At 40.3% G+C, this 120,433-nt stretch overlaps 4 protein-coding genes across 11 annotated transcripts; all 4 read right to left on the reverse strand.

The window, feature by feature from the left end:
- Positions 1-6,528: 6,528 nt before the first annotated feature.
- On the reverse strand, positions 6,529-40,133 carry LOC117472245 (tetraspanin-18-like). Of its 3 annotated transcripts, none has more exons than XM_034117419.1 (9): positions 39,986-40,133; positions 29,999-30,075; positions 16,061-16,150; positions 14,783-14,977; positions 13,874-13,948; positions 9,910-10,008; positions 9,656-9,823; positions 9,301-9,384; positions 6,529-8,598 (listed from the first exon to the last, which is right to left on the reverse strand). In XM_034117419.1, the coding sequence occupies exons 3-9, from the start codon at positions 16,121-16,123 to the stop codon at positions 8,551-8,553; spliced, it is 732 nt and encodes a 243-aa protein (XP_033973310.1). In that variant the 5' UTR covers positions 16,124-16,150; positions 29,999-30,075; positions 39,986-40,133; the 3' UTR covers positions 6,529-8,550. The 3 variants fall into 3 exon arrangements, with proteins under 3 accessions (XP_033973310.1, XP_033973309.1, XP_033973308.1); XM_034117418.1 differs by having other exon boundaries at positions 29,990-30,075; XM_034117417.1 differs by lacking the exon at positions 39,986-40,133 and adding an exon at positions 36,454-36,572.
- A 14,524-nt stretch (positions 40,134-54,657) lies between these two features.
- Positions 54,658-83,854, reverse strand: LOC117472257 (CD82 antigen-like). The gene is made up of 9 exons (XM_034117433.1): positions 83,665-83,854; positions 71,477-71,549; positions 69,225-69,297; positions 63,088-63,209; positions 61,777-61,851; positions 57,375-57,473; positions 56,487-56,660; positions 56,294-56,377; positions 54,658-55,823 (listed from the first exon to the last, which is right to left on the reverse strand). The coding sequence occupies exons 2-9, from the start codon at positions 71,537-71,539 to the stop codon at positions 55,746-55,748; spliced, it is 768 nt and encodes a 255-aa protein (XP_033973324.1). The 5' UTR covers positions 71,540-71,549; positions 83,665-83,854; the 3' UTR covers positions 54,658-55,745.
- A 2,327-nt stretch (positions 83,855-86,181) lies between these two features.
- On the reverse strand, positions 86,182-88,649 carry LOC117472243 (G2/mitotic-specific cyclin-B2-like). 4 transcript variants are annotated; one of them, XM_034117415.1, is made up of 8 exons: positions 88,472-88,649; positions 88,172-88,285; positions 87,653-87,937; positions 87,420-87,578; positions 87,111-87,347; positions 86,665-86,805; positions 86,476-86,586; positions 86,182-86,402 (listed from the first exon to the last, which is right to left on the reverse strand). In XM_034117415.1, exons 1-8 carry the CDS (start codon positions 88,496-88,498, stop codon positions 86,292-86,294), a joined length of 1,185 nt encoding a protein of 394 aa, XP_033973306.1. In that variant the 5' UTR covers positions 88,499-88,649; the 3' UTR covers positions 86,182-86,291. The 4 variants fall into 4 exon arrangements, with proteins under 4 accessions (XP_033973306.1, XP_033973304.1, XP_033973307.1 ...); XM_034117413.1 differs by having other exon boundaries at positions 87,653-87,940; XM_034117416.1 differs by having other exon boundaries at positions 88,172-88,282; positions 88,472-88,623.
- Positions 88,650-105,856: 17,207 nt separating this feature from the next.
- On the reverse strand, positions 105,857-115,638 carry kmt5b (lysine methyltransferase 5B). Of its 3 annotated transcripts, none has more exons than XM_034117426.1 (10): positions 115,534-115,638; positions 112,690-112,935; positions 112,458-112,605; positions 112,137-112,302; positions 111,941-112,050; positions 111,577-111,743; positions 111,403-111,422; positions 111,170-111,306; positions 110,343-110,542; positions 105,857-109,945 (listed from the first exon to the last, which is right to left on the reverse strand). In XM_034117426.1, exons 2-10 carry the CDS (start codon positions 112,844-112,846, stop codon positions 108,456-108,458), a joined length of 2,595 nt encoding a protein of 864 aa, XP_033973317.1. In that variant the 5' UTR covers positions 112,847-112,935; positions 115,534-115,638; the 3' UTR covers positions 105,857-108,455. The 3 variants fall into 3 exon arrangements, with proteins under 3 accessions (XP_033973317.1, XP_033973316.1, XP_033973318.1); XM_034117425.1 differs by lacking the exon at positions 115,534-115,638 and adding an exon at positions 115,146-115,526; XM_034117427.1 differs by lacking the exon at positions 115,534-115,638 and adding an exon at positions 114,820-115,120.
- Positions 115,639-120,433: the final 4,795 nt, after the last annotated feature.

Genomic DNA, 120,433 nt, shown 5'->3' on the forward strand with positions numbered 1-120,433 from the left:
CAAGGCTTACGGCACTAGCATGCAACAAAACTCTATATCCTCCTAAAGAGAACAGATTATGGTCATGACATGTCTCCATGCTTTAATGTTGAAAAAGCTCTTTTTGTTTCTCATACTGCCTGTGCTGCAGCACCTCTTTTCACCCTCTGTTCCATACCGAGGACTTTAAGGCAGACAATAACTCAGAATAAAAAAGAATATCAAAGGAAATCTGCCCTCCAACTTTAAGAAACAGCTTTATATATGTTACCTAAATTAATCATTACTTTGAAATATTGTAAAATGTACTTTAAATACCTGCCCAATTTCACAAATGTGTTGCAATGATGAAAAAGTCAACTCAAAATCTTTTAAATGTTTAAAATGTTGATCAGTAATGCACAATATTCACTTCATATCCATGACTCATTGACCATGTACAGTAACTGAGTAACCCATAATGTTGATCATTAATCTATATGTTTGACAGTGATGTTGATGAAAATGGCTGTGTGTAGGGTGAAATAAGGTCCTGAGCAGTGATGAAATCACAGAGAATTACACAGTTGTTGTTTAGCAATCTGTCAGTTTGTGTTGATGTTTGACAGCCACCTAGTGGAGAAAACACAATAAATGCTGTTTAAAAGATAAGTCTGGTGAATTTTTCTTTGTATAAGTATTTAAAAAATCCCATATAAATAACCAAACCAACAGTGATAGTATGTATTAACAATAATTGTGTGTACCAAAACCTCATATATCTTCTTTAACAATGACATGTTCCTTTATTACTATGAAGGCACACTGTAGTTGATTTTAACAACATCCCATATACACCATCTTGTTGCAATAAATACTCACTTTGGCAACAAATGTGGATAAGTCTGACTCTGAAAAATAGTCCACAAAATATAAAGAAATATGCCATATATTTATAAAAATCAATACATGTTAGTTTGTACCTTTACATGGTATTTGATATGCGAGCGGAGGAATCGAGGAGGGGAACCGAGGAGAGAGGAGGGGAAGCAGCAGGCGGTTAGAGAAATGAGAAATCCTCTCCTCTGAGCGGTCATTTTAAAGAGACATCCATTAATGATGACAGGAGGCACAGCAGCCCTCTGTCTGATGGACAGAACTGCGTTCATGATGACTTATATACTTTTGCTGCAATGGGGAAATGAAATTACGGGCCAACAGTTTTAATTACAAGTATTAAAAGTAAGCATAGGACACCAAACCAACTGAGACGTGTCTGTCCGCCGCATCTACACACACACACACACACACACACACACACACACACACACACACACACACACACACACACACACACACACACACACACACACACACACACACACACACACACACACACACGCACCTACACACTGTACCACACACACCTACACACACTGTGCCAGACACACACCTACAGCTCCTAAAGCATATAATATATATCAGGATACAGCCGTTGTGTATTTTATTATGTGAAGCACTAAATGGTTTTAGAAAAATATCGACTCTTTGTTTGTCCTCCAGAGAGCCTCCTCGATGCTCGATCCTCGGTCCTCGGTCCTCGAAGTGCATTTAGAGAAATGAGATGTCCTTCAACATGGCGCGCTGAAATCCATTTCCGGGTCACTACCGGAGGCCCGAGGATTCGAGGAGTCGAGGAGGGGAAATTAGAGAAATAAGAAAGGCCGCTTGTATCTTTTGTGACTGAATAACACAGCCGATATACTGCACACTCCTCACTGTTGAACCCATTACAATCAGTGTTGTTGTTGTTTTTGATATGTTTTAACACTGGGTGGCTTACTGGTATAAAAGGTTGGATGGGTAACAGGTGGCAGTGATTGAGGCTCTTGCGTGAGCACACAGTTGTTGACCGTTAAGCAATGCACTGTGGTCTGGTTGTAAATAAATGGTATTACAAGTAATTAGCGTTGTTGTTGATCCCACGCGTCCTCACTAGTTTTACCCAGTTTAGCAATCCCTTGATGACATTGAAGGTTTCTCATTTCTCTAATTTCCCCTCCTCGACTCCTCGAATCCTCGGTCCTCCGGTAGTGACCCGGAAATGGATTTCAGCGCGCCATGTTGAAGGACATCACATTTCTCTAAACGCCTGCTGCTTCCCCTCCTCTCTCCTCGGTTCCCCTCCTCGACTCCTCTGCTCGCATCTCCTGTGGGCTAAGACACGAGGATAGGAGTCGAGGAGGGTAATTAGAGAAATGAGAAACCTTCATTGAGTAGCAGTGTTTACCACACTCACCTTAAATGTGTTTCCCCTCCATCTGCCTTCCTGTTCATAAGAGTTGACTATTGGCTCCACCAAGTGGAATATTTCAGTATTACAGCCCGCCCCACAAATACTTTATAGATGAATGTGCTGACCATCAGGCGCATGATTGTCACCTGATTGTCAGCTCCTGTCAGCAGTTCCAGAGTGACCAACACAACCACGTTGGCTGACTTGGGACAAAGGCTGATTGAAGAATGGGAAGCCATCCCACAGCACTGTGTGACCAAGCTGGTGACAGCATGAGGAGAAGAGGCTGCTGTGGCTTCTATGATTCTTCCATATCGCTATTGAGGCTGCTGTTTGTTAAATAAATAAATTGTTGAATTGCCAATATGTCTTGTTTCATCAGACTTCAATCATCCAATCCAGTCAACAGCTAAAAACAGCTGTTTGGCATTGGCAAAGAAGAATTGGCAAATGTGTAATGGGTGCACCCCACATACTCAGCTCTGCTGCTCATCCCACAAATGCTTGTTCCTCACAAATGTGGCACCATTTAAACGGAAAATAAACAGGCTTTCCAACGGTATAAGATTTATTGCCAAGAAACAATCTTTTACATTGTCAAATGTTTCTGTTTATCTTATGGAGCTTCTTTTTTTAACATTTTTTCTTATTAAGTTTGTAGTAGGTAATATAGAACCACAGGCATCAATGTTCATGTTTTTCTCTCTACTATCTTTATGAACACATGAACAAACTTTGTGTGAGAAATGTGAATATTTTGTAAAACTCTGAAGCTACACATATTTTATTATTTGCTGGTTTACAGATAATGATAGACACCCACAGGCTCTGACATTAATCACTCAACATATTTTCACAGTGTCCAAACCTATGCTCAGTTCAGGTCACCTGAACATACTGTAGCCGAGTGACACGAGTAGATATTCAAGTTCATTGAAACGTTATACTGTATATGTTCCTAGTGTTCATCTCTTACATGCAAACAGACAATAAAGTGTGGAAAATGATGAGTGTCCAGGTGGAACCTGAAATGACAAAGGGACAGATTAATTTAGTGCGGTCTTTCCTATACAAAAATATTCAAATTTAAATAAGAAGACAAATGCCTATAAACAACCTGGCAACATTAACTGGAAATCAAAACTTTATGAAAGATAGTCAGATAGTTCTTATTGTCAACCAATCTCATGATACGACTAAAACCAACAGGAAATGTAGGCCTATCTACTAAAAGGTATTGTCTGCGTATCATATCGTGATACAGTATTTCTTCTTCCTATGTGTCAAAAAAGGCGATATTTCCTAGTGACCAGCAGTTTAGGAGAAGTATCCTACTAAACATTTTCTTCCTCCTAGCGAGCCATGTTGCTCTCTGGATGTCGATCATATCGTCCATCACTTTGGTTCATACTTTATTTTCAGTTGAAAGCTTAAATGTGTCCAAAAGTTTGGACAAGACCGACTCCCTACAAAAGTAATGACATTCACATGGGCCTGTGTTATGCTGATTAGCTTATTAAATGTTAGCATGATGGTGAACATGATTATACCAGGTTAACATCAGAATGCTAGAATTGTAAAAACCCTTTCAGCATAAGGTTTAAAACCCTGCAATGCTTAAACCTGCATAGAGTGGTGCAGTGATGATGTATTTTTGTAGGCAGACACTCTTTTAGCTAAGTCTTGGAGCTCTACCAAGTCTGGAGGGAGTATCTCTTCAGTTGCTAAGTGCACCCCCTATCTTCCCCAGCTATTTTCTAACTGTCTGAGTGCTATTTGATATGCCTCTTTAGTAGAAAACTGCACAGCTTTAAGCTAAGAGCCACAGACAGAAAGACACAGTGATGATTTTGTTTTTTTTTGATTTGTTGACAAGAAGAAAGCATTAGATTTATAGTAAAAGTACGTTTGGTCTGTATGACTGTGAAGTGTGCTTCATGTAAACATACCTGACTGATCCCCTCCACTCTTTGGAGCTGAGGTGACATACTCTAAAGAAACAAAGACATCCTGTTAACCCACAGTATCACAGCATGTATTCTTTTTTGATGGACTGTTAGTCCCGCCTCCACCTGTCAGACTCACCTGACATCCTGGCCAGCTCCATGCTGTAGTCAGAGAACTCGTGGGGTTTGCTCACTGAACAAACGTGAGCACCAAAATCCTCCATGTGGACGTGTTGGATGGTGAGTGTGATGCTGCCGGGGCTGTAGCTGATGGTGTACCCCCTGGTGCAGTTCTGGTAAGCTTTGTGTTTGATGTAGTGACACAGCAGCTGGTTGTTTGGGCCCCTCCACTGCACAGACAGCTGAGGGATGTGCGTGTTATCCTCATAGTTGTACGAACACGGAAGGGTGACTTGCTGACCAGGCTGACTCAGCACTTTTACAGCACTGCCTGGGGACAGAAGAGCATTGAAGAGGTCCTCCACACTGACACACCCAAACACAGGCATCTCTTCCTTTGCAGCTGCCACAGGGCTTCAAGCCTGTTTAAATCACATCTCAATATCACACGGTGGTGAAAGAAATATTCAGATCCTTTACATGTAACTGTGAAAATACTTTACTTCAATTAAAATCTGATCAATTAATCTGATCATAATTTTCTCAATTAACTGTTTGGTAAAGTACATTTCCAAAACATCTTGTCAATGTTAAAAGCAATGGCTTTATATGTCTTGTTTTGTCAGTCCTAAACCCAAAGATTTTCGGTTTAGATATGATGGAAACGGTAAAAAGCAGGAAAATCTACATATTCAAGAGGCTAAAAATAAGCGTAAAAGCCTATTTGATTCTCACTTTTGAGTCAACTAATTATTGCAGCTCTACATTTTTCAGTAACATCTTCCCTCTCAGTGTTGTTATTTGTTGTATTCATGTTTATGTTGCATTTTTTCTGCTGTATATGTTTGTGATTCTACTAATTTATATCCTGTATTGGCTATTTTAATCTACTACAATGCAACATATTCTATAAAATGTGTTTGCAGATACATTTTTCTGACAACTTTTCACAGGCTCAGAGATACAGCCCTGTTGTTTTGTTGATGCATTTCCATTTTTTTTGCACTTAAGAATTATGAATACTTTACATACCTATAAAAGGAACACTTCATTTATGAGATTGTCACAAACATCAGAGATACATGGTGTTCACTGGACAGGAAAGTGATGACAAACTTTAACTGGAAAAGTAATCACTGTTATTCTTTGCTAGAACTATGAAGCCAGACGTTCAACAGTATCAGTCATGGGTGTTATTTAAACACAAATAAATCCAGGGGATACAATTGTCAATAAAATAAACGTCCTACATGTTAAATTGAATCTGATTATCTGTGTCATTGAACCTACCTTCTCCAACAATTTGCGACATCATTATTCCGAGGAACAGCGCAGCCGTCGCAGTCCTTTCTAGAGGTGTCCTCCACATTTGGTGATGGATTCAAATACTTGAATTCATGAATATAATTCAGGAATATCAAAAACCTCCAGCAGAGAGTTCAGAGATGATGCCTGCCTTGTTTCACTTTTGCTTTCAATGTTATATTTAGCTGCATGAGATAGCACTCTGTGGTTACCAGGCATCATAAGACTGCTTGTAATACGATCATATGTTTTGGTTTTAGTTTGAAGTGTATTTGTGTTTTTTAGGGGGTTTAAACATTGAGTCAACAAAAACAGCCTGTACACAAGATGGCTACATCCTTTCTAATGATCAAATCAAAAGATGACACAGAGAAAGTCAGACTCTGAACGGTCGAAACTTAACAAAAATAATAATATAGATTTTTTCTTTTTTATGTCATATATTATGTTAATGTTTTAATTACGCCAGTACCATTTAAACCAAACTTGTGTCTCCTGCCAACAGGTGAAGCTTCTCTTGCCCAATGTGAGCAGTCTACACATGATATGTTTACACACTGGTGGCTTCAATGTGCTTTCAGCCATCATGTAAACATTTTTATCGGAAACACGTGAACACGTTGCTAGCGACTTTTCCTAATAATTATGTTTATTGAATTTCGTACCATGCCATGTCTTCAGAGACTAGTTCAACTGTCCCCCAACTCTTATCAGTTCATCTTTAAGTCCAAGTGAATCTTTTGCCAAATTGAAATGAATTTGCACCGGACCACACTAAGACAATCAGTTATGATGAAAGGTCAGAGGTACAATTAGTTTTATTTATGCATTTAGGATATTTATATTAATAAATGATCTTGCGAGTTGTGTTTGTGTATAAAGGATAAACGCAACATCACATCACTCAAATCACAGAAATCTGTTTAATATCAATCAGTGCCATTTATACAAATAGACTTTTTGTTTTCAAACACACTCACAGTAAAATACTGTCTTAGCTAAACTTCCATTGTATAGAGAACTACTGACCACAATAACATTATCACACTGTGCACAAAAAGGAGAACACACTGTACACTGCCACAGGCCCACTGAGGTATATGTACAAATACACACACACATACATGCACTCACACACATTCAGTCTCGTTGTGAAATTTATTTACAGGTGCTCCACCATCTTAAATACGACTCATCTTAATACTTATGTACAAACTCTTGTAAACAAACATTTGGACAATTATTGACGGTGAACGGAAACTGATCAATGATTTATGATTTATGAAAATTGTTGACTTCAGGCCTCGTGCAAGAACCTCGTGTGCGAAGACAGCATTTTAACATATACAAAATGACTGAGTATGAATAAAAAACAGGAGAAACACCTGTTTGACTTAAAAATCTAAATGCCAATAATACATTTATGTTGTATTCATATGGTATTTTATTTACATACCGTAACCCCTCTCCCGGTCTGATTTACCTTACTTATTTTGTAGATATGGCTAATTTGACCAGTTTGGTTTGTTTTGTTCAGCTTGCTTTGTTAGTTATTTCTGTCTTTCTTTGCATTATGTTGTTCATGTTTTCAAGACATCATAAAACTAAATGAATAAAATAATCGTAATTTCTCAATCTGATATGTACAGCTTGAATGTTACTATAATAGAAAATAAATTAGTAAAACAAAACTTAGCATTGTGCCAATTGACCGAGATTCTTTTTCCACTTCTTGATTATTTTGTAAAAACAAATCAAAGAGCTGCATTGGTGGGAGTGTGTTTCTTCAGGTATCAGTGAGACATTTGAGTTACACATTGAAAAGACTGAAGGCTTACCAGACTCCACAACACTCTACTGTGATAAAAACATACTATAATACAGAACGTAATACCTGTGCAAAGCAGAGACTTGTATCTTTCTTTAAGGTTGTGAGTTTTTTAAAGAGATATCGTGGTAAAGGTGTGAATCAGAGGGGAGGACATTGCCTGAAAGTTCGTTGAGGCAGATTCTAACCTGTGTACTGGACAAAGGACTCCACCTACTGGCCACTCAGCTAAATGGCAGCCTGTAACAAAACAATCTTTAACCAAATGTTTTTTAGCATTTTCAATTCAGAGCGTTTCCCCTTTATTTCTGTCAAAGTATGGTTCTACTCTAATGTGAAATTGTCTTTAGCTGTATTAATATATTCAAATACTGAGAGATACTAATGTTACTTTTTTGGCCTGCTGATTTCTTTAAAAAAAACAGACTTAGAGCTCCACTGTGTTTCAGTCTATGATGTGTTTGTGAGTTAACAGGTGGCCCCGATAAACACAAGAGGTTGCATTCATCAAGTTTGAACAACAAATGTGTGCACTTAAGCAAACCTCACAGCAAAAATAAAAAGAGGTTCATAATGAGAATACAATCATAATCTTGCATGAGGCCTGACGTGTTCTGATTTTAATTGTTGATTCACATTTTTGTTCTTGTGCTGACAGCTTTGAGTGTTCTAAGGGAAGTTAAGATGTGCTGAGTGTACCTGAACTGTGCTGTGCAGACTCTCCCTGATCCGCATTATCCATCATCACGGCCGACTGGAGGTTAAAGTTGGGCTACTAAACATGTTTCCAGCTTTAGGGCCAGTTTCCTGCACACAGATTGGACTGAAGTGACCATCTATAGTTCAGTTAGCCCACAGTGGTAAACCTTTACTTCAGAAAAAGACAGTGCTTAGGTGTTGTTACTTCTTATGTGTGTCTTTTGTGCCCAAGGAAGTACCTTACCACCCTGCTGCTGCTGCTGCTACTGTGAAGTACAAAATGATGTCACAAAACCAATGAGACACATAAACCATCACTGTACAAATACATGTCATATTTTACAGTTTTAGTTTTCCTTCTGCTTGTGCCATTCCACTGGCTGGTGATGATGCAGCGCTTACTGGATGCCTCGGAACAAACACATCGCGAACACCATGGCGAAGAGCTGCAGAGAGTAAAGACAAAACTGTCATTCCCCTGTATGACATGGTTGCAGATGCAACAATAGTTGTTTTTTCTTTGCTTTTTTTTTTATAGTGTCAGTGTTATATTTTATACTGTGCTGTACTTTGCAGTGAACTGGGTCAATTCTCTGCAAAGAGTCAGTATATTTGAAATTACTAAATGATCTTACAGCAGATTTTGCAATAATAGTGTCAACTGCAATAATAAGTTATTCTTCATTTGCATGTGTTTTGGCACATTTGTGCTTTTATATTTGCATAGTTCATGAAAGTGCAGCGCGTTTCTCCTAATGGAAATGTTTTGGGCCGTTGTAGCACATTTGCACATGTCGACAACTGTACTACTCTTGTTTAATATGCATACACACATACAAACCCTTTTTAATTTAAATTTGAATGAAAGCTTGCTTTAAATAGCATCAACACAAATAATTCATAAAATGATGCATGAAATCAGCACCCTAAAAGATAACCTGTAAGGAAAGTATGTTTATTAAAAGGAATTGATCTGATTTCTTTGGTGTAGAAAGTGGCAGTTTTAGATGTATTGTTTCTGTTGAAAACCTAAGCGTAATTATTGTTAACCTACATCACTGTCCTAAATCCCTGGCATGAAAAGAAATAACAGGCGATAAACATTATTCAGTGTTAAGGAAATAAGGAAATGAGGAAACAGAACATACTTCAATAGTCAGCACCACGATGGCTAGAGCTCCTGCGGTGTAAATGTACATCTCAAAGTAGTCCACCACGGCAGAGTAACAGCCCTGCATGAATGAAACATACAGCGATATGAAGAAAACTGCCTGGGTATGACATTTTTTTTATATTTATCTAAGACAGCCATATGGTGATGTGTCCGTTTAACTGGAATAACGGGTTAGAATTGAAATACTTGTGGAATTATCAAACAATATAGTGTTTTTAAAATGGCTATAGTGCCGCAAGACTCTTTTTTTTTAAAATATCAATACTACAACTCATCAAATATTGAATTCAGGAATATTTATTAACTGAATAAATAAATCTGCATATGACCTTGTTGTGTCTGAACACCATGCTGCCGCTGACACACTGCTCCATACTGACGTCTCCGGGGAAACTGTTCCCCTGGCAACAGGCCTCTGGGACCATTTTAGTGGGGCTGAGGAGCCTGAAGAGGCTCTCGTCAAAGTCCTCTGGGCCACTCACACCACAGCAGTCGAACTGTACACAGACACATGAAGGGAGGGGTCGATTAAAGGTGGAGAGGAGGGTGAAAAGAGGAGGTGAGTGTAGAATCAATGCTTCACCGTGGTCATGATGGCGTTCCAGGTGGATGTGAGGACGTCGGTGTTGTTGTGACCTTGGTAGTGACGTTTCAGCTCCCTGCTGAAATACTCTCTGGTCAACTGGAAGTAGACACCAACACAGAATAGTTTAGAAACCTGGAAAGTAACTAAGAACATTTACTCAAACTCTGTCTGAAACCAGAGCCCAGTCTGCTCTGATTGGTTAGTTGGCCGGCTCTGTTGTGATTGGTCAACCTCTTAGAGATGAGTTGGAAATCTCCCGGCCCTTAGCCTATCACGTACAATGTGTTGGTGCGCTAGCATATAGAAGCGAAAGTGTTACATAGTGATGTCACTATGTTACTGAAGAAAACAAAGGAGTCCAATGGAGGTGTTTCAGGCAGGGGGGGAGCGGGAGAGAAATGGAGGGAACTTGGGGATATTAGCCTCTGCAGATCATTTACATGCTCAAAAACTATACAACACACTACCGGAAAAGGAAATTGGGCCTCTTTAAGTTACATAACTGGGCCTCTTAAGCTCATTTTAGGTAGCCTAAATGTACTGGACTGTAAATAGAGAATGGGAGGGATGAAACCCTCTTTAATGGTCACACATGCAGAGCACACAGCACACACATTGAAATGTAGTCTCTGCTTTTTACCCATCTTAGTACTAGGAGCAGTGGGCAGCTATTGTACAGCCCCGGGGAGCAATGGGGAGTGGGGGGGGGCGACATGTGCCTTGCTCAAGGGAACCACGACAGGGGACTTGAACCGGCAACCCTACGGCTCCAAGCCCCTACTGACTGAGCCACTGCCGGACTTGAGTATTTCCATTTTCCAGTACCTTTTTTTCTTTGACTTCTTTTTACGACATTTCAGAGAAAAATATTGTGCTTCTTACTCCCCTACATTTGTCTGATAACTTAAGTTCATTGTCCAATTCAGATTATTGATACAAAATATAAATAAGTGCATCAAGGCAAGGCAAGGCAAGGCAAGGCAAGTTTATTTATATAGCACTTTTCTGTACGCGACAATTCAAAGTGCTTTACAAAACAAATTAAAATACTTTTTATGAATAAATACAGTAAAAACACATTATATAATGGCATTGTACAACAGGCACTACAAAGCAAAGATAATAAAATAATTAAAATAAACACCACAGGTATACAATACATGTTTAAAACGCATACTGTAGTTCGAATATGAGCAGCTCAATTAAAAGCAGCGGTAAAGAGATATGTTTTTAGTCTCGATTTAAAAATAGTAAGCGTTTCTGCGGACATGCATGATTGGGGTAGTTTGTTCCAGAGTGTCGAGGCATAATAGCTAAATGCTGCCTCTCCATGTTTTGTTGTTACTCTCGGAACCGATAGCAGACCCGTCCCAGAAGACCTGAGGCACCTTGATGGCTCGTAATTATGTAGGAGTTCATCAATATACTTTGGTCCTAAACCATGTAATGATTTAAAAACTAGCAATAGAACTTTAAAATCAATTATTTGGCCGACTGGAAGCCAATGTAAAGATTTCAGAACCGGACTGATGTGATCCACTCTTTTAGTGTTAGTGAGGACACGTGCAGCAGCGTTCTGTATCAGCTGCAGCTTTCTGATGGATTTTTTTGTCAGCCCTGTGAAGACACTATTGCAGTAGTCGAGACCACTGAAAATAAAAGCATGGACAAGCTTTTCTAAGTCCTGTTGTGACATTAGTTTTTTAATCCTCGATATATTCTTCAGGTGATAGTATGCAGACCTAATGACTGTTGTAATGTGGCTCAGGTCTGAGTCCATCACTACACCTAGATTTCTGGCTTTATTAGTGGTTTTGTAGTCTGCCGACTGAAGCTCTGCGATTACTTTTAATCGGTCCTTCTTTGCTCCAAAAACAATGATCTCAGTTTTTTGTTTGTTCAGTTGGAGAAAGTTCTGAGTCATCCAGTCAGTGATGTGCTCAATGCACTTGCTCAGTGTTCTAATCGGAGAATAGTCTCCTCCTGGTGTGATTTTAAAATAAATCTGGGTGTCGTCTGCATAGATGTGATAGCTTAGATCGCTCTAAGCGATCACATTATTCAATGGAATAAGCAACCCAAAAGCAACCCAGAAGAATAAAAACTTTGATAAAATCAGCTCCACCTTTAGAAGGAGCAACATTAAATGAATGCACATATTAATGCATCAATAATTATAACCAATGATATAATGTCTATGAATGGGAAATTATTCTACATTTTAGTACTTAAAGCATATTTTAATGCTTATGCTTGTAAACTTGTACTTTACTTGAATGCAGGGCTTTTCCTTATGGCAGAGTATTTTAACAATATAGTAATGCTATTTTTACTTAAGTGAAAGATCTAAGTACTTCTTCCGCCTCTGATCAACTCTTACGGTACGATTGTCGCTCTGTTCAAAACACAACGTTACAACATAGCCAAACATTAGAGAAACGACATATGTACTGCTTCAAACAAAGGATCAAATCTGCAATAGATATTCATGTGCCTCCCATGTCTCTGTTCACACATGCAGACTAAGCACTGGAGCTGCCACTCTTTGTAATTTAAACCTTGGAATAACATCCTGGCACCACCCAGGGAGACTCAAAGGTCAAAGGTCAACACGGAGAAAGTTCAACTTTGCTTTGCCTCCCAGGGGAAACAGAAAAACGCCACTGATAGTTACGCCAACTCAACTAGGATATAAAACAAAAGATAATCTGATCCTCATGGTTCTTAGAGCTTCACAATTCTCTATGAACTTTAATTAGCTTCTGGGCTACACTTAACATGTCCACAACTTGACGCTTCTTAGAGGAAAAAGAAGTGTGAACAGGGTTGAAGCTCAAACTACATTTTCTGCATCCATGTAGCTGCAGCTGTCTGCATGACATCAATTTATTTATCTGTCTTTGAGGGTGCAGGTCAAACTTCTACGACCACACCGACTTCACATGTTGACTGCACCTGATCGAACACATCTGCTACACTGACAGACAACAGACTGTGTGTGGCGACATCCATACATCTTTTTACCATCAGCTGTTAAAGTGGACCTATCATGCTATATTTGAATAATATAGTGTAGGACCATACCTATATAAGGCATATTTATACTTTTTTTTTTTTCAAAATACCAAACAGATCATGCATTTTAGCCATGCCTCATTTTGCTCTATTTGACATTTTTTAGATCTGTTTTAGCAAGGGCTGATTCTGTGAGAACAGCACCATCTAGAGGCCTGGCATATGTACTACAACGTCTCCAGCGCTTTCGAACGGCAATGCCGTGGTTGTCTCCTCCTGATTGGTGGAGTTGGCCCAATAGCCGTAGCGCCACTGTCCTGACGTCAGTAACGTGTTCAAATCTGGATCAGTTTTTATCAGATCCGTTGCAGCCCCTTTTTTAGAGATTTGGGTATGGAGGAAAATAGAGAGGGTTGTGTTTTCTGACACTTGGTGAGTTCCCTGGAACACCGGGGACACATATTCATGTAGAAAAGACGTACAAAAGTGCATTTTGCATGATAGGTCCCCTTTAAGTAAGGAGACCTCTGACTTCACCAGCTTCCATACCCATAGTGCAACTTGACGGATAATTTTACAGTATTTGTTTTTAAAGATGTTTTAAAATTCATAGATATAACAAGAGAGCTCGTAAAAAAATGGCAGACCCCTCCAATGTCTTGTATGCAGAATACAAACTGTAACCATCAGGTAGATGCTAAAGGGTTCAGATTAAATACAGGAAAAGAAGAAGTAAAAGTAAAACTCCTAAACCCTGGACATAAGGACGATGTGAATGAGGAGCGTAGATGAATGCACTTTATGTTGGCAATTAACAGCGTGATGCACTCCACATCTGTTTAATGATATGTTTTATTTTATTTAGCAGACTTTATGTCCAAGACCAATTTCCCTAGGGACAATTAAAGTGATTTTGAACTTTTAGCTCCGTTGAGACAGTACTCACATGCTCCCTGAAGAGGAACGCCAGGATGGCAGCCGCCAGCTCGGCCAGGAAGATGAAGAGGATGAGCATGAAGAACTGAAAACAGTGAAGAAGAAATAATTAGTGTAGTCTAGGCAACGTATTTTTATGCAAAGATATTCTAATAATTATAGTTATACTCTGTAAAGAATGTCAAATGCCTAGTTCTGACTCAAGACATGCATATTTTGGACAAAAAACATAATTAAATTGTCCGTTTACTCAACATAAAGTGTACTGAGTGTGAATAATAGTTTGTCCATAATGAAACTGTCTGGTGAAGTAATGGCTGAATAAAAAAAAGGATCGTATAAAGTATCTTGTACTTTTTGTAGACATGCATTCCTCTAGATGGCGCACTTGTATTGTTTCACTCGGCTATTACATAACTTTGTGCTCCGGACAGAGACTTGTTTTGTAGCATTTCTACCACTTTTTTAAGGCAAATATGAAATTACAGCACTACATTTTAATTAGATAGAACAAAACTGCTGTAAGAAATAAACAGACAAGGCTTCTAAGAGTTATTAGTATATTATTCTGGGACTAGAGATACCAGATTTCTTTATTTAAATTGTAAAAAAAATATATCATCTGTATTTGTATTTGAGTGTAAATACATTATGTGCTTATTGGATACTAGCCTTAAGGTAAAATAGATCAAAATAATTAAAATAATAACCTCTGCTTTACTACGTGATTAGAGTTCTCCAAGGTAATGCGTCAATCAATAGTAAAAGTACAGCATTATTCTATATTTAAAATGTACTGTAATGTTTTACTTTTACTGAAATAATCCCACAGGATTCTTTTTTTTCTTGCTGTAACACTAAAACAAATATGTCCCTGTGTTCAGAAGACGTGAGACAGGTGACGCTGCAGCACACTCACAAACATCAGCAGACACTTGTTCTCCCTGATGGCTCCGCAGCAGCCCAGGAAGCCCAGCAGGAACAGCATGCTGCCCATGGCCAGGATGACGTAGACCCCGGTGAACAGCACCGGGTTGGCCGCCACGATCTCCCTGAAGCCCATCGGGTCCACCAGCACCCAGACACCCACACCCAGCAGGAAGGAGCCCCCCAGCTGGCAGAGAGAGGGCTCAATGTTCACTTATTAAGACAACTTTCCCCTGTCACAATAACTTATTTTGTTGGAAAATATATGGTGCCAGAAAAAAATTCAATAAAGTTATATAATTAATGACCATTTGATGACACTAATGTAATGAAAATATAATAGGAAAATAATGCAAAAACATGATTTAAAAGAACAATAAACTTTGAATTCTTTAGAATATTCAAAAATTGGAGTTAGAATATGAGAAATATAAAAATATTCTAAATAAATAAAATATAACACAACTAAAACAATAAATCAAATGGCAATTCTGGCACAATGGAGGGATGTTGACCACTGTAAAAATATATATGGCCAGTGGAAGGACGAAGTTGTGTCCTGTAAACTGTGATTTTGGGGAAAAAAAATATTATATTTGTTTTTACTTTAAAGTTAGCTTGATTAGACTGCTGGTAAAGTCTGATCTTCTAAAGCTTGTGTTTATTGACCCATTGGCCAGAGCTACCCACTCTGGGCCAACCTCTCCAGGCTTGGCTCCTGAGAGGGACAGGCTGAGAAGGGGTGGACTGTCTGACAAGGTTATTCAGACTATCCAGGCAGCAAGAGCGGGATCCCTGATCGGCCCGCTACGTTTATACAACTTCAGTGTGTGAACGCTCGCGTATCATTGATGAGAGTAGTACCCATAGAGTCCAGTAGAGGGCTCTGTCTGTGCTTATAGAACTAGGGTTACAATACGTAACCCCCCATTTTCCTTTACAGATATACTCTATTCATATATAATGAATCAAAGTCATTTATACATGACATCTTGTCAGTAAAAAGCATAAGAGATTTAAAATGATCTCAGCATTCACTCACTGCTGAAATGTTCACAACATGAATATCTTCTGCTGTCAGTTAATTAAATAAGGGAATATTCAGACTTGACTTGAAAGCTTATAGTTAACATTTTAAACAACAAAAATGCATCTTACAACAACAAGGAAAGATATTGGAAAACATATCAAAGACATCATTTTAATTTTACAGGATTGTTTTCTGATGTTAAACCACAGAAGGAGAGAGCACGAAGAGTGTTGAACTCACAAAGATGAAGAAGTTGAAGATGAACATGAGGTACTTCATACAGCTGAGGCAGTCCCCCTCCATGGCTGAGCCTCGGGCTGAGACCTCCCCCTGCGCACGCACACACACACACACACACACACACACACACACACACACGAATGTGAAAATAAGCAACCATTTGCTAAAACATTATATTGTAAAAAAAATAATAAAACGTGACAATATGTAACTGTGTTTATTTCTTGTTTCACCAACCCCCAAGTGACCAAAACAATTATTAAGGCAGGTTTAAATGATGTACGAGTGATTAAGAAAATACTGCTATCAGTGATGCAACAATTAATCCCCTGATACCTGGATTATGAGTCAGCTTCCTAAAGTTGTGTATTTTTTATGTCTATATCTCTGTAAATGTAATATCTTTTTGGTGTTGGACCGTTGTGAAACAAAAATAAGCAATGTTACATTAAGATCTGGGATATTTTATTGAGTTTATTTCACAATTTTCTGGACCAAGCATTTAACCGATAAATCCAGAAATATAAGCACAGTAATTGATTATGTAAAATAATAAGTTGTTCCAGCCCAAAATCCCAAATCTTAAAGCATCATTCACATGATACGCAACTCTCTCTTTGGATCAGTGCGAGGTTGGCCGCAGGGCCTTGCGGTTGACAAAGATAGTTCAGTTTGAATTCTATCGTTACAGTACCCTACCTGCTACCTTACCTGCTACCTTGCAGCTGTGATCTGATTGGTAGGCGTCGAAAGATAAGCAGTAAACAAGGTCAAAGTTGAAACTATTTGAATTTGAGCGCAGCGCTAGGCAACAATTTAGAGCGGTGTGCAACACCGACGGTAGCACTTACGACTACTCGAGCAACACGTCAACGCAGACCCGTTTTACCGCGTATTATGTGAATGATTAACTTAGTCAAAAGAACAATCTAAACATGCTATATTGGATATTTTATTGAGCTTTTTTCAGAGATTTATGGCAGTTTGTGGACAACATTTAATCAATGAATACAGAAATATAAAAAATATATGAATATTGTAAATTAATAAGTTGTTGCAGCCCTAGTAATGTAAGAATCTTAAAGGCTAAACGTTAATTCAGCAGGAATCAAGAATATATTTTTCTGTTATTTTGAAGGCGTAAAGATGAGGGAAATTTCTTACATGACAACATGAATACCGATTTGTCTATGCAGCATGCATACATGTAACTCTATGCAGCATGTTGCATAAAGCTCCTGAACACTCTGTGTCTTATCTGCAGTCGATATGAGCAAACATGAGAAGCAGGACGGAGGAAGGTGTGATGACACTTTGTCAGTAACAGTTTTCGTCAGAGGACGTAACACTGCCAGCCTGTCCCTGTGGCTTGGTTTGACACATGGAGGGACGTTGGCTGCTACTGAGGAGGACATGTTGCTGTAAGTGGGTCCATCAGTGGGGGTGTGAAGAGGACCAACTGTGCACTTATGGTCCCTGATGGTGTTTACCAGATAAAACATGCAGCCACCTGTCATATCAAAGAGGACAGAGAGTTTTCTTTAATATCAAATCAAGAGCAAGACTACTGTGAAAGGTCCTTTTAAGGGCCTTATTTCAGATTTAATCACATCAAACGTTGTGTCTACTATGGTTAGTATTTAGAGGCAGGTGATCACTTTTTATTCCGTCCATGTTGGCTATAGCTGTTTATGTTAACCGACTATTTCCAACTCTATTAATTCAAGGGAAAAGGATTCTTTGGAAAGAACACACAGTAAGATGTAACACACTCTTAGCGATCAGTCTTGTAAATGAAGAAGCTTATAGGTTAGGACCTTGAAGACTTTGTCAGTCCGCTCCATCCTCATTTGTTCCTACTGAAGATGTAAATCTACAAAAACAACTCAAAGTTTGTAGTATTTTCCTAAAACCGCTCTAATGTTTCACTGCAGTATGTTGACATGTTAATGGTAATGAAGGAACAAGTCACTTGGTGCAACAGTGTGGCTCACTGATGTGTTTTGAGCCTCGCTAAAAGTCACAGCCTGTGATCGTTCTATCCACTTCACACTGAATATTTTAAGTATTGAAGTACTCGCGCGAACGTCCACGTTTGCCTGACTTTTTGTAGCGCAACCATGAGGTTTACATTTGTTTCTTAAGAAGGAAATTGGATGCAGATGTTCGTGTTTCACTCAGGATAAATCGTTATTAATTTGGCCCGAAAGACATCAGTTTACATTCTATTGACATTGCCTATAGCCAACTTTCTCTATACCTGACAAAGTCATTTTATTTTTACCGCAGTCATTTCTAGCAGGTCATGGACGGCACATAATTATCTGAAACCTTTCAATGTGTTGTTATAGAAAGAAGTTACAAAGAACAGATTTGGTTGTTCAATTTGGAGGTACAGTAAGCCGTTTTGGCGAAAATGTTCTATGCACTGGTCAACTCTGACATTTTGGGTTATTCTTTTTTTTTTATATCAATTCTGCATTTAGACTATCCATCTATCCATTGTCCACTGCTTATCTGGAGTCGGGTCGCGTTGGAAGCAGTGCCTGCAGAGGGTCCCAAACTTCCCTTTCCCTGGCCACATCAAACAGCTCTGACTGGGGGATGCCAAGGTGCTCCCATGGAGATATTATCCCTCCAGCTGGTCCTGGGTCAGCCCCTCAGTCTCCTCCCAGCTGGACGTACCTGGAACACCTTTCTAAGAAGGTGGCCAGGAGGCATCATGACTAGGTGTCCGAACCAGCTCAACTGTCTCCTTTCTACACAAATGAGCAGGGGCTCTACTCCAAATCTCTCCCAGTTGACTGAACTTCTCACCTTATCTCGAAGGGAGATACCAGCCACTCTCCAGAGGAAACCTATGTAAGGCGCTTGTAACCGCTATCTCGTTCTTTCGGTCATGACCCATCCTTCACCACCATAGGGGAGAGTAGGAACGAAGATGACCGATACATTGAGAGCATTGCCTTCTCAGCTCTCTCTTAATCCCAACGATGCAGAAAGCGTTTGTGATAACGCTCTTGCTGCTCTGATTCTACGGCCCATCTCACACTAAATTGTCTTTTTTAGACTAAATAAACATTTTGGTGTTTCTTTCACTAACTGTGTCCCTTTGCGTTTGTAGATTTCTTCTAAATTAGAAACAAAGTGAGCATTAGCTAATGCCTAATTTGCATGTCTAAACATAACATTTTAGAAAACATGTAATACAAAAAAAGTTATGTAATAAACTGGGGAAGTTTCAAGGTAATATCTATTTGTCAAATGGTCTACCCTGTTTTGCTCTTTTACTATTGTCTACACATTATAGTGTTTGTGCAATACATTCTGTATTTACTTCCATTGTAACTGGAAATTAAGCATGCTTGTCTTCTTCAAAATTCACAATTGAAACGAACAAAGCTTGCAGGGAAAAAGAGAGGTTTGAAAGTGAGATCGGTAAGATGGCCTTATTTTTTGGTGGATTTCAGGTGTCCTGTGTAACAACTCCAGTAATTGCTCTTTGTCTGACTGCGGTGAGCTCTCTGCAGTGTAAATGTGTATTTACTGCTAATTTGACCGCTGTGTTGAGCTTTTACTTTAATGGAGCGAAATGGCGGTAGCTTGGCTTTTACTGCAATTAAAATGCAGGTTTTGTGTCAGCCAGTGCACTCTGAGCAATTGCTGCCTCTTTGGCTTAAATAAGGAATTTGCCTGCACATGCACTCAGCTTTATTAACACTTCTATGTAAATCACTCATGTCGGCACAATTACGCAAGGATTACAATTACGCTGATTGATCTGTGATTGTGAAATGAACAAAGGATGACTGCGGTTGTAAGAAGAAACAACAAGAAGAAACAAAGAGCTGTCAAAATATAACAAGTGTTATGGCAGTGTGTCAAAGAAAACATGATTACAGTCACATTTACTGCAATCATAAAACTGCTGCCATAATCACAAACAGACGTCTTGATTAAAGCACCAGGGGTCCTAAATGCTAAAAACAGCTGTCACGGTTACAAGTAATCATGATTTAATTTATCATAATACATTACTACAATTATATTCACCGTTATAATTGAAACAGCTCTTTTAATTAAATACTATTAGTAATGTGTTCTTTCTTTATCTCAATGTAGAATGCAAAACTAGATGCACTAGAAAAAAGGCTAAAAACTATTCAGGCTTCTGTTTCTGTTGAAACGTTGGAATTGGGACAGTCCTTATATGAAGAAAACAACAGTTTGGCACCCAGATTGTTGACATCCATCTTGATCTATCTTCATCTTCAACTTTAAATAGACACTTGATTTTTCAAGCATTTGGACTATATTGTAAATGTATTATCTGTTTTAATTCAAACACAACTTCCCTCCTCTGTTGCTCTCTCCGAGGTTTCTTCCATTTCCCCCCGTTAACTGTAGGGTTTCGTTGGGTGTTTTTGCTTGTCGGTTGTAAGGAAAGAGGGTGTCATATGTATTCTGTACAATCTGTAAAGTCCCCCTCAGAGAAATGTAAAATGCGTGATATCGGGCTATTTAAATCAACTTTGATTGATTGAACAGTTCTTCCAGTATTGCTTATGTGTAATAACAACAATGCATTACTTTGAACTTGTTGTCTGCAATTATGAATTATATATTTATAATCCAAGCAAAGAGCAAAGCAGTATTTTACCTTCAGAAATTTGTATCATATTTTTGTTGACCAATACTCCATTTATTTGTTACTTGCAACTCTATCAGATGAAGTGTGTTTGAATGTTTTGCAGCAGGAAGATCAATCTGTGTTTCTATACTGGTGGGTAAGTGCTTTTCACCCTGAGCCACCAGACTAACTGTCTTTAGGCTGAACAATCAAACATGTTTGCAGCTTACTGGAGAATCCTGTTACAGAAAATGCAGGTCCTACTCTTTCCTCTACCTTCAGTTTAAGTGTGTACCTCACACAAAGACACACCTACGTTCACAGCAGCTCAGAGTGGTGTTCAGGTCCCATTTAGCAGCTGCGGCTCCTTTCAAAAATAGGTCTTGGGGCAGCTGGGTAATTTCACGCAGCCAGACAGAGAACGGCCACAAATAATTCCCTCTCCTCTCTGCAGTCATGGAGAATTGCCGCGGTTTGGCTCAATAATCCTGCAGCGGTTTCCTGTGGGCTAACACTGGAGATCCTTCAGGTGTTCAGTTTGATCAGCTCACACTGGGACGGCTTGATACGTAGATGTATACATATGTTATTATCTGCCTTGACAAGATATTTATTTGCTCTTTGCTCATCGTGAGGCAAGACGCAGAGCCTTGCGGAGAGACAGCCAGTTAAGTTTTCTTTTTATAGTTACATCCCCTGCTTGACTGTGGCGCTTCATACAGCTGTTATCTTATTGGTTGCACTTATTTTTTTTAAGTCAGCGGTAATTGAGGTTAAAGTTAAAATAATTTAACAATTTCCAGCGGTACGTGACGCTAGGTAATCAACCAAGAAAGTGAGCTGGAAATTGAAGCAAATACTGGAAGTGGTCAAACAGTGGTACTACAATTTATGTGTCAGATCGTGATGTCAATAGGCGCGTTCACACTGGAGTACTTTTACCCGTACTTTTCCCGTTTAGTTCCGATAGTGCCTGAAATGTTGCGTTCACACCAAAAAGATTACTTAGTTCAGAGAACTTTTACTCCCATGTTTAGTGCTTGCTAGAGAGGTGGTACTATCCTGGGGAGAAAAAAGTACCAATTTCGATTGGCTGGGCGAATTGCAAACCACGCCCCGTAAAACTCTGAAAAGTTTTGTGAAGCCGCCATTGTATTTGCTGGCATTAGCATTATTAGTAAAAGCAGAAGAAGAAGAAGTGACGTCAGCGGCTTCATTTGCGTAATCTTCCCTCAGGGAACTTATTCCGGTGTGAACGCGATCTGTACTTAGTTCCATGGGGGTACTAAGTGCTGGGCACTAAGTACGGCAAAGTACTTGGTGTGAAAGCGGCTATTGGGTCCAAAAACACTTCTGCCCACTGACTTACATTGGAAAAGAGAAGTCCTTAGCGTAAATCAGCATATCATTTATTTTGAGCTTAATAAACTACCCAGTTTGAACACTTCATTAGGCCCTAAAAGTTATAAAACTAAGAGACGAATTGCTTGAGTTGTTCAACTCATTTGACTAAGTGGAGAGCAGTCATAACAGCGGATTGGGGGCGGGGCTTATGAAAATGCAAGTTTGCATGCTCTGAGCTTATATACATGGATGATCCGGGTATTTTTATAATCAGAAGTCACAGCATTTTGTTTTCTTGCGTCATTGAGCAACTTTCATAGGAATTATCAACTATCTCCATAGGAAAACAACCGCACAATCAGCGCAGAGCCATTCTACCTGCCATGTGAAGGCAGCTTGAGCATCTGGTGTGTGTTTGTGTCTGTTTGCCTGCCTGAGTGTGCACTCCTAATATAAAGATCTGTCTCTTTAGCTGCTAAATGCTCCACTATGTTCACCAGCAGGTTGCTAAACGTGTCTGTCTTGCTGAAAAAATACTGATATGCGAGCTTTTAAGGATCTAAATGACATGTCCGGGGTATTATTTTAGCAACATTGACATATTGCCATGTTTTCACTCTCCCTTTTTGTGTTGTAAAGGAGATTCTCTGTGAAGGCTATCTTATGGCCCAAATGTCTGTACATACAAAGGTTACTGAAAAATAGTGGCTGCCCTTCAGTTTTCCCTCAGGAAAACAGTTAGCTTCGTCAGCACTGTTGCTGTTGTTTGTACTGTCCGTGCTGTTAGCAGCATGAATTCCCTATAAAATCCTTGGTAGTATAAGCCTCTAAGGATTAGTCTAAATTTGACAAGGTTTCACAAGGAGACATTGCTTCTTCCAAATTTGAGTATAAAGCCAAATAATTCCTCAAGAAGGAGAGATTATGTCAAAAAAAAAAGTATTATTATTTTACTTAAAATAAAAATGTTTTACTTCCAGTTACATTCATAGCTTGTGACAGCTTAATAAGCATTTATAACAAAACCACTAGTCAGAGTGTTGAGCACTGCAGAGTCAGCATAAAGCGGCAGTGAAACTGGATCCCAGTGTGAATCCTGAAGCTTCCCACAGCCAAACTGTGGACCTGTTTCTGCACAGATTACCCACAAGTGACAGGACGCTCCGGTCCAATAAATCACAGAGCAGGAGAGGCTTGCAGGAAGTGCAGCGTGTACAGAAGTGCGTTTCCTCTCGATTGCCTTCATCCATCAGAGCATTGCAGAAGTGAACGTGGACAGGGATAAACCCAGAGGAATTACTCTTTCTGCATCCCTACATCCGTAATGAGACTGGAGGAGTGTATTGATGTTGATAAATCTCAGGTGTATCGGTGTGGTTGATACTCAAAGATGTGGGAGTCTCATCTATGTGTTCAATTTCTTTGCCTTTGTAAATAACTGCTAAATATCTCGATGGATTATGGTGATTTTGATGAGTTCCAAGGGTTACTTTATAATCTAATTGTCTTTTTATGGGATTTGTTGACAATGAAACAAGTATAGTAAGCATACTTGACTCCCTTATGTTAAATTATTAACTAATGCAGATTTAAAACAGCTTAGAAAAGTTATTGTACATTTAAAATTATCATAGTGACTGACAGGTGCAAATGCGCTACAACGGCCCAAAAGACTTCTATTAGGAGAAACACGGTGCACTATCCTACTTTTTCATTATATTGAAAAGTATACTGTCACCGTTGGCACAGTTAGTCTGTTTCATAATTGTAATTGTTTTGCCAGTGTATTTCAAATGACTAGGTTAGCTACGTTAGCTAGCTAGCTTACAGCAGATCTGCAAGAACATCGGAAGGAATCATGTGATCACATTGTTACCCCAATCAAACATTATAAAGCCAATAAAACTTACATTTTATAATCCCTGAACAAGCGCTCATGTCCCAGCTGTGTGCATCACTTTTTTGTGTCTCCTGGAAACACGTTGTGTTATGATCTTCTTGCAGCATTTTTTTTCAATTTGCAGCGTTTTTTTTATTTGCAGCACCTTGTTTATGCAACGCCTTTATTTAATGCAGCGCATGTTTCAAATATGTTTTTTCCTTTGCATGTGTTTTGGCCTTTTGTGTTTTTTTATTTGCATCCTTTTTGAGACTGCAGCGCGTTTCTCCTAATGGAAATATTTTGGGACGTTGTAACAGGTTTGTACCTGTCGGCTTAAAGGTGGGGTAGGTAATTTTGGAGAAACCAGCTCGAGTGTGCTAGAATTTGAAAATACACAACCGGAGAAAATCTGCCACTTCCTTATAGAGCCCCTCCTCCAACACACACGAACGCGCACATGACCAATGAGGGCACGAGATAAGTTTGTGCACAGATGGAAGGCTGACAGGCAGCTAGGCCATCCAGTTATTTTAGCCGGGCCGGCTAAAATGATTGGTCGTGCTTTTTACAGTACTACGGCTTCCACAGATGACATTTTTTTATGGATTTTTTGTCAAAGCACTTAAGATATTCATTGCTATCGGGATGTTAAGAGCATTCCATGGAATATAACAAAAAGTGTATCTCGAGCCGGTTTCTCAAACTTACCTACCCCACCTTTAAGACTCAAATAGCATAATAAAGTTGTAATACAAAACTTTTTTTAATTGTGCTGGTAGAACTCAAGAATCTTATTGGCTGAAATCCTCGAAACTCTTAGTTTAGTTCAAATTCTGCAAATTGAATGAAGGATTTTGATATTTTTTTCGGTTTTGAAGTAACGGAATGAAGGTAGATGAAAAATACTTAAAGGTGGGGTAGGTAAGTTTGAGAAACCGGCTCGAGATACACTTTTTGTTATATTCCATGGAATGCTCTTAACATCCTGATAGCAATGAATATCTTAAGTGCTTTGACAAAAAATCCATAACAAAATGTCATCTGTGGAAGCCGTAGTACTGTAAAAAGTACGACCAATCATTTTAGCCGGCCCGGCTAAAATAACTGGATGGCCTACCTGCCTGTCAGCTTTCCATCTGTACACAAACTTATCTCGTGCCCTCATTGGTCATGTGCGCATTCGTGTGTGTTGGAGGAGGGGCTCTGTAAGGAAGTGGCAGATTTTCTCCGGTTGTGTATTTTCAAATTCTAGCGATCTCGAGCCGGTTTCTCAGAAATTACCTACCCCACCTTTAAGATTACTCTAATACTAAAGAAAAGAAAAGTTGGACAAAGTAAGCCTAATGGGAGTGTTTCTAAAGAGGCAATGACTACACTCGTATAACCTCGCTGAAAGCTACCTGTTGTGAAAAGCTGTCACGTGAACAGCCTTTTCTCATTGAGGGACTGCCATTGTGCCTTATAGCCATAAATACAGCCAGGCAGGTGAAACATCAAATGATCTTCTTTCACCCACTTTGATTTTGTAAAGATACTGAGATGCATAACAAAGAAAAGCAATGGATGAAGAAAACATAAAAGGTGGAGGTTGGATGGGTCTGCTCCTGCTCTGAATGCTTAACAGATGTTGAAGTATAGAAGTGGAGAAGCGAGAAGAAATTAAGCTCTCAAGGGGTCGCCAGCAATTTCATTTTAATTAGTGAAAAAGTAATAAACTGCTTCAATGAGGCTCTCCAGACAGATTAGGTCAATAAAGTCCCACTTCTTCCCCTATTAGCTGCAGCGCAGAAGTTAATGCCATGGAAGCAATTTAACTTGGAAACCTGAAGAGCACCCACTACTCTCACACTGCTGCTTACAAAAACATATTTAAAATAAGGAAAAATATGTTTTGCCTTTCTCTGCAGAGTAGAACTAAACAGACTCCTAGTTTACATTATAACCAATAGAGGGCTGAAGCCCCACTTTTGGGCTACATTTTTATGTATAAAAAAAGTCATGACTTCAGGTTCAGGCTAGCCTCTCTCATTTGTTTCTTTAATTAATGCAATAACTCATTTAGGATTTCTTTTATTAGTCTTTCCGAGAAGAGAATGTTACGTGGGTTGTTTCGAGACTGATTAAAAAGTATCTAATCAGTCCAGTTTGCAGGTATCATTTTTCCAACCCAATTGAGATTTAACCGCGCCCACTTCTGCATCGGTGTAGCTCCACGTGACTGTGACGTGACAGAAATCAGCCAATCACAAGAGGAGTTTAAAAAGGAATCTAACCTGTAATAAAAAGTACAGCAAAGCTAACATCTCTGTCAAGTTTTGAGGAAAGTGGTGGGTAAAGCTAAATACTAACATCAACAAGTTAGCATGCTAATGTTTAGCGGGTATGATGCTATCATGCTAACATTAGCAATTTAGAAATACATCTAATCTACGTTTTGGCTGATGTATGTATATGTCAAGTTTTGTAAGTACTTTTCAAAAACCATATAACCGGACAAATTGAAATTACAAGCTGATGATGGCGATAGATAAAACGTCAAAGGATGTACATTGTTTAGTACAAGGACAACTCTTTTCAGGTGCGCTCATCCTTGAAGCAGAAAGTATCTCAGGACGAGTCTGAATGTTAGAGTCTTCTTTTTATCAGGGTAAACTTGGGCCAATGCAGCATTGATCTGGTTAAGTTCTGTTCCATTTCAGCACCAGTCTATTTTATGACCTTTTTAAATCATTCAAGACCCAGTATTGGTCTGCGGCCTCTCTCAAAAGAAGGTTATTGATTATAAATGGAAAGTAGCATTTTCGATAAGAATAACATGAACCTCACACATGTAGTGTGTACAGCAGAGCTTTGTAAAATACCAATAAGGCTGTGATGTTACCCAAAATATTGAGTACACCTCACAAATATACCATAAAGAGTTTAAAATCTTCTTTTACTCAGAAGCATTTGAATTTGTTTTGCTAAGTGAACGTGATGTTCTTCTCAAAGTTGAATTGAGGTGAAAATGATGTAATGATGTGTGCTGACTGTGCACATTGTATCCTAAAAAAAGAGTTTGAAATGTGTTTAATTATTTAACACATACCTAAAATACTACTTGACTCACTATTGGCAAACATGTCATGTTTTAGTAAGAACGCTGTGTTCTGCTTTTCCAGTCTGTTAGTTCTGAGCTGTTATTAAGGTTGACGTGAGGACCAGAAAGATGCCGTCATCCTCTTCTCTCTGATGGTCTAATGCCACTTTAATAATACTTTTTCAGGTCAAAATGGCAGCAGTGAGAAGTGCTGGTACATTTACTCAAATACTGCATCCCAAGTAAGATTTGTAGGTACTTTTACTGTACTTGATTATTTCAAATCTTATCCTACTTAGTATCTACTCCATTACAAGGGAAATGGGAACATTTTATTTTTACCTTTTACCATTGTATTTTTTATTTGACAGCTGCTTTTCTTAAAGGTCCCATGTCTTGGCCATTTCTAATCATAATTCCATTGTTGAGGTCTACTAGAATAGATTTACATTGTTCAATGTTCCAAAATCACATTGGTTTCTCATACAGCATCTCTGTATAGCATGTGTATTCACTCTCTGTCCTAAACGCCTTGTTGGAGCTCCTGCCCCCCCCCCCCCCTCCCTACGTTGCGGGGCTCGCTGCTCCGCCCTTTGAGGCTCGAGGAGCGGACAGTGTGAGGTGGATTACTGGTGTCGTTTCCGGAGCACCGCGGAGCTCAGGCTGAGTGAGTGTGTGTGTGTGTGGATTGGTCCATTTGGACTTAGTGACGTCCAGAAGAAAACAATGGAAAAAGAGAAATCTCCAACGAGGCGTTCTGGGGCAGCAGACAGGTCTTTCTGTGTTAAGAGTTTTACTCGCTACAGGGTGTACTTTGAGGGTTTGTGACTCTGCAGACCGTTTACATGCAGAAAAAGCTACATAACACACAAGGGGACGGGTAATAACCGGAAAAGCATATGATGGGACCTTTAACTAAACGTACAATACATTAACATGATATACTGTATATAATAGTTATGGATGCACAATATTGCATTTTTGCCCATTTCTAAAATAGTAAGAAACCCTTCTTATTATAGCCAATTATGTACCAATATACAAACATATTTCTTTCCACATAATTGCAGAAAACATCAACTCTCACCTGCAGTTGAATTGTATTATGCCTTCTGTGTAAGTGATGGCTCACTAGCAGATGCATAAATAAAATACATTGCTTTTCAAAATGAACCCATTCCACTGGCAAAATAATAACAGCTTAGGTTCATGTAAAAAATACTTATTACATGAACTTAAGTGAAAACCTTAAGTTTACTTGGAACAGAGTATATACAGTAACGGAGTGATATTACAATTTTTTTATTAAGTCGAATATTTGAGTACTTTTTCAAGTGTTCAACAGTTCCTGCAGATTTCTTTCACCTTTAAAATGTTTTGTGATTCTATTGTATTAAAAAACATAAACTGGTATATTACCTTTGCAAAGCTTAGTTTATCTGTCTGTTTATCTGTCTGTTCCTCTCCAGAAAAGGACAGGAAACTTGGTGGACGTGTGGACATTGTTGCTGCATTCATGTGAGAATCAAAACGAGTTCCCGGCTGGGATAAATTCACGTGAACGCCCTATCAAGTTGTAACAACAACTCTGAAACATATATCAACGTGTTTTTTAAACTCAATGAACAGTCAAATACAACACATCTTCATTGTAGTGTCCATGCTGTTTCCATGAGCAGCATGTGAAGGCACCATTGGGCTTTGCAAAGGTCTGCACTCGCTCAGTGGAGACAGACAGACAAAAGAAAATATATGTTCAATATTTGGTTTAAACATCTGACGAGCTTTACTGATGAAGGGAAATAAACACAGCGAAAACGATCTTTTAACTGTAAAGAGGAATGAACAGTGAAGCTCACCATCTGCCACAGACACACACTCTTTCATGTGTGTTTGCATAATTATGTAGGCATGAGTGCATGTGTGCTGCATTTTACACCAGGTGGTTTAGTCAGACACACTGTGAGGAGATACATTAACCTCAAATAAAATCACGTTCCAGACTGAAATAGTAAATAATACTGCACTTTAAGTGAAACTGCATAAATAAACAGTAGTATGTTTCTATTGAAGTCGACGGAGCGCCTGAACATCACAGACAGTGTAAATACGTTACTTTAATTGGACTTCATTTGATCAGTCTGACCTCTGGGATTCACAATCATTACTCTGTCTGTAGAGAGCAGTTTGAACTTAACCAGAACAAAGTAATGTTTGTATACTGGACCCAATTAATAATAAAATAAGCACTTTAGCATTAGAAACAGTAAAATAATTGCAATGTATACCTCCAAAAAGGCTGCACAAATTAATATTTAATAATAGAATATGTTTAACTTTTTCTTTGGAAAACTTAAATCCTGTGTGTAGGATATTCTGCAGTTTTTTTTTTGTTATTTCCAAAATACTTAAAGTGGACCTATCATGCTATATTTGAATAATATAGTATAGGACCATACCTATATAAGTCATATTTATACTTTTTTTTTTTTCAAAATACCAAACAGATCATGCATTTTAGCCATGCCTCATTTCGCTCAAATTGCACTTTTTTAGCCCTGTTTTTGCAAGGTCTGATTCTGTGAGAACAGCACCACCTACAGGCCTGGCATATGTACTACAGCGTCTCCAGCGCTTTCGAACGGCAATGGCCGTGGCTGTCTCCTCCTGATTGGTGGAGAGTTGGCCCAATAGCCGTAGCGCCACCGTCCTGACGTCAGGACAGTGTTCAAATCTGGATCAGTTTTTATCAGATCCGTTGCAGCCCCTTTTTTAGAGATTTGGGTATGGAGGAAAATAGAGAGGGTTGTGTTTTCTGACACTTGGTGAGTTCCCTGGAACACCGGGGACACATATTCATGTATAAAAGACGTACAAAAGTGCATTTTGCATGATAGGTCCCCTTTAAGTTTTCCCCTCTAACAAACGACCCAGAAATGTGTGACAAAGGAGTGAGAGGTCAGTGTGACTGAGTAGCAACAGAAAGCATCCTACCATATGTACCTGTTTATGGCTCTCGGTTGAAATGTAGGTGGGAGAACGGCAGGTTGGACCCTTGACCTCCAACTGCTTTACATCAGCTGCAGAGAGAAAACAGAGGAGTTACTGTTGGGTTCATAAGGAAGCACAGGTTAAACATATTAAAGCTCTAAATAATCACAAAGTGGGACAGTAAACCAGTTTGGATTGCGATATATTAAATGCCTGATGTAAAATACTGTGCGTCTGGATCTCATATGTTATTGCATAATAACAATATAATTGGTATAAATTGCTTAACAGTTATTTTTCCATGACAGTAGATGGTTTGTTTGCCATAATATTTGAAAATCAGATGTCATATTCTCCAGAGGATAAATCTGAATAACTTTGGTGATCTTCGAACACCATAAGGTTCTTTAAAGGGGCCCTATTATGCTCATTTTCAGGTTCATATTTGTATTTTGTCACATGATTACATGCTTTAATGTTCAAAAAGGTATTTTTCTGTGTTCTCTGTCTGAAACTGGAGCAGAGTCTGCTCTGATTGGTTAGCTTGTCGGCTCTGTTGTGATTGGTCAACCACTTAGAGTTGTCCTGCCCCTTAGTGTATCACGTACAATGTATCTGTGCGCTAGCCAACAGAAGCGTGAGTGTTACGTAGTGATGTCACTTTGTCGCAGAAGTAAGTGAGAGTCTAATTGAGGCGTTTTAGGCGGGGGGGGGGGGACTTTAATTCTGTCCAATAGTTAGTGCGAATTAGCAAATGCTTACGCATAAATAAGATAGTGAACATGGTGAATAATTCAACTAATGAACATCAACATGTTGTTTTTGTCATTTTGAGCATGATATTAACATGTAGCTCAAAGAATAGCATGACTGTAAACTCCTTTTGAGTTAAAGACAAATATCCTTTTCAAATGGAACTGCATTCTGTACGAGTTGTTTACCATTATGATTCTATATTACACAGCTGAAGAGAATCCATGCTATAAGACTTTTAACACACAGGTTCCAATATATTTCATAGGCCATGATGCAAAAGTTTTCCAAAGAGACAAAACAAAGATGATTTCACACTGTGATCTTTGTAGTCCACATCATGTCTAGCTGTTTCTATAGCAACCCCCACATGCGAGCAGCAAATTGATGATGGATGTTGTTGCTGCGATGGTATTGCACGCTACATACAATACAGTACATCAGGCCGTGGTAAACGCCAAAAAGGGGAAAAACTCACTTTAGTAATCGAGTGATTCATCATGCTCCAATAATGCACAGTGCTGCGTGATTCATGTTTTTTTAAACGTGATTCAAAACTGCAGAAGTGTTTGATCATGAATAGAGATGACTAACTGTGAAGCGGGAAAGGTGCAGATTGAGGCAGCGCACGCACGCACACACACACACACACACACACACACACACACACACACACACACACACACACACACACACACACACACACACACACACACACACACACACAACACACACACACACACACACACACACACACACACACACACACACACACACACACACACACACACACACACACACACACACACACACACACACACACCACACACACACACACACACACACACACACACACACACACACACACACACACACACACACACACACACACACACACACACACACACACACACACACACCACACACACACACACACACACACACACACACACACACACACACACACACACACACACACACACACACACACACACACACACACACACACACACACACACACACACACACACACACACACACACACACACACAATACTGCAGCGGAATTAAAAGTGCACAAACTAATCCTTCTGTACTTAGCTGCTCTTTTGTTTCGGATTGCACCGCCGACAAAGCTTTTGTTTAATATTGGACATGACCGCGATCCCCTGTGAGCCAACATGTATTGATCTGTGGGAGCTGGTGAGCAGGCCATTGTTTCCAGCTCATTCTGGATCAAAGAAACTAAAACTTTAAAAAAGCAGCTTTAGGATAAGTAAGATTGTCTCTGACTTTGACTTAGCTTTGATAATATAATAGGGTTTGGATCAGAGATATAAAAAAATGCAATATTTCAAAATCTTTTTTTACTCTGTATCATAGATATTTATTATAAACTGTGCAACAATCAGGATAAACAAAAGTTTTGAATGTCGTTTATTCAGAATTTAACATAAAAAAAATTCAGAATTCTGGACAGATTTACCAGAAAACCAATTTATTTTACTTGTTACCTACTTGTGTACATGTGTTTTTTTTACACCTTATTAAAAATCTTTATTGTTCATATTTTTTTTTTTATCTGCATTTTTTTCCTACTTTGACTGCATCTGCTGCAACAACATTTATTTTTGAGTTTTATCATGTTTTATTCAGATATTAAGATTTTGTCCAGATTTTTTTTTTGACTGTAACTTCAAACTAAATATACAAAACACAAAAAAGTCAGCGAAAACCCTTTTCGTCTGAACATTTTTACGAAAGACACACAAAAAATAATATTGGCGTTCTGTATAGGTTTACATCATATATATCAAATAACAATATTGTTCTCAAACTCTTGCCTGTATTCAACATTCAATGTACTTGTACTGTTTGTGCTGGTCACTATGCAGTAGGGGAAGGTACTTCAAAGTGATGCTGTGTATGTACATACAGTACTGTATATTCTTGGACAAAGTTGACCTCAGTGAACTTAATCTGTTTTTTAATTTACCAAGCAATTTTTACGCCCTCCAGAGTTTTATTTTAAAGAGGAAAAACTCCACAAAAACAGGGTGAAACTTCAAAGAAAAAACCCCCAGAAGGAATCACTCCATGGATGAACTGTAATAACCGCTCTTAAATAAGTATTATGACTATAGTTGAGGTTAAATAATAATGCATTTTAAAGGAGCAGGTGATGGTCTCTTAATCCTGCACACAGATACAGGTTTCTGCTGGCAGCTGTGCAGAAGCTGCAGGCCTTTCAAACAGAAGGCACATGACTCACGCATGTGTAGGACCAGATCTGTTGACGGCAGTTGCTGCCCACACAAAAATAAGCCCTTCTCCCCGTTTCTTACTTGCTCCATTTCTTTACAAAACAAAATCACATTCATGTGCAGATGAAGTGAGAAGGTGACTAATGCTGCACCATCTGAACATTTTTTGAGGATATATGAGTAACCGTTTTTCATCTCTGAAGTGCTTAATGATATGTTTGAGATGAAATTCTAACATGAACTCTGATGAAACAAGATCAAAAGCTGCTTCTGCCTTTTTGATGTGTCAACACATTCACACAGTTGACAAAATGACTGCTCCAGTGCATGTCAGTCAGAGCAAGCAGGTTTGAAATCTCAACCAATGCCTGAAATATGCAAGAGTGTGCATAAACTGACACAATAGACCCAGAGAATCTTGACCAGACACATTTTTTTTTATCGGATTGCTATAAAAGTCAAAGAATGGCTTCAGAAGATGTGATGAAAAGAGAATAATTCCCAATTTCCGCCAACACTTCAGCACCTCAGTGCCATTTCAGAGTGCTGAGCTGTCGTACCTTAAAAAGATGAAAGTAAATCCTCCAGAGACCCAATTACACAAGAACCTGAGAGTTGGACGCAGAGGCGGAGAAGAGATGCGTCCCACCTGCACATCGCCACTTCTATTAGCTGTTCATTAAGTGAAATCAATGCACAGGGTTTGACGAAAAGCAATTTTGTATGCAGATGATCTAACTCTGTCGTGAACCCCTGGTCTGAGCGGGACCACACATGCAGCAGCCTCCTCTCGCTGTAATTGCCTCACTGTGTAAAAGAAACCATCTGGTTCAGGTTTGGGAGAATAAACGGAGAAATACTGTCTGCTGGTTTCCCTCAGCGGACATATTCAGGCTCTGAGTTATTGGCTCCCACGTGTTAACAGTGTCTAGGGGTGGCTCGGCGCCAAATGCTCTGGTGATTTAGCCACTGTGTTACAGCTGCACCATTTCTTTTGTGTTTTATAAGACCACAGCAACTGGTGCCCAAGAATTTTGCTGTGGCAGAATGCACTTAAAGCTACCACACTGCATGCAATGTACTGTTGGATATAATTATCGTTATATTGTAAATTCTTAAATTTAATGAGTCATGAGCCAGCTTTTAAACCCAGGAGTGACTTTCTAAACATTAGTTAACATGTCAGGTCTGCTATTTCCGATAACAAAATATTCAGAAAACTTGTCTTTCCTTTGCCGTGTGCTTGAGTCAAGAAGCTTCTAGATCTATGTAATGTCCGTTCTGCTGCATGATTCCCTACTACCAAATTCAAACGATCAACAGCCCTCAAATACAAACTGAAATAAAATAGCCAGGTTTATTGCAATACAACCACTTGGTCCAGACTAAACTGTACAGGCATTCATGTTCCCCAGAGGATGAATCGTACCGACTTTGTTGATCTTCTGACTTTTCCTTTTGCACCAACAGCTGGTTTTCAGTTGTGATTTTGAGAGACATTTCTCTCTTTGATTCATTAACTTCATTATCATTTGATACAGTCGATTTTGTCCAATATATGAATCTGTTGGTTGTGACTCATGAGAAACTTTTAAGTCTTTAGGATTCAAACTATTACCTGTATGAAACAATCTCAGAAGTATAAAGGTTCACTGGATTGTTTTTTAACAATGCAACATATTTTATAAAGGTATATATATATTTTCGAAACGTTAGTTTAACTGACAGCCAAAAAATTATATTTTTACCCAAACTGAATCTAGCTAGCTGTTTCACCTGCTTCCACTCTTTATGCTAGGCTAAGCTATCTGTCTCCTGGCTGTACAATACAGACGTATGACCAAATACTAATGAAAGTTCCATCTGCCCCAGCTGTTATTTGTGTTTAGTGCTAAATAGCTAATGTTAACATTCTTTCTCGTTCAGTTAGTATGTTTAACATTTTTTAATATGAGCTAAATATTTGCTACACATACCACAGTTCCACAAATCAAACCAGGTATTACATTTAACTGAAACTACAAATGTCAGCATGTAGGATCAGACCTCAAAGTGATCCCATTATATGAAACTGAAATGTTTTTGTACCACTTTTTGACCAAAAGTTAATATTTGGTCACCAAAAGTCCATTTAACAACACTTCTTCAGAGAAACAAAGTCATTTGGTAGAATATAGATTAAACAAACAATTTCTGTGTTGTCTCATAAACAATCTTTAAGATGTTGAATATTTAAACCTAATTTTACCAGCTACATTTAGTGATGCTTGTTTTGTTTTATGTGTCTTTTATACTCTCACTTATATTTTCCATTTCTAATTTATGGTGAAGATCTTACACAGCTTAAGAGTTAAATAAGTTGTGTAGTTGACTAACACAGGAACTCAACATGTGTTAGGAGAAAGACAGCCAGGAGAGAGAAGAGCTGGTAGAGACCCTCGTGCTGCAGCAGAGCAGAGTTCGGGGTCGGGGTCGCTCTCTGGAGGGAGACCATCTGCCTTTTAATTCACTTTGACTGAATTTAATCTCGTTAAAACCAGAACCCTTTGAAAGAGCCGTATGTGTCTGCAGTATGTTTGAGAAGAATAGGTCGTGTTAAAGGCTCCTAATTCAATCAACAAATCAAGGAAACGACCCTCTTCCTTTTTTCAACAGATTACCACGAATGTCTCATTAGCAGAAAGACATGTGCAGGTTTAACACATGATAAAATAAAAACATCCATTACAGAGAATTCTTAATATTTTCTTGAGTTTTTCTGGATAAGTTTACGTCTTTTTGCCTACAAAATCCTTCTAAACATAGAAACCCGGAAAATAAATAAAACTAGCAGAAAAACGTTTCTTCCATCCAAAAAGATTATATTGAACTTTCCAACACAGCTGCTTCTGGACCAAAACAACTACTACTTTCTTCAAATTTCCCACGGTAACATCTTTCAACAGCTCTTTTTGTCCGATTAACCGTTCAAAACCTCATTTACAAAATAATACAATCTTAAAAGCAGAAAATCGCGATTCTGAAGATTTTGAGTTTTGGCTAAAAAATAAATCGCATATTCTTTTTTGTTTGGATGTACCAACCGTGATCTCTTTTTTTTGGACAAATGAATTCACTGTCTCAGGAATAGAAATTATAAAAAGGTTATACACATTTTTTTGGGGGATTTTAGATTGTTAGTCAAAGTAAACAAAAATTAATTGAAAGAGTTCACTTTCTACTTAGGGATCTAATGTTTTTCACTATTTTATATATTGAAGAATATATTAATTGGTAAATGAACTTTTAAGGAAAAAATTGAAATATTCAAACCTATTTTTTCTTTAAAAAGAACAAGCAAAGTGCTTAATAACTTCGGCAAAATGTGCCAAGTAAAGAACAAAATAAATTGAACACTGACAGCCTTAAGGCGTCTCAGGTCTACAGTAATGAAGGGCTCTATTTGTCAGACCTCTGTCCCACCAGCAGCGTTCCTCCCAAAGCTCCCCCATGAGACGCTCTGCAGGCGGGATGGGAAGTAAAGTAACAGCCAGTCCTTGCGTATCGCTCCCCCTGAGCTCTGCTGTTCCTTTTGTCCGGCTGCAGTGGCCATGCTGTGTACCACAAATAGACTAAGTGCCTCAGTGCTGCTCATGAAAAGAAGGGACAGATGGACCTGAGGTTCCCCCTCGCCACAATGCCTGTCCTCTAGAGAGACACACGACCTGAACTCTCAGGAAGTGGATGTGGTGAGACCGAGAGCAACACGGACTCCTCAAGAAAAAACAGAATCAAATCATGGCTTGTGGCTGGACTGGATTTGAGAGGGTTTTATCCTCATATGTCTGTTTTTTTAAAGATTATTTATCGATTGTTTAGCCGAGTGACAGCTAACATTGGTAGACTTATGGCGCAGTTCCACTGCAGCGCGGAGCTCGCTTTAAGCGTGCCGTGTCTTGCCGTCCCCTTTTTTGGTTGTGCTTCCACTAGGCCTAGTTCCGGCGCGGCACGGCGCGGGGCCACTTTTTCACCTCTTTTCTGGCCCTAGAAAATTGTGGTTCTATCGGGGCCAACAAACAGGGCTGAGTCGGGCTGAGTATGCTAAACTAGAGAGAGGAGCGCTGGCAAGAGGGCTAGAACTACAACAAGATGGACATATTTGACCGTGATTTAATTGTAATACACGTTTCAAAATGATGCCAAAGTAACAACATACTGATACCGGTTAGTAAAAACCATGAATTAATGCTTTGTCAAGTCTGCAGACAGACGGCAGGCGAAAAAACCTTTTAAAATGCGTGTTTTTCTAGATGGAGATTGGCTAAGCTAACGCAGTATATGCTCCGACCGTCCACACTCACAACAACGGCCTATACAGACATAAATAAAGCAGCGACTGTATTCACCATGACACAGGCAGTCTGTGGTGTGTACTTGTTTAACTTTTGTCGAGTTTCTGAACATATATAAGGAGCTGTGAGCTCTGAGTGCTAACAGCTAACGGCTGTGTTGTGTTTCTGGAGTTCTCATTGAAGATGACGTCACGGCTCCGCCTACACTGCGTTACTATAGTAACTACCCCAGTTCCTAAACTGTAATGGAAGCGCAGCATGAAGTGAGTCGGCCCTGTTAAGGCCCAACGCGGCCAAGCCGTACCGAGCCGTACCGAGTGTGGCCGAGGCCGACCGTGTAGTGGAAATGCGCCATAATGGGCTGCGACATGCAACAATAGTCCTGGAATCAAACTGCAGATTTGTAACGTTCTGTGGCATGAGCTTGACAACTGGGAGACAAACTGACAAAAAATGTCAACTTTTTAAATCCTTTCACACTCAGGAAATATACAAAGAATATAGGTTTGGAAACCAACAGTCGGTTTGTCAATTCATAAGGAACAGTTTAGAAGATTAGTTAATCTTTTATCAATGAACAAGACCGAGAGTCCACAACAATGCTAACCACAACAACACTACCACTGTCAACCTCTTGCTGGCCCTAGAGGTGATGTCAAACAAAATGTCAACTTCATGGTGGCACTTAAGATCCTCAGGAGAAGCATCTATATTTGTACATTTTGTGGGAAATGTATTTAGTAGTTTTTGAGATATTTCAGTGCGGACCAAAGTGTTGGACAAACAGATCGACAGATTGTCTTCTCTAAAGCCAGGCTACTAGTATGGCTAATGCTAATGCCTGTTGTTGCTTTTTCTCCCCTGATTTACATTAATTTAAATCTTATATTCTTCAGTTTTGGACTGTTGGTTCTTCACATTGGGCTTTCACATTACAATGCATGTATCGTATTATTTTCTGACACTTTTTAGACTAAAGGCTTTATTGATTATTTAAAAAGAATAATAAGTCAGCTTGGTCAAAATGGCCATCGGGTGAATTTAGGGTGGATTTTCCCTTTAACTTGTAACACAACCCCTTTTGGCATTGCTGTCCTGAATATTATTTTTCATGCAGATGGTGAGCATTGATGTGCCAAACTAATTTATGCATGCAGAGAAAACTTCACACAGAAAATAAGATGAGTCTCTCAATAACAGGCTAAGGCTCTCAGAAGAAAAACAAAAACCATGCAAAGGGTCAGAGTATGTGTTGCACAGATGTAAAAAGCTGTGAAAGTAGCAACTTCCCGCAGCCAAATGGACTCACTGGATGCTCGTTTAGCCACTCCACTCGCCGCCATGGCAGATACTCAACTCTTATTTAGAGATTTTTTTTTTTTTTCCAAACATAAAGCTGGCTAGTGAATTGTCAACAGAGAATTTGGTTTTTAGCATTAAGGTATTCTGATTCTGATATCCTAACTGCCTTTGTTGGTTGTACTTTCTTTATATTTGTTTATGTTTACTGATACTCCTGCATTATCTATATTTATATATCAGAACAAATAGATATTCCATCCAATAAGATATTTGAGGCTGGTGCTGAAGGATGTTTGAGAGCACAATCACTGGTCCCAATATAAACATGTAACATGAAAAAACAACAACATAGTCTAAGACTCTCTCAATATCTGATTCACCATTCAAGTCAGTTTTTAAGCTCACGCAAATAATGTATTTTTTTTAGCTTCTCTGATGTGAAGATTTTCCTCTATCCTTCTTTGTCTGATCTGACAGTTTTATGAAATCATTTCTTGACAAAATAATCAGCAGAAAGAAATAGGTTGCAGCCCCACATAAACAAACACTGTAACATCCTATCCTATAAAAAATAAAAAAATAAAAATTCTTCATTTTTGTTGTTATTATTAAAGAATTGTGAAAAAGTATGTTCTGAGCAGAAATGTTTTACAGTGTGCAAAGAGCTAGTCAGTGCTCTTATGTAATAGACCTAAAAAATACAGTAGGCTATATTGTGCATTTCTACACTTTGATTTATTGTGACTCATCGGCTGACATGTTCATTTGATTAATAAATAATAATAATAATAATAATAATAATAATAATAATAATAATAATAATAATAATAATAATAATAATAATAATAATAATAATAAATACAAAATCTTGTTTCTGCCTATACAGATAACAGTGAATTCAACCCTGTCCCAAATGATTTAGTGGACATCAAACTGTGATTACATTTATTTATTTATTTACAACTCTATCTAGGCGTTAGACACGTATAGCAAGTATTATCTTTTTTCAAAAATAAATATGCTGCCGTTATCAAAAGTTAGCCTATTTAAACTCTTGCACCCAAATTAGCCTTGTTCTCATTCATTTGTAATAATGTAAAGTGGTACTTAACAGTATATATAGTTATCACTATATTACTTTATCACAAGTTTTTACGGTCACCAATGAACACTAAACTGTGGTTACACATATGAAAGTTGGTGAATATAGCTGCCAAAATCATTAATTTAACGTATTTTCTGGAGTAAATAATTAAGCTAGCAGTTAAATACAAACTTAAACACTGCTGTATGAAGGTACTGTTTGTAAACTGTAGGCTGCTGTACGTTAAATAAACCGCTGTAACTTACCGCTGAAAGATGAGAGATTCTTTCTCAGAAACGTGTCTTTTATCGGTTGTAGGAGTGAAGTAAACTGTCTCCCGAAAAACTATTAATTCCAACAAACCCCTGTAAAACAGTCACGCCTCCAGCAGTTGAAGGGGAGTCTGCAGACTCGTGTTCATTCCTCGATGTGAGCTGTTGGTAGCGTTTACATTCACATTTAAAGCACTACGCACTCGCTTCCGGTACCGCATTTCAGAATAAAACTACTTCTGGAACAGATGTTACTGAAATCAGGTACGACCAGATCAGTGTTGGGAGCTTTACATAAACAGTGTATGGGTGCGAAAAGTAGGCCGACCAACAATAGAGTCTAACAAATACTCGTGTCACAAACAAATTACAAAAATAGTTACCAGCAACATTTATTCTGAATATTCTATTAAAGTAAATCGTAGACTAATTGATGGGTTAATTATGTTATCATATACTGTTATATCAGATTATTAGAATGTTGTTACTGATGTTGAAACACATTTGACAGTTGGTGGAGGTGGTGCAATATCTAACTACATTATACTGTTAAATAGTTCCATCTGAAGAACATTATCTTATTTTATAAATGTATGATGATGCATGATCACTTTCATATATGAAAGTGATCATGCATTTTGCTTGGAAAAAAGTCTAGATCCGGCAAAGGCTAAAAAGTAAAGTAAACTACTGCTACTACTATTACTACTACTACTAAGTGGTGAGCCGCCAGGGCCCTATAGGCCCTCTCTGAGGGCCTAAGATATTAAAAAAAAAAATATTTGAAAACATAAAAAAAAAAACATATTTTTAAAAAATATTTGTTTAGTTATATTTTTCATTAGTTTTACAAACAATAATTTGATTTAATTGTATTTAAAATAACATTTCCAAAGAAATAAATCCTTCGAATCTGCCTGTTCAGTTTCTGTTGGAATGTGAAGGGTTAAATGAAAGAAGCTCGTCTGGCCCTCTCTGCGAGTTACTGTCCTGCTGTAAATTCACAGAGGGCCAGCTATAGTAACTCAATGAGAGAGTAATGTCAAATGACAGTACAATTGACCAATCATATCTTCCCTCTAAATGGGTGAGCTTTATTTTCGCGGACTTTATCACAAGTTCCGCCCGCTGTGAAGTTTATGCATGTGTGTTATAGTGGTGCAGTGACGCGTCCTAAAACCCGGAAGTAAGCTGCGCAAGGGTTCCCTCGACAAAAAAGCAATGGGATTTCTCCATAGGGTTTTGGAAAATAGCTCGAAATAAGGTCTGTGGAAAACGAACCTGTTAGATAAATGCACGTTTTGTTCAGCCGGATAATATCCACTTGTCTACCCTACTTTTATAATTTTCGAATCATAAATCTAATCGATAGATTTATGATCGATAGATTAGCATAAGTTCGTTCATGATGGCTCATGTCAGTGATAGTGATGACATCGTTGCGAAATTATTAACCGAGTCATTTTCAAGATTGAGTTACAATGATAAATTGGAGTGGCAAAGGATCAGCTGCATGACCCCGCCATCAAGTGCTTCATCCAAAAGGACAGAGGTCAGAGGGCCTAGGTATAAAAGTCACGGCTCGCCACTGCTACTACTACTACTACTACTACTACTACTACTCAAAATGTGTGCATCTGCAATAAATCATCAGTTGTGAATTTTTGATGAATCACTCAGCATTTTCTTTTCCCATTGTAATTCATAAACCAATCCATGTAAAAGTACCACGTCAGAAATATTACACTACAAAGTAACCTCTAAAGAAAAACATGCACAGTTTGCCCTTCTCATCTCTTGATCTTGAATTTGCTCTCAGCTCAGATAACTGCTAATCTGCAGCAGCTAAATGTAGGAAGCCATCACTCACACGCTGCACGAAAACAACTGAAGAATATAGAATGAGGGCAGAGATAAAAAGGATGACACATCTAGTCCTCCTTTCTCTCCACTTGTGTAAGCTCTGTGTTTCCACCAACGCTGGGTTCACTTTAATTGACTGCTGCAGATTTGGTTGATGGGCCAGTGCAGCCATGATGCCTGTAGGCAAGGTGACCTACTGCTGTTTGATCATTAGATGCTGCACACAGTTTATTGTGTTCCCTTTAACAGTGTAGTCGACAATGATTTTGAGAAAATAATAAAACATCCAACAAATAATTTGTTCATAAAACTAAAACAACCATAATAAACAAGGCAAACATGTGAAACGCTATTCTTGAGTAACCTTCAAAAAGGGGGATCAGAGGGTGTGTGCTAATTATAGAGGCATCACAATCAGCCTTCCCGGGAAAGTTTACTCTAATGGCGCATTTCCACTACAGCGCGGAGCTCGCTTTAAGCGTGCCGTGTCGTGCCGTGCCCGTTTTTGGTTGCGCTTCCACTAGGCCTAGTTACGGCCCGGCCCGGCCCGGGGCCACTTTTTCACCTCTTTTCTGGCCCGACAAAATTGTGGTTCTATCGGGGCCAACAAACAGGGCTGAGTCGGGCCGAGTATGCTAAACTAGAGAGAGGAGCGCTGGCAAGGGGGCTACAACTACAACAAGATGGACATATTTGACCGTGATTTAATTGTAATACACGTTTCAAAATGATGCCGAAGTAACAACATACTGATACCGGTTAGTAAAAACCATGAATTAATGCTTTGTCAAGTCTGCAGACAGACGGCAGGCGAAAAACCTTTTAAAATGCGTGTTTTTCTAGATGGAGATTGGCTAAGCTAACGCAGTATATGCTCCGACCATCCACACTCACAACAACGGCCTATACAGACATAAATAAAGCAGCGACTGTATTCACCATGACACAGGCAGTCTGTGGTGTGTACTTGTTTAACTTTTGTCGAGTTTCTGAACATATATAAGGAGCTGTGAGCTCTGAGTGCTAACAGCTAACGGCTGTGTTGTGTTTCTGGAGTTCTCATTGAAGATGACGTCAGGGCTCCGCCTACACTGCGTTACTATAGTAACTACCCCAGTTCCTAAACTGTAATGGAAGCGCAGCATGAAGTGAGTCGGCCCTGTTAAGGCCCAACGCGGCCAAGCCGTACCGAGCCGTACCGAGCGTGGCCGAGGCCGACCGTGTAGTGGAAATGCGCCATAAGGTACTCGAAAGGAGGGTCAGGCCGATTGTCGAACCTCAGATTGAGGAGGAACAATGCGGATTCCGTCCTGGTCGTGGAACGACGGATCAGCTTTTTACTCTCGCAAGGATCCTGGAGGGGGCCTGGGAGTACGCTTCTCCGGTCTACATGTGTTTTGTAGATCTGGAGAAGGCGTATGACCGGGTTCCCAGGGAGTTACTGTGGGAAGTGCTGCAGGAGTATGGGGTGAGGGGGTCTCTACTCAGGGCCATCCAATCTCTGTACTCCCAAAGCGAGAGCTGTGTCCGGGTCCTCGGCAGTAAGTCGGACCCATTTCCGGTGAGGGTTGGCCTCCGCCAGGGCTGCGCTTTGTCACCAATCCTGTTTGTAATATTCATGGATAGGATTTCGAGGCGTAGTCGTGGGGGAGGGGGTGTGCAGTTCGGTGGACTAAGGATTGCACCACTGCTTTTTGCAGATGATGTGGTTCTAATGGCTTCATCGGCCTGCGACCTTCAGCACTCACTGGATCGGTTCGCAACCGAGTGTGAAGCAGCTGGGATGAGGATCAGCACCTCCAAATCTGAGGTCATGGTTCTCAGCAGAAGGTCAGTCATCCGGGAGGGACTCGGAGTTGAACCGCTCCTCCTTTGCGTCGAAAGGAACCAGTTGAGGTGGTTCGGGCACCTAGTAAGGATGCCACCTGGGCGCCTCCCTAGGGAGGTGTTCCAGGCACGTTTAGCTGGGAGGAGACCGAGGGGTAGACCTAGGACCAGGTGGAGGGATTATGTCTCTTAGCTGGCCTGGGAGCGCCTTGGAATCCCCCAGTCAGAGCTGGTTGATGTGGCCAGGGAAAGGAACGTTTGGGGCTCTCTGCTGGAACTGCTACCTCCGCGACCCGACCACGGATAATGGATGGATGGATGTGTGCTAAAATTATATATTATATCATGGTTGGACTTAGACGCTTAGACTATGACTCTATGTTGACCTGTTTTAATCCTCAGCCCTGAACCATTACTATACAAGTTTTGTTTGGGGGAAATTGGATTTACTGTTCAAGCCGCAAATTGGCCAGCACGCCACGACATTCGATGACAATATAAGATTTTGATTACTCTTCATCCTCTTTCGATTCTTCAGAGTTCTGTCATGAAAGCTGCCATGAACACTATCGTGAAGTTTGCCTGATCACAGACGTACAGAGAGGAGGTCAGGACCCTGTTATCTTGGTGCCAGGATAACATTACATAATTACACAGTAGGTGTGCAACTGTATGTTATCACAATAAACCTTTTAATTTTGAATCTTGAACATGGTATTTTGTTAGTTATATAATAAGATTCAGACAATAATAGACAATAGGCCAATGAAATGGATGTTTGATTCAGCCAATCAAACAGCCTCTTATAATCGGACAATCAAATGACTTGATGCAATGGTCTGATCAAATTGCTTGTTTTAACCGACCAATCAAATGACTCAGTTCAATCAACCAATCAAATGACTACAGACCAATCCAATTGTTTGTTTCATTGAGTCAATCGAGTGGCTTATTTCCAAGACAAATCAAGCGGCTTATTTGAATCGACCAATCAATAAACTCTATTCAATTGGCCAATGGCTAGTTTCAACCAGCAAATCAAATGGCTCACTTCATTTGGTCATTTATAAAGCTTGTTTTTATCGGCAAATCAAAACATAAAACAAACTAACTCTGATATAGTCCTGATTTATAATAGTTTATGCTTTCCTGACGAAAAAAATTACAATGGATGTTAAATATGAGAAGATTGATATATGGCTAGAGTCTTTTCTATACTGTATGGCTTTTCTTTATTCATCCTTCACAAATACCATAAATGATATGATAACACATTGGTAAACTAAGTGGACGTAACACAACTGTACATATTGTAAGTGTCTGGTGATCCTAAATGTTTTAATATCCTTTAACTGAATCTTACTTTTTGTGATGCAAAGAGATTGAATCATATGTCTTTGTTCCCCCTATGGACTTTTGCAGTACTCTCTTCACTTACCGACTTCATCTTGCAGAACATGCAGCTGCAGCACATCACACCTATTTCAGGATCTTTAAATGGGCTTCCTGGCTCTTTAACAATTGAAATTGAAGTGTTATCACTAAGTTATACATGATAGTAACACCTCCATACAAGGAAAACTCAAACTAAACCTTTTTAATATCATTTTTTAATCTTGCTTTTAAGTTGTCTGTATCCTGGTTTTCTTTTAATCTTACTGCATCGTGCTGCACAAATAAAGACTATTTGTTCCTTTCCTTGCTTTGTGCAAGAAACATGAGGTCCTTTCGGATATCTAAAATCAATTTCAATAACTCAGCTGGGTATTGTTCTGTAGCCTGAAGGTTTTCAGGCTACAGCCCACACAGCTAACTGCAGAGAAGCATTGTCATCCTCCTGCTGCTGAGCCTTGAACACCTGTGTTCCCTCCTCTGAGTGAAGAACACCGGCTGGCAGAGTGTGACAGACACCAGGGAGCTCGTTCAGGGACGGCCATGAGTAAAACCTCACCACCTTCTCCATGTGTGGGCCATCCACATTTTCAGTTTTGAGGCACCTTCTCTCCTTGTGTATAAACACAGATGAACAGTTTGTTTTTTGCTCAACCTGCAAGGACCGGGAGGGTGATTTTTTAAATAATGCAAAGACTTCCCGCTCTCACAGTGGGTGAGATGCCACTCACAGTGGGAAACCATAACACATCTCGGGGATTTGTATTCAGCTTATAACGATAGTGCTCTCTCTGGAAGCACAATGGTTGGCTGCAGCCACTTGTTTTAAAAAACCATTGTTTGCAATACAAAAGAAATATGTATTCCCATGTTTCAAATCTCCAGAAAATGTATGTGCGAAGAAATGTGTCTGGCAAGGTCACAACACCTTCTGCTTAATACACAGAGACATATGGTGCAGACAAACAAAGCAGCAGTTTTTGTTTGAAGAACAGAATGTCAGACGGCACAGATGAGATAAAACACTTCAGCCTTTCCGTAAGTCAAACAGAAAGAAGACTCACTCTGCATACAAATTGCTCTTTTCTCCCTCGTCCCAAAACATCACCTGCCATCCAGCATGACAGCTTGTCCGTGTCAAATCAGCCGCCCACCACCAGTGAAATTGAGATTCTGGCTGTGTGTGGCTGTCCTCTGAAGAAGGGAGTTAGACGTGGAGCAGTGAGTTGTGAGTTTGAGTCTTGCTCTGTCGCTGTCCATTACCTCAGCGTGTTCCCCTGTCACATGTGATGGGCACAGCGATCCCGCCGGAGGTGTCTGATGTATGAACTCTGACAGGCCTCAGGAGGAGCTGCAGGCATCAAGGACTTTCAACAGAGAAAGGTCGCCCGCTGAGGCGCGAGCAGGGGGGAGATGTGTGTCTCTGCTGTGATTGAGAGAGTGCTGGAAAGTGTCAGTTTGATGTTGTGGGACAAAAATGTTCTATGCAATTTGAAGTCTTTTACAGTAGAAAAACTTTTCTTAAACTTGAGAGGCTAATGTTGATGAGAGGATGATTGACTTTTCATTTAAGAGGCCCTATTATGCTTTTTGCGGGTTGCCTTTCCTGTAGTGTGTTTTAAAGGTTTATGTGCATGTAAATGGTCTGCAAAGACTATAATCCCAAAGTTCCCTCTAGAGGGATTTTCTCTTCAGTAGCATATGCTTCATACATCATGATTTATTTAGTGAGTCTGTTTCTACAGCAACTTTTGATCTCAGCCCAACAGGAAAAACTTCTTTGAGATATTTTCCGCGTATTCACTCAAACTGACTTTCCAACACACTCGCAAATTGTTGCTAATTTACAAAAAATGGTCTTAGAGAGCATCATTATCTTTCATTAGGAAAGTGTCCACCTCATAAATGTTAGTGCAATTTTCCCTCTGGTGCCCCTTTTGGTCGTTATCTACACATGGTTTTCAGACGGGGCAAAAAGGGCAAACTGCTTGCACATTCAGTTGCAAGGTATTTAGTTACCTCGTGGTAGCAAATTGTTCTCTGGAAGATTGAAATGCAGTCTATATGTGTGGGGCTTTTATTGTGAAAGGGAGATCGGGACCCTAAACAGACATCAAAAAAGCCAGTCCTATAAGGAAACCAAACTAAAGCCAGATGGTGTCATAATTCTAAAGCCGTTAACTTGTGCAATAAGTTAGAAAAAATCATTGTTACAGGATTGGACTGAAAAAAGGAAACAGTGGTAATGCATCAATCAAACAGATAGTCAAGGTCTCAGACAAGTTTTTTGTTTTTTTATCTAAACTTAAAGGGGACCTATCATGCAAAATGCACTTTTGTACGTCTTTTATACATGAATATGTGTCCCCGGTGTTCCAGGGAACTCACCAAGTGTCAGAAAACACAACCCTCTCTATTTTCCTCCATACCCAAATCTCTAAAAAAAGGGGCTGCAACGGATCTAATAAAAACTGATCCAGATTTGAACACTGTCCTGATGTCAGGACAGTGGCGCTATGGCTATTGGGCCAACTCCACCAATCAGGAGGAGACAGCCACGGCCATTGCCGTTCGAAAGCGCTGGAGACGCTGTAGTGCATATGCCAGGCCTGTAGATGGTGCTGTTCTCACAGAATCAGCCCTTGCAAAAACAGAGCTAACATTTTTCAAATTGAGCGAAATGAGGCATGGCTAAAATGCATGATCTGTTTGGTATTTTGAAAAAAATATATATAAATATGCCTTATATAGGTATGGTCCTACACTATATTATTCAAATATAGCATGATAGGTCCACTTTAAATAATTTGAGCACAAAAAAAGGCCACTTTACCAGTTCGGGATCACCGAATAAACTTGTTCTCTCTTGTTGTGGAGATCAGCTCCAGGTGTGTGTTTCTCCACACCTGCTCCCAACACTGTTCATTGGGAGTGGGCGGAGCCACCTGGCAGGTAGATGCCTTACCCCGCCCCTCAGCCCCTTACAGTAGTACATGTTATAAATTGCCACTTTTAAGCAAATACACATACTTTGAAGTAATGTTACTTAAAACAAGTTAACGTGTTTATTATTGGTTTCAGCAAGGACACAGGGGTTTTACTATGTGAAAGTGATGATTTGACCATTCATTTAAAGTGCAACAGGCTCCTTTCAACCTATATCAACTAGGATAAGGTGTATAAAGTACTCAGATGTTTTACTTTATTAAAAGTAGCAATACTACAGTGTAAAAAGTACTCTGATAAAAGGAAAAGTCCCCCATTTTAAAGTAAATTAACGGCATGAAATCCCCACCATCAAAGTATAAGAAGTAACAATACTTATTTTAAATAATTAGATTACTTGATTATAATTTGAGCTCATTGTAATTACTTTATAAACTGCTGGGTAGTAACATCTATAATAATGTATTGGTTGGATTATATTTTGTAGTGATAGCTCTGCAAAGTAGCTAGTAAAAATGCTGTGAAATTTAGTACACATTTCAACATTTGGCTACAAAATGTAAAAGTAAATTGTAATAATGTGAATATATTCAAATTAAGTGCAAGTTCCTCACATGTTCTACTGGAGTACAGTGTTTGAGTAGATGTACTTGGTTACATTCTACCAAAGCTGATTACCACTGATAACACCGGTCCAATGCTCTTACTGTAGGTCAGTTTTTGGTGTTACATTAATGGGGAAGCATATTTTATTATTAATAACATTTAGATTTGTGTTAAGCTTATAACATGAAAGTGTTTACAGTACATATTTTGTGTTTCTCACCCACTCAGTGCCCACTCTAGTGATGCAACAGAAAAACCCAATAAAATGATCAGACACAAACATAAAAGGATATTTGGAGGAAAACACCATCGAAACCCTGCGATGGAACGCTGAACTCTTTTTCCCCTCACTGTCAGTGTTGATGTTTCACTGTCAGCCGAGGGAGGGAAGTGAAGCTTGACTTCTTAATTAGGTTAACGAGATGGAAAAACACATTAGCAACCACCTTAATGACAAAATTAGCTCATTGCATCATTTCACTCCAGATATTAAGGGTGTCATTAAAGATGTTGTAGGCAAACAGAAGCCCAAACCTTCCCTGTCATGCGGATGAATCCTCTGGTTCTGATGCTGGAGGAGGAGGAGGAGGAGGAGGAGGAGGAGGAGGAGGAGGAAGACTCAGCACATACAGAATAACAAACACTCTGCTGCAGGGAAAGACACCTTGGAGACCCTTTGGACCTTTTACAGCTATGTCAATAACTCCAGGTGAGGTCCTCCATGCTACATCACCCTCATGGACATGGCACCAGGAGCAGCAGAGTGTCGAGCTTAAAGCCCGAAGGACACGAAAATATGATTCATGTAGCACTTCAAGGGCCAATCCATCAAAAAACAACCTACATGTAGCGGTAGCAGCCGCCAATATGAAAGGGTTTTCCAAAACATTTTTGTTGCCATGAGTCCATAAAGCTTCAACCTAAATCAAATCCTCTCCTGTTCGAAACATCAATTCAAAGTATTTATCATGAGGAAAACAAAAACTTTTTACCCATTTCTAAAACTAAAGCATACGTTTTTACAGAGCTATTTCCTGATTTTGCTTCAATTGAATTATTCTAGCTGGGTGGTCAGAAACATGACGTGTATTCAAAACCTCACCTATGCAAAAGTATATAAGGGTTGTCAGCTAAATGTAGTTAGAGTATGAAAAGTATCCCTAGTGATGTAAAACGTGTTTTACTATTATATATGATGTCTTTGGGTTAATATTTCTGCTGTGTTTGTTTCATTGTACTGCTTTAGATGTTGAAGGTTATGCTTTATTTAATTACTTGATTTACTGCTGTGTACATGTGTAGTTCCATTCACCGCAATTTATTATATTTGTTTTATTTATTTATCTAAAAAGAGACAAAAGCACATTAATTAACATGGGTACTTGAGACCATCATGTAAATGTGCCAGATTTAGAAATGTAGGCTTATTTTCAGCTGAAGTCTGGCAGGTAGATGGCATTAAGCTAAATTATACAAGCCCAATTACAGTACATATTAAAGCACACATTTCAAATGAAATACACCTGAATACAAACCCATAAACATGCAACAGACGGAAAAAAAACATTGATAGCACAGATACAAGCTAACAGGCACAGACGATTAAAAAAATAATGATATAACCCCTACTAGTTTATGGCAGTGTATTTAATTGTCCAGTAACAACTGTCTGTTTACAGAGTTAAGAGATGTGATCCTTAGATCTAGCGGTGCAGTTATGACATATTTTTGTAATTTCACCAGGAAATTATAGCTTCGCAATGGCTCGCTCGACAAAAATCTAAGGGATTTCCTTTGGATTTTGGAATATTGCTGAAAATAAGTGGCAAACACACATTTATGATACTCAACCCTTTTGTTCACCAGGATAATCTCCACATATTAACATCACTTTTATAATAGCTGTAGCGTAAATGGAATCTCCAGAAGTAAAGAGCTAACGCTAGGCTATAAACAAACTATATCCTGGTTGCATTGCTGCGCGTCAACACCGCTAAGCTAAAGCGTTTAGTAGTGTTATTGAGCCACTTGTTAGCAACCAACGTTTTTATGATACATAGAGGCTTCGGAAAATCACAAGTGGAGTATTTTATGCTGTCAAACAAAAAAGTGAAAATCTCTTCTACTTGTGATAACCACAGACCCTATTTCAGTTGTCTTAAAAAAAGAAGAAGAGAGAGGACAAGGAATTGGAAGTTGTAAATGCTAACTCATTTCCTGGTTTTGGGACACATTCCTGCACCACTCTATTGTGTTCCAGGAATATATTGCCCACTAGGAAAATGCTGACTGCCAAGAGGTACTTTTCTATAAGGTTTTTTACAATTACATCATATTCTATAAGATCATCAAGTGTTTTATTGCTGTGAAAACCACATATCTCTCCGAACTTTTCCTGAGTGTTGGTGAACCACCAGCAGAGATTCATCAAAATGACCCCACACAGACTCACATCCACACCACTAATGATTTCCTCTCTGTGCATTCAACGGCCCTCATTGTGAGGTGAAATCACATTATGCTTAACATGGCTGATGGTGATCTCACTGGTCTGGACCGTGTGTGTCTTGCCTGTTTCCTGTCAGCTGTTGTTTCTACCGTCTGCGTTGAAGGACGTCTGGCGTGATTGTGTGTGTAACTTTATTTAGTCACTTCCTGAGCATGTCACATGTTCCAGGGAAGAGAACACATCTGGAACAACCAATCAACCATCCATCAATATGCTGTCAACACCCTCAGGTACAGTGGCTTTACTAGTATCTATTATCTCATTACAGGCTACTATGGACACAAGCTGGTGCACATGATCTGATGACAGTATATTCCTGAGGTAGGCCAAGGCACTTTTGACTGCTGTATTACTTTCATAACTTTAGTTGTTTGCACAGGTTGTGTGTGTGTGTGTGTGTGTGTGTGTGTGTGTGTGGCTTCACTTTGTTTTTGGACAATTTTTTAAATGTTTGTTTCTGTTTTTTGGGAAGTACTAATACTGTTTTTTAAAAGTTTTTTTTTCAAAATAAAATAAAACATGAGGGAAACATTTCTCTCCTATGAATAATACACATTTTATTAATAATCTGTAACAAGGCGGAATTGTCTGTTTATAATGCGTTTTGAATTATGTCAGAAATCAGAATGAAATCTATAACCAAATATATAAAAATGTGTTTTTTATACATAGAATAATTAAGCTCTCCTTGTACTTAAACAATCTATTTCCGACTTTATAAAAATAAGCTTTATTGAAAAAAGTTTGGAGCATATATGTCCTGTATTCATTTAAAATAACTACATTGTGCGTTTAAAACATGTCAATCATACTTTCTGCAGCATCTTCCTTTTGCATAACTTGTCTAAGCAAGAAACTGACCATGACTATTAGTAGGCATATGCATCTCTAAATGAACAACATTTCCGAGGACTTCCTCACTCTCAGAGCTGTTATTCTTTTGTCTCTCATTTCTTTCTCTCTTATGCTGCATTTGGTGTAGATTTTATGCAAAGTGACATTACCCTCTGGTGGTTTGCACAGGAACTGCACAAAGTCTTTGTTCACTTATTCATGTGGATTGTTTGTTTATTAATAGAAAAGGTGGAACAAAATCCAAATAAAAAGAGGTATGGCCTATTATTGTAATGTAGGTGGTCACATGACACAGAAGCTATTCAAGAAAAAACAAGATTTACAAATTGAAAAAAGCTGAAATTTCATAAAGTCCAAATATATAACAAAAAAAGCATTACAATCTAATAAAGAGTTGTGTCTAAGGAGTCACATGACACAAAAGCTATTTGAAACAAATTAATTGTTCATAAAATATTCATATAAATTTGAAATAAAAACACTAATACCGCAAAAACTAAAATATATCGAATTTGGGGTCAAGTTATCACGCAATTATGCCTTTTGCCAAGATTGGTAGATTTCAGGCAGGCTACTAAAGGTGAACTACAGCCATTATCAAAACTACTACAGGTTATTTCTATGGTCTATAGATCAAAGCATTAAAGGTCCCATGTCATGGCCATTTCTACTGATCATAATTCCATTGTTGAGGTATACTAGAATAGATTTACATTGTGCAATTTTTCAAACTCACATTGGTTTCTCATACAGCATCTCTGTATAGTATGTGTATTCACTCTCTGTCCTAAACGGCTTGTTGGAGCTCCTGCCCTCCCCTCTCCCTGTGAGCCCAGTGTGCTCTGATGAGATCACCACCGTTACAGCGGAACATCAGTGATTATGTGTTACAATGGCGTTAGCAACCAGAAAATTACACCAGTAATGACAAACAGATGAGAATGCTGCGTGGGGTCTGGGTGCCGTGTTGGCGGGACGTTGCGGGGCTCGCTGCTGTGAGGAGCGGACAGTGTGAGCTGGGTTACTGGTGTCATTTCCTGGTTGCTGCGTGGGGTCTGCGGGTGTGTGCTCCGGCCGAGCTCGGGCCGGGTCTCGCCGTGTCCCACTGTCTCAGGCTGAGTCCAGGCTGAGAAATCCGCGGAGCTGCTGCAAAGAAAAATAAGGCTGACAGATACCCCATTCACACCAACGGTGTTTCGGGGCCGGTTCGGTGCTGGTGCTTGAAAAGCACCGGGTTTTCCTGTTCACACCACAGCGGAGCAGCCTCTAAGCTCCGGAATCCGGTTCGTTTCGAGCACCAAAAAGTTGTCCGTCTAGAAGCAAGAACCGCATACGTCACGCTTACGTCGGAGGGGGGCGAGATTAACCTGAGCTAACAGTTAAGGCGAGTACGGCAAATAAAAGTTGTAACAAGCAGTAGTGCTGAGCAAAGTGACTAGAACGCAACCACACACTTGTTAAAAAAAAACACACTTTATAAAGTCTGGCAACACTAACCAGGCTTCGTGTGATTCTGTTTATTTGTACCTTACTTTGACCATCCGTTCGCTGTTATTGATCATTGTGGAGAGCAGGCAGACGTTTTGTTTGTTATTATAGCAGCTATCGGATGGAATCAATGCATGGGCTGCACAGGTTGTCATGCCCGACTATCACAAGTAGAATCATAATGAAAAATACGTCGGTAAAAAGTGCCTGTAGAAAACTGCTTAGCAAGTAGTCAGTTTAGCTTCGGTTGCTATGCTAACATCACCCATGTTATACCAGAGAAACTTTCATAACAGCGTTGTGATGCCAAACAGCGTCAATTCAGACTGACACACATTCACTTAAGGGGAACTGGGGATATGTATCAGCTGCTTGTGTGACAGTCAGACAGTGAATACTTTAGAGCCGTGTGAGCTAACCCGGAGCTAACGGGAGAATACACTCGTGGAAGAGCAGCAGCACTGCAGCGGTCGCTAAATGCCGCTGAAACACATTAATAAACAATGAACCACGGCACTCTGGAGAAAAGTATAAGGTTGGAGAAGTCGTTATTTAATTTAATCTGGCTTCGTATGATTAAAAGCAACGCAGTCCCCGGCCCGTTGTTGTTGTGAGGTGAGCTCCGTTGGGGAGAAAATCAGCGACGTAAACTGTGACGTCATGACGCAGCAGCGGCAGCACCAGTCGGGCTCTGAGCGGTGTGAAAAGAGCCGGAGCTAAACCGAAGTACCGGTTCTGAACCTGAAAAGCTCTAGCACGGAGCTTGAACCGGAGTTGCGTTGGTGTGAAAGGGGTATGAGTGTGTGTGTGTGTGTGTGAGGAGCTCCGCGGATTGGTCCATTTGGACGTCGTTACGTCACTTGGTTCCCGGAAGAAAAAAATTGAAAAAGAAAAATCTCCAACGAGGCGTTCTGGGGCAGCATAGACAGGTCTTTTCTGTGTTAGAGTTTTACTCGCTACAGGGTGTACTTTGAGGGTTTCTGACTTTGCAGACCGTTTACATGCAGAAAAACCTTCACAACACACAATGGGACGGGTAATAACCGGAAAAGCATGACATGGGACCTTTAAAGGCTACACACAATTCATTTTACACTATACAGTCATTTCATTCGTAAATGATACAATTTTGATGATTGCAGCTTTACGACCTCAGAAAGTGGATTGAAGACAAACGAGCCACTGTAATCAGTTTATTGGTCAAATGAAAGGATGAATGTTGTGAGTACACACTTGCTTATCAAGCTACCAAAAGTCCATCTAGTTACAAACATACGTACCCTTTCCGTCTAAGAAACTATTATAAAGGTTAATGGGTTGTTTTTCATACTGACTGTACATAAAAAGAAACCAGGAACTGGATTTGTACATTACAAAACACCACAACATCTTGGATGAGAATGAAAAAGTTTACATAAAGGAATTTCAAAAGATCTTTCTGTATAAACAAATTTCCAAGAAGGATCTTCGCAAAAAATATTTCTTCTGCCTAAATAATTGTATCCTCTTTCCACATTTAAGTTCCTATATTTCAAAAATAGTTACAAAGAAACATTTCACTCCTTAAACTGGATCTATTTTAGGTCAAATATAAACTTAAAGCTATCTTAAAAAAGGAAAATCTTGTTTTTGCTTGTCGAAGACAATTGTAAACTCTGAGCGATACTTTCACAAAACAAGTATCATAAATTCCTCTTTAGTACCACATTATTTCTATTATTTCCAGGACAAAATTTAAGAAAAGAAATAGAAAAGAAGACTTTTGAGTCAAATTCACACAAAGAATGACTAAAATTATGTACAAATGACTAAAAACATTTCACAATAACTCAGAACGCTGGTGTATAAAAAACTAAAAAAACATGCCTCACACAGAGGATTTTTCCAGTTGTTCAAATCAGTTGCTAACGTTAGCTTAGCTTCTTACGCTACAGACGATAAAACGTGATTTCTCTTCAGATTTTTGGGGAAAACTAAAATCAAGAAGCGATAATTTACAGAGACGCTTTAATCGGAACCAACAGGTTCCTAATAAAATGTAGTCTTGTATAAATGTAATAATTTTCAGCATCTCTCTCTAAAGTGCACACAAAAAAAACGAAGTCACAGAAATAAAATAAGGTGGAAGTTGCTCACGAGAAGAATAATCTAACAAGGTATAAAACAAACAAATTATTTTACATTTGGACAAATGTTTCACCAAATACAAGATGGTGAACAAAATGCATTATTTTAAGGTTCCCTCTTTCTGTCCTCCAGTCAGCTGCTTCAGTACTTTGGCACTTTGGTGTAGTCTTCTGTGTGGATGTTCCTGCACAGGCCGATGGACAAGATCATCCCCACCAGCTGGCAAACAAAAACATAGATCAATACTTAATTAAAACCTTACATGTTTTATCTATGAAACATGTTTATTTTAAGAGTGCACATCTTTAAATATTGTATGTCTACGAAACTTTCTCTATCTCTAAAACATAAAATATAAATAATGTTTATCTTTAAAACACGTACTTGTTTGTAACGGCTCTTTTTGATTGAAAGTAAGCCGTAGCCTCACTATGAATATGCTGTTTGTCACAGTTTGTACTGTGACATGATGTATGGGGGCTTTTACTATGTGGCCACTACATTAAAGTACTTAATAGACAGCGTTGTTTTTTAATTCATGAAAAAAAAGAACATATCTGCAATCACATCACTGTGTGGTTGTTCCGTTTTGTCTTGGTTGATTGTTTTATCCGCCAGAGTTGTACTGAGATCAGCCTAAAGACTTTGTGCCCCTAGTGTAACTTTATAGAAAGACCATGACAATGTACCTCAATCAGAGCCACTCCAAGGCAGATACCCAGAACGACCCCGAGGTTGGTGAGCAGCCAGCTCTCCACGCTGGCAGCACAACCCTGAAGGTGAGTAATCAGAAGACCGAAGAATGAATACATGAAGAACACAATCATGTAACAGTAAACAGGAAACTAATGTAACCTTTAGAAATAGAAAAACAGTGTTTACCGTGTCGTATACGGGCCAGTCGGGCGTCTGAGCCTCACAGAAGCTGCTGTCGGAGAAGTTCCCGGTGGAGGCCGAGATGTTCTGGCAGGAGCAGGGAAACAGCAGTTGGGAGCTGTTGACGATCACCATGTTCCCGCTCCAGTCCAGACGGCTGCTCCAGCCACAGCACTCCATCTATACACACAGAAATACACTAGTCAACTAGAATGCTCATATATATGTTGTTTTGATCATACCTTTAATGCCATTTCTACTCAGCTTTAGTTACTTTATTTAGAAATTAGGTTTTTGCACACCTTCTGTGTCATACAAGACAATTCAGCCAACATACTAGCCACAAGTCAATTATTACCGGTATTACAGCCCCTTAATGACTTGAAGGTTTATAGTTTTTTAATTGATCAATTAAATTAAGGAAAATGTTTCAATGATAAGATTTTTTTTTTTTTAAATGAACTTATCCTTTAAGTGGCCTTATTCAGAGGTCACCTGAATTCTGCAGTTTTGTGGTCAGTAGTAAAAGATGAGTTAATGGGTTTTGCTGTTCAAATGCGTTTTTTCCCTTTTGTGTGTTTTTCTTTTTGAGTCTCCAATACATTTTCATTAGTCTGTTGATTTTAATATTTTTGCTACAGTATGTGTGTGGCACTTAAGAGAACATTTTGATATTCTTTTTTTTTTTTAATTATTATTAATTTTCATCCATAAATCTATTGTAAGTTGAGGCCTGTGTATCCAGATATATCTTTGAATAACAGGAACACTTCTTTCTGTACTTTAGTTTGTATTAATCTGTCATGATATAAAATCCTTTTGACAAAAAGAGATAGGATTATAGGACAAAAAGAGCATCTTGAATCGAAGCCTGGATCAGTTTTTCCAACTCACATTCCTCTGGATGAAGTCCCAGGCCTGCTCCGTGGTCGAGTTGTTGCCAGGGTAGTTCTTCAGCACCTCGGCCACGACCTTTGACATCTCTTCATTTAACTGAAACGAAACAATTATGTTCATAAAATAAACGTGTGAAGAGGCAAAAATCAGCTTGAGCTTGCTTGATCTGAAGCAAAATACTTTTGCTATTCACCGTTTATAGTTTGTTTCATTATATATTTCTGTCTTGTTTTTCCCCCCTAGTTATTTGGACTGTTCAATAGTGATGCTTGTTTTATGATAGAATAAAATCAAACAATTTATCCTGTAGCTGCAGGTCATGAATGTTCTGAAAAAAGATCTTAAGAAAAAAGTGAAACTTCTGGAGTTCCCTGGTAAATCCAAAGTCACTATAAAATGCATATTATTGCATACAAGAGGGGTGAAGACTTGCAAAATGTTTGATTAAAATATAAATAAATGTTGAGTTAAAGTAAATAAATACATTGTTCCCACTGTAAACATACTGAGAGCAAGACATAAGATAGATTCAACTCTCATGTCTTTCTGTTAAATATGGAGCTACATCTTGCGGCAAGCTAGTTTACAGTACATAGCCAAACAGCTAACATGGCTGTCTCCAAAGGTAACAAAACCTGCTTTCAAGCACCTTTAAAGCTCAGAAGCTAACATGTTATATCTTGTTTGTTTAATCTGTGTGTAAAACAACTTATTTTAAAGAGCCAAGCTTTTATATTTACTGTAGAAAACATAAGTGGTATCGATCTCCCACTCAGAGTTAGACATTAAGATATCACTTTCATGTCTTCCTGTTAAATATGAAGCTACATCTTGCAGCTAGCTAGCTTAGCTTAGCATAACCAGCACTGGCTGTAGCTTCACATTTAACGTATAAACATGAGTGCTATCAACTTTCTTGTCTAATTCTCAAAAATAAAAAAATAATCAATAGTTCTTAGTTACTGTCTTTTAGGTTTAAGTAATTTTAACAAAAACAGCAGCATTACTTAACAAAGAGGGAATTTTCTGGGTGTTTAACAATACTAAAATGGCTTATAGATCAGATTCTTGTTTGACTTGTGTTTCTCAACAATCCGATTTTATTTGCATGTCTTGATTTGTTAACTCAAACATAAGCTGTGAATTCTTGTGGTAAAGAATTTGACATCCAGATCTGTGAAATCTGAATCTTTAGGATATACAGAAACATTTCAATCAGAAGCCAAATACAGCAGCACCTTTAAATGTATCACATTATCCAAATTGCTGCACACCAGACACAGAAAATCTGAGAGTAATTGTTGATTAAATCTCTAATCCAAGAATGTTGAGACACTCAAGGTCTCCAGCGAACACATGCTGAAAAAGCAGATATACTCTTTTTCAGCAAGTGGAGGTTTTGCCTGGGATTCTTTTTGGCAGAAAAACGCTTCCAACAAACGTTCAGATACAATAAACAGAGATCTGCCTGCACTCCCAAGAACCAAATTCCTCCTTTTTGTAGCATTTTTATTGGAGTCAGATGATTTATGCCTCGGGAAATTTGTATCAGCAAGCTTCTGAGATTTTCTTGCAGCTTTCGAATCATAAATTTGCACATCATTATTTTAGGTTTCCATATGTGTGGGTCAGAAACTATAAAGTCCCTGCCCAGCTGGCGTAAGTCGAACAGTTTGAATCATATTCGCAAAAAAACGTTCATAGAGCCTTCTCAATCACAATTGGGAGTAAAAAAACTACGAGAATGAATGAAGAATTAAATTAAAATGTACACAGCACAGCTGCCATATGATGAGGATATTCGTCACTGGAAGAGCTTAAAATTAAGATTTTTATTTGATGTGATGTTACAAAAACATTATTTTACATTTTAAGCACTTGTTAAAGCTATTAGATAGATCTGAGTTTCACGATTGTAATTACAACCTGGATGTTGACATAAACGGTACTTATGAGTTGAAACTGGTAATTATGGTAATTTGTATGATATGAGCCCAGCATAAAGTCTTGTCTCAGGGAAACACAGATGTTTTGCGTTAGAGTTCATTACTGTCCATTTAAACATCGAAGTCTGAAGTAGTGAGCAGAGAAAAAGTGTGCACAAAATCCTCTTGCTATTACAGTGCTGCTCTATACAATGAATGTACTAACAACAACTATTTACAAAGGACCACAGGTTAAACATTATTTCATGGACCAGGCCCGCCGTGTCAGTTGCAGTACGTGCCAAACTGAAGCCAACAGAACTCTTTAAGAGGCAGATAAATGTTGTTTGGCCTTGTGATGGAAACAAGCAGACAAGAAATAATAATCTCTGCAGATAAACATGTTATGAACTGCTTCTTCTTTGGACATCATCCAACTGGGTCAAATGGGATCGAGAACTCATCAGCAAACATATAAAAGGTTTTACTTAGAAATGATTATGGTATTAAGTCACAAAAGCAAAAATAATGAGGCCAATACACGTAAAACGCATTTAAATTCAAAAGTTACATTAATCCCTTTTCTGCTCATCTGTACAATTTCTCAGATTAAAACACCAGAGGGCGACGTAACACGAAGGCATCAGTTTCAATTCAAGTTGTCTGGTGTCCCATGACCACATGTCACTCTCAGTTACAGCTGAATATTTGTGGGAGGCGTACAATACATTTCTAATCACAGCATGTGTTGTTTTTAAGTGACACACATAGTTCTGCTTGTTATGACACATCGTGGGTGTGGACACATAATAAGAAGATGAAGGTGTGTTATCTCCGCTCTGCAGAGAAGGTGATCGGCTGCAATCGGCCATCCCTCCATGACCTGCATGCCTCCAGGTCCCTGAGGCGGGCAGGGAAGATAGTGGCCGACCCCTCCCACCCTGGACACAAACTGTTCACCCCCCTCCCCTCTGGCAGGAGGCTGCGCTCCATCAGGACCAAAACCTCTCGCCACCTGAACAGTTTCTTCCCCTCCGCTACCGGCCTCTTAAACAAGGCCCGGCCCCCCCCACTGACACTTTACCTCAGCCACATCATAGACTCTATATGCATTACATTAATGCACACAATGCTCAAATACTGCTTACTGCACATATTCTTATTTCATACTCTATATTCTATAATTCACTGCAAATTACTGCTTTATTTTATTGCCATTTAACTATATTTGATTACAGTGTCCTTAAAGATTTTTTGTTTTATATTTTATGTATGCACCATGACATCAAGTCAAATTCCTCGTATGTGTGAACCTACCTGGCAATAAACCCGTTTCTGATTGTGAAAGTGTGCTGCAACCCTTCTCATTCCACTAGTCGGAATCACCTCAACTAACAAATGAAAACAAGGGGGAAACTCCCATGAAGCTGTCGGAGTGGTGCAGGAATGAGTCCTAAAAAACTAGATAACTAGAAATTATTTGGCATTTTACCACTTCCTGTTCGCACGCCTCTTTTTAACTTTTTTGTTTGAGGTTGTAGCTATATGCCCAAAATAAGGTCTGTGGTTGACAAATCTTAACCGATTTTCACGTTATGTTGTACAACATAAAGTATGTCAGTAAATACCCGACTTGTGAATGTGCAAAACTTTAAGACTAAAAGAGATTACTAAACGTCACGTCGAACATTTGCCACCTTTAGCTTAGCAGTGGTGACATGAAGGCATGCAACAGTTACGTTAGATTTTTACTTCTGCTGATTGCATTTACACTTCAGAAATCACAAAGCGTTTTAGTATCATGCGTTTGCCACTGAGCCAGAGTCCTGCATCGGGTCGGGTACCCGCGGGTGTTGCATAATACATATATTAAAATAAGTTAATTTAATGTTTAAATCCTCAGACTTCTCCCGCGCGGGACCGCGCATAATCATAACCTCTGCACCGCATCAATCTGCTGCTGAGCGCGCCACATTCTAAATGGCTGAGGTGAAGGCGAAGCTCTCTTAAGAAGAATACAGCATTGTCAATAACTCTTCCTCAAGAGCGAAATCCAACGACTGGGAGGCTTTTGGTGTCATCCTAGATGGAGAAAATAACCAGGTCATATTATGAAATTATTAACATCCCACACTTTTTGAGCCAAATAAGCAACTGCGTGTGTTAATAATTGCATGTCTTCACTGCTCATAGGATATGCGGGTTCGGGTCGGTTTGCGGATCTTGTGCCGACGGGTCGGGTCGGTTTGCGGAACTAATTGGCAATATGTGCGGGTAGCGGGGCGGGTTCGGGTCTTGAGAATCAGACTGAGCTAATTCTCTGTAAAATTCTAAAATCCATTTGAAAAATGCAATTGCTATTTTGGCGTGGTAGCACTTGGGATGCTAACTTCAGGGTTGGCCTTCAAAAATACGTCATCACTGCACCACTCAATGAAATCTAGCACAGAGGAAGAGGAAGTGACATCACTCACCGTCTCCTTCTGGAAGTAGATGAGGGCGCCGGCTGCTACCTGAGCGATGAGGATCAGCAGGAGGCAGGTGAAGTACTGCGGAGAGACAGCAGATGGTAAACTCATGTGAAACATCTGAGTGGTAAAACATGTTGGCGCAGTAGGAGCCCCGTAAAACCTTTAAAAAAAAAGAGATCTTACTGGCAACAAACCAACTATAAATGTACCAACTTCAAAGTGGTGTGTGTGTGCATGCATATTGAAGCCTGGCAACTCAGTAACTACATTTTGTAATAGTTGTATTCTTTGCTGTATACATGGTAAAAAGTTATGTACTCTATGAGCCTCCTGTTAGGATTAAGATACTTGTTCAGGCTTTTATTTGGAATAAAAACTCATCTTGAGCTTCCTGTTAGGATTAAGATTCTTTCTGGGGCTTTTATTTTGAAAGTCCGCTGGAATACTTGAAAACTCATGAAGTTAGGCAGAGAGCTGTTTTTGGTCCTTTAGGAGAAGTTAGTCCAACTACTTACACAATAAATCTTCCACTAGCACATCGCCTGTCTCAGGCCCAATCCCAAACCGCCCCCTACACACTACCCCTCCGTTTGCGCGGAGGGTCCGCCACATTAAGTGCTGTTCCAAACCAACGAGTGTCGAGCGGTGTGGAGTGGGTTATCAAGCCCTCAGACAGCGAGTCTGCAGCGGTGCTGACTGGAGACCGGTCTCTACCTGACCGGAGTCACGCTGTGTGTGTCCGTCAGGAAACACGCTGTTTACAAGTAGTTCCAGCAAACATCCACTGATAAATTGCGATGTTAACAACCTCATGATAACCTCATATGTTTTTTAACTTCGGATCATAGGCTACCTGTGTTTAGTCAAGAAAAAGGTAAATGTGTGCATTTTATTATAAAGTTGTGTATATTTACAGATTGTTGCAAAAACTAAGAAGCTTATAAAAATCAGGTTTAAAACTAAAAGAGCTTTACAGAAAAAGTAACACAATTAAAGATGTTTGGAGTTTTATTTGAGTTCTTAATTTAAATTGTTGGTCTAAGAGATGCTGATTTGAAACCGTTGTTACATACAGTTACGGCATTTCCTGTTTCTGCCGGAGAGAGGGGAGGCCGTCCCAATGCGGTGCGCTGTATTTATACCCTTAACCCTTAATGGAGGGAACTTCATTCAGCTGCGAGTGTGGCTACAGATGGAGTTCACTCCGTCACGGAGGGGTAGGGTCGAGGGAGTGGTTTGGGATTGGGCCTCACTCATCATGTTTAAATGATCAGAGCGTACATACATTCAGACATGTGTAGAAGTGTCACTCACCAGGCCGAGCAGACAGCGGATCTCGTAAATGGCCCCCAGGCAGCCGAGGAAGCCCATGAGCATGGAGAAGGCCCCAACGCCAATCAGGATGTAGCAGGCCGCCTTCACAGATGTGGAGTTACCTGCGTGGACAGAAGGTATATGTTATTGTTTGGGAACTGAAGGGTTGCCGGTTCAAGCCCCAGTTGGATCAAGTACAGAGTTATTTTGGTAGGTGGAGAGGTGCCGGTTCACCTCCTGGTACTAGGTACCGAACCATTGGGCGACCCGTGGCTCTGTTTGTTCATGTGTACCTGTGTATATTTCAGGCCTATTTGTAATCTGATGTAAAACAAATGAGTAAAAAATTGAAATTAGAAGAAGCAGAATAGATTACTGCAACTGTAAGATGTTTCTCGACCAATAGGACATTTAACAATTTTCTTTTTTCAGTAGTTTCTGATACAACGACTATTAAATCAAGAAAGCAATTGCCAGAATCTCATCAATGAAAATAACAGTGAGTTGTAGCCCTAATACTGACAAGAGGAAAACTCTCAGTTGAGTGTGGACAAAAAGGAGTGTTTTCTGAAGAGTGTGCACTTCAGCATTGGCAAACAAAGGCGTCTGTGTGCCACATCACTGTCTACACAACAGTCCCACATAGAGGATCCAGAAGTGGGAATCAACTCGTTCATGTCATCGAGTTTAAGTCCAGACGTCTGCCAAGAGCTCAGTTCAGAGCTAAAAACAGACTCCATGTCAACAACCTGGGACAAATTACATGCAACTTCAAAATGGGGATTGGGAAGCACCGTGATACAAAGTATGGCAAAAAGTGCTTTAAATATATACAGAGTTTGACAGCAAAATACTTATGAGGTTTGAATTAATGTCATCTCATTTGACGGTCTTTAAAATGAATTTTTCAATTATATAGGAGTCTACAACACAATCAGAAACATTGACTAGATGTGACATCAACCCAATAGAGTGGTGCAGTGACGAGTCCTAAGACCCGGAAGGGAGTTAGCATTTTACCACTACCGGTTCCCTCGTCTCAGAGTCAATGGGATTTCTCCATAGGATTTTGGAAAATAGCTGGAAATAAGGTCTGTGGTTGACACAAATTTAAGAGACAAATCACGTTTTGTTCTACGACATTAAATACATACAAGAGTTGACGTGTCTGAAAAACGATTGTTGTTAACAAGTGGCTGAATAGGACTACAGAAGTTGTCGAGGACGTTGTACGTCATTACGCCAAACACGTAAACACTCCTGCTAAGTTAGTTTGCCCTGTTCTGCTTGAAAGCAAGTACCTGCCTCCTGCAAACTGTTCAAACAAAAGCTTCAACTTGTACAATTTTAAATCTGTATTTTTGAATATCGATCTTAAGTTGGCGTGACGTTGAAGTCGTGCGACTCTGCTGTAGTTCGTTTATAGCATAACGTTAGCATTTTGCTTCTGGCGATTAGATTTATGATTAGAAAATTATAAAAGTAGGGTAGACATGTGGATATTATCCGGCTGAACAATACGTGCATTTATCTAACAGGTTCGTTTTACACAGACCTTATTTCGAGCTATTTTCCAAAATCCTATGGAGAAATCCCATTGCTTTTTTGTTGAGGGAACCCATGCGCAGCTTATTTCCGGGTAAATACGTCATCCCTGCACCGCTATATTAGCTATAAAACAAGATCAGCGGCTGTGTCATGTTTGACAACATGATTTCGACCCAATACACAAGTCTCTGGTTCATTTCTGCAAGTTTGTAGATTTCAGACGAGCACTTCCATACAGCAACATGTGTGATGATCAAAAACAAAGGAAATGAAAAGCGTTCGTCTGCAGCGCTCCATTTATAACAAGTTACCAGGGCCCAAAGAAACGCAGGGAGCTCAAATAAGAATTCAGCTACACTCCAAAACCCTGGGTCGCAATTTGATGAGCACCCTTTATTGATGGAGCATAACTCATCAAAAACAGAGCCAGTTTCAAATGATTCATAACAGAAATACAGAATCTGCTACTGCAGTGGAGAACGTATTGTCACTCAAAAAGGTTGTGAACAAGAAGCGTGTAGAAGTCTGCCAATGAGCCGTTTTAAAGACAAGCCCCCCTCCTCCTTGCTGGGTCCTTGTGGCCTCAAGCCATCATGGGATACCCCCGGGGGATCAGTGAACCAGGGCATGCTGCTCCAACGCAAGCCAACGAGAAAAGAGGGAAGTTTATGATGGAAAATTAGGCTACAGGGAGAGGGGGGGGGCAGTCAATTAAACCTGTGTGTGTGTTATATGCTCTTACAGACAGGTTCATGTGTTTAGGGTCCCTATGGATAGACTACCTGTGCAGTTCTATAGCCTACAAAATGCTGAGTCAACATTTACAAATACTCATGTTGATGCCGTTTTCAGCGAATTCTTACCAAACTGAAGCAGTCCCTTTTAAGATTTCCTGCCTAAAATGACGATTAATTAAGAAGCCCATTCTTTCTCAAAGACTGTTTAAACAATTCAATATAAAATAAATACTTTATATTTGTCACAGTATACCAAAAGAAATTTCCTGGAGTACTGTACTTAAATATTATATTTTACTTGATTTACTTTGATTATTTCCATTTTCTGCTAATTTATACTTCGAATCTACTATATCTCAAATAAATAAAAAAACTACTATGGTTTTTGGAGTTTTCCCTTTCCTCTAGTGTGTTATATAGGTTTTTGTGCATGTAACGCAGTTGACCAATCAGAGCAGACTGGGCTCTGGTTTCAGACAGAGGGTGAAAAGAGGTGTTGCAACACAGGTAGTATGAGAAAAATAAAGAGCTTTTTGAACATTAATGTAAACATGTCACAGTCGAGGCACAACATACAAATATGAACCTGAAAATGAGCATAAAACGTCCTCTTACTGAATGTTTTAATGAAATCCTCACGTAAAAAGTATAATAATATATCATATTAATTCCCTCTGAAATGTAGTGGATTAGAAGTACAAAGCGATACAAAATCGAAACACTCTTAAGTTACTACTTAACTTAATACTTTATTACATTTCAACCAATAATGGAATGGCTTCAGTCACAAGTGTTCCTCGAGGTCTCCCTGCTCCACATGAAGTAATGTTTACAACGTGTTCTATCCCATCAAACTGGATAATTTCAAACGTGTTGAGGCAGGAATGATGTGTGGTTGTGACTCAGCGCTGTCTTTGTACGATCAGCTGGTTCCAGCAGCACCAGGCTGAGCATTGATTCACTTGTGATGAGCAGTGACGCCGCTCTTAGAAAATGTTTCATCGAGCATCAATACTCCTCGTTTATGTGTGAACACAAAGCTAAACTGTGCACTGTACTTTATCCATGTGCTCTGATGGTTAGTGTCGTATGACCACAACCCCGATAAAATGCCTGGACTATTTGACTGACCGTAGTGTGTGTGTGTGTGTGTGTGTGTGTGTGTGTGTGTGTGTGTGTGTGTGTGTGTGTGTGTGTGTGTGTGTGTGTGTGTGTGTGTGTGTGTGTGTGTGTGTGTGTGTGTGTGTGTGTGTGTGTGTGTGTGTGTGTTGAGTAAGGCGGTGAGCGCACTGGGCTGATGTGATGCATGCTGATGCTGGACGGAGCAGAAAGAGCCCAGTGTCTGAGGGGACGACACCTGCAGAGAGCCCACGAGGACGGGAGACAAATGTCCTCAGTGGCGCTGGCTTGTTCTGAAAGCGCACGCATGCACACACACACACACACACTACACACACACACAGTCTCTCTCTGACAATTGCTCAATGTCTGTCTCTATATTTCTGCATCGACACTTCTTCAGTGGTGTCTGAGACTTTCTGTTTTGCTCACACTGGTCGTCTCTTTCTCACTGTTACTGTTTGCAGAGTTTAGAATTAACGGAATAGTTCAACATTTTTTGGAGTTAAGGACACAGTCAGTGTACAATGGTTTTAGTTTGTTAAATGTAACCATATACATTTACTCAAGTACTGTACTAAAGTATAATTTTGACATTTGTACTTATTTGTATTTCCATTCTATGCAAGTTGATGGGGAGAGAATACGTTTCCTCTTGATTCACTATAGTCATCTTAAAGTTGTAGTTACTTAAAGTTAGATTTTTAAACACAAAAAAAACATGAAGTTTATAAAATCAGTACGAAGTATTATTTGATAATGGTTTAGTAATTTTTCCTACAGAAAACACTGTATTGATAAAGCTTCTCAAATTGGCTGATTTTCTTAATAGTCAAAACCGTTGTAGTGCATTAGTATTAATGTTAGGGTAATTCCTGTGACTTTAAAAAAAAAATAAATCAATCAATCAGAAAACTAATCCATATTGAAAAAAAGTAGGTAACATTTGTATAAGCCTCTTCTTAACGAACTACAACAGTTCAATCCTTTCATATGAATCAATGAGTAATAATAATCCTAGGATATAATAAACAATGATATGACATTTTCAAGTTATACTGAATTGCTCCTGAATTCAGATAACTCCTTTTTATCACTTATCTCAGAAAACATGACTTCCTATGTAATTGTATATGTACTTAAATATTTTCAAAAACAAACAATCTAGTGATTAATGGAGAAATATTCATTAATTAATAGTAAAAGGGAGGAACGCTGGGATTTAAGCCTTTGCACACCATTTACATTCACAAAAACCTAGATAACACAATACAGGAAAGGGAAAACCCGAAAAAGCATAATAGGCACCCTTTAAGTACTTTAAATTAAGTAAAGAATCTAAATACACAAACCCGTCTAAAGCTCACTATATTATTTTTATTAAGCAAATGAATAAGTGTGTTCCCTAAATGTCAAATGAGCTCTTTATGTCAGATGTCTTTGAACACTCAGTAACAGGAGAGTAATTGAAGCCACGAGGAGAGGATACGGAGGAGGACCAAGACAGAGGGAAAGATTTGTGGCTTGAAGGAATTTCTTTTTTTAAACACAGTCCAGAGAAGCAGACAGACAAACGTGGAGGAAATCTGCTGGACACTTGTTTTTAACTCAACAGCCTCAACACACCAGTGAACACACAGAGACCCCAACTTTATGGGGACACCTACACATGTTGGCCTCTTTGGAGACCAAGTCAGAAGGGATAACTGCATGAAAAACAGCAATATAGATCGATGCATAGGCTGGACAGTGGAAGAGGAGAAGTTTTGGTTAGCCTCCAACAGATGGATGTTGTCTGTGTGGAAAGTTATTCGGTCTAAAAGCGACACAAACGTATCGCTTCTGTCGAAGTGCTGTGTGGAGGACTGTTAGAAAAGGGAAACATATAAATTGTCTTTTAAAGAGTCCTGAAACTTTTATAAATATCCATCATTCTGACAATTCTTATTGTGTAGAAATTCTATAAGATGAAACATCTTTAATAAGAAGTTATTGCGATATTAAATATTACACAACTGGAAACATGTTCAAATGTGACCCTGTGTCTTTAAATCCCAAATCATCCAAATGATACGATACCAGATTTAGATAAAAATTCATGGAGAAGCCTTTTATGATTTTTACTTTCCGTTTTCCGTCCTAGGTCTCAGATTGTTGTTGGAGTTGTTGTATACAATTTTACTTGTACATGTTACAACTTTATTTCAAAGTACAACTTTCAAAACTATTTGAGGATTAAGTTTCCAAAAACGACTGCTTCTAAAGGATCCGTCTGACGCATCTCTAGGCAAAGGCTTTTCAAAATCCTTTGTATACATTACAGTGCTGTACACAGGTTATAGTGCTGTGCAGTATTAAAGGTTTGTCTAGACGTCATAGTTCAACAGTTCACACTAATAACAGGTGAAGTTTTCAACAACTCCCGCCTGTTTCCCTTCTGTCTCACAATTATAGGGCCTGATTTGCCCTTTTAAGAGAGTGACAGTTGAAAGGGGTAGATAGAGGGGAAGACACGTGTAAAAGGCACCACTGGTTGGATTAAAACCTGCTATTGCCTCAGCTGATACTGAGCCGCCAGCTCTAACCGCTGAGATATAATTTATCCTATCCCAACTCCCAAGAACAGACAATAACTGCAGCGATAACTTGAACAAACGTGCAAAAAAAAAAAGAGTCACGTCACACGAAGTAAACGTGGTAGATCATCATCAGGAGAATGAAGGAGGAACTCACTCAGGACGACGATGAAGCTCTGATTGTCCAGCAGGAGCCACAGCCCGAAGCCCATGATGACGACCCCACACAGCTGGAGAACAAGCACACACACACACGCACACACACACACACACACACACACACACACACACACACACACACACAGGTCAGCCATAAACAATGCTTCAGACATGCTGCAAACGAGCACATTTCAACAGTAACAGATTAAGTGCAATTCACAGTTTTTTATACTGGTGAGCTATATTTGTTCTGGTGTATCAGAGTTTCTTCTTTCAGATTTTTGCAGGAATGCTGAACCATGATCACTGTATTTGTCACCTTCAAATGTGTTTCTCTTCATCTAACATCTCACTGTGGCTACCTTGCTGCCAAACTAAAAGTTGATCTTCTGACCAAATAACACCAAATAAGTCAAAACCTTTTGGTGTAGATCTGTTTTTATTGAATAATATCAAAAGGGACATTAATCAACATTAACCATTAATACATGGTTCAAAATAAAAGCCTCCTGTTGGTTTGTCTTTCAGAGGCTTTTAAGAGATTAACATTTTAAAAAGTACAGAGGGACAAGAAAAAACTAAGTTTACTCTGAATGGCAAAGTCAAAAATATGGTACTTGCATATGATTTTAAAGGGGCTCTATCATGCTAATGTTCAGGTTCCCATTTGTATTTAGTGCCTCTACCGTGACATGTTTACATGCTTTAAATGTTCAAAAAGCTCTTTATTTGTGCTGCAGCACCTCTTCTCACCCTCTGTCTGAAACCAGAGCCCAGATTGCTCTGATTGGTTAGCTGGCCAGCTCTGTTGTGATTGGTCAACCGCTTAGAGAGGTTACTGCCCCTTGGCCTTTCACCTAGAATATGTTGGAATGCTATTCAAGATCGAGGTCCTTTAGGTGCTTGCATTTTCTTTTATACAGTTAAGAAAAAAAGACCACTAAAAAAAATGCAATATATCCATTTGCTGAATTAAAACGAAGAACATATTGAGATCATGACGTCAGTATTAACTACAGCCATGTTCTGTACCTTCATGTGGTGTACTGGCAGGACATACTGCAAGTGAGTTTAAATATACATTATTGGGGGAAACCAAACAGCAATGTAACTTAATGACATCACGTTTCTAAGCAGGAACTGAATGTACTTTGCAGGAAAGCACAGCGGATGGTAATGTTCTCAATACCGAGAAATACAAAACACACACACAGTGTTTATCTGTTGCTAAGATTTCATTTCCACAGAAGGAGAGGAAACAAGAAAGTGAGTATTACCGTGGTTACTGTGGACACTGCAATTAATACTCAGTCAGAGAAAGAGTGGCTGACGTCTTTTCAAGCTGTTCAAAAACTCTTGTCGAGAACTGTAGCAAGCAACATGACTACATGTACTTTTATACAATTTTTCCCAATAGTCCCTTTTTATTTGTTTTCAGTCAGCTGCTCTGTCCTGCTCTTTAAACGCCAGTATTTTCATCAAATTCTACCCCAGATTGTGTTAGAGAGGACACTCTCTAACAAACTAATCATTTTCAGGTTCATATTTCTATCGTGTGCCTCTACTGTGGACATGTTTACAGGCTTCAATTTTTCAAAGTGCTTTATTTTCCTCATGAAAAAGAAACCAGAGCCCAGATTGCTCTGGTTAGCTGGCCGGCTCTGTTGTGATTTGTCAACTGCTTAGAGACGTCCGGCCCCTTAGCCAATCACGTACAATGTGTTGGAGCGCTAGCCAATAGAAGCACGAATGATACCTAGGGCCTTTCTCATTTCACTAATTTCCCCTCCTCGACTCCTATACTCGTGTTCCTCCGATGAGATTGTGCAGGAGAGACGGAGCTTTCCAACGATGCCTCTGATTACATGGTGCAAACAGCGGTCGCGGTACTATTATGTTACGTTAGAATGCTAACTTTTGGTGAATTTAGGAGAAATCTACAGACGCAAATAGACAAACTATGGTAAAAATAAACATCTAAATGTGTATTTTGTACATTTTCCTTCCAAAAGCCTGAAAGAAAACATGTTATGGAATCAAAATAGCACAACATCTCAAAATTGACCAGTGCATGAAAAACGATATTTTTGCCTGCCGTGTCTCGCCTTAATAGCCAGAAGATAACCTTGATGGTGTTAATGTTTAACAAATATTAAACAAAAAAACATTTAGATTTTTGAGTGAATCACATGTTTACCAGCGTTTCTTATTTAATGGCACATTACTATAATTTGAGAGTAATATACTCACAAAAAAGATGAGGTTGAAGAGGAACAGGAAGTACTTGGTCACTGTCAGGCAGCCTTTCCCCATGATTCTGGATCTGGAAACATAAGAAAGTCACAATATTCATTATACATACCAATAGAATGTTTAAACTCACAGGTCTCTCAGACAGCGTTTTTTCAGTTTCTCAATATCATTTGATTGCGAATTGAGATTGCAAATATCGTTAATTTTCTTAAGCAATTATTTGTTAATTAACTACCCAATTAATTAAAACTTGGAGATATTTTTTCTTTTCATTTCTCAGAGGACCAAGGCTGGATTTGCTCTGCCTTCTTATGGCGCATTTCCATTGCAGGGCCTCGCTCGGCTTAGTACGGTATAGTTAGGCCTAGTTAGGACTGGCTCACTTTATGCTGCGTTTCCATTACAGTTTAGTAGCTGGCGCAGTAACTATAGTGTAGGCGGAGCCGTGACGTCATCTTCAACGCTGCCACGCCACGGGCGTTCTTACTGCAGTACATTCATAAACCATGTGTACATATATGCCAATAGTCTTTTGGTTACAGAGAAGGCATATGGGGCTTGGAATCATCCTTAATTGACAGCATTTTCTGGTTGACAGGTAATATCTGTGTATCATTTTATACTCTATCAATTGGTGATTGACATGTTCTCAATATTACAACAAATATTTCTGACATTTCATAATGATTTAGGTCCTTTGTCAAGTAAAATATTCTTGCTAAATGTTTCTGATCTACGCAACGGTTTGGGTGATGGGTTATTGGTTTGACAAAACTATCCAACTTATTATTTTCATGATTAGATGAATGTATTATATCGTTAATAAAGTCATTGAAAAATGTGTCCAACAGTCCAATGTACTGTACAAAATGTAACAATAATTTCCATAAACAGAGTGCAAGTGAAGTTATTCTGTATGAGAGCAGAGCAGGATTGTGTTTGCAGATCTGCTGTGGAGAAGAGCGTGATGTGAACAAGTGGTGACAGATGCTATAGAAGAACAGACCTCGGAGGCTAAGCTGGTCCGGCTGATCATGATCAGGAACTGGGGGGCTCAAATCCTCCAGGATTACACCCGCAAAAACAACCAGCGCAATCACAACCTCAATCTGTGAGCGGAGAGGTCATACCATCTGTGACCTGCTCGCTCTGGATCTCCAGCCCTGTCTGTTCCTCAGCTCCAGATCCTTACATGTCTAAAGATGAAATCAGTATATCTACAGTACTGTAATGTGGAGTAATGTGGTGGCTTTACAATTACAGCAGGTAAGGTTTTTCAAAATTCAACTTGAATTATTCCTAAATTTATAACATAAATAGACAAAAGTAACATTTTAATCAAAGCCAAAAAACATAAAATATCACCCATCCACACACATTTATAAAGTGGTCTCTTGGCATCTTCTTCCAATTTCTAACTTGTAAGTTCATTGGGAGCAACTAAAAAACGAAATGATGCGTTTCAATTTAGCCTAATTAGCTGATTTTCAAGTGCAGTAATATTCTTTCTTTCTTTCTCACCCGCCTTCACCTGGTCTCAAATCACAAGTAGAATAAGAGTTTAACTTTTTTTAACGTTAACAGTTCAAGTTCAGTCCAACTAGTACAGATTGGAAAGAGCAAAAAGTGCATCCAACTCGTATTCAACACCAGAAAAATGTTAATGACCTTTCTCCTTTCATGTGGTTTTTCATATTTACAGAAAATCTAGCCTAACATGAACGCAGCAACTCTCTCTCTGAATGGTTTTCCATCTTCTCTTCACCTCCCCGCAGCGCCCCCTCCATACAGTAATGGCCTCTTACTGTCCAATAAATCTATGAAAATCTGGGTGAAATACGGCGGCCCGGTTCGATGTTTCCTCCTGGCAGTGAAGCCACATAGCGTGAGCTCAGCGCTTGTGTGTCCAACCCATATTCCCTTCACTGTAAATGGGTTACTGTTACATGGTTGCCTGTGCCAGTTTAGTGGGTTGGGGGGTGGGGGTGCGGAGGGGTGGGGGTGCAGGGGGGCACCTGCAGGGATGACAGAGGAAAGAGAATATGCAATGGGAACGAGATTTTGGCGGTTTCAGCAAAGCCAGATGGAAGGTATTATAGACTTTAAAGAGAGCAGGCTGAAGTCTTAACAAAGACCAGGTCGCCCTCTGATACATAAGACTCTTCATTTAAGTTTAGGCTTAGACTTTTGGTACATTTCTTTACAATACAGGAATTAAAATAAAAAGAGACCTGAAAGAAGTAAAAGGATAACGATTGGTATAGTCCATATTTTTAGTTTTGATAAGAAAACTCTTCAAAACAAGACCAAAACAACAACGTGTAAGTCAGTCTCTCAAAACGTCCTGACTTTGTGTCCGTGACTCTCAGCTGAAAACATATAGTTACATTTTTTTTTAAAGGCTCAGTTTTTTTCCTGAAACAGCTGGTAATTGTGCTACGAAGAACATTTGCATACAGAACATTTACAATTGCAAGAGGATGTATGAGGGATTTACTTTTTGCTCAAAGTAAAAGGTACAGTAATATAGAGGTTGTAGCTGTGTGTCACCGTCAACTGTCCTTTAACCTCCAGAGTTTTGTGTCAGAAGATAAAAACACGTAATTTATTAGTTTTGTCCATTTAGCGACAGAGCTACGCTAACGTCTTATGTGCTTGCTGATCAAGAGTTAGCAAGATACATATTTCTCTCCTTCAATAAAAATTCCCACTAAGTCCACTTCTAAAATAGTGCCTGCAATGGCAATACTGTATGTCATTATGGTCATGCCAATAAAGCTATTTGAATTGCTAGCATGTACGCAGTTAGCATACCATAGTCCTTTACCAACTAGCCAAGCGAGTAGCTGCTACTGCACCACACTTCGAGCCAAATATAAATCACTTTATGGAATGGCTATCATATCAGGAGGAGTTAACAGGTTAGTAACTGTTAAAAAAAACTTGACTACTGTGAATTAATAGCACTAGCATTTTCCTGGCTGGCTAATGTGTTAGCTGTTAGCTCTCCAGCTGCAGTGGTACACATAGCTACTATCATCATTGTTGGTTTTTGTCTTTCCATGGGATTTGTTGACAGAAGAAAATATAAGATATCACCAGTTAGCTTTTTAAATGATAACATGATATTAAGGCTTCTACAGAGTTATAATTGTTGGACTGGATCTTGTGAACATGAAAAATGCATTTATGCACTTCTGGTAGGAAAAAAAGATCCAGAAACAAAGGCTTACTTAAAATGTAGTAGTGCCACGCAGAGCCTCTTTGTACTGCAGCTGCTGAGTGAATAAAAACATGTCTGCTTCAGGAAAGTACACAATGGTTCAATTAATGTATCAGCCTCAAAGTTGTTGATTATGGCACATTTTTTCAAATGCGTTTTAAATAAAACCATAGGGAGGAAACTATTCACAGCAGCTGCTTTTACACATCTGTGCAAAAATGTGCAACAAGTAGAAGAACAAAAATAGAAAACATGCCATCCTAATTATTTCCACAGAAAGTTTTCAACACAATCTGGAGCACATTACGAAGGCACTGAATGCCATGAACTGAGACAAAGTCATAAAATGTTATTAAAAATGATTATTGGACACATACAGAAGCTCTGCAATCTGATCTGAGCCCTCAGAAGTTTTGACCCAGTTTCTATAGATTTATAAACTGGGTTGTCTGACAACATTAAACATCCCGTCACAACACAGAGGTCAACATCGCCAACACGCACAGAGACAGTTGGCATAATGAGAGAATCTACGTCACCACAAGAGCGAGACTGAGCTTTTCTTACCGATAGTGCCCAAAAGAACTGGCGTCTTTCCTTAACCTAGAGATATTTCTGAGATTTACATAAATAACATATACGTAGTATGTTAACATTTTAAATTATAGTGTCCTTGTTCATGGCAAACATTGATTTATTAGCCAATACCAATAACGGATAAAAACATAATTCTCATGGTTTACAGTATGGGGCTATGGTTAGGATAAGATACTTTACTATATTTTAAAAAGGAAGTATATAACATGTAGTAAATGTACATGCTTCTTGTCCTTCTCAGTGTCAATTGGTAGATGGCAAACCAACATTTAACGATAAACAAATACAACTTGTGACTGCATAGATTTGATGAGTCTCTTTCCCCTTTTTGGTAGACTATGCTTAAAACTGGGGTCATTACACCTAGATGTTGGAAGTTTCCAAACAACCAAAGTATCCATTGGACCTTAACATCCATAAAAAGCCCAGTCTGTTCTAAACAGTCTTCATATTTACAGCTGCTTCTTCTTTTCTCTTCATTTACACTTTGGTTTCATTCTGAGTTGTAATAAACAAACACTTTTTCACAGTTTGTCCCTCCTTCATTTTTAATGTTCCTCCTCCGCGTCCTATAGCCTCTGGTTGTACCAGGCACAACAATACACCGCTCACTGGCTCTGAATGAGCCACAACACTCAACGAGGAACATAAACCAAAGAAAATAACAGGTTTTCCTTATTCTAATTTTCATTTCAGCACCTTACGCAGTGCAGAGCGATTTAAATACAATATTACATTTCAATGCCAACTTTTTAGTTCTCCAGTTTCCAGCCGACATTACATTATACCATATAGATAAATAAAAAAATGGATTACATCAAGAAAGAAAGTATGAGGGCCAATTTGTGATCCACATTTTTCACAATGTGTCTAGAAGTATCTTATGACTGTGACTCACAAATGAGTCACTACATGCACCTCAATACATACAGTACTTTACCTAGCATTCATATCAGCAGGCGGAAGAAGTACTCAAGCACAATTATGGGGTACCAGTAAAAGACCTAAGTACAGTACTTGTAAATGTACTAAGTTACTGTTCACTGCCGCATTTAATCTTTTATTTAAATGTGATGTTTTAATTCATGGGCTTAAATATGTTCCATTTCCATCCTTGTTTCCATTTTGCATTCTATATAGATTTCTGTCTACCAATGGTTTTCCCCCGTAATTTCAATATGTGTAGCAGGTTTCTGTTTGACACACACTTGTGAGAAAATGCAGATGAGCCAGCCACCATTGTCTTTTGTAATGAGGTGTGTCTAAAACATCGGTTACATTCCTCCTGTATAACTGCACTTCCGCTGCATAAAGCAAGCTGAGATAATCAGAAGTAAACACAAAGCAACTTTCAGTTTCTTTTTAGCTGTGTTTTCACATCAGTCGCTTTCTGTTGCGCAGTGATTCAGCTTCCCAGTGTTGGAGATAATCCCTCTTAAGTCTTTCCCTGGCAAATATCTTCACATCTTTTTATTTACAATCCCGTTATAATCCACGGCAGCCGTTCACTTCACGCTCTCTCGGACAACGCTATTGTTTGGTTACAAAAAATGTGTGAATACAAGAAAAATACTCACACAGGTGCACTGCAAATTAATCTGAGAAATGGCAACGAATGCTCTATCAAAAAATGTTCTGCTTTGAATATAAAAAATATGTACACCGTTCTTTTAGTATTTTCCTCTTCCTTTAAAAAAATTAATTATTTATAATTTATTACACTGCTTGGTCGAATACCCAATTCTGATTGGCCAATTTGGACATTTACGAGTGGACAACACACCACTGCTAAGCATAACATGACCATCGCTAAGGAAAACCATTGATAAGGAGGGCAACAAACATTGGTTTTCTCCATTAGAAAACACAATGGATTACTTTTTGAATATTCACTAGTATATTTGAGGAAAGCAGCAAACTTTGGATTCCTGATGGCTAAACTGTCCTCAGTACAGAAAAGTTAACAAGAGAAGGAAAGAGGTTAAAAGACAGAGCACTGGACAACAGAGAAATCAACTGAAGACAGTCAAGAAGTAAAAACTAACAGGAACGGGATCATTTTTAAGTCAAACTCATTTTATTCAATATTGATAGTCAGGTGGTTGGTGTATTTAGTATGTGGCCGTGTAATAAGCGGTTGCACATTATCCCTTACTAGTACAAGTTAACAAATAAAGTGCTTGTTGCCTGATCAACAGTTCAAAATTCAAAGTATTGTCAGTTCAGAAAAATAAAACTGGCAAATATTAATAAATAATCACAACTTTCTCTTGAAAATGCAATTTAAACAATAATGTATTAATCGATCCATATCTGTCTATCAACAAAATAAAGTATCATATTGGTTAATGTTTCTTCAAGTTGGATTCTCTAGTTCTACGTGTGTCCCTGATGTTAATGTCAAAGCTCATGATGTGATGATTTGCTACATTTCTCTGTTGTTGGATTATATAAAAGTATATTTTATAGGGTTTGGACTGTTTGAAAGAATATTCCAGGCTGTTGGAAGTTAGAGCAGGCACTATTTTTAAAGACAAAAACATCAGAAACATAAAGAAGATAATTGCAAAACGAATGGATAATACAAATAATTGTTAGATGCAGCTCTATTAAAATGTGTGACGAGGCAAGTATAGGCTACAAGTGAACTTTGGCAATAATGTTTTATTCTACCAACATTGTCATTTATTTGACATAAATGACAAAAAAGAAGGCGCTTTCTCCTCATTACAACATGTTGTTCTTCTGACAGAGACGTTGCTGAAGGCGTCAGTCAGACATGTCATCCAAGACTCTTACACACTCTTTGACTCATGCAGAAATGTGCAGGAGGAGTGTGGGGCTGCAGCAACAACAACAAACACCACAATAAACTCTTTTGTCGCCACTCTTCCCTCACTGTTCTCTTTGACACAATCCATTTGTACAATTTCTGAAATTGAAATCTCTTATTAGGACGGCAGAAACAAAAGAGGCGTTTATCTGACACTTTTTTGTGCTTATTATTCACGGTTTAATATCGGTCAATTGGTTCCTCACACAGAAGCAGTCAGTGTTTATCAAACTACTGGCCTTTTTTTAGAAACTGTTTGCTTTTTTGGTATTTGGAGTCAGATGGAATTGTCGATACCACTCTTGTTTGTGCGTTAAGACGAGACTTTAAAGGCAAAAACTATTAAGAGATTTTGGGATATTTAGCTTTAATAACATGTCTTTTTTCACATTGGTGGTAAGAAAACATAAAAAATGCATTTTCAGATGTTCGACTAACTTTGTCTATTTGCATCTGTATATTTTCTCCAAAATCCAACAAAAGTTTGCAAAAGAGGGGCGTCATTTGCAGATTAACACAGTTAACAGTTTTATGGTATTATCTATTGGTCTTGTATACATTTGAAGTTGTAGTCGGGAGGATGTTAGCTTATGTTAGCTTAGCATAACAACTGGAAGCAGTAAGAAACAGCTAGTCTGGTTATGTTAAATGTTCAAACATTCACCGACTAAAGCTAAGTTAGTAACATGTTGAACAAACAAATGTAAAAGTGAAAATGTGTTCTTGGCAAAAAAGTTTGAGCAAGATAAACGGCACAAGGAGCTGAAAGACACTAAAATACAGGTGATTATCTGTGGATTAGTCACTAAAAGCGACATCCATCATGGTGTATTCAGTAATTAATACATATATTAATTAGATCAGCTTGGAAGTGTATATGTACAAACGTCTTATTGGAGCAGGAGAACGAAAGGTATTTGCCATGCCGTCATGATTAATGTTTTTTCTATAAGAGATGTGATGAAGGCAGCTGGAATGGTCTCATCATGATGTATTCTAACATATATACAAATATCACCATTTTTATTTTTTAGTATCAATACATTTTTATCAAATGAATCAATTTGGTCGACAAATGTGAGAACATTTGCATTTTTTAAAGGGTTAGCTTTAGATCGGTAATAAATGGCTTTTTTTAATCCTACCGACAGCCAAATCGAGTGTTTGGCGTGAAAATGACTAAAACGATGAATTCATTGTCTTTGATGAATCATTCTGACGCCCCTTCTCTTCCTCCCTCCACCTGAAATAAACCCCACCTACACACCCTTTTATTAACACCGCAGCTCTCACAGTCCCACTCTGACGGGACGCCTCAACAATGGCAGCTTTCAGACACAATTTCCTCTCTGGAAACAAAAGGAGAAACTCGACGCACCGTGAGGCTGCTTTACAATAAAACAGCAGCAGCAGTTTAACAGACGCCCTTTTCTCACCGTGACACTTTGTTTTCGGAGACACCGGACACGAGTTTACTTTAGGTGATGTAAAGATGTGTAACACCTCGTGGAAAGTGACTAAAGCCAATCAAATAATATTTGTGAATACAAAAAAACATCCTACAAGGATGCACTGTAAAATTACGAATAGCTCAATACATAGCTTAATCTGCACAGAGATATTAACATAATGTTTTGGTTGAATTCATCAAAAGTGGACCATGTCCATCACAATATTCTAGTCCAGTCAGTTTGAAATCTAAAATGATTGTATAAGAAATGTATGTTTTAATTAATAAATTAAACCGCTTATTGTTTAAGCACTGAGATGGATAATCTAGTATATTAAATACATTATGTACATTGGTGTGGGAAGAGAAGACAGTGTAAATTAAATATTAAAATTTCTAGTCAAAATGATTATTTTAGTGTCTTTTATTGTGCATAATCTTGTTGAGTTATAGTATAACAAGTAACTTAAATTTGAAAGATAAAAATATCTTGGTTATTTCATTAGTCTCCTGACGTTACTGGTTGCTTCCACCTTGTCTAAAATGTAAGAAGCTGTGCATAACTGGTCATGGCCAAAGAGGTAATGGAAAGTAATTAGATTACATATCAGTTTAATATTTTGATACAGATAAGGTTACTGAATACTTTTTTTCCCCACGTGAAAATGTTAATTGTTAAGTAACATGTTGAAAGTAACCCTCCCAACCCTGCTGGTGGGCACACAGAATGTCCAGCAGTTTCATGTTTCAACCAAAGAGAAAATACTCATCCTAACTCCTCACATGGTTTCATTAAATAAGTGTTTGACACAAGTGTTCAACACATTTGATACGATAAGTAGGCTATATCTAGCCAATAATACTGTACTAATAGTGCTTTCACATCATTGTAAAGGAGTATTTGTACATTGTGGGTTCGCTACTTTCTGGCCCAAGTACTACTTTCACCACTGACACAATTTCAGAGAATAGAATAGCTTTTAAGAGACGATCCTGATGGTTTCTTCCATTTACTGCTGCAGTGACAACAACTTGTCTTCTAGTGGGGTGAGGACGATGGAGGACACACAGTAAGAACAAAAAGGGGGGAGTCACCTAAACAAAGCGAGGTACAGCCTGACTGTGGTAAATTAACCCCACCCACCACCATAATTAATTCAGTGTTGTACCACTCGGTGGTGGCAAAACCAGTTCAGGCCTCCCAGACGTCAACTGAAAGGAGCAAGCTGTGCACGTTTCCATGACGACGCTGCAGCAGGGAGAGGTGGGGGGCGTGTGGGAAAATGGAGTCACTCAAATCTCATACTTGTTTAGTGCCAAACTCAGGCGCTCACTCCCACAACGTGAGGCATGTAAACAGAAACCTAATTTCCACTAATACTCAATCTCATCAGCGTTTTCACCTAAACACGGATCCCTATTAACGAATACATTCCTTTTTGACTGGCACATTGCTTAGCTTCGGTAAAATAACTTGTTTTGTCAGACCGACAGTCCAAAACCAAAAAGATATTCCATTTACAATCAACAAAACCCACAAATATTCACAGTTAAGGTGCTCGAACCTGTAATTGTGGTGAGATTTCCTTTGAAAAAACCACAACAATTCTGCTGTCCAAACCTCTGCCAAGGCCATCTCTATGAGTGAAAAATAATGCACGTTATTCGGATTAACTCCAAAATGTAATAGGTTTTTCCTTGGCCGATACTGCACCCTTTCAACAATGCTCATGAAATGTGTGTCATTGCGTAATCTGATTGACAGACAGACACATTGTCTCTCAGATTTTATCAAATGTTCCCATCAAAGTCCAGTAAAAACTGGCTAACCAACAAAGAATGACAATATTCAAGCGAAAATACAAACACAATACCTAAAAAGTAGGTACATTCATTGGTTGGTCTATTGCTGGGCTTTGACAGAAGAAAGTACATTTTCGTTGTCAGGAAAAGATCTAAGTTAAGAAAATTGCCCCCGACAGCTACAGCCTTTCATCTCAAGTCCACCATGCATGTTGTTCTTTGTGCAGGAGAAATGTGAGCAGCTCGAAAGGCTCAAGCCTTATTAAACCCATAATTACCCCTCAGGGCTATTCCACTAAACAGGGTAAACAGGTTATAGACTCACTAAGGGTGAGTCTCCGGCAAACAGACAGACTGCACTATTTTTTGTGAGAAGCAAACTGAATTAGGTTTTTCTACACTTGAAACACACAGACTTGGTGTTTTGTTAAATATCTCAGAATGCAGATTAACTGGTTCCTGTGGGTGAAAACATTCTTGTCTGATAGAACTCCGGCAGAAGCACTTCAACAAGACTTCTGTTCCCCATGTATGGAAAGGTAATTAAGGTCACGCCGCAGTGAAGCCCGACCTGCAGCTGGACTGATTTACTGCCTCGCAAGTTGAGGACAAGATTCACCGATGTGCAAGAGGGGAAGGGAGAAAACTGAAATATTGACTGATGCCACCATGCACAACACTGACCCACATCCATATCTGTAATGCAGACAATCACCCTGCAGAAGAAGAGCTGGATGTTTTGTAAATTGATTAAATATTGTGCCGACGTGAGTCAGTCAGGTTGGCCTCAGGGTTCGGCTCAGGCCTAAAACGAATTGTCGATCAGTTGATGCCAACTAGCTTATCTAATGGGAGCATTTTAGTCTAGTCTTCCTGGGATACAAACAATACCACTTTGTAAATGATAAGCAAACAGTATCGAGACAAAAACCGGACATCCCGCAACCTCCATTAAGTCCTTTTCAAAAAACAGAAATACATTTTTTTAAACTGTAAAGTAGGCTATAACTATTAAAAAAAAAAAAATTGTGTTCTATTGCATATATGGACATTAGATCAGAAAATGGTAGTATAAAAATGATTAATTTTGGCGTTTAATTTGGTGGCTGTTTGGAAAAACTTGCTGATGGTCTTACATTATCATTATTATTATTCATTTTGGACTGTTGATTAGACAAAATACCAAACCAAGTAAACAAATTGAAGATGTCACTTTGGGCATTTATGACTGTTTTTTGACTGCATAGATGTCAAAATAATCCACATAATCCTCCGTTTTAGCTTTTCAGTTAACAGCCTAAAACCCTGCAATCAAGTTTTATTTTCTCTGCACTGTTCTTCCGTTTCATTCAATTGTTTAAGCATGTTTCTGTGTGTTTCTCTTTAACTAAAGGCAGTATTTTTAGTTTTATTGAATAAAGCGTAGAGAGTTTGAGTGTCCCATGATGGTTTCAATCAGTAGTTACCACAACAGGAACCAGAACCCTTTCTGCTACCTCAAATTATGTAAACGTTTTTCAGACTTTCCTCTAGGCCTTTTTACTTGTGTCATATTGAAAGGCTTTTATACTCCCATGGGAATAAAAGACACTTCAAATCAATAAAACCTTTTAACTTGTAATCAAATTACGTCTTAAAATCTTACATTACTGCCTGGATCAGCTTCAAATAACTGATATCTGTTCAACTGCTCTGTTTCTGTGTGTGTTTCTCTTTAATTAAAAAGGTACAAAGTGTGGGTCAAAGTCCCAAAAATTGATTAACTTCAGTTTCTGTTACACCAGATTACATGCAACAACAAAACGTTTTTATCTGCACAGTTAATGCTTGTCCTGAAGGGCTTTAAAAAAGTTAGTAAAGTTCTGACAATTTTTTTCACGTGATCTTATAACTTGTTTTGCTTGCTTTCCAACAAGAGCCTCCTTGATACTTGGACTCTAAAAAGTACTGTTATTATTAATATTTGAGTCCAGTTTAAACTTGAAAGTTGTACTTCAGTGTCTCTCTGGCCAAACAAGTGGTCTGATACTGAAGCTCCTCATCGTGTCAGATACGTTAGATAAATCATGCACACATGCGCCACATCACCAGTCCTGTTTACTCAATTAAAGTCATCAACATGTCTGAAATGCGGCCGTTTGTCACGAAGAACCGATGAATCGACAACCTGATGATCGATCTGAACACAGCAGCCTCACATGCCTCGTGTTCGCGGAAAAAAACATGAATTAAGAAAAGAAAGCTTCCGTATAGAGAGCAAGAGTCGTATATTTACTTACTTGGTTGTTTTGTCAAACTGCGGAGAGAATTGTTTTCTGCGGAGAGTTGGCGGCTGCTCTGCGGCTCCTGAGTGCGCTGTGAGTGGACTGCTGCTCGGACCGAGTGACCTCCTCCGGCTGGACAACAAAGCAGTAGCAGAGAGTGAGACTGAAGGCGGACAGGCAGCAGCAGGAGAGGCTCCTCCGGTCCCCCCCGTGTGGCAGATATGGGAATTAACGAGTCAAATAATGCCCCGCTTTAACCCCTAAATCCCCGCAGAGCACGCATCACCACAGAAGAAGAGGATTACAAAACAGGCTGTTCTGCGACAACACAAGTGTTTATTAAGCAGTTTACAAAAAACACAGGATAAAGTGGAGATAATCCATGGACATATTTTTTGTGTTATTATCATTTTTTGACTAAATTATTTAATCGTCTGATCTGCATTTTTACCAGATAAATGTTTCAACGTTTTTGACGTTTGGTCTTAAAGTAGTCACATTTAAATAGCCTATAGGCCTACTAAATAAAAAAAAAATCCAATAAAGATACATAGGCTATTTCACAATAAAAAGGTTTCTGACCCTAACGCTTAACCTTAATATTTGCATTGTTTCCCCCATTGATTTTATATAATTTTGCCCTAATCATCTTCCGTAGACACATAGATAACATTTTTTGCATTATAATTTTTCTAAGCCAAATTATCATCGACTGATCTGAATTTTAATCAGATAGAAACAAGTCAGGTTGGTCAACAATATTTTGTATTTATGTATTGGTCCTAGTCAGAGTACTTAAATATACTAATTTAAAGAAAGATTGAAATCAGTCAATAAATATCTAATAAGATATACATTATTAGATATGTATTCGCTGATGTGGCCGGCCCTAAACATCTTCTGTAGAAACATTTACTGGTAATAATTACATGTATTACTAATACTGTTAAGGTTTGAACTGTTGGTTTGACAAAAACCAAACAGTTAATTAATTGACAAAATAATCAGCAGATAAATTCACCTCAACCATATATTGTAAGTATTATTGAATGATAACATTTAATTAAGTATTTTTCAGGCATTACATTTATAAAGTTACATTTCCTAACATTTAAGTAATGTTTCAAAGCCCACACTGCCAGAAATAAAAGTTAGGTTGAGAAATAGTATTATTAGTTTTTTGGTCATTCAAATGTAAGTTTCTTAAAAGACAAAAATATCTAAAAATGTATAATAAATATGTACGTTCTTAAAAGTAGAACCCTTTCTATTTGCATAAAAAAAATACATGCTTTTTTTTTCTAGATATAAGATGTAATATGTCTGTTGTGTTGCAGCAGCTCAGCACCATTCAGTCGGTGTGGAGGAGGAGGAGGGTGGTGGTGGTGAAGTCAGGGTCAGTCTGACGAGTACAATGCTCCTCCACACACCAGCACACAGTCAGTCGGGCTCAGTGTGTGAGGGAACGCGGGATTATAAATGGCGTTATTCTGCTTGAGCTAACCGTCTTTGTGAGTAATGTGTGACGCTGCTGCACACTTTGGACAAAGCAAAAGACAGAAGACAGTTTCTCTCGCTGGACTTCAGATAGTTTCATAACAGATGAGTGACGCTGTGGATTAATGACACTGACCTCACACTTGGGATTCATTCTCTCACTAAGGGTTACATTGCATCACAGTGGCCTCATTCATTTAGTCTACTGAACCACAAATGAGACATCACATGTCACTGCCAGAGTGAAGTTCCCAGATACTTGAGCATTACTAAAAGGGGAACTCCACTGATTCCACACAAGACTGTTTCAAGGAGTGGAGTACTACGACAGATGGTTGTATAATAAATCAGTGTCAGGATTGTGAGATTGTCATAATTGGCAAATTAATTGAGTACGGGGCAAAAAGTGTGTTTAGAGGTCACTGTGACCCTTGTTTCCCAAAATCTAATCATTGTTCCTCATTTTTAAAGAAATTACTTGTTTAATGCATTCCTAAGAGATTGCAACCACAACACTGGATCACATTGCCAATGTTTGTTTCTATATCCATTCTGTGATGCAATTCTGAACTGTTAAGAGTACACTGGAGAGCTTCGAATCAATGTCAGACATTGATGCCTTATAAATTACATACACATTACATTCTATTTAGCATGTCACAATATTTAGTGTTTCACAATACAAAAATGCCAGGATTTGCTACTGCATCTGGCAATGAACTGCAAAGCAGATCAGACTGTGTCAAAGTTCAGTGTTTAAGTCCCGTTCAAACCCCCTTTGGAGTTAAGGTTCCTCTCCAAAGATAAAAAAAGAGTGCCTTTTGTCATCTTACAAGACCACTATTGGGAACAACTGGCTTACAAACAGTGAAAGCTCTCCGAAAGGGCCGCCCCATTATACCTTTTGGGTTCTCTTTCCTGCAGTGCGTTATACAAGTTTGTGCATGTAATTAGTCTGCAAATGTTAAGCTACCCGTGTTCGCTCCTGAGGGAGTTTCTCTCCCACAAGCTATGAACAAAACCACAATGCTTAGATTAAAATATTTAAAAGATTTTATTAAAAAAAAGTACTATAGTTTATCCACAGAATGTAATCAATCTTAAATAAAGTGCAAGTGAAACATCCACTGATGATGTAAAAGTTCTCAAGGATTGCTGAGCAGAGCGGCCGCCATGGTCTTGATGATGGACGAGTTCAGCTGAGGGATGAGGCTGATCTTCATCAGCTTGCTGCTCGAGTACTTGTTCTTCACAGCCTGCAGAGGAAAAAGGTTTTTATTTTTGCTATAAATCAAAACTTTAATGCTTATACTTGGTCGTTCAACTCACCTGGAACTTTGTCTTCCCCTCGTTGACCATCACTATGTTATTGGCGATGTGCTGCATGATGGGCTTCAGATGGGCGGCGTCATAAGTAGAGTAGTGCTGCTGCTGAGGAGACTGACACAAGACAGAAAAATTAACATCAGGAAAATGAAACATTTTAAGTGTAGATGCCCCTCTAATGCCATCACTCACCCAGGGCAGGGCTATCAGCAGCAGCTGGGAGAGCGCCAGAGAAGCAGCAGCAATCTCAGAGGGCCGATAGTGCACCATGTGGTAGTCAAGGAGCGTCAACTCCATCAGGTACTTGGCCAGCGTGTGTCTCTCTACATCAGACTGAGGCACAACCATCCAAACCAGTGAAATCTCATTAATGTTTTTACAAAATCTCAAAGATTGTTTATAGTATTCGTTCCCGTCGGGCAAATCCAGAATTACATAGTTCTTTAAATCACCTAATCAATTAAAATTAAAATAATTTTATTTAAAAAGCCATCACTGGTAGCTCTTTATGCAAGGTCAAACTGAGAACACGCAGTGAAATGAATGACAGATACTGTAGCTCTACACAGCATTGTCCAATATAGTCCTTAAACATTGCCCAGACAATATTGCAGTGGTAAATGTTTACAAGAACCTACGTTTCCCACTTTGGAAGCCCGTCTCAGGAAGTGCAGAGGAAGAGGGCGTCCCAGCTCAAAGTTGAGGGTCCTCAGAATCAGCTGCTCCATCTCCAGAATCTGAGCCTTTGTGAAGGCGCTGTCTGTGATGTAGGCGAAGTCTCCCACCTCTGGAGCGTACATCTCCTCGTATTTACAGGCCACCAGCATGGCCGTCACACCGACAAGCTGCAGCTTCCTGCGAGAGACCGGCTGGACCTGAAGCACAGCGGCAGACATTTACAAACAGCTCACAAAACACAAAGAAAAGACAGTTTAGACCGCTCCTACCTGGAGGAATCGATCCAGGACGGCAACTGTGAGGTACAGAGTCTCCTGCAGCAGTTGGAACCTGGAGTGCACCTGGACCAGCCAGTCCACCAGGACAGCCCGCATGCGCTCAGTGATCTCATAATGCTGCATGTAGTTGGGTCGTACAGCCTGCTCCACCTGTGGAGACAAACAGATGTAACACTCAACCTTGCAGGGTGGGAAAAGAGAGCATTACTGGAGGGGTGAATTACCTCCAGGACGTGCAGGTAGCTGTAGATATCTTTGACATATTCTGAGCAGAGCTGCGGCAGGTCCCCGTCCTCCTCATCCACATCCTGCACCATGAGCAGCGCATCAGAGAACGCCTGGCACAGCTCCTCCTCCTCCGCCTCCTTCATGGACACATCAGCAGACTCCTCTGAGAATGTGGGGAGGGGGTCTGCAGGGGCCGGGGCCATGGGCAGCACCACAGGTAGAGCTCTAGGGGCAATGGAGGCTTTCACTGAGGGTTTGAATGAAGCTTTGGCAGGGCCCATCTTCTAAGGAAACAAGTTTGGAAAGATGCATGTTTAAACATGAACTGCAACAATGATGTGCTGCTTGGTTTTAGCTTTATGAATAGTGTCCACATACTCGTAGCCTTAAAGTGTAGCTCATGTCATGTCACAGGGCTGATACACAACACTTCAAAAGAGCTACAAAAGGAGGCATGAAACATGGAGAGCAGTAGCTGACCCAAACAGTTCTTCCATGATGATGATTTAACTTACCTTGGTGTTGACTGCTGCTGCTTTAAAGTTGGTGATCTCTCCGAGAGCAGCTCTCCTCAGACCCACGACGGCTTTACCCATCATCTTCATGGGCTTCTCTCCGGCTGGGAGCTGCTGAAAGAGAAAAGGAAACGTCTCACAAACTACGGAGAAGCTTAAGAAAATAAAAAACCCTGTTCAATAAAAGCTAATGCGAACATAAAGTCAAGCCAAGAAGCGGCCATGCTAGCTGGCGAAGCTACGAGCTTTGCAAACAATTGACGTGACATGCAGTAAAACAGTGAACTACAGTTTACTCACCACAGCACGAACTTCAGCAGAAGACATGTCAACTTTGGCTGCAACGAGGGCAAACAGATTCAAATAAAATACGGGGATATAGTTTAGCACCAACAAGCACGATTTAGCGACAGGCTCCTTGGACACCGAGTTCAGTAGGTAAACAAGACAAAGACGAGCGGCTTTCAAATAGTGCTCCGTCAAATCTGATTGGATGCTGCTTCAGTAGGACGCTTCTGATTGGCTGACAGCATGAGGTCAAAGGTAGAAGCCAGGTGATATTTAAATTCAGAAAATAACAAGAATATGTTTTGTGAAGTAATAAAGTATATGCATAATGTACCTAGCGTTGTTAATCTACAAGGGGATACAAGTTTCAGTCATTATTTAAAGCAACTAGTTCGTCTAGAATGACTTTGATTGGCGTGTCATTTAAAACCAGTAGCCTATCATGATCATGACCCTTGTATATAATTATCCACTAAGTACTGTACTTTGCTAACATTTTGAGTTACAGACACAACTTGAATATTTCAATTCAATGCTACTTTATAAATATGATGTTATAATTTAGAAGACAGACTTTATACAAAATATAATTGTGTAAAAATAAAAGTAATGGATGCATGATTATACTAGCTTATACCATAGACTCAGGGGCGCCGTAAGGGGGTGAACAGTTACGGGCCGTCTCCACGGCAGCGTTAACAAATCTTGAAACGCTTCTGCCCATTCACTTTGAATGGGGTGACGTCACTTTTTTTCGCTTTCGCCGAAATGCATTGTGGGCAGGCGAGCGGAGATTCTCAGGATTTTCAAGATCCAAAGTTGAACAATGTTCAACTTTTGAAGCTGAGGAGGAAGCGTCAGCCAATCAAATCCCGTGTACGCAAATCTGACAGTTCAAGCTCTAGCCAATCAAACGGCGTGTATGCTGGGAGAGACAGACCGCAGGTCATTTCCTCATATTCCAAAACATGGAGGAGAAATTAGCGGTAGCGAATCAATCACCCGGTGCTTTATGACCAGACCTACCGGGATATAAACCGGAGGAGCCAGGCATGGAGGGAGGTGGCAGAGACAGTGGTATGTTTTCGCCTGTTTTGGGGAGTTTATATCCAGTTTACTTCGGGCTTTTTGGCTTCATATGTCGCGGGCGGGAGATTCATGTGATTGGTTGATCGCAAAAAAATCCCCAAGCCTCAGATACGCCCACCTCCAAGATTTTTTTAACGCTGCCGTGGAGACGGCCCGTTACGGGCCGTCTCCACGGCAGCGTTAAAAAATCTTGAAACGCTTCTGCCCATTCACTTTGAATGGGGTGACGTCACTTTTTTTCGCTTTCGCCGAAATGCATTGTGGGCAGGCGAGCGGAGATTCTCAGGATTTTCAAGATCCAAAGTTGAACAATGTTCAACTTTTGAAGCTGAGGAGGAAGCGTCAGCCAATCAAATCCCGTGTACGCAAATCTGACAGTTCAAGCTCTAGCCAATCAAACGGCGTGTATGCTGGGAGAGCCAGACCGCAGGTCATTTCCTCATATTCCAAAAAATGGAGGAGAAATTAGCGGTAGCGAATCAATCACCCGGTGCTTTATGACCAGGGGCCTCATTTATAAAGGGATATACGCTCAAAAAATGGCGTACGCCAGTTTCTACGCAATGTTTGCGATTTATAAAATACTAACTTGACGGGAAAATGTGCTGTCCTCCACGCAAACTCTAACCCATGCGTACGCACTAAGCACACAAACGGGAGAGAGGAGAAACTGCGACACCGTTGGCAGAAGGAAGAATGGAGAGAAATATGTGGAAATAATACCATAAATAAAATGTTACCTCTCATTTATCAAATATGAAGAATTCATTTTCAAACATTGATTAAAGCCAATCTTAAAATGATTAAACAAACGCCTGTTTGAGACTCCTCAGTGCACACAAAAACATAACTTGGAGAAATAAATAAATACGGATATGCTATTTAAAACCACCTCGAATATGTTGTGTTAATGTTATGAAATGTTTTCTCATAAATGATGCGGTAAGCAGGAGGACAGAATTACGTCTAAACTGACGCCGTTTTGCATTTCTATAGGTTGTAGATACGAGCATGGTTTTATATACTATCACGTTTAATCGTGTTTTATGCCGTTTGCCAAGACTTGATAAGTCGCTCGTAAAACACAGGAGGTATGGAAACTAAGAACACCATATGTGGTAAATTGTACAGCTAATATAACACAATCCATTAGTTGTATTTCCTTTAACTGGTGGATTATGTATATATAGTTGCTGATCGACAGCTGGAACACAAACCACCAAATACAACAAAAATAATTCAGATCCAGTCGTCATGACTCCACTCCGGAGGGATTCCCCGATCATTTCTTACAGTTTCTCATCAAGGGGGTGTCTCCTGTCCCCGGGACAAACACACTGCCTGAGGAAGGTTATGTGTATTTGTTTTGTCATTAACTTTTTTCGGACCACTTATTTATTTATTTTGGTGACGATCCGACCTCCATGCTGCTACTCTGGTTCAAACTGCATCCACCAAACAATATGATTTATCTCGACCTCCCCACAATAACCAAAATCTGACACGGTGTGAGATGTCTTTTTTAGCTGTTCTATCGTAATTTCCTGCGATCTTCTTCATGCAGTCAGTCAAAAATGAATGAATGAATGGGCGTTTCTTTGACTATGTATAGGCAAATATGGGCGTTACGAGTCGATTGTGATTTATCAAGGGAAACAGGCGTAGGGAGTGCCGTACGCACTTCCCTCGCCGGTACGCAATGTTTTGTGAATCGGAAAATGGCGGAAAATTTATGTACCTATTTTTGTGCTTTGTACTACGTAAGCAACCTTCCTACGTCAATCCTACGCAAGGCGTTATAAATGAGGCCCCAGACCTACCGGGATATAAACCGGAGGAGCCAGGCATGGAGGGAGGTGGCAGAGACAGTGGTATGTTTTCGCCTGTTTTGGGGAGTTTATATCCAGTTTACTTCGGGCTTTTTGGCTTCGTATGTCGCGGGCGGGAGATTCATGTGATTGGTTGATCGCAAAAAAATCCCCAAGCCTCAGATACGCCCACCTCCAAGATTTTTTTAACGCTGCTGTGGAGACGGTCCGTTAGGACGATTCTAAGGGCCCGTGACTGACAGGGGCCCAAACTATTTTAGAACAAGAAAAAAATGTTTAAAGGGGACCTATCATGCAAAATGCACTTTTGTACGTCTTTTATACATGAATATGTGTCCCCGGTGTTCCAGGGAACTCACCAAGTGTCAGAAAACACAACCCTCTCTATTTTCCTCCATACCCAAATCTCTAAAAAAGGGGCTGCAACGGATCTGATAAAAACTGATCCAGATTTGAACACTGTCCTGACGTCAGGACAGTGGCGCTACGGCTATTGGGCCAACTCCACCAATCAGGAGGAGACAGCCACGGCCATTGCCGTTCGAAGGCGCTGGAGACGCTGTAGTACATATGCCAGGCCAGTAGATGGTGCTGTTCTCACTGAATCTGCCCTTGCAGAGCAGAGCTAAAAAAAAGTGCAAATTGAGCGAAATGAGGCATGGCTAAAATGCATGATCTGTTTGGTATTTTGAAAAGAAAAAAGTATAAATATGCTTTATATAGGTATGGTCCTACACTATATTATTCAAATATAGCATGATAGGTCCACTTTAAGTAACCATTCGTGATATCTTTTCATGGGGCCCAAAATCCCTGGCGGCGCCCCTGCATAGACTGTATATAGAAACCTACACTATGTCCACAAGCTTCTCAAGCAACGAAACAAGCAGTTCATTAATTAAAAGTGAATCATTTAAAATATAATTTTAGGCGCGTTAAAAACGCAGCTACGGCCCTGCATTAAACTGCGGAGCGGCGTTCACACAGACCGCGGCTCACACAGCTGCAGAGAGGGAGCGAGCTGTCCCAGCACCTGATGGTGGATCAGCTTCCCCTGGGAGCATTTCCCCTTCCACTAGCTTTGTTTTTACTAAAGACGAGAGCTTGAAACAAAATATTAATAAAACGCTGCCGTTTGAATCGATAGCGTTTAACAGATGGTCGCTGTTTGGGACGTGACGTTACAAAATACTATACGCAGACAGCGCTACCTGGGAGATCGATCACTTTATTTGCTAAACTATGCGGTAGGTAAATGCGGTAAATCCACGTAAATTAAACATCACAGCAATGAGGCCAGATAAATTAAACCAGCATACATATCCTTTACCGTCAAACTGGATCTAAACACAGCTGCCTGTGTGCGTTTGATAAATACTTTCTGATTTTATATTTATTATATTGTAGTGCCGAGAGAAGGGAGTCGGAGGCGGTGCATCGAAGGTGCAAAGTTGGTTTTATTGAGCAGCAGAAAACCACATGTTGCCCGGGAAGCAAAGAGGAAGAAGAAAGGAGGGCACACAATAAGTACAGTCAACAACATATCCGTGCGGAACAATACCCCCAACCTGTAGTTCCACGAGTGAATTATGATAAACCAGTGATCACTACACAAGCCCCCCCAGAATTCAAACATGGATACAATCCTCGCGACCAGGAGGAAGCACCACAGGGGCCGAGGAGGGTAGGGCCGCAGGCGAGTGCCAGGCCATGGAACAGGCCGTCGGAAGGAAGCCGCAGGAGAGGGCAGGGGCCCAACAAGGGCGAGGGCACCCCCACCGGGGGGTGGGGGGCGGGCCACGGAACGGGCCGTCGTAAGGGGGCCGCAGGGGGCTGCGGTAGGCGTCGTGGCGAATGAAGAAAACATCCGCCAGCCGTAGAAAGCTGGGCCGCTGTGCGACGTGGGGACGGGCGTGCATATCCCGGTGGTCCCCAGCAGGGAGGAGCGCAGCCCGGCCGCAGGCGAGCGCAGCCCGGCCGCAGGCGAGCGCAGCCCGGCCGCAGGCGAGCGCGCAGCGGCGGCGGGCACGAAGTCCTCGGGAGGAATGAGCGGTATCCCCGGGAGGCAGGAGCAGTCTCCCCGGGAGGAAGGAGCCGTGGACAGGGGAGAGGCCAAACGGGGTCCAGAAGTGCGCCACCCAGGCGCCGATGACAGCGTGGGCGACGTCCGAAGCCGCCGTCGAGGCGAACCGTGAGCCACGGTTAGAGGAGAGGCCAGGCAGGGTCCAGAAGTGCGCCACCCATGGGCCGATGAAGGCGTGGGCGACGTCCGAAGCTGTTGCCGAGGCGAGGGAAGAGGCCAGACAGGGTCCCGAAGCGCGCCACCCATGGGCCGATGAAAGCATGGGCGACGTCCGAAACTGTCGAGGCGAGCTTCTTCTGCTAAAGCGCGGGGCTCCACACTAGCCGTGTTAGCGAGCGCAGTCTGGACATGCAGCCGCATGTCCCGAAGAAACAGTTCCATGAAAAAGAAGTCGGGCTCATCCGTACCTAGCAGGTCGTGTATCGTCCCCATGTGGTCGGAAGGCTTGCTGTCTCCCAGTGCCGAAACGATGTGGGAATGGCGAGCGACGTCCTCGGCCATTCGGCGGAGGGCGCACCGAGCCTCAGTCCGTGTGCACGAGGCAGCCACGGACGTCTCCAAAAATCTCCGGCAGTTTGCGAAAAACTGCGTTTCTAGCCATGTTCGGTCCAGTCTCGGAAACTTCTGCGAGACTTATGTCAGGGTCACCAGTGTAGTGCCGAGAGAAGTGAGTCGGAGGCGTTGCATCGAAGGTGCAAAGTTGGTTTTATTGAGCAGCAGAAAACCACATGTTGCCGGCTTGAAGCCCGGGAAGCAAAGAGGAAGAAGAAAGGAGGGCACACAATAAGTACAGTCAACAACATATATGTCCGTGCGGAACAATACCCCCAACCTGTAGTTCCATGAGTGAATTATGATAAACCAGTGATCACTACAATATGCTACTTATCAGCTGGCCCTAACGTGTAAAGTTATACAAGCATTTGTACCAGTACTTTTCACAAGTAGACTCTTGCAGGCCAGAGTAGCTGGAGTGATTCAACAACAACAAAAATACATATCTGAGAAGTGATCAGGACGAACAGAAAGAGGAAAAGGAAAAGAGAGTACACTGAAGAGACCAGGATGGTTAGAGCAGGAGAAAGCCAGGAGGAGATGAAGACATTAGTGAAGAAGAAGAAATGTATGCGAGGAATAAAGAGTAAGTGTCAGAAAGAGGGACAGAGGCAGGAATCAGGAGGCAGATCAAACTCCAGCTGGACCACATGGTATGTTTTTATTCTCCTTGCATACATATTCCATTACAGCAGCACAATCTAGCGGCTCTTAGTATTGACAAATATTTATTGAAATGTGTTGCTGCACAGGTTACCTTTAGCTCTCTTAAGAGATGGGTGATGTCATTTGTGTACCTAATTATAACTACGTACTGTTACTTACAGTAAGAAGAATTTTCACGTACTGTCCACCCTGCATGCCACCCTGGCATGACCTCTTGCCCCCCCTTTGCCACCCCATGTAAAATGTTCTAGAACCGCCACTGCTTGTATCCCTTCACAGAACTAAAGTATGATTTAAAAAAAGGTTTAATGAGATGATGGAATCAACGCTGAACTGTATAACATAAAAAGGCCCACGTGCTGAAAACCCAACCCCAGCAGGGGGTCTGGGGGGATTCTCCCCCAGGAGAATTTTAGAAATACTAACATATAAACTACGCATTCTGGTAACTCTGAGAAAAAAGAAAAAAATCTATTATACCCGACATATTAATAATATTTTATGCCATTGTTTGTTTTTCACTTTGTTCTGACAGCTGAAAAAAGTTCTAGTTCCAGATCTTTTTGGTGTGAACGCAAAATCCCAGGAACTATCGGAACTATTCCTGGAAAAAGTACTCCGGTGTGAAAGCGCCTATTAGTACTTTTCCCAGTATAGTTCCGATAGTTCTTGAAATGTTGCGTTCACACCAAAAAAATCCGGAACTAGAACTTAGTTCATGAGAATCTTTTCACCCCCTTTTTAGTCCCTGCTAGAGAGCAAGTACTTTCATGGGAGAAAAAGGTTCCCATTTCTGATTGGCTGGGCGAATTGCAAACCACGCCCCGTAAAACTCTGAAAAGTGTTGTGAAGCCGCCATTGTATTTGCTGGCATTAGCATTATTAGCATTAGCATTAGCCCAGCACACCAACGGAGAGAGACTTATGGCAACACAAAAAAAAACATGGGAGTGGTGGAGTGATGAGGAGGTGTCGGCGTTCTGGCGATTTAAGGCCCTGACACACCAGGCCGTATTCGGCCGTCTTGCGTTGTCTGGCGACAACGCGTTCCTTGTCGCCCAAAGTCAATTTGGTGTGTCCCGAACCCTCGGCCGTGACACGCCTTATTTGGCCTTTCACGGTCGACACATGGCCGATTCAACATGTTGAATCGGCCAAAATACGGACACAAGCTATCGGGCCAAGAAACCACTCTGATCAGCTGTTCAGCTAGCAAATGAGAAGCGAAACGGAAGTGAGGGACGTAAACAAACGATTTAAAAAGGCACAGGACAGCAGCTAAACCCCAGCAGGTGATACTTATGGCGCAGTTCCACTACAGCGCGGAGCTCGCTTTAAGCGTGCCGTGTCGTGCCGTGCACGTTTTTGGTTGCGCTTCCACTAGGCCTAGTTCCGGCCCGGGGCCACTTTTTCACGTCTTTTCTGGCCCGAGAAAATTGTGGTTCTATCGAGGCCAACAAACAGGGCTGAGTCGGGCTGAGTATGCTAAACTAGAGAGAGGAGCGCTGGCAAGGGGGCTACAACTACAACAAGATGGACATATTTGACCGTGATTTAATTGTAATACACGTTTCAAAATGATGCCGAAGTAACAACATACTGATACCGGTTAGTAAAAACCATGAATTAATGCTTTGTCAAGTCTGCAGACAGACGGCAGGCGAAAAACCTTTTAAACTGCGTGTTTTTCTAGATGGAGATTGGCTAAGCTAACGCAGTATATGCTCCGACCGTCCACACTCACAACAACGGCCTATACAGACATAAATAAAGCAGCGACTGTATTCACCATGACACAGGCAGTCTGTGGTGTGTACTTGTTTAACTTTTGTCGAGTTTCTGAACATATATAAGGAGCTGTGAGCTCTGAGTGCTAACAGCTAACGGCTGTGTTGTGTTTCTGGAGTTCTCATTGAAGATGACGTCACGGCTCCGCCTACACTGCGTTACTATAGTAACTACCCCAGTTCCTAAACTGTAATGGAAGCGCAGCATGAAGTGAGTCGGCCCTGTTAAGGCCAAGCCGTACCGAGCCGTACCGAGCGTGGCCGAGGCCGACCGTGTAGTGGAAATGTGCCATTAAAGACATCAAACATAGCCCTTAAATGTCCTCTCTTACCTCCCACACATAGCAGGGACATCTCTGATATCGGCGGGAGCGTCCCCGGCTGTCCTCTGCTGAGAGCTCCGTGATTTGTTTGGTCAAGTCCGGTTTTTCATCTCATCGGTTTATTTGTCAGTATAAAGTTGCAGGATTAGTCTCAAGTACCTCAACATTGTCCTTAAGTACAGTGTCTAAGTAAATGAGATACTGTCTACTGCTGTTCATTTACCTATTGTGAGTCGCCTCGGATAAAAGCATCACATGGAAATGTAAATTTAGCAAGAAGTGGCCATTATTACATTACATACATTACTACATTGCTGACTCAATAAACTACACACCCGCCAGAACACTGCGATCATCAGATGCAGGTCTATTAACTGTGATTTTATAGTATGTCTGCACTTTATGTGCTCATTTCATCATTCATGTATTTTTATATTCTAAAACATGTTTTCGATGGACGAGAGTGAAAATGGAACGCACACGCTATTTGTTTGTTTATATCAGTCTGTTCTTCTTCTCTGTCTTCCGGTTGTTGCCTATTTTGAATGACGAATACACACTACCACCGCCTGCTGGTAAGGACAGTTATTGCCACTCACGCATGCGCAGTTCGTACGTGCTCGGCTGAAGTAAAGCGGTGTATTCCAGTGCGATACATGGCCAAGACGCAGGAGAACTCGTCGATGGAACTGTCGGTGTCGGTGTCGGCGAGTTCTCTGGTGACTGCCTGGTGTGTCAGGGCCTTTACTCGGAAGGCTTCAGTAGAAGCTGCTGGGAGTCCCAGCAGCTTCAACTGAAGCCAGTCCCCAACTCCGGGGACTTCGGGTGGCAGTATACGCCGTGAAGTTGTTTGCGCCCTGCCAGTAAACCCAAAGCAGAAGAAGAAGAAGTGACGTCAGCGGCTTCATTTGCCTAATCCTCCCTCAGAGACTTATTCCGGTGTGAACGCGATCTGCTCTTTAGTTCATCAGAACTAAAGAGTTCTGATGAACTAAGTACTGGGAACTAAGTACGGCAAAGTACTTAGTGTGAAAGCGCCTAATGTGTGCTCAAAGTGCACTAGATTCGGGGGGCGCCAGCTAAAATCTCGCCTAGGGCATCAAATTGGCTAGAACCGGCCCTGGCAGCAAGGCCATGGTTGCGGTCGAATAGTAAAAAAATCAGCTCCTAACATCTATCCCTATCGTCTATCCCTTGACCTCTGTGTGAAACATCACCGGGTTAAGGGATTGTGGATAGGAGAATTCAAAAGCACTTAGGAGAAGAGACTGCGGCACTTTAGAGAATCCGACTGCACTTTCACTATCCAACGTGTTTATGATGCGCCAGCGGATGTCATAAATGTGCGCCTGCTGCTGTGGGGAAACTATGGAAACTACAGTTTTCTATACAGCGGACTACAACATGGATGTATAATAAGAACGACGGACTACTGTAAACTCATCTGGAGACTCTACACCGTGCTCTGATGCTGTTGTTTTATGCTTTATGAACGTGGACACCAGAGAAACATATTCGATAAATAAAAAAGGAAAGTGAAACTTATGCTCGTCACCCTCTCCCTCCAGTCCACATTAATACAAATGATCCCAATACGTATGATTGTATGAACTATGAAAATATCTTAAAATCAATACAAATGTATTTATTATAAACGTTAGTCCTTAACATCTATCACTGTGTATATCACCATTCCAACATCTTTTAAAAGTTGAACAAACCCCACAGCTCAGTAAAGACTGTGAAATGTTGACTTTATTTGATAATTTCAGTAAAAACTAACGTTCATATTTCTCTTTTTGATTATAATACTGATGAACGTTAAAAAAAAAAGCACTTTGGCAAGTTACCGTTTTAAAAAGCTTAATAAGCACCGTAACTTTCATGATATCATTTATCGTTTGTTTCCGTGAACGGCCGAATGTTGTGTGACGGCAAATGCTGCGGCCGCAAGGCATTGTGGGGCAGCATTTTCTCCTCTCCTTTCGTAAAGGGAGGTCCAGTGGTTCCTAAGCTAAAGGAGGTTATAAGGAAGTTTGAAACCTCCTTTCCTATCATCATGTAGTCCCCACATGTCTTAAACACTCCACCATCATTCCTGTCCCCAAAAAGACAATCATCACCTGCCCCAACGACTACCGCCCAGTAGCACTCACCTCCATCATAATGAAGTGCTTTGAGCGGTTAGTCAAATTATTCATCACCTCCTCCCTCCCTGAATCTCTGGACCCCCTGCAGTTTGCCTACAGAGCAAACAGGTCCACAGACGACGCCATAGCCCTCACCCTCCACACTGCCCTCTCACACCTGGACCCGAAGAACAGGAACACATATGTGAGAATGCTGTTCATTGACTACAGTTCAGCATTCAACACCATTGTGCCCTCCAAGCTGGCCATCAAGCTCAGAGACCTCGGGCTCAACAGCGCCCTCTGCGACTGGATCCTGAACTTCCTGACGGGCAGACCCCAGGCAGTGCGGGTGGGAAACATCACATCCTCCACCCTGATTCTTAACACCGGTGCCCCTCAAGGCTGCGTGCTCAGCCCTCTCCTCTACTCCCTGTTCACCCACGACTGCGTGGCCACACACAGCTCCAACACCATCGTGAAGTTTGCTGATGACACGACCGTCATCGGCCAGATCACAGACGATGACGAGACGGCATACAGAGAGGAGGTCGAAAACCTGACATCTTGGTGCCAGGAGAACAACCTCCATCTCAACATCAGCAAAACAAAGGAGCTGATTGTGGATTACAGGAAGCAGCAGGGAGAGGGACACGCCCCCATCGCCATCAATGGGACTACGGTGGAGAGAGTCAAAAGCTTCAGGTTCCTTGGGGTCCACATCACTGAGGACCTGACATGGTCTCTTCACACCACCACCATCACCAAGAAAGCTCGACAGCGGCTCTTCTTCCTCCGCAGGCTGAGGAGGTTCAAAATGGATTCCAGGATACTCTGCAACTTCTACAGGTGCACGATAGAGAGTATCCTCACTGGCAGCATGACGGCCTGGTACGGCAGCTGCACCGACCTCGATCGTAAGGCTTTACAGAGGGTGGTGAAAACTGCACAGCACATCACCAGGACGGAGCTGCCATCCATGGAGGACCTTTACTCCCAGCGGCTCAGGAAGAAATCACTACGGATTATCAAAGACCCCCATCACCCCAGCCACAAACTGTTCTTTCTGTTGCCGTCTGGCAGACGTTACCGCAGCATCCGGGCAAGGACAAGAAGATTCGGAGACAGTTTCTTCCCGCGGGCAGTGAGACTGTTAAACAATTGAACTGTTGAAACAACATCAAACATTCAACTGCTACTCAGTAGTATGTATCTAATACCTAATATATATATATCATTCCAATAACTTGTATATAGACTCATACTGCACTATTCCACATCATAACTTTATTTCATTTTTATAACTATTATTATTTTTGTATTGCTCTTGCTCTTATTGTTATTATGTTATGTTATTATGTTGCATTGTTGGAGAAGCCTGTGACATAAGATTTTCAACTGCATAATTACTCTGTAGCTATGTCAGATTGACAATAAAGAACCTTGAACCTTGAACCTTGAACCTTGATCTAGAGCAGGGGTTCCCAAACTTTTCAGCCCGCGACCCCCAAAATAACTGTGCCAGAAACTGGCAACCCCCCGCCACGTGAATTGTCAACAGGGGGGGGGGGTTGTTAGTGAATTGTCAACGGGGGGGGGGGGGAAACATTCTACAGATGGCCAGTCCGCCCCTGAAAAAGGTCTATGCACACGTTATTCTACGGACAAAATTATTATTCTTCCGCCGGAATTTTGCACCTCTTCTCCTCCTGCATTCAACATCGCAGAAACTCCGTTCAAACATCAAAACGTTCAGCTCGGTCGGGAATCGATGGCTATCATTTGGATTATTCATAACTTTCATAATTCCAGAGATACATCCCATAATTCATCACATTTTTAACCATTGAAGTCAATGGAGAAAATCTTCAGACTTGAACAATCTTCATGCGACTTCAACTGCTAACTGTTCATTCATACTTTCACTCAGAAACCTCATTCCAACTTTAAAATGTTTCACATCTTTCTGACATTATCGTGTAACACAACTTTTAAATCTGATTCTTACTTTTAGAGATATTAAACATTGTTCAGACCTTGGTAAAGAGGCTTTCTTCAGATTTTAACATTAACTAGAGTGCGTGATGTCACAGCTAGAGGGTATGAAATCTTGAAATTTGCCTTCATATTTCTTTTTAAAACTGCCATAATTCCCAAACCCTACATTCCTGAGACATAATTTTTCATGACAAACGTAGGAAAACATCTCGTAGCTTGAAAAATGACAAATAATTAAGCAAAAAATAATTAAACAAAATGCCTCTTGAGGGCATGAAGTGACAAAAACTTTCAACATGTCTCCATTAAAACCCATTGTAATTTCAGGCTGATATTTCCTCACAGCAGCAGCCGCACACCTTTAGTTAAACTGCCAAAAAGGCCATATTATTAACCCGAAAGTACACAAAAATTACACTTCAGATACTCAACTTCCTTGACATGCTTCACGTTTTGAAATTTCACAGATATCTGTTATGGTTCTTCCACAAAACGTTCACATGTAAGAGGTTTATCTCTCATTCAGAACAATGCAAACCTTTGATCCCTACAGAGCTCGTTAGCTCAACTATAAACACCTGTGTAATGGAACACGATGATGTCATCACTCCAACTGACAGCAGTCAGTTCTAACTGTTCATTTCATACTCACACACACACACACACACACACGCACACACACACACACACACATACACACACACACACACACACACACACACACACACACACACACACACACACACACACACACTCTCTCTCTCTCTCACAAACACACAGACACACTATCTCTCTCTCTCTCTCTCTCTCTCTCTCTCTCTCTCACAAACACACAGACACTCTCTCTCTCATAAGCGTATTATGGGGTGTCATCAAATGTCGTTGCCATGGCGACAGACCACTCGCCATGAAGCACGATGTCGCTGTAAGTCCAATGGAAACGGTCCGATCGTCCCCCAAACTTCGCTTGTATATCACCGGTCCAGCCCTCAATAGCTCTACGTCAATTATGGGGTTTCTTCAAATGCCGTTGCCATGGCAACACAATGCTCGCCATGAAACACGGTTTTCTCATAACTTCAGTGAAAATGTTCCAAAAATGTTCCAAAACTTCACAGGTTTGGTAACGATGCAGCCATCAACGCATCTAAGCGTATTATGAGGTGTCATCAAATGCCGTTGCCATGGCGACAGATCATTCACCATCAAGTTAGTTCAAAAGTTTGCAGTTCAAATATTCTGCTGCTTTTCCAAGCCTTTTTACTTTCTTTTCTTCACTCATCACACATTCAAGCCCCCAGTGTTCATGTATAATTTCAATCTAAATTCTTCACTTTCTTCTTACACATTACATTTCAGCACAGCAGTTTAGCGTCAGCTTTTCAGCATAAAGCATTCCCGCTAGCAATTTCTTCAGGAATTGCATTCTCTAGTTAATAATAGTTATACAAATCACAGTGTTTCCCATATATCGACATACAAACCCCACAGATCCTCAACTCCGGTGTGTCTCACTCATTAAGGCGAGACACGGCATCGTTTTTCATGCACTGGTCAATTTTGATATGTTGTGCTATTTTGATTCCATAACATGTTTTCTTTCAGGCTTTTGGAAGGAAAATGTACAAAATACACATTTAGGTGTTTATTTTACTATAGTTTGTCTATTTGTGTCTGTAGGTTTCTCCTAAATTCACCAAAAGTTAGCTTTCTAACGTAACATAAAGTACCGCGACCGCTGTTTGGACCATGTAATCAGAGGTATCGTTCGAAAGCTCCGGCTGAAGTCGAATAGTCCATTTAGCTTAGGAACCTTCCTAACGGAGTGAAATGACCCGGAAGTCCCTCAGTGGCAGCCATGATAAGTGCCGTTCGAATTCTCTAGAAGATGATAGGAAAGGAGGTTTCAAACTTCAAACTATAATGTAGTGATCACTGGTTGACATAATTCACCACGGAACTGTGGGGTGGGGGTATTGTATCCGCACGGACATATATGTTGTCTGTACGTACTGTGTGTCCTCCTCCCCCTCCTTCCTTTCGCTTTCGCACAACATGTGCGTTTCTGCTGCTCATTAAAGCTAACTTCGTGCCTACGATGCACCGCCTCCGACTCCCACCTCTCGGCACTACATTGGTGACCCCGACATAAGTCTCGCGAAGTATCCGAGACTGAACCGAACATGGCAAAAAACGCAGTTTTTCTCGAAATGCCGGAGATTTTTGGAGATGTCCGTGGCTGCACCGTGCGCACGGACTGAGGCTCGGTTCGCCCTCCGCGGAATGGCCGAGGGCGTCGCTCGCCATTCCCGCATCGTCTCGGCACTGGAAGACAGCAAGCCTTCCGACTACACACGACCTGCTAGGTACGGAAGAACCCGACTTCTCGTTCATGGGACTGTTTCTTCGGGACATGCGGCCGCATGTCCAGACAGCGCTCGCTAACATGGCTAGTGTTGAGCCCCGCGCTTTAGCCGAAGAAGCTGACCGGTTCTTCCTGGCCGCCCGGCAATTTAACCCTGAGGTGCTGGCCACTACACGCAGCGGCACCTTCCCTGGTGGGGGCACGCCGCCTAGCAGAGGCTCCGGGGCCGACGACATCGACTAACGGCTACCGGCTTACAGCTAGCGGCCGTCGACACCGGCTAACAGCTAACAACGACAGCTAACAGCTAACGACGGCAGCTAACGGCTAGCAGCTACCGAAGACTAGCAGCTAGCGGCTATCGACATCCATCGGTTAACATCCAACTGTTAACCCCTTTTTTTGTGGTGCCGGAGAGGAGGTTCGACCAAGTCTGGTCGGCCTCGTGTGGATCCTCTAACAATTTCGCCCACCTGTTTTTGATCGTGGACAGGACGACCCTTTTGAGCTTTTTCTGGTGCCTGAGTGGAGGTTCGACCATGTCTGGTCGGCCTCGTGTGGACCCTCTCGCCTTTTCACCACCTCGACGGTTGCTTCGGACGTCGCCCATGCCTTCTTCGGTCTGGACCCCGTCTCGCCTCGACTCTACGGTTTCGGATGTCGCTCATGCCTTCATCGGCCCGTGGGTGGTGCGCTTCTGGACCCTGCCTGGCCTCTCTTCTAACCGCGGCTCACAGTTCGCCTCGACGGCGGCTTCGGACGGCGCCCCGTCTGGCCTCTCCCCTGTCCACGGCTCCTTCCTCCCGGGGATGCTGCTCCTGCCCCCCAGGGACACGGCTCCTTCCTCCCGAGGACTTCATGCCCGCCGCTGCTGTGCCTTTGCCTGCGGCCGGGCAGCGCTCCTCCCTGCTGGGGGCCACCGGGATATTCACACCCGTCCCCACGTCGCAGCACAGCGGCCCTGCTTTCTACGGCTGGCGGATGTTTTCTTCATTCGCCACGACGCCTACTGCGGCCCCCTTACGACGGCCCGTTCCGGCCCGCCCCCCACCCCCGGTGGGGATACCCTCGCCCTCGTTAGGGCCCCTACCCTCTCCTGCGGCCCCCTTCCGACGGCCCGTTCCATGGCCCGGACCTCGCCTGCGGCCCCACCCTCCTCGGCCCCTGTGGTGCTTCCTCCCGGACGCGAGGATTGTGTCCATGGTTGAATTCTGGGGGGGCTTATGTAGTGATCACTGGTTGACATAATTCACCATGGAACTGTGGGGTGGGGGTATTGTATCCGCACGGACATATATATTGTCTGTACGTACTGTGTGTCCTCCTCCCCCTCCTTCCTTTCGCTTTCTCTTGTCTTCCCGGGCTGCGACCCGACAAAATGTGCGTTTCTGCTGCTCATTAAAGCTAACTTCGTACCTACGATGCACCGCCTCCGACTCCCTTCTCTCGGTACTACAATAACCTCCTTTAGGTTAGGAACCACTGGACCTCCCTTGACGAAAGGAGAGGAGCAAATGCTGCCCCACAATGCCTTGCAGCCGCAGCATTTGCCGTCACACAAGTCGGCCGTTCACGGAAACAACCGATTATGACCGAGAAATGATATCATGAAAGTTACCGCACTTATCATGGCTGCCACTGAGGTACTTCCGGGTCATTTCACTCCGTTAGGAAGGTTCCTAAGCTAAATGGACTATTCGACTGCAACCCATGTTTGTTGTGCTGTTGATTAAAAAAACTGGGCACTGTGCGACTGTAAAAGGCCAAAAGAATGTGTGAACATCGGGCAGATACTCTTGTCCCAGGGCAGGCAGTAAAAACCTGCATCCTGCAAGATCAGGACAAAAAAACTTGGAAGATGCAAACTGCGGCTGGAAACCTTGTTAAAATGTACTTTTGTACCTACATTCTAAGGTTGTTTACCAAAATTATAAAACAAAAATTAACAAACTATAAAGTATGTGTGCGGGAAAGTCTCATGTGCAGAAGCTTACCTGGTTAGGTGGTTTAGTCACAGATGTTGCCAAGAGAACCCGAAATACCAATCACAATTTGTCACTCTCTTCCTTTTAAACTGAAACTACTGGTAAAGTTTCTTAACTTGGTTATTTTTCCCGACAAACATAAATCAATAATAACTCATTATGTGACATATGTTTCTTATTGTCAACAAATCTCCTTAAAAGTTCAAAAAACAAACATGAATAAATCAAATAACACATATTAAAGTCTGATTCTTTTAAATAAAAACTATGGAAATGACATCCATGTTACACTGAATATCCACAAACACTGACATGCTGCCAGAAATACTCACATACCACCAAATGTGAATTCATCCGCACCTAAAAACAGTCCCCACAAATCAGTGAGCTGTTTTTAAATGTGTGTGTCTTCAGTATTAAGTTTAACCAATGGGAAACATTGCTGGTGTTGGTCTATTCATGGGATTTGTTGACAATAATAAAAAAAAGGTTAAATATAAAAAGCCATATTTGTGATCAACACCATATTAAAAGCCAAACTTGGATGTGAACATCCAGGCAACTTTAAAACAGGCTCCGGAAACAAGATTCACAAAGAAACTTTATATAGTTTTCAAGTATTCAAAACTGTTAAATAAGTACAAGATGTGTTCACAAGATTTACATATCGGACAATATACGCACTGTCCATTTTTAATTCTCTTTACGTTTCCCACTACCCACGTTACACGCTAAAATGTCCGCAAACTATTCACATTTGTGTTTCCTTTTTTATTTTTTTTGCTTTAACTTTTTTAATCAATTGGGAATCTTGACAGCTGTCTATTGGACAAAGACCACACAGACGGTACACCTGGAACAGTTTACAGTGTAGGATGGAGACGTCCGACAAAGGGGGGAACTGAGCCAGGATCAGAATGGTGATTAGCTGCTGGTGATATGAACAGTACATATTTAACACAAGGAGAAGTGGGTTAACATTCAAACTCTGTTGATCCCTTGAATCTATTAGACAGTTCATTAACTTCCACACAACAAAAATAAAATAATATACAGAAGGACTGACGGTGGATTTATCGTGTTTCAATCATTTCAAGGGGGAAGCAGATGGCTTTAGCATTGTCACTTTTCATTGATTAGTTACAAATTTGGTCTAAATGTGTCAAAAAGCTTTTTGTTAAGGCACCTAATGCTGTGGGATAGACAGTTTCTTAAAGTTTCTGCAAAAAAAGTAAATGTAGGCTACAGACAACTGATATACTGATAACTTATATTACTGCTCTAAAAATGTGTATTTCTACAGAATTGTTGGGCCTGTCGAAGTTAATGCTGCCACCATCTACCAGTAAAGAGTCACACAGGACAGAGACTCCCACAAAGATGACAAGGAAACAAAAGTAGCACCATAGAGAAAAGAATACATGATTCTACACTAACATTTTAGACAATGTGATTTTAGTGTAGACGGACATCTTTGTTGACTTCTGAAAAGGTGAGACTGGACATTTAGAGAAAAATAAATCTGAGGGACATGAGCCAGTCTTTCTGTACATTACTTTTCAGAATTACAAATAATAAAAAAAAAAGCAAATAGGTAGCCTTAATGTATGGATTTGGTTTGATTTACCTTTGAACTACCATGTGTGCCATGTTACCATTATGGCAGTAGCGCCAAAGACAAAGCCCATTCATTTATCCTCGACTGATTATAAAAAACGGTGTGCTTTTATTTCTTTGAATTCTGCAGCTTAATTGACTTTATTTACAGCGCCGTGGAGTCGATTCACTGGAAAAGAAAACATTGTGCAACTCCATCGTATCGTTTGTGTCGTGAATGTGCGACAACTGCAGGCAAACTAAACACACACATGCATAATGTTACTGCAAAGTGGTCTGTAGCACATTTTGATGCATGTTAATAACATATATAAAACAGTTTGCTTCTCTTTCTATGGTGAAAAACATGATAGCACAGATTTGTTTAAAGGTTTAAAATTGCATGATTGAACTCTACAGAGAGACACGTGATTAACTTACACAGTAAATAATGTTGATAATTCATGAAATTCAAGTGGTTCTTTAAACCAGGAGAACTACTGGGATAATGAGAACATGGCACCTGAATCCAAATGAACTGACTGACTGTTCTTATAATGCCTCCGGAGAATCCACGACACACTGCATGGTTCTCCACACAAAAGATTACAAACTATGAGACAGAAATCAAAAGCTCAATAAAAACCTGCCTATGAGACAGAGGGGGATAGTCACCATACTGTACACGTTCTACAATATCCATGTCCATTATGAATATAACAAGTGCATTCACCTAAAAGAAGAGTTGAACTTAAAACAAATGCTTTTTTTTCACTTAGGATGAGGCCAGATTATTCAGAAACAATAAAGAGGACCACTTCCTGCCCTTTTCATTTAGCGCAGAATACAAATATTTGGCTCTGTCTACACGTATACGAATACATTTTTAAAAGAAAAGCTGTCCATCTGGCCTTTTTTCCCAAACTATCTCCTCCGCAAACCAACTCCAAATATTTGTCGGACCAATAGGTGGCGCCATGTCAACGATGCGTCGAATACCAGGTAAGAAGATTCGGAGAATGTGCAGCGAGTTTGTCTTGTGAATGTAAAACATGTGGATGCACGATGAGGTGGGTTTGCTGCCTATGTTACTTTACAAAAGCCGACAGTTAGTCCGCCATTGTTTCACGCGCATGCTCATTACACAAAGCTTTATTTCTCAAACACTACGTTTTACACGGATACACAGTAACCACAGTTTTTGAAAATCTCTGTTTAGGTGACTGAAAATTCTGTTTGTATGGGGAGGAGACCAAAACGTGAGCAAAAAATATAAGTTTTCAAAATTATCTCTATTTGTGTAGACAGGGCCAAAATGCAGGAAAATGGAGTTGGTGATTAAACTTTTTCTTAATTTGAGTATTTGCTTTAAAAAGAAAAACTCAAATTGAAACTAAATTATAAACATAGGTGAATAACAGACATTTGTTTTAGGTCAACAGCACCTTTTAGTAACGTTCATTCAAATGTTTAACTTTTCAGCAATTTCTTTTTTCTTTAAATTACTGTACTTCTTTTACATCAACACAACAGTTGAGTAGCGAGTCATCTTTATTTACAGGGGAAAGGTGGGAGTGATGAGCTCCACAGCTTATGCATTGAGCCTCAGGGACTGATCCTCTCTCCTCCTGGAGGAGATATCGATGTCTATCGAGTCTTTACCCACAATGAGTCGGAGGCGCTTCGCTGGAGGAAGTGGAATGAAATCGTCTTCGAACTCATTGTCGAAGTAGTCATCGTCATCCTCCTCTTCCTCGTCGTCCGTGTCCTCCTCTGAAGATGACGATGACGACGACGATGACGAGGGCTCTGCCATGACCTTTTGGGTCCGATGTCCACCATTCCTGGAGTCCAGACTCTGGCCCATGTCCCCGTTAAAGGACATCTGGTCCGCCTTGGTCTGGGATATCCTCCGTGCATCGTCCTCCCTCTTTAGCTGGAACTTCAGCTTGGTGGAGTTACTGTGGACCCCGGGGGAAAATCCGTTATTTAGTTTGGCTATGTATGAGCTGCCTTTGTCCTTGTCATGGTCCTTGCTGAACTTGATGCTGATTTTGCTGGAAGAGGCCGAGTTGACCGAAGAGGCAGAGAGGTTGGAGGAGCCAATGGGGTCCTTGGTGTCGTTGGTCTTGCTACTGCTGCTGTCCCTCCGCCGGCGGAGCGTCAGTTTGGGGATACCTGTGTTGTTCTCCAGGATCAGCTGGGCATCATATCGCGTGATCTGACGCTTCTTTTTCACCTTGTCCTGTGACCGACAGCTACTCTTGCCCTTGTCCCTGCGAAGGGATTTGCTGCCGTTGGAAACCCCGTTGTAGTCCCTATGCCGGTCGGCAAAGCTCAACACCATATTCCCACAGTCTGAGAAGTTAGTGTTGTGACTAGCAGCCACCGGCATGAACGGCTCGTCGTACGAGTCCTCACATTTAATTGTTCGTGTTGGCCGTTTCCGGCTGGTGCATGAGCCTGTTCTGGCATAGCCAGAGTCTAACGATGGCTGCTCATGTCCTACCCCATGGTGGAGGTACTCCTCCATGTCAGCTGGCTCTGTTTTAATGACCACTCCACCAGGGACTGGGCTCAAGCCGTCCATAGCACTGGGCTCTAGCTTAACACCAGCTGCAGCTTCCTGGGCTGTTACCAGGGTCCTTGTGGACCTGCGAGTTCTGTACGTCGAACACTGACTGCCCTCACTACCTTGCACATGTTGTAGATTGCCATTTTCCTTGGCAGCATGACGGGTGAGGCAGCCCCGCTGGCCCAATGTCTGCTGCACCAGCTCCTGTCCATCCTTCTCCTTCTTCACGGTGACGCCTTTACACAGCGACACCTTTGAGTCCCTGAGACCCAGCTGGCAAGTCTCTCCTTTGGCCAACGCCTTGGGCTCTGCACCCCTCCTGCGACTCCGCAACTGGACTTTACTTAGTGAAGGCTTGGATTGGGATTTTAGTCTCTTTGGTACCCTGTTATTGTTTACACGACCTTGTTTTGAACATGAGGTAGTAAGGGCTCTTGACAAAGTCTGTCTGGATTGAGTCCTGTTTTTATACTTCAGGCCAGAAGATGATGTTCTTTTTCTGGCAGCTGGTAGATAAAGATAAAAAGTTGCACATAACATAATTATAACGTTTCAAGAAACCTGCCTAGTGTGTTGGCTGGGTGACATTTACAGAATCAAACAGTGACTCAGAGCCAACATTAATAATGAATAATATAACTTCACTGAGAAGGATAAACACTGAATTATGATAGCAAGAAGTCCTAAAATAAAGATATTGGTTGTTCTTTACGATACAGAATTACATCTATATAGCCCTGCTCTAATATATTGATGTTCTTATTCAAATCCTTAGTAGAATGCTATCTTTACTACACCACGCTGGCAGGTGGGATTTCTTCTCTGCTCCGAAGTTTTTGAGTTTGGGATTTGAACCCGTGCAGTAACTATGGCTACAGCATTGAATATTTAGGAGACTCTTACATTGATGTGTTTTTGGCATTTCCTGAGAGTCAACATCGGTGTGGGAGCCTACAGAGTGACTATCTGAGCTCCTGTTTCCTTCCCCCAGCTTCTTCAGCCTGTTGAGACGCTTGTCCGTCTCCCGCAACCCGTACTTGCTGTTGATCACCGGCACCTCCACTGGCAGCCCAGCTTTGGATTTGAAAGCACCAGTGCCCCGTCTGCAACAAAAAATGTGAATAGTTACAAATAAAACAAATACAAATATCTTGGAATTAATTTGTGATTTTATAATATTGGTAATATAACCGTTTGACAATTTAACATGTCCGTTTACATAGTTTTTAATAATTTAGGTTGTTTTGAGTTTTCTTTCAAATATTTTTTTTTGCATTCATATATTTAAATTTTTTGTGTGGAAAAAAAACAAAATAATGACAACATTTGTCCCAAAAATAATACTGTTTATCATGATAATCAATCCTGATTGGTTAATAATGGCATTTAACATTTTATTATTGACAACAACAGTATGCTTAAAGGAGATAACAGACCGTGGTTATAGGCGCAGTTCGGATCGCGAACCTAGCAGGATATATTTATTGGCGGAAGCAATAGAAGCACTTTAAAATCAATATGTGGTGCAAAATTAATGATAGATTTCGTAAATAGTTGTCTAAATAGCACGATCACACACGAGCCATTGAGTCATTTTTGATAATTCTACCCCGACAAGGTGAGCAGTTTAAGTCAGAGTGTTGAATCATGACCGGCTCTATGTACATTGTGATTAAGTTCTAGATTAAGTTTTTATGTATTTTCTCAGTGCAACTAATGGATCCACCTACCGTTCACATGTATAGCATTCACAATATTCATTGTTTTCCCCGAAAAACCCGTCTCCGTAGTAACAAGAGATTTCCTCTCCTGGTTCAATGTCCCTCAAAACCTTCACACAGGCTGTGTCCCGTCCTGTCGATACAAACTAAACAGAAAAATAAAATGTGATTATTAACAGGAGCTCTAACTGATAATTAAGATTATATATTTTTTCTAAAGAGAAGTGTTCTAGAGAACTTACTTTGCAGTTTGGTCGACAATCTGAACAAAGAAGGGGAAAATGAAATTAGTATCCATACAAAGAATATTGGACTAGTGGAGATTAAAAATTATATATTTAATTATAAAAATTCCCCTGATGGCATCTCGTGATGTTGTCAGAAACCAGACCATGAGAAATAATATTGACTCGTACCGTGATTGATGAACGCAGCTGGTCCCAGCCAGAGCTGCGCACAGTTCTTGCGGGTTGAATACATGACGCTGAAGTCATTCTCCCCGTGCCGGAGCAGCATGTTTTCCTCACTCTCTGAAAGCTCGGCAATGCATCCCACCAGGTACTCGATCTTGTCATTTCTCTTCCTGTTAAAGAACGATAGGAAAAAAAGTAGGAAAAGTTTATTAAACACTGCATAAATGAGCTGCATTACCTCCGGTAGAAGTGCTTTCACACATACACCAGAACAGCCTTTAAATGTGCTGGCTAACACAGTTAATATTCATTTAGCAGGTGGGGGCTAATGCAATTAGTTCATGGACTAGTGGCAGCATGTCCTCACCATTCCTTTGTTGCCACAATTTTAGCTCCATTTTGCTCTGATGAATAGCGATTACAAGGGAGAATCTCAAACCCGCTGTCTGTGGCAAACATCCGCAGATACACAAATACCTGTGCAAAACAAAAAGTTAGTCATGTTATTGTTTTTGATGCTGGAAAATGTAAAACATGGGAAATCTTGGGAAATGTTTTTTTACATGTTGCTTGAAGAGCTTTTCTTGAGCTTTCGTCTTGTGGAGAAATTGATTTCGAGACCAGTCTCCGGTCGTCAAAGCTCTGAAAGCTTTCTCCAAGTTGTCGTGTTTCTTGAAGCGCTCGATGATGTCCTTAAGCTCTTCTTGCCTTCCCTTAATTGGTCGAAATCTGCAGGGATAAATTAAGGGCATGAAGTAAATGGAACCCGAATAGGAAAATCTGAAATAACATACAGCCTAATCCAGGACAATCAATATAAATGCTTTTATAGGAGTGTGAATAGGCTGCAGGATAATCAGTTACACTGTGATATATCTGCTGACCTGGTGTTCATTTTGTGAGTTTGAAAGCCCAGGTATGGATCCAGGATGAGGCTTGTGGTCAGGTCATCATTCTCACACAACTCCTTGGCAGTCATTCCTGACGAGGGCACATAGCGCCTCTCTGCCTCCAGGCTGGCTGCAATAAACCCTGTAAACACCAAACCCAAGACTGGTGTTAGGCATGTGCCTAATGAAGTATGTACACATTTGTTAACAAACATGTGTAACTCACTGCGGCTACACCTCCGACTTCTGTTTTTGCTGTGTCGCAGGGACACTCGCTGTGAGTGCTGGGAGCGAGTCTGGCTCACATGTTGCTCGCTGGTCAACTTGTTTCCGTGTCGTCTGCCATTTAATACCATGTTCTTGGATTCGCCTAGCCACTTCATGCCCACAATCCCCCTGGTCCAGTTGCATTTAGTCTCCGAGATGAAGAAACACTCTTGAGTGGGGAAGACTGGGGTCTAGAGTTTGAAACCTGGAAGCATAGCAAAAAACAAAACATCACTAGATGACACAAATTAGATTACACAGATGGATGGGATGAAAATGAGCAGGTGGATGTGTTATCAGCTCAAAGGCTGCTAAGACAAATACAGAAAAAATGACTATTGTTCAACCACCAAAATAGATTCATCACCTAACAGGGGACAAGTAATTCATTCATTTTTCTCTATACTTTATACTGTGAAATGTTGCATATTCCCCGATCAATATTGTGCACAAAACTTAAAAAATTAAGTTAACTAGAATTGTTGAGGTTCAAGGCAGACAAGCTCACAACTGGCAGCTGCTGCTAAAGTGTGACCTGTCAGTTCCCCCAGTGGTGACTGGCGTTGTTTACACTGTGGTAGGTTTAAGAAGGGGTGGAATGTATGTAACTAAGTACATTTACTCAGGTACAATCTTGAGGCTCTTTAAATTACTTGAGTGTGTCCATTTCCTGCTACTTGATACTATTATTTTACTAAGTCTGGTGAAAAATATTGTGCTTTTACTCCACTAAATGTATATTTAATGTTGAGATACTTTGCCAATTTTGATTATTTATACAAAATATAAAATTCGAAAACAAAGTATGATGTATTATTATTATGATTATATGTTAGGATACCCAGTAGTATATAAAGTACTAAATATACAAGTTTATACATTAATAAGTATAATCTAGTAATAAAATATATATTATACCGGAGTATTTTTTGACTTTTCTGGGGGGGGGGTTTGAATACAGGACGTGTACTTACTTACGTACTAACAGAGTATGTGTACATTGTGGTATTACTACTTTCCTTCTTACACCACTAGGTTGGACGTTCTTAATATACATCCATGGGTTAGACACAAACAGGAAAGGATGTGTTGAGGAAAGAAGTTTAAAATTATCCTGTAGCGCCGCTTAGTGTTAACCCCACATAATGCACTGGCTTATTGTCAAGTGCAACAGAAACGTCGTTGGTACCATCACACATTAAAGTATCGCTTTGTCACTTCATGGATCACCCAGTCCTGAGCACTTTAAGAATCCTATAAAAACACATCATACAATATTTATACTGCCGTCATATGAGTAAAGTGGTTTCCAAATGCGCTATTGCGTCGCAATGAGCATCATCTCATTTGTAATCGATGCATATAAAATATCTTCGCATTTTTTTTTTTAGCTCAGAAGCTAACGTTAGCCACATTTAAAACCACAAGGTATCAGGAAATGCCACGCACGGGAGCTGAGGCCGAGATTGTCTCAGAGTTATCAATATAGCGTTGCATTGTTTGTCAACTGTCGTCTCTCTAGCCGTGCATTCTCCACTAGCATGGAGCTAACCACTATAAGACGACGCCGGGGAGATGCTCGGCCATGGTGGTGGTTAGCTTGCAGCAAACGCCGGCAATGTGCCATGCACAGTAAACGTTGCACACCCACCATAAAAACACTGTCAGTTAACTCCTATTTCAACACAAAGACCGGAACAGAGTATCACACGGGTGGGGATATTTAATAAAACTACACCATAATAAATGCACTCCACATCTCAAGATGCTTTCAAATATTCCATTAAAAAATGCTTACAGCCAAATAATAAAACCCCGTTTTATGGGAGCGTTTACTAACACGTGTCTATTCTTATTAAGAGAACACATATTTGTGAATTATTTAACAGTACTGCTTAGTTTGTGCTAGCTAGCACCAAACTTAACTTCAGTGAGCTCACTAGCTTTGTCAGCTAGCAGTCAACAACAGTCGACAATAACACACCACCGTTACCCTTTATCACAATAATAATATACAATTATGTGCTTCAAATATTCGAGGAAATGAGCAGATATATAACTGCACACATTGCCCTGTAACTTACGTTACCTGCAAACCACTGGACCACAGCAGGCTAACCCAAGCTAACACACACTGCGTTAGCCTGGGTTGTTTGATTTGGAAACCATTAGCTAGTTAGCTTAGCAGGCTAAATCTATCATTTGTAAGCGAATTAAAAGTTAGTTTGTGTGTCGATCCCCTTGTACACACGGTCCACTGTACTCATAAAAAGAGAGTAGAACAACCAGAGTATCAGTCCAGGCATTATTTATCATTATAGCAGGCAGTTAGATAGCTGAAAGCATTTTCACGCGTTGGTAGCGTTTAAATGTCTCCAGTCGACAACAGACGCAGAACAAACACGTAATACTCACAAATGTGATTTTGTGAAAACAATCACGAAATCAAACTCCTTCAAACTCATCCAAATTTGGCACGACACCCTAAACAAAAAATATCACAGGAAACACAATTTTTTTTTTTTTTAGAAACTAACATTACAATTCAAGATGGCGGAGCGAAGGAGAAAAAGGCGCAGCACAGCCATCCCCAAAAGAAAATAGATCCAACAAATAACGCAGCCGAAGTCGTCTGTCGGGGTCGAAACGGGAGACAGTTCTCGAGGATAGAGTATGAAACTTTAAAAGTGAGCGCCGTTTTAGAATTTGCGTAGCTCTCTTTTAAAAAAAAGAGGTCGAAAATTGCTACTTAGTTTGGTAGTAATTGTCGGATGTACACAAAAGTAGTGCTGCATAAACAAACCTCTTCCTAAAGAACCCAACGGTAGTGGGCAGACAACACTGCCTGCCTCCCGTACCATGCAGAACCTCAACAGAAGAAGTGAACTTAGAACCACATCTAAAACTGATAACGTCTTCCTTATACTGCACTGATATTGAGATGTCCCTCCTCTTCACTTACTACTTGTTAATGCTGTTCCTCAGTGATCCCTTTATAAAACCATACGATTTTCCAGCCCGGTGGACATTGTTAATTGTTCCACATCATTGAATTATTGTTAGTGACATTAATTGAATGAGGTTACTTTTTTTTCTTAAATGAATACCCAACCATATTTGTTTAAAATATTTTACTTTTTTATTACTGTTGGAGTTATTATTATTAATATTATTATTATATACAATGGTTACAAACAATTATTAAGTAATAAGTAGCTTATCCAGTGTTGGAAGAAGTATTAGTTATTTGCAAAGTATATAAGCAAAATACAATTAATAAGCATCAAAATATTAAAAAAAGGCTACCAAAAGAAAAAGTTGGCTACTTTTATGCACAATGGCCGTTTTCATAAAACATTTGCCTATAATCCTATAATCATTCATGCATTATTTTTGTCTCGTTATTAAATCAATTTTAGATGTATTTTAATCATCATATCATCTTTAAATTACATAATCATAATCGTAATCTGAAACAGAATCGCTTTTATTACCAAGTAGATTTACACATACAAGGAATTTGCTTTGGTACATGTGTTGCATACAGCAATAAGAATACCTAACAAAACAAAATTAAATTAAAATAGGACTGTTTTGACAGCTATTTAAAAAAAAACTATTTTAAGACTATAATAACAAATTAAAAGTATTTACCCATGACAAATACTATTTACTGTAAATAAACTGGAGAGCTGTGCTGATTTAAAACAGGTAAAGCATACAATTAATAACCTGCTAAATATATTTTCTACGAATAGATGCATGCATTTCATTAAACAATTCATTACCATCACTGATGTGCCCTTAAACATGCATTGATTCTCGAATTATTCAAGTCTAGATGCACTGTGGACAAAAAAAAACGTTTGCCTTAAACTTCAATATCCCCCTCAAGCATTTATGACTGAATTCAAAAACACACCTTGTACTCTTTGTAGACAACCACATGACACCTGCTGCACAATACTTTGTTGAATAGGCCTATACATCAACTTAAGTTAGTGTGACCTGCTTTGACTGATTATGTTAAAATTAATATAATTAGGCCTACATACAACAACAATTCATTAAGTTATTTTACAATCAGCTTGCAGCACAAAACAAACAGTCTGCATGAATATTGTGTTCTCCTGTCTGAAAATAAATCTAAACATTTAAATAAAAAACTTAGCAGCTTTAGTGTAAGTTCAGCATTTATAGATGTATATGTCATTTTATAGGCATATCAACTTTTACCACTTTGTCTCGGTACCTCAAAATGTTAAACATGTGAAGGGAACCAAATAATATTAAGAAGACCACCTCTTATTGAATAAAGGATTCGGATGATAATTCATACCCAAATTCAGACTAAGCTTGTATTCTTCTTATTTTCAAACCAATCTGTTTTTCTTTATTTCCTCTTTTGAAAACTTTGTCCCATTTCTATAATTCTTAATTTTTTCAATCCTCATTCTTTTATCTCTTTTTTCTCTTTTTTATTGTGACACACCAAAAGACAAGGCTCTCTCTCTCTCTCTGTCTCTCTCTCTCTCTCTCTGTCTCTCTCTGTCTGTCTCTCTCTGTCTCTCTCTGTCTCTCTCTCTCTGTCTCTTCTCTCTCTGTCTCTGTCTCTCTCCTCTCTCTCTCTGTCTCTCTGTCTCTCTCTCTCTCTCTCTCTCTCTCTGTCTCCTCTCTCGTCTCTCTCTCCCTCTCTCTCTCTCTCTCTCTCGTCTCTCTCTCTCTCTTGTCTCTCTCGTCTCTCTCGTCTCTCTCGTCTCTCTCTCTCTCTCGTCTCTCTCTCTCTCTCGTCTCTCTTCTCTCTCCCTCCGATCCTCTCTCACTCCTGCTCTCTCGTCTCTCTTCTCTCTCTCCTCTCCCTCTCTCTCTCTCCTCTCTGTCTCTCTCTCTCTCTCTCTCTCTCTTCACCTCTCTCTCTCGTTCCTCTCTCTCTCCCTCTCCTCTCCTCTCTCTCTCTCCTTCATTCTAAATTGTTGGGCAGTTTGATCTACAGCAATGAATCATATTCTATAATATAATACTGTGTCGCTCTGCATTCATAAAAAGTAAACTTTTCATGCGTTTTTAGAAACAGAAACACACCCCCCTTTCTTTCAGCTGTTTTTGGTTTTGTGTAAAAAGGGCAAAATAACATTGCCAACTATAGTGGCTGCAGCTGTAGTCAATTGAAGATTAAACACTACAATTATCACAGTGAAAGTCTATAAAAAGACAGATATGGGCAACCTGTGTAGAACACATGGACAAGAAACAGTTCTCAAACTTTGTATTATTTCATGTTTATCATTACATTTTTTTTAATAATTGTACCTCTTTTTTATTTGTTTTAAAGGTGGGTAGCCTATACTGTAGGTAATTTTGGAGAAACCAGCTCGAGTGCGCTAGAATTTGAAAATACACAGCCGGAAAAAATCTGCCACTTCCTTACAGAGCCCCTCCTCCAACACACACAAACGCGCACATGACCAATGAGGGCACGAGATAAGTTTGTGCCCCGATGGAAGGCTGACAGGCAGGTAGGCCATCCAGTTATTTTAGCCGGCCCGGCTAAAATGATTGGTCGTGCTTTTTACAGTATTACGGCTTCCACAGATGACATTTTTTTATGGATTTTTTGTCAAAGCACTTAAAGGTGGGGTAGGTAAGTTTGAGAAACCGGCTCGAGATCGCTAGAATTTGAAAATACACAACCGGAGAAAATCTGCCACTTCCTTACAGAGCCCCTCCTCCAACACACACGAACGCGCACATGACCAATGAGGGCACGAGATAAATTTGTGCACAGATGGAAGGCTGACAGGCAGGTAGGCCATCCAGTTATTTTAGCCGGGCCGGCTAAAATGATTGGTCGTGCTTTTTACAGTACTACGGCTTCCACAGATGACATTTTTTTATGGATTTTTTTGTCAAAGCACTTAAGATATTCATTGCTATCGGGATGTTAAGAGCATTCCATGGAATATAACAAAAAGTGTATCTCGAGCCGGTTTCTCAAACTTACCTACCCCACCTTTAACTCTTGTCAAGGCCTACGTTCTTTTATACAAATGTGTTGAAAAAATGTCATTTTATTATGATAATCCACACAACCTGAATGACATTGAACCAGCCTCATAAGCCATGGCACATAGTCAAAACTTTGGGTAAAAGTAATAACTTGAAAGATAACATGGTGGAAGTACCTATAAAAGGCATCTAAAATGGTTAAGAAACACATGAAGGAAATGTCTTTTGGGTAATTGTTTTGGTTTTATGTCCCACAATTTCAGTGTTTTGGTCTGAACGCTGATTGAAGTGGATTTTAGCAGTAGGTGTTCTTAAAAGCTCCGCATTAGCTAAAGACACAGATATTTCATGCATCAGCATGGATGAATTATAACGGGGCACAGGGGCCCAAAGTGTCAGGGTCCCCTGGCCTTCATCGTATGACTTTTACTGCAGAAATGACTCTTAGTCACACACATATCAACCAGTAAGGGACTCAGAATTACAAAAGACTCACAACAAATATAAAACGGGCAAATTGTAGAGACACAAAATGAATACAGAAACTATTAAGTATCTGTCTTGTCTTCTTAAGTGAGAGAGGTGGTGGGGCCTTTGCATGTCTGTCCTCATTATCGACCCATGTTCATCAGGTGGACATATAAATCCAAAAGTATCTTCATGTGCTTATAAAAACGCATCTGTGAGTTTAAGAATAAAAGGCACATTTTGACATGTGCAAATCCTTTGTTGTAACGTTTTATATAAATGCATCAAAAACAAACTTTTTATACACACTTTAAATGGGTACCAAAACGCTGAACATTCAATCCTTTTGTAGGGTTCTAGTAAGTTTAAAGGCATGTTCAAAGTTGGTGAAGTACCAATTAAAAGGTTTTTTATTAAGTTATTGGTGTATTTTTGTTGTTGTGGTTTTGCCACTTTATTTATTTTTCTGAAAGAAATTGGTGCATTGGTGGATTGTAGTTGAACAGATAAGGCAATATTACTCCTCTTTACTTCAAACATTCACTTCTGGTCTGACATATTTGGGAATTAAATTCACATCTGCAGCGAACTGTCGACATGTCAGATGGACACAATGGAAGCGACTGTTCCAACAACACAGTTAGACAGGCTGAGGAAACTTTAGTATCCTGGAGCCCGGCCCAGAAAGCAGCAACAGAAGCTTGAACTTGGTGGGAGTAGACGCTCACCTTTCTTTGCATAGCTTACTCTACGGAGAGCTTCACAATGTGTGGGCTGCTTCACCTCCTGCATGTGCAAGGGAACCAGCTGCCATGGAAACCACCTAAATACCCCTGACCTTCACCACTCTGTTAGTAATGAAGGTGTAAGCAGAGCTAAAAGTCTGTATGGTCAGGGTTTTAATATTCATTTGTACAATGCAAATAATGTGTGACGAGGCAAGTGGGAGTTTATCACTTCAGGTGCCTCATGGTTTTAATGATGTTTTAATGTTCGCTTGTCAGAGCAGAATTTAATAGATCTCCGTCCACTCCAAAATACTGATGAGACACTCACTTTCCGAGATTTCGGAAAAGGTCAGTCCATCTGTCTGGAATCTTAAGTCAGGAAAGCTCAAGCAAAAAAATAAATGGGGATTGCTGTGTACTTTGATGTGGAAAAGTTTTATGACATGTTATGGAAAGAGAGATTTCTTATTAAAATTATATTTAATGATAAAGTGTAAATGG

Source organism: Trematomus bernacchii, unplaced genomic scaffold (assembly GCF_902827165.1).
Source record: "Trematomus bernacchii unplaced genomic scaffold, fTreBer1.1, whole genome shotgun sequence".
In the NCBI taxonomy this organism is placed as follows: Eukaryota; Metazoa; Chordata; class Actinopteri; order Perciformes; family Nototheniidae; genus Trematomus; species Trematomus bernacchii.

Coding starts and splice junctions, on each gene's coding strand:
- LOC117472243 (XM_034117413.1), bottom strand. CDS start 88,498: ATGTCTTCTGCTGAAGTTCGTGCTGTG. Junction 86,806..87,110: donor GGGCTTCCAAAGTGGGAAAC/GTAGGTTCTTGT, acceptor GTTGTGCCTCAG/TCTGATGTAGAGAGACACAC. Junction 86,403..86,475: donor AGGGGAAGACAAAGTTCCAG/GTGAGTTGAACG, acceptor TTTCCTCTGCAG/GCTGTGAAGAACAAGTACTC.
- kmt5b (XM_034117426.1), bottom strand. CDS start 112,846: ATGAAGTGGCTAGGCGAATCCAAGAACATGGTATTAAATGGCAGACGA. Junction 112,606..112,689: donor AAGTCGGAGGTGTAGCCGCA/GTGAGTTACACA, acceptor TGGTGTTTACAG/GGTTTATTGCAGCCAGCCTG. Junction 112,051..112,136: donor AAAAGCTCTTCAAGCAACAT/GTAAAAAAACAT, acceptor TGTTTTGCACAG/GTATTTGTGTATCTGCGGAT.
- LOC117472245 (XM_034117417.1), bottom strand. CDS start 36,493: ATGGGGGAGCTTTGGGAGGAACGCTGCTGGTGGGACAGAG. Junction 30,076..36,453: donor ACGCTGCTGGTGGGACAGAG/GTCTGACAAATA, acceptor TTCTCTCTGCAG/CTGATGTAAAGCAGTTGGAG. Junction 13,949..14,782: donor ACAAGTGTCTGCTGATGTTT/GTGAGTGTGCTG, acceptor CACTGTTTTCAG/TTCTTCATGCTCATCCTCTT.
- LOC117472257 (XM_034117433.1), bottom strand. CDS start 71,539: ATGGGGAAAGGCTGCCTGACAGTGACCAAGTACTTCCTGTTCCTCTTC. Junction 57,474..61,776: donor TCTACTTCCAGAAGGAGACG/GTGAGTGATGTC, acceptor GTTTCGTTTCAG/TTAAATGAAGAGATGTCAAA. Junction 55,824..56,293: donor TTGGAGTGGCTCTGATTGAG/GTACATTGTCAT, acceptor TTTGTTTGCCAG/CTGGTGGGGATGATCTTGTC.